The sequence below is a fragment of the Abramis brama genome (genome assembly GCF_963993115.1).
Source record: "Abramis brama genome assembly, chromosome: 7".
Classification (NCBI taxonomy): domain Eukaryota; kingdom Metazoa; phylum Chordata; class Actinopteri; order Cypriniformes; family Leuciscidae; genus Abramis; species Abramis brama.
In genome coordinates, this window is record NC_139969.1 from 4,370,140 (window position 1) to 4,514,318 (window position 144,179).

A 144,179-nucleotide genomic window follows, 5' to 3' on the forward strand; every position below is an offset into this window, starting at 1 on the left:
AAAAACTGAAGTTTTTAAGTATGACTGTGTTCTTACTGTTGTTATCTATAAGCTAGTGTGCTCCAAAACAATGAAAAATTCACATTTAGAATTAAGATATAAGCATTCAAAACTTACAGTCTCTCACTTCCGCCAATATGTATCAGTGATTTTGAAGACATCACTCTTCAGTTTCTCATTATATTTTCTGTCCAATCAAATGCTCTCTAGAATCTGAAGCTCCGCCCCCTACATTATAAATAGACGCTGAAGCTGCGGCTGAAAGGTCACTTGTTCACACATTTTCTATTTTCTACATGGTGGATGGCGCATAGTGCATTATAGGGGATAGGGATCGATTCAGACAGCGTAAATATGGCACATTTTTAGAGTAGCCTACCTGACCAATTTTGCACCTCCAATAACAAACTCCAATTTTCCTCAATTTCATTGACTTTATCATTTGAACAAAAGGGAATAATCAACCAAAAATGGATATGCTTGAAACGTTTTTATTCACAATGACCCATTTTACAAGTCAGTAAAGTGAACTATTACAATTGACTCATGTTATCAGAAGATGAATCTGAAGTAGCCTACATTTAAAAGTTATTTTTCTCTCTCAAAAATGACACATTGCTTTGAAACTCCATCAGAAAGACAGCGTTGTTGTTTAGATGATGTGAAGATTGTTCAGACTGCATTCAGCAGGATTTGTGTTATCCAATGAAAACGTTTAGAGATGGACTGAACTATTCAAAGTGCTTAAGGATCGTTTAGAAAACAGTTTCTCTCCTCGTGACTTTTTCCTGTAAAGGTCCAAAAGTTTAGTCAATATTTTTCTGTCCTTTTTTCCCCCTCAATAGGAGAGAATTATAGTTGTCCTGAAGCTCAGCTTTTGAAAAAAAAGAAGAAAAAAGCTTTTGCGTTCCCATTTGCTGGACACTTGTTAATTCTTTTACATCACTATCTGCTTTAATTCACCCATTAAATGAAAATAAATAAAATATAGATAGATAGATAGATAGATAGATAGATAGATAGATAGATAGATAGATAGATAGATAGATAGATAGATAGATAGATAGATAGATAGCTGGTAATGGTTATATCTGAAAATGCAATTCTATTTCAAATCAGCAATGTCTGATAAATCCACGTTGCAGAGGTGTACGATGATGCATTTAAAAGTTCAAACAAGTCTCAAGTCACATCCCGATCTCCATCTGCACCACAGCAACTCCAGGCGGAGCCTCCGCGACCTTCTTCCTCCTGGACACCAGTTTGGCCAGGTTTCGGATGGACGGAGTGGCTCGAAACAGCAGTTTCTTGAGGCCGGAGCGGTACTCCTGTCGGATCAGACAGTACAGCACCGGGTTCAGGCAGCTGTTGGTGTGCGCCAGGCACACGGTGATGGGGAACGCATAAGCCTGCGCGTTGTAAAACGCGTTACTGAACGGAACCAGGTCGAATTTGATGAGCACTCCCCAAACGGTCAGCGCCTGGTTGGGAAGCCAGCACAGAAAGAACGATAGAACCACGATAGTGACGGATTTGGTGACTTTGGAGCGGCGCTTGTGCAGCCCTCTCTCGCTGTCCGAGCCGGGAATGCCGCTGACGCGCCGCCGCAGAACGAAGCGCAACAGGAGGAGGTAACAAACGCAGATGATGACCAGCGGAATCACGAAGCCCAAAAGGACCTTCTGGGTCTGATAGAGACCAAGCAGCAGCTGCGGGTCCCAGCTACCGGAGTCCGAGAAGCGGACGAGGCACAGCTCGTCGTCGGACACCTGCGCCGTGGTCGAGTACACCGCGTGAGGGATGGTGACCACCACAGACACCAGCCAGATCCCCAAGCTGGCCCACTTGACCTCGGCCCAAGCCGTTCTGGGACTTTGCATCCGTAGGGAAGAGGACAGAGAGCAGTAGCGCGCCACGCTCATGGCCGTCAAGAAGAACACGCTCGCGTACATGTTCATGGTGGTCACCGAGCTGATGATCTTGCACATCACCTTTCCAAACGGCCACCTGAAGTCCAAAAGTGTGTCCACGGCCCAGAACGGAAGGGTCAGGACGAACTGCAGGTCTGTCACCGCTAAACTCATGACGAAGCAGTTGATGGACGACTGCTTGAGTCTGTGGCGCGACTGGAGCAGGTAAAGTGCCAACAGGTTCCCGACGAGCCCGAGCGCGCACACGATCAGGTAGACGAGCGCGATCACGACGCGCATGGCCATGCTCGAGCTGTCGCCGTAGAGCTCGGGCGCGGACTCTTTGGAGAGGAGCTGGAGCCAGCATCGGAGCGACAGGTTCTGGTGAGTCCGGTTCGATAGCGCATCGCCCTCGTCCAGTGCCGGACCGCACGACCCTAAACCCGTTGCCAACGCGCTGCTGTTCCCCTGCATGGCACGGCTTTACGCACCCATACGATTTCTATAACATTCCATGTGCTGCACAAATGTTTCCCTAAAAGTCATCCTACAGGTGCAGCATGCGATCCTAATATTCCCAGATTCAGAGACTGCTGTGAATCTGTGCTGCTCCTCTCTCTCTTCTGACTCTCCGCACCTGAATGAGCTCGTGGAGAATCACTGCGCTTTTATAGCGGATAAACTGTCACATGCAGAGGTTGGCACTTATAGCGTTAAAAAGGAGAACATAAATATAGTTGTTGTTTATTTATTTATTATTATTTAACTTATTATTTAACAGACATTGAGTATATGGATTAAAGCATCTGCTAAATCAATAAATGTATGAAATTACAAGACAAATAGCTGTTGGAAATTACAGGAGTAGTTGGCATAAAACATGTCTATGATTATTTTTTACATTATGATTATAAATGTATAATTTAGATTCTCTAATGCCATTTATTTTTGCATTATGTTAATGACAACTGATGGGGAAATGGTATCTTATTTGTCATTAAAATATCACAATTAGATTTGAATGATTAATTAAATAGTTTATCTTTAAGCAAAATATAACATCGTTTATTTGTTTGTTTGTTTATTGAGGTTAAAAATGACCCAGATATGTTTTGCAATATTCACCCATTTTATGTTGCAATGCATTTAAAAAATATATTTTATTGATATTTTTTACTCTTATTTAGTGTTTCATATTTTAAGAAAAACATCTGAAATCATTATTTTTAAGGCATATTTCTCTCGCACAAAAAAAACCCTATTGCATTTGCATATTGCATATTACAGTTGTATTGCATAAATTATTTTTTATTATTATTATTTTTTGTCATTAATTGTGCACAGATGACTTTTTTTTCATGGTCAGTGAAAATGGCCAATAGCTTGTTTTAGCAAAGACTTTAGAGAGTGTGCATACTCAAACGTTCTTTAAAAATAATCTCACCCTGAGAAATATTCACTGTAATAAAAAGTGGGACAGACACACATACAAAATGAAACCCAAAGCCATTAACATCGTCCTAAACTAGAATCGTGGGCTTGATGAAGGGTGAATTTTTGTGGTTGAAACACAAAAGCCTTTTCTGACTGAAGCAAAGTACAGTAACTGGAACACATCTTAGTTTCTCACTCTTGGGAGATTTATACAGAGATTGTCTCTGTGTATGCACTTTTAATTATATAATCTAAGAATGCATTTTCTTTTATAGGTCAAACAAGGTGACTTTCCTGAATGGATGTGTTCCTTTTTCCTTGTACATGCATTTTTTTCTTAATATTCTTAATAGCAAATCCTTATGAAACAAAGACAGATATTTAGGTCATTATTTGCTGAAACGATTGAAAAGACAACGTCATCATGCTTTTCCATACAAGTACGTTTAAGGGCTAAACAAAAAAAATAGTGGTGCAAATCTATTTATTTATTCAGTTGATATGATATGATCATGCTTTTTTACCACTCAAACAATGTCTCTTGGAGGATGTTTCATTAAGGGTCTAACAGGATGAAGTTAAATTGATGACAGGAAAAAAATAACTATAAATTGATTACCATTTAATCTGTATTCTTAAAACAACAAGATTATTAGAGAATAGAAAATAGGAAATAGGAAATGCTGAAAATATTTATTTTGAAGCAGAAATCATTTGATCAAAAACATCAGCTCTGATCAAATTAATTAAATTATTTCCAATTCACTTAAAAGCAAACTAATTTGTATCTTTAAATAACATTAAGTTTATAAACTTTACTTCCTTGATGACATTTTGCCTGTAAAAACGGGTCAGTATTCAGACTTCATATCCCGTCAGAAGTGTTACTGCAATGCAAAGGGAATGCAGTTAGAGAGAGAGATCAGAGAGAGAGAGAGAGAGAGAGAGAGAGAGAGAGAGAGAGAGAGAGAGAGAGAGAGATCAGAGCAGTCAGTGATTCTCCACAAACACTCTTTGAGAAGAATCCTGTGATCCAGAACGAACTACTCGCCCTGGGCTCTGTGAGGCAGTGATTGATCATGTTCGAGGAGGAGGGTCAATCGACTTTTCCTCAAAACAGCTGATGCATTAATTGAGTTCATTCCAGGACAACTGGCTTTGACTGCGCAGATTCTGAGATATTCCGTCGGGGATTGTTTAAGTGTCTCGTCTTGAATGTTGTATGTGCATAGAATATATAATGAGGATTAACAATCAATCTTAAATCATTCTAATGGGACCAAACAAGAATCCTCAAAGAATCAAACTGGATAATTGATCATTTTCACACTAATCAATTATCATTTTTAATCCCAAAAATATGATAATTGAAATAAATTTTGTTTTTGTTTTAAAGTTATACTATAGCTTTAAGGGGTTGAATCATTAAACTACAAGTTACATGCGGACCGCGGAGGAACATTGTTATGGTAATGACGTGAGTTGGATGAGGCTGGTTTCTAAAGTACTTCATCCTGCCTCTATGTATTAATGCTCATGGGTAGCCTAAATGGGTTCCATTCAGACCTTAACATTAAGTAATTACTGTTATATGTCAACAAGATTCAACAAGATATTTTCACCTGGCTATACCCAATGTTTAGATCTGTTGTGGTATTTATGCAAATTAGCACATACATAAGTAGATTATGCACCGTTTGTCCATGTTAACAAACAATTTAAAAAAACTTGTAATACAATTTTTGTTTGTCTTGATGTAAGTAATCAACTTAGTAATTTTCATGGTGATATCTAAAGGTTAAAAATTTTACCCTATTCACGTTAAAAAAAAGAATGAATAGGCGTATGAATAGGATATATTTGGGTCTTTTTCAAAACTTTCCCCTAATGGGATTCTTCGGGACTTTTTTTTCCTTACTCAGGACATATTGAGGATACAAAATCAGTTGAGTTTGATTCTGTTGCAATTTGTTCAACCTTTTTTCATAAAATGACTGGACTACTATGGGCGGTTGAAATTTAAAAGATTGATTTTCGCGCTTCAGGGCAGTGACGAGTAGCCTATAGTCCAGTGGTTGTCCAGACAACCTTAAGCAATGGCCCTGAACGGTGCATGGTTTAATGTCAACATTGTGACAACGCTGTAACAACCTTCAACACACAACGTAGTTATAGCAACCTTTTGGCCATGTTGTTAAAACGTTGTTCGGAGGTTGGGTGCGTTGTGCCAACATTCTGTGTTTGATGGGATGAAAAATGATTGTGATATTAAGAGTAAAAGACTGTAAAAATGCTACAGTGAAAAACTGTTAATTGGTTAACAAAGTTTCCTTATATATGGTCGGTAAATAACTGTGATAGATCTAATGGTACATTTAATGTAATTTTACTGTAAAATAGTTTTTGGAAGTGAAAACAAACAAGTCATTGTGTAATTTACAGTGAAACAAATGTAAATTGACATTCCCACAATTCCCTGCGTGACACTTCACATTTGATGTATTTATGTTGAAATAACTATGTTTCGTCACAGTTTTCTTAGTTTTTTTCTAATCAGTTATGTACATTAGGGTTTTATGTTACATTTAATGTTGTTAAATTAATGTTTATTAAATTTCATGTGTGTTACCATGATGGTGTTTCATGTTTGTGTGAATGACACTGAGCAGCTTCTGTATATATTACAATTAATTTTTTTGTGGAAGAACTGCTTTGATTGATCATGTGACTCTCATTATTGCTGTGATTGATCATGTGACTCTCATTACTGCTGTGATTGTTGGTTGTCAGTGTATTACAATGGTATTAAACAGATATTAATACTTCAATAGGTCGGTAAATTAACATTATATCAGAAAATAAGAAAAAAGAAAAAAAAAATTCTGAAATATCAGAAAAAAGAAAATAAGTGTGCAGTTTCCACGGAAATTATAGGCTTACTATTTTTTCATTATATATATATTTTTTATTGAAAACAATATCTGTATGTATATTTGCATATCTAATGTATAATTGCTACCTTTATACCTGATTGAAATGCCTTGTGACTGGGAGCTTTAATTAAGAGAGACTGGTTCTTGGTGTCTATATGAAAGGAGATTAATTCTGCAGATGAATTACGTCCACTGATGTAAAGATATTAAGCAACTTCTAAAGATGGATATCTTTGTGTGTATAAAGCTCATTGTTAAGGCTCAGATAATGCTGGATACAAATAAATGGAGCCTACGAATGCAAAATGAACAAATTAATTATACCACTGACAATCAGAGCATTTTCAAAACTCAAAGAAACGTCCCATGAATCACCCACACATAGCAACACCTGAGGTCATTTATTTGCAACTGGACACCATTAGGTCTGAATATGATCTAAAAATACAAAGCAGAAGGAAATAAATACATTCAATTTAATGTGGACTAGTAGGCCTACAAATTATTGTAAAACCTTGAAAGCTTCCAAATTTATCTTGGAAAATATAATGCCACATACTCATAATACTGTGGTTCCCCATTGATCAGTAATATCCTAAAGACTCACTGCTTCTCACTGCAGTATAAAATGTAAAAAAAAAAAACCCAAAAAACCCACCAAGATTTAGAACAAGATTTTACAGAACAAAAACCCATGAGGGAGAGGAGAACTGCTTATTCTGCTCAAGGTTGCACTGTATTTCCGGTGGCTCCACACAAGCAGCTTTGATGCAAAAGGACTGGCCTTGTGTGAAACGGGTAATTGTTATTCCTCACTGCCTTTCCTTCACCTCTAAAGCACACCACACGAGTAGCGCATTCGGCTACACTTGTGCATGACAAAGCCAAAGTTGCTGTTAACACTCGTGGCCTTGACCTCTTCTGAAGCGCAGATGAATGCTCCGGTCTCGAGATGTGTAATACTCCACGGGTCCAATTATACACATATTGTGATTGTCAGGCAAGCAACAGCTTCCTGGAGGGTCACAGAGGTGGACACCATATTCACTGCTTTATTATTCTGCAGTAATTTTAGGTTTCGCAGCTGCTGTCTGTTGGAATACTAAATGGATTGTGTGTTTATGTTGTTTAGCATTCAGGAGCTGCGTTTGACCGCGAGTCAGAGCACTCGAGGGAGTTCTGTGCACTGAATGAGTTAGGCCACATTTACATTACATGCTTCAAGGGACTCAATTCCCATTTTGTTTCTTCCATGTGGCACAGATCTATATACATATATATAGCGGACAGATCAATATTCCCCTGTCAATGCAAGTCGTTGAAAAGTGACGTCAACTCAGGTGGACACCAACTGCGATCACATGACACTTTTCAATGGCGCAATGGAGGACAAAGGCTCAGTCCCAATTTTTTGCTGACCTGGTGAGGAAAGCAAAAGGTTGTAGCCTATTATCATTTCACCTGCGTCCATTGCAAATCGCGCCGTTTTAACTTCCTTTTTAAGGTTTTCCAGGACAGTCCTCCTTGGGTTGTTTCGGCAAGTATAGTGTAAAAGCAGATATTGGATATGGGTCACTTTTAAAAGATGTAAGCTGGTCATTAAAAAAAAAAATCGGATATCAACAAATCAGAGTTTAAATGCAGTCTTAGAGAACAAAGTTACAGACAAAAACAACCCCTTGGATAAGGATTATTTAAAAAAGTAAATTAAGTAAAAAAAATATTGCTGGATATAAACTCACATTATCGAACGTCTGGAATGAAACCCAGTCGTGTGTTGGGACATTGTGCTTGTGCTTGATTCTGCACGAATGAGATTAGCTGTCTGCGCATTACTCTGAATTATTAAACGTGATCTTGGCACGGCGATCCACACAACGCTTGGCAGGAGCTTTCGCTTTTGATGTGATGTGCCGTTTTAGTACATTTCCGAATGATTAATCTCTTCCCCAATGGCAACATTTAAAACGCAGGCCAGCATCTGATTTTCACTGCAAATCTGTGGATGCATATGCTAGCTCACTGATGCATATTGCACAGAAAACACTTCCTCTGTCTAATCGAATCTGATTGGCTGGTTTTATGCAATTTCACGAGTTCACTCTTACATCGGTTAAAAAGAGTAAAGATTATGCGTATTTGGCGTGCTGTCCTGGGCAGGGCTCCGAGCTCGGAAATTTTGCCCGAACCCAGAGTACCCCCCCCCCCCCCCATTAAAATTAGGTTTAATTATCTGAACATGCTCCTCCCAAACTTTGTTTATAAAACATCATTTAAGGTAGCAGTAGAACTGAGAACAGAGTCATGTTTACAAATGTTGATGCAATGAACGCTTGAATATAAAAAATTGTCACATAATTTGAGTTTTAAGTCCCAAGTCAGCTTAAGCATCTGTAAAATATGTACTTTTTTACACAAACTTTACACATTGTTTTCTGCACGTTTTGCATAGGCTGCTACATTATTATTTGAAATATGTATTTTTCCATTCCATCATGTTACTGTGTAAAAAAAAGACATTTTACTATATTTTATATATTTTTTGTGTTTTCTGTAAAAAATAATTTTTTGCATAGGCTGCTGCATCATTATTTGCATGATTTATGTTTCCATTCCAGTATGTTATTGGGGTAAAATCTATTCACATAATCCTCCAACCTTTTACACTATCTTTGTGTTTTCTGTACAACTTTTTGCATAGGCTGCTGCATCATTATTTGAATTATTTTTTTCCATTCCAGTCTGTTATTGTGGTCAAATCTATTCAGATAAACCCACAACTAAATGCCACATTGAAGCATGTCAGTCAGACGGTCGGTCACTTCATATATGTGGCCGGAATGAGCTGCGTTTCCATAGTCAAAAGTCTGGTGTAATGTGCGCCAGTCGGTTACATCACTTCCTGTCGTTCTCCTGATGTGTTAGCCAGCTCAGTGAGGCAGCGTGACCGGTGATGGGGTCGCTGTGGTGATGCTCACGGTCTCTGTAGCTGTGGTTGTGATGGAGAGGGTTCATGTCGGCGTACTCAGGCCTGAGTTGAAGCTTGCTGTGAGGGGACGAGGACACCTCCACATCCCTGTTGACTGAGTAGCCCGGCTGAATGCTGTACACCTCCATCACCGAGCGCAGTGACCTGGACTGAACTGCAGGAGAGAGGGGAAGAGGAAAACAGACCTTGTTTCAAGTCACTTCATCATTTCAGTGACTCACTGCTGCATATTCAGTGTGTTCTGTCTCCGGGAGTGAATTTTTTCATTTGTATGTACATAGAATTAAACTTTCTCCCGAGAGCATTTCCATCATACATAAGAATAAAAACTGGATTTAAGAAAAATAACAGTATGTACTATCGTAAATGTCAGGACATACTGTAGCACTCTTCTGGGTTTATTCTGTCATAATTTTCTCAGCCTTTAGAGTCAAAATGATACACTTTCAGAAGAAAAGGGACAATAGCTCTCACTGGGTCGGTACCTTTTTAAAAGGTACACTTTTGTTTCTTTTATGTACTAAAGTGCACCTTCAGATACAAAAGTGTACCTTTTGAAAATGTCTTGAAATGTCTGTTCGCAAACAAAGGAACAAAAGCTGCAGTTTTTGTACCTTTTTTTTTTTCTGAGAGTGTACAAGGTTAAAATGACTTTTGGTTGAACTCTCTGTTTGAAATTTGTTTTTTTCAATAGTTCTTTTCAGTACTTTTAGGTTCTAGAACCTAGATCCAGAATCACTTTTGGCTGTATAGTGCTCTTGAGTTGAGCTATACAGTTCTCTGGAGATTAAAAGAATTTCTAGATTGCGACATTATAGGTTCTTCAGATTCAATGATCTAAATTTACTCTTCAATTTACTTTGCTCTTGTGTTACTTGTGTTACTTTGCTCAAAATGTTGTTTTTTATTAAAAAAATTTTCACAGACTTCTTAGGCTACGTTACGCCTGTCAGTCCAAATCCGATTTTTGTGCAAATCCAATCAGAATTAGCAAATGTGAACTGCAGAAAATCACATGAAATGCGATTTTTACAAATCCGTTTCAATCGTCATCCATATGTGGTTTGGAATCTTAATTTCTGGAAATCCGTTTCAGTCTGACCCCAGTAAACAATTACTGTCTTTCAACGTTGAAATATGTTTGAAAATAAGTCGGTCCGCCTTGGACTGGTTTCAACTAAGTAGTTTCGGCTGGACTGTTTGACTACGTGTTTTTAACTGATCATCTAAGATATCACATGTTTTCAGCTGATAATATAAGACAGGATAAGTCTGGTACATGCTAAAATAACGGAGAAAAACAAACTACCAAACCATGTTCATTATTATCTCAAATAAATGTAAAGAGTTTTACATATTCAATCAAGACGTTGAAGATCGACCTGTTTTCAACGTTGAAAAGTCGTAATTAGACTTACGTCTATTCAATGTCTAATAGACGACTTTTTGCTAGCTGGGACTGCTCTGATTTCGCGTGCTTGTAACTTCCTCACACCACGTAAAACAAAAAATTCTGACGTTGTTATAGGAAACGTGCTGAAAGTCGCTGCAAAAACAAGGTTGTGTTTTTGCAAAGTGCCGGACGAGCAGAAAATGACAATAAATGTTTGAGACTGGCGGAGACGATGTTGTAAATAAGATCAGATTCCAATCGGATACACAAATAATCGAATTTGGACTGACAGTGTGAACGTAGCCTTATAAAACCCTCTTCTGGAGCCCAGTTTGAAAACCCCTGCTTTAAAACACCAGATGCTTTCTAGACTAGAGAATAGTACCAGAGGTCCTTTGTTTTCAGCATCTCCTACTGCTGTGCCTAACCTTGTTTTGTTGAGTGCAAGCAGGCATCGAAACCAACACTGTCAGAGATTAAACCAAGCAGAATATAAGAAAGGTCAAACACGAGTTGAGAAGAAAAGTCGTGCCACATGAAAAATGAATGCAGGTGAGCGTTCTGAACTTCTGTGGTTGTGAAAAGCAGGCATTGCATACCGTCTGACAGCCACGACCCCATTGCTTTGTGATCGCTGTCACTGCTCTAAAAGAACAGAAGAGCCTGAGACTTCACTTCAATGCTGCAGCCTCCCACTTTAACCTGTTCACGAACCTGAATATAAAGCAGGCTACGCCTCGATGTAGAGCCCTAGTGCTTATGTGTCCGTACTATACCGTCTCTTTAAATGAAAAACAGCAGATTATATGCTTGTATTGACATCTCAGGTCAGTAAACATCGATCACTACACGCTTAACAGAGATGTTTGGTAGATACGCAGTTTTCTGAAATGCATTCATAAGCATATCATGATGTAATTGAAGTCAATTTCACAGTTTCATGATGCTGTCTGTGTCTACATTGCTGTTGATGTAGACGAACCTTTGGCAGTGCTGAAGTCCCCGGGGTCCGCGGCCCTCCTGGGCTGGAGGCTCGGGATGAGAATGAGAGAGAAAGAGATGACCAGCACCTAGGAAAAGAAGGAATATTAAACGAGAAGAAGTAAATAAACAAGTCCTGCTACAGTATATGGGTCAGCTTATGACCTACATCCATTAAACAGGCTTGTATAATCAACACTTTCATTATAATCATCACATCATTCTCGTTCTCTATCTGCCACATGCACAGGAAAGATAAAAATAAATGTTCTATACTATAATCTGCAATATTGCAATATCCTCTCTGATATAGGCTACTTATATAAAAATATTTGTTTACATGTAATGCTTTTTAAAAGTTTGGGGTCGGTAATATGATAACATTCTATCCTTCATTTTCCTTTCCTTCCTTCCTTTTTTTCTCTGGGCCATGACTTATTTTCTTTTATCCCTCTTCCTTCTTTTTCACCCCTTTCCTTTCTAAACATGTTTTTGAGATGCTGTAAATCATGAAGTCTGCTCTTTACACCCGTCAGCAATATTGTATTATCCAGCCAGTTCACTTCATTTATCTTCATGGCATCTGTGTTCATTTGAATTCAAATACCCAACCGGTGCCTCCCGAGTCACTTTCGAAATTATTCATTCATCTGCTTAAGAGAGAGATTGATGCTTGAATTTATTGAATTTATTAATAGAGTTCGACCGACACATCTCAACAGAGCACGGGCAGCAGAGAGCACAAACCACAAAACACAAACTGTGAGTATTATTTCTTTTGTTTTATTTACTTTCACTGTCAATGCATTTCATTTTAAAGGACTTATGTCCTTTTACAGAGTCTTGATTTTGTTTTTGGGGTCTACTAGAATAGGTTTTCATGCTTGAATGTTCAAAAACAGATTATTTTCCCGTATTAGTTATTGTTGCAGCTCCTCTCCTCCCAGTCTGTCAGTAACGCTCTGGGGTGCGTTTCCCGAAAGCATCGTTAGCCAACTATGGTCGCAAGTTCCCTCGTTACCAATAGAGTTCAATGGACATTGCGATGAACTTGCGACCATATTGGCCAACGATGCTTTCGGGAAACGCACCCCTGTTTAGTTCCTGTCTCTATGAAGCCCCTCCTTCTGAAAAGCACACTGTGCTCTGATTGGTCGGCTGGACCAGCGTGTTGTGATTGATCAACCGCTTCACGTGTGTTTGGGAAATGTCCCGCCCCTTACCATAATTGCAAGTTTCAACACACTATTAACTAACTCAACCAGGCCCGCCCCTTTATTGTGCATATGCCTTGGACGCAATTATTTAAATAAGGAATATTGCGACATGTTCGTTCCCGGAAGAAAACTCAAGTCTACAATGGAGGTGTTTCAGGGAGTTCAGAAACACTGACACTGATATAGAGAAGAACTCCCGCTTTGGATCTTTGCAGAGCTTTTTCATGCTCAAACAGCAACATTACACACTAAAGACAGTTTAAAATGTTAAAAAGCAATAGGTCTACTTTAATTCTCTTTCAGAGGAGTGTGTGAAGAGCACAGCTGAGAATATTTGGAAGAAGTGTTTGATATGTCTGACTTCTGAGTGCATACTTTGGTATCTTGGCAAATGTGAGCTCAGTCTGAGATGTTGTGGCTCTCTCTAATGGAAGGTGGCAGACAGTTTTCATGAGCAGTCAATGATGTAATCAGTTGAAATGAATGAAATCTCTCTGCTCTGGTCGACGTGTCACTGAAGATTTGTTTGATTCCTTTTTCTACCTCTTCTGCCAGTGTTTACTTTGATTGTGCTTGAGCTCTAAAACTCCTTGGAGCGGGTTACTTCAAAGCATATGCTACCTTTATTCCTTCATTTCTTTTCCTTTCCTTCCATTCCTTCCACCCTCCTCCGCTGTCATCTTACCAGGATGCAGGTTCCCGTTTGAGCCGGTTTACAGGAGCCGTTCATCACCAGAGACTGCAGGCGACGTAACTGCTCCACCAGAGACCTGACAGATAGATGGTGAGAGTGCATTATGAGTTAGAGGAAGGTGAACTTTGGAAATGTACATGTAAAGTCGTGCTTTTAAAGGAAATTGCCACATCTAAGGACAAATATGAGTGCAGAGTGCAATATGATTTCAGAGTGCAGCAAAGTGTTTAAAAAAAATGTAAAGATGGATAAAATAAGTTTTAAAAGTCCATCAAACCAAGTTCTGAAGCTCATCAATATATTATTTTGAATGCCATCCATTTGAAGCCAATTCTAATAGGATCAAACAAGAATTCTCAAAGTTCTGAATAAATTCTGATATATATATATATATATATATATATATATATAATAAATAATTTAGTTATCATACATTTTATTCTAATATTTTATAGGATTCTTGTTTGATTCCATTTGGATTGGGAAAATTATGCAAATTTATGATTCATTAAGGATTATTTGACATGGGGCTGAACACAGTTTTAATACTGATGGTGTAAACTTGGCAAAAAGCATCAAAACTGAATCGCATTAAACATTTTCTAACAGTGCTGATTGGTTCAGGATGACATATTTTGGGGTCTTGAATGCATATAACAAACAAATTCTCTTTGCGTCTTGCCTAACAACACCCTTTAACTGTGGTAAACATCATTATAATGCACAGCCTCTCGTGGTTTATTGCTCAATTTTATGACTGTTTTCACTAGACTTCTCCTTTAAATTTAATAGCTGATTTCATGGCATCTTAAATAGCCTGTAAAATAACCAATAAAACACTGAAAGAAGAGACGTTATGTAAATGATCTTATAATAGAAGATGATTTCAGGAGGGTCAGGTTTATAGCACAGTTAAAGAGCTGTTTGCATGAGCCGGTTATAAAACCTACATATTTTACAGCAGTGGATCTCAACTGGTGGACCACGTTCTGATCGAAGAGAGCAGGGGGAAAACAATGCTAAATGCAAATAATAACATGCAAAGAGCAGAGTAAAACAGAATATTTTTAATGTCATTGCAAAACTATGCAACAAAATGTTGTGCTTCTCAGTGGTTCATTCACATAAAAACATGCAAAGACAAGAAGAGCATAACAAGTAGGAAAAGTATAAATGTAAAATACAGTACTGACATATAGTACGAGATTAAATAACTACTGTATATAATAGCAAAATAAGTCATTTTATAAAAGGAGGAGAAAGAGCTCAGTAATCTGTTGCATACACCACAGGTTGTATATCCAATTAAATTTAATAACACTTGATCAAACGTGTTAATTAAAAGATCAGAAGTTGTATCTGTTAGCATTAGATAATACCCTGTGAACTAACATGGACATTTTTATCAATTAACATTAACAAAATTTAATAAATGCTGTAATATATTGCTCAGTGTTAGTTCATGTTAGTTGACTGCATTATCTAAAGTTAACCAATGTAAAGTGTTACCTCAAATTGTATGATTTTTCTCATATAATAAAATTGCTTGGGATAAAAGCGTCTGCTAAATGCATAAATGTAAATATAAAGAAGGCTGTGTGAAATGCCCTTATTTTTGAAGACTGTAGGGAAAAAATTGCACTGTTCACACTTGGCATGTTTGGTTCGATTAAAACCCTGGTGCGGTTGCTCTATTATGCGGTTCATTTGATTAAGAGTGTGTTCACAATTGTAGTTCAGTTCGTTTGGCTTGTAAAAAAAAAAAAAAAACATTTAGTCCTGCTCCGATTAGCATTCGGATTGGCATTAGCATAGGGATACGTTCATCCCTCCCTGAATGGTCAGTTTTTATGACGTATTGCCTATTTTGAGACGGAGTTACAAAGTAAAGATCCGCACACCGGAGAGCTCCCATTCACAAATTTATTTTAAGTGTGACTATTTTGAGACGGAACATACTGAACATCCAAACAATGCTGTGTTCTGGGATAAATGCACTCGCTGTGTGTGTGTCGCTGCATATGATGGTATTCTGACCAGCTGAGAACTCATGAAGAGCTTATGAAATGTGTAAAGGAGTCAAAACAGCGTCAGGAATCCCTCCGTCACACACACAGACCTTAGTTTGTGTACTAAAATGTTAGATTTTTTTGGGGTCCAGACCAAACGAACTAAGCGAACCGGACCCAAGTCTGAATTGTACCCAAGTCTGCATAAAAAAAGGGCGGTCTGAGGTGCTATTGATGCCGTATGATTCAATAAAACTGTGTGTTTGTGTGCGTCTCACTCACTTTCCTGACAAGAGTGACTGACGCACTGCAAGCAGAGAGAATGTGTCATTCATCTAATGTCATTTCGTCTCACTTCAGCACGAATGGACTCCCACAGTCTTAAAAACATTTGCATTACATTCACGGCAGATAGACGCAAGTGCTATTATGTTCTGAAACCACAGGTTAAAAAACAAAAGTATAAAAGTAATCAGCACTATGCTTTTGCCACCTTCTCCTGCTACCAAACAACAGGGGTAAACAGCCGTCGGTCTGATGCAAACGCCCTGCAGTTCGGGCCTAAATAATATAATGTGAACACAATCAAGTGGGGAGAGGGAGCAATCGAACTTGGGTTTGGACCAGGCACTCGAACCAAGTGTGAAAACACCCTTAGTTTCCTTTTATAGGGTAAGCAATTTCAGTACTCTGTGGCCACTTGATGTCGGGATCCTAAAGCAAAACCAGTTGAGAACCACTGATTTATAGCCTTGTCAGAGCGGAGCGGATCTAAAATTGTTGTAAAATGAGACTTACGTGTTAGTCTTCTCCAGGTGGATGACTTTCCGCTGTAATTGCATATTCTGAGCACTGCAGGCAGCCATCCTAGACCAAAGTATATTGGCAAATTACTCACAGTGTTGAATCTGACATACACACACCCACACACAGCAGCACGTGTACATAAAAACACAAACACTCCCTATATAGTCAAGTCACGTCACGTTTATTTATAAAGTGCTTTTTCCAATATAAATCATTTCAAAGCAGCTTGCAGTGATAACAGGAAAATAATGCAACAAAGTCTGTTTGATTTAGAAGAAAATAGCGTCATAGTTCACCTTATGTAAGTTCAGTGCTGGTTCATTTTTGTTGTAAAAAACGTTATTAATTTAGTTAATTTATATATATAGCCAATCTAGAGAAAACCATATTATAATGGAGTCAATGCAGGCAGATCAATAATATTGTTGAATATTAAATGTCCCCAACTAAGCAAGCCAAAAGCCAAAGGCGACATAATGTGTGTGGTGCTGCTGCATCAATAACATTAGATAATGGTGGTAATATATATATATATATATATATATATATATATATACAGTATATATATATATATATATATATATATATATACATATACAGTACTGTGCAAAAGTCTTAGGCATGTTAATACCCCCCCCCCCCCCCCCCAAAAAAAAAAAAAAATGGTTTTAAGTCAGTTATTTATATCTTTTGCTGTAGTGTGTCAGTAGGAAATATCAGTTTACATTTCGAAACATTCTTTTTGCCATTAATTGTAATAATCCCGTGAGATTTGTGTATGCACAAGGAGTCTGACAACAGCCGGTCTGATCTGATCTCACCATCATCGAGTCCGTCTGTGATTACATGAAGAAACAGAAGAAACTGAGACAGACTAAATCCAGAAGAACTGCGGGAACGTCTCCGAGACGCTTGAAGAAACCTTCCTGTAAAGCTACCTGAAAAACTATGCGCAAGTGTTTGCGCAACTATGCGCAAAAGCCGTTTTAAACGCAAAGGGTCGTTACACCATATATTGATTTGAATTAGTTAATAGAAGTTAAATCATAAATAAATTAAATTTGTGATTTTATTTTTGAAAGCATTCTCACTTTACAGCATTTTAACACAAGTGCCAGTGCTTTTCACAGTGCTGTAGCTTTACAGGAAGGTTTCTTCAAGCGTCTCGGAGACGTTCCCGCAGTTCTTCTGGATTTAGTCTGTCTCAGTTTTTTCTGTTTCTTCATAGGGGATGCCTAAGACTTTTGCACAGTACTGTATATATTTAGGGCCAATCTTTTTTGAAATTGTAATCCAATTAAGAAAATGCTAAAATATTTAAATTTTGTTTTTATTGAATAATTGTGTTTATTGACAATATGAAAAGCAGAAAATTAGCTGTCTGTTTTCTTTGAGGACAGTACAATCCCACAGGTGTTAGCAGACGTTATGTGTAAGTTCAACGACTGATTTGTGAGTGTGAATAATAAACAGCAAGATGGCTTCGCTGCTTTTAGTGACTGCAGCACCGGCTGTGAAATGAGTTTGTCCTTTGGACAGATAAACCCACGGGCTCTTCCTTAAAGGCCAATTTCATGCCCGAAGTTTGTGCAGCAGTGTGTTCTCAAAAATGTCTCCATCCTCTCCGAGGATATTCCATTCCTTTGATCCCAAGTTTAGATAAGTTCAAGCCTGGGTTTTTAATGACTTTCAACCTCAATTTCAACTTCACTGCAAGTTTACTTCTTAATGAGTTTTTCTTTGATGTCATATTTATTCATTGAGACTTGTACCACAAACTGGTCCAGTACAATAGTTCACAAAATACACTACCGTTCAAATGTTTTTGCATATATTTTCGAATGTAATTTATTCCTGTGATCAAATCTGAATTTTCAGCATCATTCCTATCATCAGTCTTCAGTGTCACATGATCCTTCAGACAACATTCTAATATGCTGATTTACTCAATTCTCAATCTATTTGAAATATAAATATTTGTAACAATGTAAAAGACTGTGATGTCACTTTAATTTAGCATGTCTTTTCTGAATATGAGCAATCATAAAAAATAAAAATTGACCCCAAACTTTTGATCTGTAGTGTATCCAATTCTGCTTTCTCATTCTACATATGCAAGTTAAAAAAAGAGTGAGCTGAAATTGTAGAAATGATGCCTGCATTCAAGTGTGTGTGTGTGGTTCAGGTATTCCCATGTTGTGGGGACAAAATGTGGGGACAAAATGTTTTTTTTAATGTAAAAATGCCAAAAGTTTAATATGGAAAGTCCCCATAAAACATGAAAACCCAACGTGTGTGTGTGTGTGTGTCTCTGTTTGTGTTTACCTGCCCTCCAGTCCATCTATATATTCTTTCTTTTTCTTGCGGCTCTCCTGTGCCGACTGCTTGTTTCTGATTTTCCTTCGAATCTTCTTCAGAATCTTTTCTTCGTACTAATAAAAACATGGGAGAACAAGCCAGGCAAAATGTTAAGAGGAATTCATCTTGAATTGAGATGGCACAAGTGTCTACATTTCAAACATTTATTCTGATACAGATTTTAGTGGAAGGTCTGAAGTATGCGGTTTGTGAGTTGAATCAAATCAGCTTAATCATGTCATTATCATTATCGTATACACAGAGGGAAAAACCTCTTGGACTGAGAATGTGTTATTACGATGAGAGCTGCCTTTGCCTTTCATCACTGACTTCCTTCATCTCAGCCTTTATAAAAGCCTCTTTCCTCCCTGCTGATGTCTGATCTGGCTTCCAGCAGTAAATATAGAGACATGGAGCAATGGCACGTGCAGGACATATTACAGGTGGCCATGTGACCTTGGTCTAACTCAGGTGGAACATGTGTGTGTTCAACGTACCTTGTTTAGAGGCAGTTGGCTGGGAAGATTGACTCCTTCCTTGGCTAAAAGTTTCTTCTCATCTTCATTGAGCATCAGTTCTTGCTGGGATTGCTGGTTGGAGGGTTTTGTCTAGACACAGAAGCACATTTCATTTCATGCTCTTGTTCAAAAACTGCACATGTTTTGATTATGATTAAAGACACTTTACTTTAATCATAATCTATAGATTTATAAACTATAAACATAATCTATAAACTACAGATTTACTAAACATGGCAAAGTAGCTTGAGAGAAAAAATTAAATTCCAAATTCCAAATTTAACGCAATTCCAAAAAAGCACAGATGGGAGTGGAAAGTTCTGCATTTAAATTAAAGTTAAAAAATTAAATTAAATTAAAATTAAAGACGCGGCTAAAGTAAATCACCTTGCATGATTCATTTAAATATTCTCCTCCCATAAATGTTGCATCTGAAAGGGAAACTCCTACAAATGCATATTCAATAAGGTCAGCCGCAAAAATAACCCTGTTCACGCAAGTATCAATGCAATGCATTATGACAACAAAAGTGCTGCGGATACATTTGTTCATCTGTGTGATTTTATCCAGCATGCATCATAATGCATAAACCAGACGCAAACACTGAAACAGCATCTGTGGAGGCCTTAAAGCACTGTGAAAAGCATTAACAGCTCTCTGTTGTGCTTTATGTTGCCCAGTAATGTTTACAGGTCAAAGTCATTACCTGTATGCTACAGGACGACCCTATGTTTACCGTATGTTTGATTGAATACAGCAACATTAGAGCAACATTAAGCTGTTTACTGTCTACACAGGCGGATGCTTTGTTAGATAATGCACACTTAACTCTTTCCCTGCCATTGACAGAATTTTCCGTCATTTATGAGACAACGCTTGCCACCAAACGCCAATTTTACACATCTGGGTTTTTGGCTTCCGGATTCCGGATATATATACATATACTATATACTATATACATGGGAAAAAGTGCATGGGTAAACTTTTTGCAATCCAATTAATAATTGAATAATTGTATGTTTATTGACAAAATATGAAAAGTAGAAAATTAGCTGTCTGTTTTCTTTGAGGACAGTACAATCCCACAGGTGTCTGTTAGCAGACGTTCCTGTATATATATACAGTAACTGTGTGTATATACGTAATGGGAATTTAGATTTTATATTTTTCTCAGCTTTTTGTTCAAAATGTTGCTTTTTATGAACTTACTCACATTGTTGATTAAAAAAAGAATGCATGAAACTTTTTTTGTCACTCTGGGATTGACTTTTTAGTATGGAAGCTTGTTTCCGCCACTAAATAAAAACTTGCCTTTGCGAGTTATAAAGTCAGAATTGTGATGTATAAACTCACAATTAAATTTTTTACCTCAAAATTGGACTTTATAACTTGCAATTGTGAGTTTATCTCTCACAATTTTAAAAAAAGAAGTCCGAATTTTGCATTGCGAGAAAAAAAAATCAGAATTGCGAGAAAAAAAATCAGAATTGCGAGAAAAAAATCAGAATTGCGAGAAAAAAATCAGAATTGCAAGAAAAAAATCAGAATTGTGAGTTTATATCCGGCAAAAAGGTCAGGACTGCGAGATGTAAACGCGCAATTGAGAGAAAAAAAGTCTGAATTGTGAGGAAAAAGTTGCAATTGTTCTTTTAAATAGTTTTGTTCAGTGGCGGAAACAAGCTTCCACATCTTAGTGAACAACGCATGCAATAAGCTGCCTTTAATTTTAGCCTAAATCTAAATTTGTTTTCTTACAAGTCTTTTTAGAGCTATTGTGTGTTTCTCTCTTCCTCCACATCTCCTGTTTTCTAGAATGAAATCATCTCCACTGCTTTCTCTCTCTCTCCTCTCCTAGTTGCCATGTCACACTGAATGTCACAGCAGGACTGTGTAGTCACACACATGGTGTCTGTTCATGTTCTGTCAGACTCAGTCAGTACTCACCGGTTCTCCGATGTTGGAGAGCAGCAGGTCTTTTACTGTGAGCTGGTAAACGGGGGTTGGTTGAGTTCTCGTGCACTGAGCGTCTGTCAGACCGTCATTGAACAGACAGGCTTCCCAATCTGCTGCACGCACAACACACACACACACACACACACACACACACACACACACACACAGAGGAGTGTTTTACATCGCAGAATGCATTTACTTCACACTGTGTCTGAAGACCAACTGACAAAAAAGATATTTTCATTTTCTGAGAGGTTGTTGTTACATTGCCAGATGGTAGATAGAGTTTTGGTGTTTTTTAGGATGTTGGCAAATAGTTGCTAGGTTGTTTTGAGAGTTTACCACCTTTATAGGTGGTTGCTAGGCTGTTGCTAAGGTTTTCTAAGTGTTTATCACATTTCTATGTGGTTGCTAGGCCATTGCTGTGCAGTTGCTAAAGAGTTCTGAGTGTTTTTATTTTTAGGAGGTTGCTAAGCTGTTGCTATGCAGTTACTATTTACTAAGGGGTTTCCAGGGGTCATTACCCCTATTCCCTGGTTGCTAGGGCATTGCTATGTAGTTTCTAAGATGTAGAAGTGTTTATCAAATTTCTAGGTAGTTGCTAGGCCGTTTCGGTGTAGTTGCAAGGGTGTTCTGATGGTTGTTAGCACTAAGGGGTTGTTACCCCATTTTTGGGTTGTTGTTAGGGCGTTGCTATGCAGTTGCTAAGGTGTTCTGGGTGTTTATCAAGTTTCTATGTGGTTGCTAGGCCGTTGCTGTGTAGTTGCCAGTGTGTTCTTATGGTTGTTAGCACTTAGGGGTTCCAAGGGGTTGTTACCCCATTTCTGGGTGTTTGTTAGGGCATTACTATGCTAATGCTAAGTGTTCTCAGTGGTTGTTAGCACATTTTTGAGTGGTTGCAATTGTTTTAGGTGGTTTCTATTGGTGTTGCTTGATGGTTGCCAAGGTGTTCTGGTGGTTGTTAGCACTAAGGTGTTTCAAGGGGGTCGTTACCCCATTTCTAGGTGGTTGCTAGGGTGTTTGCTATGCAGTTGCTAAGATGTCAAAAATGGGTCATTACCTGATTTCTAGGTGGTTGCTAGGGTGTTGCAATGCAGTTGCTAAGGTGTTCCAATTGTTTTTTTTCTGGGTGGTGCTAGGGTTTTTGCTATGCTGTTGCCAAGATGCTCCAATGGGTAATTGCCCCATTTCTAGGTGGTTGCTAGGGCACTGCTATGCAGTTGCTAAGATGTTCTATGTGGTTTCTAGTGCGTTGTGATGCAGTTTTCAAAGTGTTCTTAGAGGTTGAGAGCAAATTTATGAGTGGTCTCTAGGGCATGGCTATACAGTTGCTAAAGTATTCTGAAGGGATGTTAGCTTATTACTGGGTGGTTTTTTGGATGTTGCTATGCAGTTGCTAAGGTGTACTGAGCCGTTCTTGTCACATTTATATGTGGTTGCTGCTGTTCTAGGTGGTTGATAGGTTGTTGTGACTTGTGAGTGGTTGATAGGTGGTTGCTTACTGGCCCAAGTAAAAAAATAAAGTTAATCCTGTTTGTAATGTGATTGTAGTACAGAAACACATTTAATTAAAAATCATATTTAGCAGAAGTAAAACGTATGTCTGTTATTATGGTCTGCTTCCTCAGAAAGATCAGAGGCTTCTCCTGCCTGGCTCAGAATTATAATTGTATTAAAGGGATAGTGCACCCAAAAATTTAAATTCTGTCAGTAATTACTCTCCCTCATGTTGTTCCAACCCCATAAGACTTTCGTTCTTCTTCAGAACACAAATTAAGATATTTTTGATGAAATCTGAGAGCTGTCTCACTCCTCCATATGCTTCTATGTTATTGAAACTTGCCGGCCCAGAAAGTTAGTAAAGACAATGTTCAAGTGACTACAGTGGCTCAACCATAAGTTTATCAAGTGACGAGAATACTTGGAATCAGACTTTGAACTCTGAAAGCTTTGAAAGTCTGTTGTGTATTCTGATTTTTCAAGCCTTACAGGTTTTTGTGATTGAAACAACAAATGGAAATGCAACAGACTGCAATTTTGCCTTATTTCTGCAATTTTCCACATTTTTAGTAGGTCAATTGCAGCTATCAAGATACATAAATCCCAGGCTAATCAAATTGATCAAAACATGTTTGCCTGTCCTGCTGCTGTATTACAGCAAATGAGGATTAATATGGCCTACTCAGAGAATAGTACAATTGAACAATAATAACCCAAACAAAAACAAAAAAATATATTTTTCTTACAGAGTTGAGTTGATTTCTTGATCTCAAATAAAAACTGAAATATTTGTAGCCTATGCAACTTGGTTGCACAAAAGGTAGTTTTCATAAAAAACTTAATACATTTATTTAAGCATATATAATTAGTAAATAAGCTCATCTATAGTGTTTTTAATAGCTAACTAACAAACTGTGAACATTGGATAACTTTCCTGAGGTTAATGCAAAATTAAATTATTGATGTCTTTCCATGGTTGAAACACTGATTAAGTGATTATATGAGACATGATTCATTTCAGTAAGTATACTGTATCTTTCAACTTCTGATATTCATGCATAAAATGATAAAATGGACAGAATCTCAAAGCTAAGACTTGTTTACAAGTCTTGTTTACTAAGTAACAAAGTTACTTAAGTAACAAAGCACAAAGCTCCTTGTGATTATTGGATGGATTATTGGATGGGAGGCGTGCTACAAATAATGTTTAGTGTAGGGAATAACTGTGGATCTGGCAACCCTGGCTTGAACTACAGGTAATTCATAGGGTCAAATAGAGCCTGCTTTAACGTTGCTATTTTTTAACTGTTAATGCGTTATTTGTTGCGTTAGTTCCAGTAGAGATTTCAACAATGCCTTTATGCCACTTTACTTAAAAAACAAACAAACAAACAAACATCTGAGACAAAGTTGATACTTGAAACATAAGTGAGAAGTTTCCTGAGCTATAAAAGACAGTGGTGGACGAATGTCACAAATCAAGTATTTGAGTAAAAGTACAAATACCATGTTAAAATATTACTCCAGGAAAAGTATAAGTAGCCTACTTATTTAAGTTTGACTTAAACGTACAGAAGTGCTTGATTTTTAAATGTACTTATTAAGTATAAGGTAAAAAGTACTGACCAATGAAACACATAGCTATTTATTCTAGCCAGCACTAATCAGCACAAATAAGAAAGATTGGTGCATATTTGCAGTGTTATTTGTGAACCAATTCAACAGGTTCATTAGAAAGAATTAATCGGACATCGCTATTTTTTAACTGTTAATGCGGTATTGTCATGTTAACTTGTCCTAAATTCAACACTAGAGATTTTCTTCACACACACTATGAGTTTCAGTCTGAACACGTTTTTCTGCCCCCTTTTGATTGACAGGATATAATCGGCCATGATCATTGGCTGTTTTTAAGCAAGTAAATAATTGAAATAATAATGAAAATAATTGCTTTTATCTGCCGATACCGATTATTGGCAGATAAATCGGTGCATCTCTACTTTATTGCATCCCTGATGCAGTGTGTAGTCACCTGATCTGTACTCTTTAAATTTGTATTGACATAGTGATTGTTGATGTTGTTTTGACTGCAAAATAATCAAGATTCTGGTGGGACTGCTGTTTGAAGAGTGAGATCTCACCCAGATCAATGGAGATATCTGGCTCTGTGTTTGCGGCATGAGCGGCCGGCTGAGGAAGAAGATGAGGATGCTGAGGGAGGAAGATGGAGTCGAAGAGCGGGCTGGTGGGGGGTGGTGGGGGGCTGTCCAGGTGGTCTGACGGGGTGTCGTCACTGATTCCACTGTCACAGGGTGAAGGGACCCAGAGAGGAGAGCAGGGCTCCGACAGCAGGGAGTCCAGAAAGCTATCAACAACACCTTCACCGTGACTCTGACTCTGCAGTGATGCAGACACAAAACACAGAGAATAAACACACATCTGTGTCACAGCAGAGACACACATGCACAACCATGATACACACTCATTGCAGATGCGTCATCTGTGTCTCTAAAGTACAGTATTTCATGTTTCGTTCACTTTAACATGGACTTTAATTGCTCCTACAAAAGATAAAGTGGGTTTTCACAGCGATGCTATAGATATAGAAGAACCCTTTTTGGTTCCCTAAAGAACCTCTCAGTGACCAGTTCTTCATTTAAAGAACATCTTTTTGGGGAGTGAAGAGCATTTAAACATGTCTAAATACCCTTTTTCCTCTATAAAGAAATTTATATTTAGAAATATTATATTTATATTTCTATAAAGAAAATGGATGTAAGATATTCTTCATGGAACCATCAATTGCAATAAAGAACCTTTATTTTTAAGAGTGTAAGAGAATTCAATTTCGTCTATATTTACACAAAATATATAACACACAAAATAAGAAAACAAATATTTCCATTTATAATACATAAATTTGCACCCTTGTTAGTATGTACTAATGGCAACTTTAACAAATTAACCCAACCAGCGATGACATGCATCAATTTCCCTCATGTAACAACATGTTTCAAGGGAAATTAAAGCATGAAATGCTTTCCTAAATAGATACACAGCAAATCATCATATTAGACTGATTTCTGAAGGATCTGAAGACTGGAGTAATGATCCTTTGATCACAGGAATAAATTACAGTCTAAAATGTATTTAAATAGAAGGACCGATATTTTAAATTGTAATAATATTTCACAATATTAATGTTTACACTGTATTTTTGATCAAATAAATAGCCTCTGTGAGCATAAGAAATATATACTCCTTTCGAAATATTTGTACAAAAATTCTCAACAGTTCACTATAGGTTTTTAGAATAATACACAACAGTTTCATATCGGATACAAACACACACAGAAGTTGACAGACAAATCTGGGTCAGACATGTCACTGGAGACACACAAGAAGAATTTCAGGGTGCCTCATTTATTAAAATAACTAAAAAATAAAATATTCTCAGTATGCTCTCAGTAGGACGGTTGTCTGTGATTGATCAGATAAACTCATAAATGTCAAATGGCATTTCACTCACGCTTTGATCCGTGATTGACCACGCAGAGAGGTCACCATCGCTCTCCATATGAGAGACCTTATGGGGCTCGAGGAGCAGGTCTAGGAGTTCGATCCCGGAATAACCCTGAGATATAGAGGAAAGGTGAAAAGATGGAGGAAATGTGGGAGAAAAACAAATGTAAGTCATGTCAGAAGGTGCTTTCCCACAATAAAGTCACCATGAACCTTCCCGCATCTCTTCTCTTCTCTGATGACGTGTTAAGGGCGGAGCAACCTGTCACTCACACCAGATCCACCAATCGCATTTTATCTGGACAAGCTGATCTGGTTTTAAAGGGGGTTTTGGCAGATATCAGCTGGTCAGGTTTAGAGAAAAGCTGGCTGACCATCTAAACCAGGTGAAATATCCTAAAAACAACATCTAAAAAATGTGGTTTGCTTGTTTTTGCTGGCCATGCTAATCTGGTTTGCTGGTATTAAAGGGGTTTTTGGCACTTATCAGCTGATCAGGCTAATCGATCATCTGAACCAGGTGGAAAAAAAACAGCTTTTAAGTTTTAAGCATTTAATACACATATGTGCTGTTCACTAAAGCAATGGCATTCTGTCTTTCGGTGCATGCAAGTCATGTCGGAAAGATCATGTTTACAAGTTTGACGTCACTACAAAGTCGTAATTACGAGTGGGAAACTTGAGGTCGCCTCAACCAGATGCGATATGGATGCAGCGTCTGTATTAATGGTAAATTGTACATAAAAAATACCATATATTGTACAATAACAACAAAATATTTAGTGATTCAATTTACAGTACCTTCATAAATTGAATGAAAAAGCAACAACAAAAAAAACTTTTTTACTCTTCAAGCTCAGTTTTTACAGGACAAAAACACTATCTCAGTGTAGACGGAAGGGCAAAATGTACGTCAGATAGCCTATCCGGATTAATGGCAAATCGATGTCTTAAGCAAATCTGAGCACAGTTTGAGAATTTGTTGAGAAAGACAAGTGATATTACTGGGGTTTTCCTTGGAAGAAAAATATCATAGAGGTTTTCTGTCTTAGGATAGTAAGCATTCTTCTAGAAACCATCCTGGTGACCTCTCAGATTTTCTTCAGAAAGTGTCTTCATTACTTCCGCATGTCTGGGGTCCTGAATGTAAAACTTCCCTCCACAGTTATTAAAGAGTGAGGCAGGAAGCTGCTCCGACCATTAAAGTTTAACCATGTCCGCTGGGCATTATTAAGTATTCATTTGAAAGTCTTCAGAGTCATTGTTAGTGCTGTAGCACCGAGAACACCTGTAGTTAGTGTAAAGACGATGACATTTGAAGCACAGCTGGCTGTTTGTGACACAGCTGACAGAAACATCTCTCGTCAAGCCTGGTTACAGCATAAAACAACAGGATAGCATCAAATGTGTCAGGAAAAGATGACAAAATGAACGAACCCATGTGACGAGGCCATGCACCTGATATAATGAGCACGAGGACACTGTGACCTATCGTGCTTTACATCTGACATGTTGAAGTCTGCTAACTCAGAAAAGGAGAGAAATATAAAGGAAAAGAATATCATGCTCGTAACAATAGTTAAGTTTCCCTCTGCCAGAGAAAGTAAAGTCGATCCCTCAGCAGTTAGTCTGATTCAGCATCACACACACACACACACACACACACACACACACACACACACACACACACAGACAGACAGATTGAGACAGAAAAGATTGGCTTTGAGTCTCTTATTGGTTTTCTGTTTTAGATTGTTTAGTTGATTAGCTATCTGTGCAGAATTAAATTAGGTTGTTAGACTGCAAACAAAAGATTTTCTTCCTGTGTATTTTTGTCTTGTTTTCCCGTACAAATATCTAAACAATCTTAAATAAGATGCATTTACTTGAGAAGCAAAATTACTTAAGATATTAAGTCTTGTTTACTTAAAAATTGATGTAAATTAAGTGAGTTAAAGAGAAAACTTTGATTTATTTATTTGTTTCTTGATTTAAGTGTAATTTTGATGCATTTTTCAGAAAACAAGACTTATGTCATTTTGATTCTTAAGTTATTGTCTCTTGATTTAAAAATGTTTAGATGTTGGTACTGGAAAACAGTGTAGTTTTGCAGTGTAGTTTTGCTAAGGGGATTTCTAGCAACTAAATGTACTCTTTCTATCTTGGTAGACCAAAGTCCTCAATGAATGTATGAATGCCTTCGGGAAGGAAAATCATTAATGAGATCTATTCATTTGATCTCAATTGCATTTTGCAGACAGCAATTAGATTTGTTGGAGATATAATTGAGACGTTTGCTTACAGTAAATCTCCTGCCGCTCAGATTTATCTTCAGAAAAGCATGCTGCAGTAATATTTATCTCAACAATGAGATAAATGTTTCAAAGTGTGCACAGATGATATCAAAAACTGCAGTCAAAACTTTCAATATGAAATCAAATGTTGCCAAGACCAAACAATTTGAGCTTTCATCAATATTATTTGTATCTCTTCAGTATCTCAATTCTTCCTGACAGCAATAAAACTGAATGGAGATCAAAAAAGGGGGCCAGATTTACTAACAAATCCTCTTTTGATCTTAAAAAACTAAATTTTTTGATTTACTAAGGTTTGCGCTCGTCAATTTACTGGTGTTCGTTTCATTATTTACCACCAAAAAATAGCATGTCTTAAACCAGATGCTAATTGGTGCTGCTCTTGGTAGATTGTGTTGTTTGTCATTATGGAAATGATCCGGCCGCGTCTGTGTTCTTTCATTTGAAGCTTTGTCAGTCAATCACACACAGAACGTTCCACTCTTATCGGACTAACACTAATTTGCCCTGTTTAGTAAATCTGGCCCATAGACTGTAGTCTCAGATTTTTCTTTCATCTAGAGTTTCAGTCAAAAAGTACTTGATTTTTTAAATGTGCTTATTAAGTATTCAAAGTAAAAAGTTCTGATCAATGAACCACATAGCTATTTATTCTAGCTAGCACTACTAAGAAAGATTGGTGCATATTTGCAGAATGAATCAGAAATCGCTATTTTTTAATTGTTAATGCGGTATTAGTCACGTTCACTTGCCCTAAATTCAACACTAGTCATTTTCTTCACACACACACTATGAGTTTCAATCTGAACACGTTTTTCCCGCCCCTTTTGATTGACAGGATATAATCGGCCCTGATCATTGGCTGTTTTTAAACATGTTTTTGACATGGGAATGACATGTTTTTATGGAATGTAGTGAAGTAAATGTACGTTTCCCAAAATAAAAACATACAGATACTTGAAAAATGTGCCAAAGTAGAAATTATTTGTTACTGATTAAAGAGCAATTAAACTTTCCTTTGTGAAAAATGGCTTATTGATGGATTTCCTAAAGGAAAGGTTTCATTTGGTATGACAAAGCCATACTGAAAACGATGATAGCTCGTGCTTAGAATGAGAAGGTGGCAGTGTGGGTATCTAATCCCAAAACAGATACATTTCTCCAATGAATAACTCAAACCCTTGGGATCTTTAAACCTCGGCTTAGTTTTTCATTCCAGACGGGCATGTTCTCTCAACCTTCAGTTTATTTGTGTTTCATTGACAGGATTCTCCAGCAGCCAGCGACCCACATCGCTCCTGGTCATGCGGTTTAGCAGTGAAGATAAGCTTATCTCATCTGAGCAAAGTTTTGTATGGCTTGTGCTAATAGCACAGAAGAGTCACACAAAACCATGGCATACTTGAGTCCTCTAAAGAGCAGTTTCATATAGCTGGCGGTTTCAAGGATGTTTGTGAAGTGAGACTCAAAATCAGATGTGTTGATTTGCATTTTGTCATCAAACAAAAATCAAACTAACTTTAACTTCCAGTTTCACTTGGGAGGTTTATTATAAACTGATTGCTACTAAATCAAGATTATAGACGGCAAAGTAACACTGACGCTGGATGAGTGCGTGTGAGTAATTACGACATTTTAGTCTATTGAGCGGATCTGCTGAACTTTCTCTGCCTCATCTTGTTGTTAATGGAAAAACTCTGTGAGGAGCCTTGGGTTTAATTCTTGTTTTCGAGCACGCTGATGAGTTACTAGACTAATTAGGAAAAGATAATTATCCTCGGGGTTTGTATTATTGCCATTTCCACAAGCTTCCAAGCATGGGAAATACACCAATTCAATAAAACCGCAAAATAGCAGGATGCTTTTTTGTTCTCGATTGATGAGATATAAATGGAGAGCAAATTTAAGTTTTGAAAGAGTGAAAGAACATCTCACATATCTCAACTAGAGTTTCGTAAGAGATCTTAATAATGTCTCAAATTTGCCCAGATCTGCCAGAAAACTCAAACCCTTTTTAATCAAATTCTTCCTAGACAAACAATGTTCTCTGTGCTGTTCATCTTCAGATCATCAAGCTCAACTACATTATTTGGGTCATTCTCAAAAAGCAGTGCCTTAGCTCTGTTTAGTGTGTAATGGGATAAAAAAACTGGAAAAGAGAAAAAAAAGTTTTAAATGTTTTTCATTGTATCATCAAACATTTTCCATGTCCCCATTCATATATATCATATATCCTACTGAAAAAAAATATTCGTTGAATTTAATAAAAAAAATTATGGTAAGTGGTTCCACACAATTGATTTTAGCTACACTTAAACAAATGCATTAAGTTGAACTTAATCAATTTTAGTTCAACTTAATGCTTTTGTTTAAATGTAGCTAAAATCAATTGTGTGCAACCACTTACCATAATTTTTTTAATTAAATTCAACAAATCATTACTGTATAGGTTACCGGTCAAACTTTTTTTTTTTTAGAGCAAAAGAGCATAAGGTGAGCATAAAATACTTCTTTCTAAAACATTAAACAAAAAAAACAAAATTATTCCAAACTTTTGACCGGTATATATATATGAGTCTTTAAACTGACTGATACTGCTGTTATATACTTATTTATTTTTCTAAATATATGAATTTGAAGCATACAATATTTTGGAGGACACACCCAGTTATGGTGGTCCAGTAATGTCTATGGCTTTTACAGGGCCTGAGGTGGGCCGGTTCGGCAGTAACCTTTTCAAATTAAATTATTATTATTATTTTTTTATCAAAAATGGCACTGTTACCTGAGAAGGACCCCATTCCAAACAATGAAAATCACAGTAAAAGCAAAGGGAATGCAATACTTCACCTTGTCTGAGAGAAGTGCCATGTTCCAGGCACTAGAATCCATGTGCAAGAAATCAGATTATTAAAATCCAGAGAGAAAAATATACAGTATGTCAGTGTGGTGCTGTCCTCGCACAGTTGTGTTCCTGAATGTGTTCTCTGTTCTAGGACAAAGTTGAAACTCCAGATAAACTCCAGATAATCACCCTATGATTCAATTGGATTGTTAATGTTTACAGGGCTTTGACTGACAGGTCATACATGTCAGAATCTCAGCGAGGAGAGGACGATGATCTCATCAAATTAAATAAACAGGATGACATCATTGTCTAAATTAAATGTAAATTAAGTGGACTTAACTCTTAGTTAAAAGGTTCAGTGGGTTTCTATATAAAACTCTGGGTGCTTGACTCGGTTATATGTGAGGAAAAGGTTCTATATGAGGAGAAATGTCTTAAATGATTGCATAATATAATATTTAACGGGTTATTTCCATTTTATTTTTACTATTGATGAAGTATGATGAGCTATTTAGTTAGTCAAATTTAAAGTTAAAATTAATTCAAACAAAATTCCATTATGGGAATGTTGGTAATCAAACAGTTGACGGTAACCATTGACAATCAGCTGTTTGATTATCAACATTCTTCAAAATATCTTATTTTGTGTTCAACAGAAGAAAGAAACAACACGAGGGTTAGTAAATGATGATAGATTGTTTTCTTTTCTTTTTTGGGTGTACTGTCCCTTTAAGGTTCCATATAAAACTTTTTCTTAAAAGTGTGTGGAATCCCAGAGGAAGATTTAATTTATTTTTATTTGGGTTTCTCTTTCACAGCTCAAGAGACTTAAGTTATGTTTTGAGTGTCAACTTTGTCTCTTATGTTTCTCTGAAAATTCCTTTGAAGAGATAATAGATAAATAGATCAAAATGGGTTAATAGTTGACTTCCAGTGAGAGCGAAGAGCTATAAAACGAATGTGGATAGATCATTTGAAAAGTAATTGAGTTCTTATTGAGATCTTTCGCTTTCGAATAAAGCTTTGGTATCTTGGCAAGTCTGAGACATTGTTGAGATCTTTTCTAAAACTCAACAGCCATGGCAGTGACATAAAGTTTGTGTTTCGCAATGTTTACTGCTTCAGTATTTGTAGATTACGTTATAGTATACTAAATGATAAGCATTTCATAAGTTTTAAAGGCTTTAACAAAAGAAATCAACACTGCATGCAAAGAGTCGATATTGCCCCTTTTTCTTCAAAACCTCTGGCATATGTGACCCTGGATCACATCACCATGTCGCACGGGTATATTTGTGGCAATAGCCAAAAATACATTGTATGGGTCAAAATTATAAATTTTTCTTTGATGCCAAAAATCATTAGGATATTAAGGAAAGATCATGTTCCATGAAGATATTTTGTACATTTCCTACCGTAAAGATATAAAACATTTATTTTTGTGAGTGAATGCAGCACAATCGTGAACATAAATGAACAACTTTAAAGGCAATTTTCTCAATGTTTCTGAACCCTCAGATTCCAGATTTTCAATAGTTTCTCGGACAAAATTGTCCTATCCTAACAAACCACACATCAATGGAAAGCTTATTTAATCAGCTTTCAGATGTTGTATAAACCTCAATTTAAAAAAAAAATTGACCCATGTGACTGGTTTTGTGGTCTAGGGTCACATATCAGCTTCTGGGCCAAATCCTGAATGATGGCGATCACTTTTTGCCTTATTAGTGTTCGGAGTTGATCACAATTTGTGGGCTTCTGCTTGTCCACTCTCCTTTTGAGGATTGGAAAATACACAGATCATCATCAAATTCCTCTTGGTTTGTTGGGAGAAGTTGCTCTTGCATTCATGGCAATGTTTTGGCAAGCTCTGAACTGGTGGTGACAAGATTTATAGTTGACTTCTCTTTAAGGTGCAATATTTCCTTGCATGCGAGGCCATTTTGATGCAAAGTGATGATAGTTGCATGTCATTGCATATACAAGAAAACAATGATTGAAATCATATCTTCCCTCCTTTTATAGCAATTAGTCTGCTTTTATAATCCAGTCAGAATGATAGAGTGATTTTAACTGACTTCTCGTTCTTTCTTTCCCCGTGTGTTGATGATATGATTAGTGAAATTGTGTTACACTGTAAAAACAAAAAAAATGAGGTAAAGCAATGTAAAAACTTTTGTTGTCATAACATATTTTTTTATAGCTGGTCATTATGCGCATTGCATTAGAAGAGATCTCACTTTTATTCCATGAGGTAAAATAGACTTGCAGTGCATATTTAGGTACTGAACTCTGCAATAGACACACTGCATACGCAGAGACCATTCAGTCTCCGTGACTCTTAACCTGAGGTTAGGCAGATAAACCGAAACCTTAAGCTAAATAAGTCTTAACTGTGCAATCAGTGCTCGCTTATCCTGTATTTGTCCCAGCTGTTATCACAGAGGATAAGGCTAAAATTGTGAACTGGCCATACTCATCAGAAAAAAACAGGGAAGTGTTACATAACTCATGCACAAACTCAAGACATGTTTTAGCGATTATTCATGTTGGCTTGACAAAATATCATACTTTTACAGCCTCAGAACCACTTTTAACCACGTTTAGCAACACATTAGCAACTAAACAGTTATTAACTAAACAATATTCATATAGTAGTTGAACTGAAATTAATATTCAATACAGCTGGAGCTCTATGTGACATACTGTCAATTATCAGAGAAAACAATTTCAACTCAGGTTGTAAAACCAAAGAAAAAGCATTTGGAGTAAACATTATCCCACCATGTTTATTGTCAGCCTGTTTACTGCCAATATTAAAAACAAACAAACAAACAAGCAAACAAAAAAAGTTAATTTAAAGGTCAGAACAGGGTTATTATCGTAAACTAAAACTATTAAATAATTTCTGTTAATTAAAATAAAGCTAAAATAAATTAAAATATAAATATTAGTTGAAAAACTTAAACTAAATGAAAATGACAGATTTTTACATTACAAGTTTCAGTCAAAGCACTAAAATTATTAAACTGTAAATAAATAAAAACTAAAAATTAAATAAATCTAAATTAAACCTAAATAGCAACATTTAAAAAAATAAATAAAAACAAATAAATGACATGACATGACATGACATAAAATAACTAAACATTAAACTTAAAATGAACATGAAAATATTAAAAATAGAGTTTAAAAACAATTCAAAATATTAATAAAAATATAATTTAAAAAAACTAAAATAACAGTGGGTCAGAATACATTTCTTTATGCCTCTCAGACATGCCTGCAAACAAGCCTGACGGGACGCTCTCTCAGCAAACCACTCACATTCAAGGGCAAAGGTCAGACTGGCTCTGTCAAACACAGTGAGGCTTTGCTTTCTGTTAACTTTAACTGAAGGTATTAGGAGGATCTGTGATATTATTGATTCGTGTGTGTGTGTGTGTGTGTGTGTGTGTGTGTGTGTGTGTGTGTGTGTGTGTGTGTGAATGGTAAAGGAAGGTCTAAGTTAAGCAGTTAAAGTCTCACACCAGAACAATTCTCCCACAGAAATGGTTCTGATAGAATCTACCACAAGAAAAAAGGTCAAGAAAACCAATTCACTCGTTGCTCCAAATCCTGGATGCACAAAAGAGGAATTGAGATTAAAAAAGAAGAGAAAATGATTTTATCTATCTATTTGTGTGAGTGTATGTGTTTGTGTGTGTCAGGTGTTGCCTTCATTTTGATGGCCAAATGTCCCCATAAGGATAGTAAAAACCTGGAAAACGGATTACTAAGCACACTAGCCTATATATGCAAGCTAAAACTAATATGTTTTCTGTTTGAATATCTTTTAAAATGTAATTTATTCCTGTGATCAAAGCTCCAGTCTTCAGTGTCACATGATCCTTCTGAAATCATTCTAATATGATGATTTGCTGCTCTTATTAACAATGTTGAAAACAGTTGTGCTGTGCGTGTGTGTGTGTGTGTGTGTGTATGTGTGTGTGTGTGTGTGTGTGTATGCGTGCGTGTGTGTGTGTGTGTGTGTGTGTGTGTGTGTGTGTGTGTGGTTTTAGAACAGAAACCAATTTAAACAGCATTCAAAGTCTGCAGAAATAATGCTCTGGCTGTGGCATTAAATAAATCCAATGAAGAAAGAAACAGAAAGTTTTAAAAATGAAACAATAACGTTCATGTATTTCCAGGTATTTGTTATAATACACATCAGAGCTGTCATGAATTTTTGAAAGCAATGTTTGGCCATATGCAGTGAAGAAACACACCGAACATTAGATGCACTCCTGGGTTTTATTGTCATGTGGTTTAATCAAGATGGAAGGAGGTTCAAAGGTCAAGTAAGATAGTGTAAAAACAATTTCAAGCAAAAAACAATCAACAATTAAACACTTGAAAGGAAAGTTAGCTAGTTGCCAAAGCAATATTTTGCATTTTTAATTTAGTTTTGATGTACTAAAATAACTAAAACTGAAATAAAAAATAATAAAAAACTACATACATATAAATAATAAAAAATAGGAACTTACAATAATGACGAAAACACAACAAAATTACTAAAACTTTAACTAAAATTAAAATATAAGACAAAATATGAATAAAAACTCTATTAGTATATCTCAATTATATTTAATAACACTGGTACCAGTTTTGACTGTAACCACTGACTCGCAGTTAAACATGTTCTACTGCAGTTTTATGATGGTTGCTGTAAAATATGTCCAAACTCTTATCTGGCATCTCAGATAATGTTTCTCACAACCATAAACAAAACGATAATGCCTGAATCATGAATTATTGTGAATTTCATGGCAGAATCATGTGATTTCATGGCAGTCCCTAAAATGATCTAACCAGAGGAAGGTCTGTTTTTTATGGAAGCTTGTTTCCGCCACAGAATAAAACATTTTAAAAGATAATTGCGACTTTTTATCTCACAATTCTGACTTTATTTCTCAGAATTGCGAGATATAAAGTCAGAATTGCGTGAAATAAAGTCGCAATTGCGTTATAAAGTCAGAATTCTGACTTTTTTTCTCGCAATTGCGACTTTATATCACGCAATTCTGACTTTATAACACTATAATTGCGAGTTTATATCTCGCAATTCTGACATCTTTTCTCAGAATTGTGAGATATAAAGTCCAATTCTAAGGAAAAAAAAAAAATTAAACTTTTTTTTTTTTTTTTACCTCAGAATAGTTTATATCTCACAACATATATTTATAACACGCAATTGCGATTTTATATCTCGCAATTCTGACTTTATATCTCACAATTGCGACTTTATTTCTCAGAATTGCGACTTTATTTTTCACAATTCTGACTTCATATCTCGCAATTCTGAGAAAAAAAGTCACAATTCTGACTTGATATATCGCAATTGTGAGAAAAAAAAAGTCAGAATTGTGAGATAAAAAGTCGCAATTATTATTATTTATTTATTATTCAGTGGCGGAAACAAGCTTCCATAGTTTTTTTCTGTTTTCTTTCCACATCATGAAAATAAGTGAACTCACCTATCATTCATTGAGTTGACACTGTAGGCTACTGTTGGTCTGTTGCTCAACAGCTTCATCTGCTGGACTATTGGCGCTTAGAAAACACTGAAAATAATATGGAGAAACAGTATGTAGAACAAAATCCTTAGGCTACATCTTCCTGCCTTCCTTTTTTTTTATATAAATGAGAAATAATGTCCTCAAATTTATCCAAACATTATATTAAAACTAAAAGGTTAAACTATGTTAATAGCAGATGGCAAGTTTAGAGAGAACTCAAACTCAATCTCCCATAATTCAAGACGGCTGCATCTGCGCATGCGCGCGTGTCAGATGGGACGTAAACAAGCTACAGGAAGTGCAGCTGTTACATTGATCATAGCAGGTTTGTGCACGGATTATTTTTCTTAATATATTTATAATTATTCTATAATATTTTATCATCATTATGGCTTATTTTCTCGTTTATACAGCGTATTAGTCATTTAATAATTTTAAATGTCGACTTTGTCCATAAAATCCGAGGTTCGTTAGCAGACATGCTAAGCTATGAATTTCCCTTTATGTACTTTTGAATATTTAGTTATAATCATTGTTGTTTTTATACGTTTTCTCGGGGGAAATGTATCTTTTAAGTGCGTTTCATTCATTGTTTTTTAAAATAATCTGTTTATGGTCTGGCTTGTGTTCAATTCAACGAAACAGCTGCTGTCAGGAAAGATTTATTCTGTTCTTTTAGTGGAGAAAATATTGTCTTCTTCATAATCTGTCGAAATGCCTTTAAATCACGATGGTTGTGTGAGTTAAAGCTGTGTACCTCTGTTTTGAATGTAAGGTGATTTCTTATGGCGCTTTCTTCTTCTTTTGTGATTGATTTATTAGGGGCAGGGCCCGCAGATAAAATAAACTATCTCTCTCTCTCTCTCTCTCTCTCTCTCTCTCACTCTCTCTCTCTCTCTCTCTCACTCTCACTCACTCACTCACACACACACACACACACACACACACATATAATCATTTTACATGCACCTTTTAATTATCCTAATTTTGTACTCAGTTGTCACACAGCAGAATTGTTTAAATGAACAAAAAAACTACTGTATACACAGAAAAAATATATATATTTGTCTACTACCAACATATGAATATTATTAATTTAAATGTGTGTTATCATGATTTAGAGACTTTTGTGATTGATCTGAACTCTGATCTTTTAAATTCAGCGAACTCAGAAGTGACCCTATTTACTATCTAAATACATGTTTTAGGTCTAATTGAGATTATTCATTTGAGATATTTCATAAATGCATGTTTTTCTAAAGAATTTTTTTTTATATATATATTGATATGTAATAACTTGCTCCACTTCTGATATGATTGTACTTTTTCAACTGGCATTCTTATTTTTCCACCCCCTTTGTTGGTTTTAATGAGATCTAATCTTGCAGGGAATGTTTGAGCTTTTGTTGGTATTTATGGAAATGGGCTGTTTTGGATGTGGGCCTCACAAAATATGGTTGTACAGTTAATTATTTTTACTTAATCAAATAAGATAACCATTTATAGATGACAAAGATTGTAGCTCAAAGTGCTACTACTTGGTACTATATTTTTAGTGTTCACAATATGAGACTGAGAGACTTTATTTAAAGGGATAGTTCACCCAAAAATGATAAATTTGTCATCATTTACTCACCCTCATGTTGTTCCAAACCTGTTTGAGTTTCATCAAACAGTTGACGATAGCCATGGGTTTCTAATTTCAGTTTCTTTGGTGTTGTTTGGGTCTTTAATCATAATTGCAATAATTCAATAAATCATCAGGGAATTTATTGATATTGTTGGATATGAAGAAGATGTCTTTTGTGGTTTGAAGTTTGTACTTCTCGACAAATAAACCCCTTTTTTATTTTAGTGACAGAATTCACGGGTCCTTTTATAGCAATAAAGATGCAAAAAGCATTATGGTCACTAGAGGGCAGTGTTTTCAGTGTTAAAAAGTAACATTAGCAGATCTGAACATTTAGTCACACATAAAGTCACACAGTTTACAAGAATGGGTTTTGAGAGACATCCTGATAATTTATTTGAAGGTTATCTGTTCATCTGACTTAAGAAAGTGCTGCCATGAGGGGTTCATGTGCTCAAAATGTGTTTCAACAAACACAGTGTCGATTTTTTTTGCGCAGTTCTTACATTTCAGATTCACCATTGTGCATCAGAAAGAGTGTCAATAAAAATGGCAATTGTATTTAAAGTATGAGAATCTGAAACTGTTTTTCCCTTGTTCAGGTGACATGGAGAGGTGATGCGTCATCAGAGCGAACAGCCAATCCCAGGGCATCGTGCTGCGAGGAGCCAATAGCAGGGCAGCGCAGAGATGACCGAGTGTTTCCTGCCACCCAGTAGCAGTCCTGTGGAGCAGAGGAGGGCGGAGCATCCCGGGGGTGTGGCTCGCACCCCGAGCTCTGAAGAGATCAGCCCTACGAAGTTCCCAGGTCTGTACCGTACGGGCGACCCCTCGCCCCCTCACGACGGACACCACCATGAGCCGCCCGACGTGGTGTCCGATGACGAGAAGGAGCACAATAAGAAGAAGAACAAGTTTAAGAAGAAGGAGAAACGCAGTAAGATAAACACACACACTCCATTATTTACACTCAACAATGCCGTATACTGACGCACACATGTAAATAAAGACTTGAATGTTATTGCATAAAAAGAAAGGGAAAAGAGAAAACACAGGCACACTTTTCATGCAAAACATTTAACAAAAATTTGTTTGTTTGTTTTGAATCATGCAGCATTTGAGCTGCACTTGATTTTAGTATTTTATTATTTAGTGCAATCCTATTCAGACATTTTAAGTATCTGAGTGCCTTTTGGAGTCACTGTAGATCTTTGCTTTTCAAGTCATTAGATTGTGTCACGATCATTTCTTGTCTTTCATTTATGATTTTTAATTTCAGTAGCAAACATGCTTTTTAGATGCTCCTAAATTCTGTTAGATACTGATTTCTGTGAATCACTTCAAACTGTCAATTCAGTAAATCAAATCAATATTACGATTCAGTTATTCATTTGCGTCATCCCAATTAACATATTTTACTGTTAATGTTAATTAGCACAAATCACACTTGTGTGCTAATTTTCTAAACTACAGTATATATGTGCATATTAAATATTAATTTAAATGGAAATGCAGAAATAGATTTCTTTGCTTGTTCAATTGGTTGTGGGAAACATGCCTGGATTATTTTAGCAATACATTTTGGTTGAAATTATGGTTCCTATATTTGACCTACACTACCGTTCAAAAATACGTTTTTTTATTTTTTATTAATACTTTTATTCAGCAAGGATGGATTAAATTGATAAAAAAATGTCAGAAAAGACAGTTATAATGTTTTCTATTTTAAATAAACAAATTTCTTTTTTGATTTATCAAAAGAAAAACTTTTAAAACTTGATTTGATTTTAATCAGCAGTACAATTATATTAATAATAATCATAAATGTTTCTTGAGCAGCAAATCTGTATATTAGAATGATTTCTGAAGGATCATGTGACACTGAAGACTGGAGTAATGATGCTGAAAAAAATCAGTTTTGATCACAGGAATAAGTTACATTTTAAAATATATTAAAATAGAAAACACATTTTAAATTGTAATAATATTTCGTAATCTTAATTAAATAATTGCTGCCTTAGTGAGCAAAAGAGGCTTCTTTCAAAAGCATAAAAAAAATCTTACCAACCCCAAACTTTTGACTGGTACTGTATGTATCAAATGTCATCAAAAGGTTGGAAAATATTGATATATATATATATATATATATATATATTGAGATCTAGTTCGTAGTATGGACTTTTGCCCTCGATATGCAAAAGTTCCAGTTTCTGTGCCGCTTCAGAGTGAATTCTTTATCTTCCTGCCACTATATTTAGCTGCCTTACAGCAGCCTATTGCACACAAGCAGGAAGTGATGGAGCTTTGAGGACACACCCTGTAGGTGTGTTACAGTGGCTGAGGAGGGGCGTCGTGAGCACTGGCTGATGGGCTGTTACTAGTGAGCAGCCGACTACTGTTCTGCTCGGGGTGAGGTCGGTGTCAGGACGAGGAAATGGATCACTAAAAAAAGAACTGGCACAGGGGGATATTGCTAAATTGTAAGCTGACCTCTTTAAAACAGTTTTCTGTGCCTTTCTCTCAGTCTCATTTCGTTCTGCTCATTTCAGTCTCGCCTAACCTTGAGAGACACAGATGGTGGGACAGTAAATTTTGCTCAGCAGTTAATAGGACGTTTTTTGTTCAGCATCAGGTCTTGGAAGAAAGATGTGACCTCTTCTCTCTCTTCTCTTCTCATTTAGTCTCTTTATCTCTTCTTTTTTTATCTCCTCTCCCTGTAGCTGAGGGATACGCCGCTTTCCAGGAGGACAGCTCTGCCGATGAGGCCGAGAGCCCGTCTAAGATGAAGCGCTCCAAGGGCATCCACGTCTTCAAGAAGCCCAGTTTCTCCAAGAAGAAAGAAAAGGATTTCAAAGTGAAGGAGAAGGGACCTAAAGAGGAGAAGGCCAAGGACAAGAAGTCCAAAGACCTGACAGCAGCGGACGTGGTGAAACAGTGGAAAGAGAAGAAAAAGAAGAAAAAGCCAAGCACAGAGCCCGAACCCGTGATCACGGAGACGACGACGACGACGTTGCGGCCGATCTTCGGAGCGCCTTTAGTGGAGGCGGTGAGGAGAACAGCGCTGTACGATGGTATACAGCTCCCGGCCGTCTTCAGAGAGTGTGTGGACTACATCGAGAGCTACGGCATGAAATGTGAAGGCATCTATCGTGTCTCTGGTATGACCCTCTTCTACTTCCTGTGAACTGAAATTTCATGTTTGTTTATGTGTATTTAAAGGGATATTCTGGGTTGTTTTCAACTTTAAAGGGTAAGTTCACCCAAAAATTAACATTATCCCATAATTTACTCACCCACAAGCCATCCTAGGTTTATGACTTTCTTCTTTCAGCCAAACACAATTGGAGTTATATTAAAAAATATCCAGGCTCTTCCAAGCTTTATAATGTGAGTGAATGGTACTATAGATTTTGAAGCCCCCAAAAAAGCACATCCATCCATCATAAAAGTAATCCATCATACGTCGGGTCAGAGGTCACTCTTCCGCCGGAGCTAGACTTGTGTACGGCCGTTACTGGAAGCCAGTGATTATAGTTTGTGAAGTTATAAATATGGATATTTTTCTTACAAAAATGCATCGCTTTACTTCAGAAGACCTTTATTAACCCTCTGGAGTCGTATGGATTACTTTTATGATGGATGGAGGCGCTTTTTTGGGCTTCAAAATCTTTGGTACCATTCACTCAAATTATAAAGCTGGGAAGATCCAGGATATTTTTTATTATAACTCTGACTGTGCTTGGCTGAAAGATGACAGTCATATACACCTAGGATTGCTTGAGGGTGAGTAAAATATGGGATACTTTTCATTTTTGGATGAACTAACCCTTGAAGTCAGTTATTGCAGACAATAATTTTAACTTGTACATCTCATAAGTGGGCTTGGATCTCTTTTTTGTCCTCTTGTGATAGAGTATTAGTCCACTTTCCATTTATGATGTTTAATGCAAAGCTAGACTGCTGAAACGAAGCGAATGTTTGAAAACTAATATCTGAAATGTGTTACAAATATCTGAATATAGTGCCTCAGCAGCTTTTCTCTTAGCCGCTCTTTTCAAAGACATAAAAAGTCAAAATCAAATGTGCCTTGCAGCTTTTGTGTTCACTCTGGTGTTGTTTGTACAGGTATGAAGTCTAAGGTCGACGAGCTGAAAGCGGCGTACGACCGTGAGGAGTGTCCGTGTCTGGAGGAGTATGATCCACACACAGTGGCCAGCCTGTTGAAGCAGTACCTGCGAGAGCTGCCCGATAACCTGCTGGGTAAAGAGCTGGTCCTGCGCTTCGAGGAGGCCTGCGGGCGGCCCAGCGAGGCAGAGAAACTGCAGGAGTTTCAGAGGCTCCTGGGGGAAGTGCCCTCAGGGAGCAGACTCCTCCTGGCCTGGCTCATCACTCACATGGACCACGTCATCGCCCGCGAAATCGACACCAAGATGAACATCCAGAACATCTCTATTGTGCTCAATCCCACTGTACAGGTGAGCTTAGAATATACAGGTGATGTTTTGATCATCAGTTCTAGGTGTGATATGGATCATACTACGGTTGTAGTGGCATGTCCATATGACAATATATCAAAAGTTATATGTATGTATGTATATATATATATAAACAGTTCGTTTTAGCTGTGTAAATATCATGAACAGTTTTGGACCTTTTTCCATTTGCAATATTTTGTAAATATTCAACACATTATATACAATTTATGATACATTGATACAATTATGATACATTAATAATAAATTATTTATATATATATATATATATATAATGAAGAGTTCAGATGCAAAAGCCTCTAAGTGCCATCAGAAATTTTCTTCTAAAATGATAATTTTTATCAAGCTCGTTTATTTAAGTTCAGTAATTTCACTTAAATGGCAATTAATAGGTAATTTTCATTGCCATTTAAGTGAAATTACTGATCTTAAATATAAGGGCTTCATAAAAATGATCATTCTAGATCATATAGAATTTAATGAAATATTTATAAAAAAATGATATATTTACATATATAAATATATTAAATATATTAATAAGTTATAAATATTTCACTAAATGACTATATATAATGTGTTAAACATTTACAAAATATTTTATTTAGACTTTAGACTTATTATTATTATTATTTTAAATTCAACATTTCAAGTTTCAATAATCTTCCTCTCAGATTAAATATCATAAAAAATACAGATTCTTTTTCCATATGTAATATTTTGTAAATGTTCAATACATTATGTACAGTTGTGGCAAAAAGCTACTTTTATACCCCTGTATGGATGTATACTGCACTGATGGGAAGTTTAGTATAATAAAATCATGATATACACCCACAGTTCCAGTAGAGAGTTTTTGATGTGTTTCTGCTCTCAAACTGAAGGTTGTCCTACTTTACAGTCCCACAGGACACATGTAGGATGGAGGTGCCCTCATACTGCTAATGAGGTCTTTGTTTGGGGTCAGTTTTATTTGAGAAGCGACTGCAAATTATGTGGAGAAGAGGGGGGTGGAATATTATTGGGCAATAACACCATAAATTTAACTCCTACAAACCTTTTTTAAGGTTTACCATTACTATTCCTGTATGACACAACACTCTCTGGTTTCTAGATCGGGAACCGCGTGCTGTACGTGTTTTTCACGCACGTCCGTGAGCTGTTCGGTGATGTGCCTCTGAAGCCGGTCGTCCATCCACTGCGCTGGTCCAATATGGCCACCATGCCGACCCTACCTGAGACGCAGAAGAGCATTAAAGAGGAGATCCGCAGACAGGTGATTCACAGGACTGAAACACACAGGACGTTATATTTGTGACTGATTTAGATTTATACAACTGATTTTTCATCATTTACTCATCCTCAAGTTGTTCCAATCCAAACCATATGAATTTCCTTCTTCTGCTAAACACAGATGATGATATTTTGAAGAATGTGGGTAACCAAGTAGTTGATGGTTGCCATTGACTTCCATAGTATTTCTTTTTTTCCCATTCTATGGAAGTCAATGGCTACCATCAACTGTTTGGTTACTTTGCTCTGTACAATGTACTTTAAAAATGCCTTCAAGCGTGTGAATCTCGCAAAACCCTTCAACGGGTCACAGTTCACCCCAAAGAAAAAAAGAAAGAAAGAAAGAAAGAAAGAAATTGTTTTGCATGAAGGAAAAATAATACACCTTTTCAGAAAATGCAATTTTGCACTTTCATTCCAAATCTCGTCTCATTAATGCAAAAAAAAAAGAAAGAAATACATCTGTATTAAATAAAAACACAATAGTATTTGTTGTAGTGCTTTTAATTTATGCATAAAGACATTTAGTACTAAAAGCAATGTACTTAATTTCATTCAAAAATAGATTCACATTGTACCTTCTACCTGGAAGAGGAACCTGTATCATGGAAGAAGCTTTGTTTTATGCTTTACATAATAGTTTGAATGTGTCAAAGGCAAATGTGTCCTTTGGGAAACAGGGAAATGCATGTGATATTCAAAACAGGAGATGAATTCAAACTCTGTGAGTGTGCAGAGACTGGAAACAAAAACAGTTGGAACGGCGTAAACAGCCCTGATGTGACGCTTCAGTGTGTCGCTCAGAGGTTGCTCTTTCATATCTCTGGAAACAATGTTTTAAGTTATGTTTGTTAAAGGTATCAACTTTGTCTCAGATGTTTTTCCTAAAATTCTGTAGGAGAAATAAGAATAGACACAAATGAGTTGATCGTTTTCATGCAGTTAGAGTTTAGAGCTATAAAATATGTATAACAGTTCGGATCATTTGGTCTTGGGAGAGAAATGTTCATATTGAGATCTCTAACTTTTGATTGCAGATTGCCGAACACAATTTAAAACATTGTTGAGATCTCTTCTGAAACTCTAGTAGAGAGATTACTGATGTGTTTTTCTCAGGAGGAAAGAGAAACAGGAAACAGAGCATGAGAAAAATTTGCTGTAGGACAACTGAGATTTTAAAGAGATTAATTTGTAGTGATCATCACCTACAGCAGAAACAGTGGCGTTTAATTGGCTCCTCTCCGACGGCGTGTATTAAATGTTTACTTAACCTGTTAGTGATGTCTTATTTAATGTGTGTTTGAATAAATCTGTTTTTACTACAGCCACTGTTTAAAATCCAAACTGAATTAGAAACATAATTCTAGTCTAATGTTTGTGATTATTGATTAAAAAATAAATTGTGTTTTGGGTTTCAGCTACATGAAAACTTTAATTTCGGTTTCAGTGTTTCAGTAAAAAAATCAATGTCAGTGCATCACTAGTGATTTTGTGTTTGTTCTTACGGGTCTTCACATCTGTCCACGTGTGTTTCTGCAGGAGTTCCTCTTGAACCGTCTGCACAGAGATCTGCAGGCCGGTGTGAAGGATCTGTCCAAGGAGGAGAGACTCTGGGAGGTGCAGCGGATCGTCACCGCGCTGAAGCGCAAACTCCGCGAGGCCAAGAGACAGGCAAGAGCTCGACACTCTGACCCCTGACCCCTGCTTTACTGCACATCAGAACACATAGGGGCTGTTTACACCTGGCCACTTCATGCGTTTAGCATAGCTATCCGATCGTGAAAAGACCAGGTGTAAATGCCCTCCGAAACGTGTTCGAGACTTGAATCCGATCGCTCAAACCACTTCAGGAGGAGGTCTGTGCCGCACTCCAGACGAAACTAGACAAGTGTAAATGCATCTGGTTATTGAAACCACATATGTAAATTTTACTTCCCAAAAATGCTAAAAAATAAACGCGTGAGAGCGTGTTATAGGCTATATGTCATGTTATAGCCAGATATGACGACGCTACTGCAACGTGCATCGCCGCAGACGAGCAGCTGAGCGTCTATTCATCAAGCCAATGTGCAAACTATCGCAAATCAAAGTGAAAGTAAGTCGCAGACGCTTAACACACAATCATCATCATTAAAAGTAAAGAACTGAAATGATCTTATCAGGGCTGTTGCCGCTCTCTCTTATTGCGGCCTTTGATTTCGGATTTTTAGCTGATCAATAAAATGCAGCTCATATCTGTTGCTTTCGGTGACGTGCCCTCCATTAAATCTGCATATAGCGCGGGAATTGAAGATCAGGGCCCGTATTCATAAAGATTCTAAGAATCCTCTCAGAAAACTCTTAATTTAGCTTAAAAACTTTTACGTAGGAGTCTTAGCTTAAGAGCAATTCGGGACCGATCTGAGAGCAACTCTGAGTAAGGAAAAGACAAAAATGTATGACACAATCTTTTGAAGACTGTGATTGTTTGGTTGTCCAAGAAGGGGAAAAAAAGTGATTTTAAGTATAGGGTCTATTCTAAGCCTTCACTTTGAAATTACATGCGTAATTTTTCCTATTTGACCGTTCTCACACACACACACATTATATATATATATATATATATATATATATATATATATATATATATATATATATATATATATATATATATATATATATATATATAAATCTTTTTTTTTATTTACCATGCTGTTAATTTCCTATAAGGTATTTGCTTGGCTTAGAATGATAAAAATTGTTCCACTCTTTCCAATTACACTGATTGTTGGCATGTCTATTTAAGTGGTGGTTTGAATGTTGGTTTTAATGTATCAAACATGGAACTTTCCCAGTTGCCAAATATCGTAATGTAGTGATTACTTTCATTTCAGGCGCTATGGCATTTCTGCGCTGTGTTGGAGATATTAGCGTGTCTCTAAAAAGATCTGTCACAAACATGATCCCTGCACGATTTAATCTATAGCGTCTTATAACACAGTTATTCATTGTCTGCAACACATTTTTCTCCCTCTTCGTCTTTCTGCCATTTTCTCCTCAGCTAAAGAAACTCTTAAGCCTCTTAAAAGTCCTCATCCGTGCTCCTAACAATTTTGACCTTAAGACCTCTTTTAAGGGTTAAGATGCTTTCTGAATTACTTTTTTCTTTACTAGGATTTTTTCTTTAATTTTAAGAGTAAACGCCCACATTTCTAAGAATTTTCTTAGAATTTTGTCACTAGGAGCTACTCTTTGCATTAAGATTCTTTATGAATACGGGCCCAGATATATATCTGTTTTGCAAAAACACATTTATGTGACCAGGTGTGACCAAATCTGACCAAATCAGATCTGAGAAAACGCATGAAGTGGCCAGGTGTAAACAGCCCCATAGAATCTCACAATGAGTTTGTCTGAGCAAGAGAAGCATCAAATACAACTGATGAGTTTTTAAAACTAGATTTGCATCCTTACAGAAAGAATATTTTTGATGTTTTAGATAAAATGAGAGTTTAAAAGTTATAAACCCAAATAGAGATGGCAAGAGAGAGAATGGGTAGAAATTAAGGAAATCTGACTTTTATTTTGACCTTTAAATTGGATCTATTTATAATTTATTGGGAGAAATGGATTGAGTGCTGTAATGTAAACAATGTATAGCCCTTGTTCTGTTTTTTTATTTTATTTTTTGCTATATTTCTGTAATACGTTTAGTTGAAAAATCAGTAATAAAAATAATGTTTAAAAGAAAAGGAAAGAGAAAGATTGAGAGTAATGCACTAAACTACTCTACCATTCAAAAGTTTGGGATCAGTAGAGTTTTTGAATGAATACTTTTATTTAGCAAAGATGCATTAAATTGATCAAAAGTGACACTAAAGACATTTATATATTGAGTAATATGAGAAACTTGAAATGTTGATTTTAAAATAATGTAAATGCTGTTCTTTTGAACTTTCTATTAATCAAAGATCAGGGTTTCCACAAAAATATGAAGCAGCACGACTGTTTGCAACATTGATAATAATTAGAAATGTTTCTTGAGCAGCAAATCAGCATATTAGAGTGATTTCTGAAGGATCATGTGACACTGAAGACTGGAGTAATGATGCTTAAAAATTCATGTTTTTTTTTCTGTATTTTTGATCATATAAATTAAGTCTTGGAGAGCATAGCAGACTTTCAAAAACATTAACAAATCTTACCGACCCCAAACTTTTGAATGTTAGTGTATGAACAGATCACAACTAACTCACAACAAACTTTATTGTCGTTCCATTTCTTTAAGAAACTGGCCACTAAAAACAAATATTTGCAACTATAAACTTAAATTTACACCACATTATTTATCATGCCGCACTTCCAGAGACGTCCTGATGTGTCATTTCTTCTCTGTCCTTCTGGATCTGCAGGAGTGCGAGACTAAAATCGCACAGGAAATCGCCAGCCTGTCTAAAGAAGACGTATCAAAGGAGGAGATGTCTGAGAACGAGGAGGAAGTCATTAATCTTCTCCTGGCTCAGGTGAGACCACCTGTTCAGACGCTAATGCTACTTTCACTGCGTTTTAGATGTTGGTTCGACATTCAAACAGCTCTCTGACAGATACACAAATAAGCTGGTCAATGATAAGCAAATGGTTGCATTGTACTTTGCGTATTATACAGCCGTTTGTAACATGAACCTACAGTAAGTCACAGAAAATTTACAGATGACTGTGTGCAAGCAGCATGTGACAAAAGGGCCTTTTTTCAGTCCAAATTCTACCCTACTGTTCTGCTACATACTCAAATAAAATGCACTTTACAAAGTGTAGTATGTGAATTGGGATGCAGCCAAAGATTGTGTCTGTGATGTTTGATTTGTTTCTCTGCCGCCCCCTGCAGGAGAATGAGATCCTAACAGAGCAAGAGGAACTGATATCTCTGGAGCAGGTTCTGCGGCGGCAAATCGCCACAGAGAAAGAAGAAATTGAACGATTGCGTGCTGAGATCGCAGATATACAAAGGTGAGAGTTCACCCACTGGGAAATCTGTTGCTAATTATTAAGCTTGTTTGTATTCATTTGATTTCTGTGGGAAGCAACGTTTTGGTTTTATAGTTGAAACCATCTGAAACATGCAAGGGTCATCACTACTTTTTATCTTCCATTTTCTGCTTGAAATGACACGCACACAGCCGTCAGCAGGGCCGCAGTGAAACAGAGGAGTATTCATCAGATAGCGAGAGCGAGAGTGAAGATGAAGAGGAACTGCAGATGATTCTGGAAGACCTGCAGAAACAGAACGAAGAACTAGAGGTGAGAAGAAGGAACACAAGATTTGTGAATATTTGACAGGGTTCCCACGGGTCCTTGAAATCCTTGAAAGTTTGTGAATCTGAAAAAAAAATGTCAAGGCCCTGGAAAGTTTTGGAAAATAAACATACATAGATACAGGTCCTTGAAAGTGCTTGAATTTATTTTGTGCAAGAAGTTTTCTGGAAAAAATTCCATATTATTCCCTCCGGTCGGATGAAAGTGTTATTTCGCCAACACTTTGTGGCCTATGAATAATAGCTTGCTTGATTTACGTTAGTTGCACGCATCTACGCATTACTTGAAGTGTTTCCCACGTGAGGTACTTTGTGTTGTACATTGCCATGACTACTACGATGGTACCTAAACGTTTGTTGTTGAACACAACAAATGTGTCCCCACATTAAGTCCTTGAATTTGAGGGTATTGGACCTGGAAAGTCCTTGAAAGGTTCTTGAATTTGAAGTTAACCAAGGTGTGGGAACCCTGATTTGACCATTTGCTGAGCTCCGTCCTCTTAAGTTACTGCTGCTAACTTTAAAGGGGACATATTACGCCCCTTTTTACAAGATGTCATATAAGTCTCAGGTCTCCCCATAATGTGTCTGTGAAGTTTCAGCTCAAAATGCCCCACAGATCATTTATTATATCATGTCAAATTTGCCCCTATTTGGGTGTGAGCAAAAACGCACCGTTTTCGTGTATGTACCTTTAAATGCAAATGAGCTGCTGCTCTCCGCCCCCTTTCCAGAAGAGGGAAGAGCCTTTACAGCTGGTGCTTCGGATACTCCAGCAACAACAAAACTGGAGAATCTCACGCAGCCAAAATGTCAGAAATTGTCAGTAGCGGCTTTACATTGTCAAACACAGATGGAGAGACTCTGGAAGGAGTTACAACTCTGAGAAAATAACAGGACGTTTCTGAATGTTCAGTTGATGCATTTATGTAGTTGTTGTGAAGTTAACTTTATTCAACTTATCGATTAGTAGGGCTGGGAGAAAAAAATCGATTCACCTAGCTATCGCGATTCTAAATTTTTTTTATTTATTCCAGAATCGATATTAAATTCAAATTCAATTGCTTTATTTTTATCCTTGCGTGTAGATGAGGTTGACAGAAGTTAGCCACTTTCGTTCCAACAGAGGATGAAATGTGTCATCATCTATGAGTGTTGAGTGACGTAATATCCCAAGTGAACGCGTGGAAGAGACGTGAGACTGAATGCGCTGAAAAGCCCTCGCGCTGCTCATATACTGAGAGAGAGATAAGACCGTAGAGCTGCACGATTCATCTTTAAAAGACTGTGATCTTGATTCAAACACCCACGCGATCTTTCAATTCGTCTGTCTATTAAACTTTGACAAAATCATATCGCAACATTCAGATCTGTGTTGGCGCTGCCGCTGACCCAGAGAGAGTGGTCATGAAACCGCTTCACAAAAGTCTTTTCAACCTCATAGTATCATTATTTCTGTGATGCAATAGTTCAAATCATCATAGAAGTACTTGGATAAAAGTTTAAAGTTCAAATATGAACACTGATGTCTACGATAGCGATCAAAATCAGCTTTTGATAGAAACTTGGTGCTAAAAATAAACGCATTTATCGATTACATTGTTTCGTCACTAAGTGGCGACAAGTGACTGTTAAAAAATGTATAAATCAGAAAGATGTGATTTGTTTTTGTAAATATGACTCATCTTATACATCATGTATAAGTGTATGATTTAACTTTTCTTGATGGTCTAGTGTTAAAAAAATTGCAATATCGAATCGCAATACTTACAGAATCGCAATTCTTTAAAAAATCACAATACATATCGTATCGGCACCCGAGTATCGTGATAGTATCGAATCGTGAGATAGGTGTATCGTCCCAGCCCTATCGATTAGCATGTTACGTCATAAATTGTTGTAAAGGTGCTCGTGTCGGTATTGACCCATCTTTCAGAATCAATTTTGTGCAAATCCAGCATTGAACTGACCCTCTTTGCTAAGCAGTCGGGTGTAAAATGATTTGAACAAACACGTAAGAGTTTATCTAGCTTCTTCGGCACATTTGCTTCAAAAAAACCTTCTTCCAAAGTGTCCTCAGTGGCTCGAATGTCGGGAGTCTATGGATACTCTTATGTTCATTAGTACATCTAAAACCAGAAGATTTTTAATGTTTATGTGGCGCTGACATTATATCAATAGGTGCTAAAGCGAGGATATAATCATGGCGGACTGTGTGGATCACTCAGGGTGTGATCTATGCTGATAGGGCAGATCGTCACCAGTCATGGGCGGGGTTTGCAAATACGCCTGGAAATAAGCTGATCCAAATTTCCCACAACTATGACGTCAACACATCTGCGATCACAAAATGAAACTTGAAAAATTTAACTTGAATTTCTTTTATGGAATATTGCAGTATTAAATTATTTATCCGTGCTCATCATTATTTTTCGTTCATGTGCCCTCATAATCTTTAATCAAAAACATTAACTTCCCCTCTCCCTCACAATGACATCTCTTCTCTTTTGATGAGTGCATCAGCAACCTGTCACTCATATGAGATCGCAGCAATTAGCAAACAACAATGATCCAATCAATTCCCCATGGCGAAAATCAACAGTTTTTCTTGTTTGAGAAGCCATTTCACTTGTCACAATAGGGAAGAAAGGAATGACTACTCATCGAGTTCTATGTATCAGTCTCATGTTTTTGATTTTCTCTCCAGAATAAAAACACTCATCTGAATCAGGCCATCCATGAGGAACAGGAGGCCATATTGGAACTGCGTGTTCAGCTCCGCCTCCTTCAGAGTCACAAGCTACAGCATGAGCTCATAGCTCCGCCCTCTGCCGAACAGGCCCCGCCCTCTCAGCCCAGCCCAGAGGAACGATCTAAAGCGGATGAACCAATCAAACGTGTCGTAGCAGTCGCCATAGAATCCACTGCTGCTGCAGCTGCCGCCTCAACCAATGGAAAGCCTGGAAAAGATGCTATGAAGCCATCACCCAGCAAAGACAAGAGGGAGGCCAACATGTAAACCATCGGACCATCATGAAACACTTCAGCTGTTCTTGTGTTTGCTTATCACATGACTGTGACATCTTTGGTGAAGGGTCAACAAGGTGAAGTGAGATGTTCATTACACTGGGAGAAAACTGGACAGCAGATCACAGAGGGGAGATGTGATCGGACTCAATCTGTGAAACGTAGGTCAGTAGGTCAAAAGAGAGACGAGATTTGGAAACATTTCTGATTGGTCATTATCTACAATAGACTGAAATTGGATTCTTTTGACATGTTTAAGTTTGTATGTGAAGTTGCAGCAGCACAATCAGATCTTTGTGAGTGCTCGGATTCATTAGATCTGCCATTTGACCCGTGCCTAAATGGACAGGGTAATTCTCTTCATTTAAACAGTTAAGAGTATTAGGGTTTTGTTTAAAAAAGTGAATATTATCTGTCCAGCTCACGTTGCACCCCACGATCCCCCCAAAACATTTTTTTATTATATTTTGCATGAAGAAAATTAAGCTTTTTTAGGACTATATATATATATATATATATATATTTGCCTTATAGAATTATTAGCATGACAATGAAGCACATTTTCCCATAATTCTCATTACCTTAATACAAATAAAACATCAATCTCTTTACTGAAATGTGAAGAAAAAAAAATTATGATATATTTACATTAGAAAGTACACATCACAGCATTATTTGTTGTACTGCCTTTATGCTGATTTAAATTTAATAAATTATTAATTATAGTAATTTAAGGGCAAATTGTTCTTAATAGTCATGAAAATAATGCTGTAATGCAAAAATAAATATATATATATCTTAATGGTCCTAACACTTGTTTGCATTTTCTTCATGCAAAAATATTTTTTCCGTTTCAATTTGGGTTTAAATGTAACCTCTGGACATCTTTTCTTATTTTTCACCTCAGCATTTCAAGAAACTAAGCCATGAAATATTGAGCATAATAGGTTGTTATGATGTGTGAAAGCTCCAAACCGCCGGCGACGAACATCCGTATCTTCTGTATTCATGTGACATTCAGTGCAAAAACTGCAATCATCTTTTTAGACGCCTGGCTTAACATGCAGATTTACCTTTTTGGTTATTAATAACAAATGCTTCACTTTATTTATGCAGTTTAGTTCAATTAAGAAAGTACACCGAGAAGTATCCTGGATGTCTATTAACAATGCGGGGGAAAAAAAAGGTGCAGAAATCCTGGTGGGCTGCCAGTTCTCCAGTTGTAGGTCGAGGTCTAGAGCCTCGATCAGTGAAAATGAAGTCGTGTGTGTTCTGAAACCACTGTGCCATAGGTGACTGTGTGTGTGCTGCCGCACAGAAGAATTACTCTGAAGACATTGTAATGCAACCAGATTGTATTTTTACCTATTAAGATATTCAAAGGAATCGGTTTTGAACGTTTATTCTAAATCTCACTATTTAATAGTCAACATATATAGGCCTGTAACTGCACTAAAGTGTGCAGATGTGCACTTCTAGAACGTTTGTTGTGGAATTGGTAACATTTTTGTTCGTTTCCGTGCTTTCACGTTATGTCACTGTTTTTTTTTAAAACAAATTTCATGAAGCACAAGAATATTTTTGATTTAATGATGAATTTCGAGGGGTAGTAGTATGGGATGCTTTAATAAGTGTAGGTGATGCGGTGAATTTCACAAATAAATGTTTAACCGCAAAATCAAAAGAAAATTTTGCATAAATAAAATGAAGCTTTTTTTGACAGTAATTGTCATGAAAATGAAGTCACAATGGAAAAAAGTAGTGCTGTCAAATCGATTAATCGCATCGGACATAAAAGTTTATTTATATAATGTGTGTGTGTGTGTGTGTGTGTGTGTGTATATGAAGAGTTCAGATGCAAAAGCCTCTAAGTGCCATCTGAAATTTTCTTCTAGAATGATCATTTTTATCAAGCTTGTATATTTAAGTTCAATAATTTCACTTAAATGACAATGCAAATGACCTATTAATTGTCATTTAAGTGAAATTACTTAACTTAAATATACAAGCTTTATAAAAATGATAATTCTAGAAGAAAATTTCAGATGGCACTTAGAGGCTTTTGCATCTGAACTCTTCATATATATATATATATATATATATATATATATATATATATATATATATTGTACACACATATATTATAACAAACTTTTATGTTAGATGCGATTAATTGTGATTGATCAATTAGACGGCACTAAAAAAGGCTTTGTTTTCTTTCTGCAAAAGGTCTTATTTTTCTTTTGATTTGGGGTGAAATATGAACATTCAGTTTTTGTGAGATCAACCCAGTTTTGGCACAGTTGTTACAGATGTTCTGACACACTGATTGATGTTTTAGTGGAAACTTGCACTAGATTGTTACCAATTCTTTTCTTTTTAATACTGATATTCTGTCGATTTCACTTTATTATTATTTTTGTCTTGTTGAATGCTAACGTACTACTGGACAATTGTGTATTATTATTATTATTATTATTCTTTTTCAGATATAACCTATTTCCACCTTCATTTTTGTTTTGTTTGTTTGTATGTTTTCCCCTCTTTCTTTCTTTCTTTCTTGTCATGATGTCAAGTAAGTGAGATGCATTTCAATACTGTATGATTCTAATCAAAGCTATTGACAGACTGATTGTCAATTATATCAGATGTAAAAAAGCTCCTTTTTCCTTAATGTCTCTCTGCTAGAATTTATCTCAAAGAGATACGTACCTGCTCATCTACTTTTGGAAATCATAGTTTTTCATATTATAGACAAAGCTTTTGTAGCTCATGATCATTGTGAACAAGGCTGCCATCTAAATAAAATTATAGGTTGGACAGTAACTTAAGTTTGAAGGTTTTTCACTGGAATGCAGAATATCATGGATCGACCTGTTGCTCCTCCTGCGATTAAGGCCACGATGCTGATTTATTAACACAATTATGTATAGAAAGAGGTATGTGGTCTAATTTAACACAAGAAGCTTAGAGATTAAGGTTTTCTCTGTCTAAGCAGGTTTTAACTGTGGGTTTTGTTTGATTTGCACAGACTATCAGTGTACTTTACCATGCAGAGAAAACTTCAGTGATTAATTTACGACTACTTTATAATGATAAAACTACATGCCAGTTAGCAATAATGGACCATTATTCAGATCACTCTCGGTTTTAGTGTTATTAGAATCAGAATTGTTGTTGTGATACGAGTCTTTTAGCAGTGCCTCTCTCTTTGAGGCGGGGTTTATGTCATCACGTGATGTGAGTGACAGCTTAGCCGAATTTCTCCAGTCGGTTTCCGTTAGGTCTGGGAGGGAGATGGTCTGAGTTTGTGTTTTACAGATGAACAGTCTGCCGTGACCGTGATAGATGAGAGTCGACAGAACAATGCTTCAGCTGCCATAACGTGCTTTACAATGGCCATCAGGGAATTGAAAGTTTGTCTGCTAGGGGTGAGTGTTGAGATTCCTCTGTCTGTCTGCGGCTTCAGGTTCCATCGTCACACACACACACACACAACAGACAGACTTGAACTGTGATGATTCCTGCTTCCTTTTCTAATAACTAACGCGTTGAGATGTTTTTCCGTCACGAAGGTCCTCTTTCAGTCACGCAAAGCTTCGTGAAATGAGAACACAAATAACCTGAGAGAGTTGGAGCCGAAGCTGGAATTGTTTTCGCATAAATTCATTCTTTTGGAATGTTTGCGGCCATGACGTCACCGCGTTCTGGAGACTGGCAGTGTTCGAAATGGAATTCTAGCGTACTCTGCAGAATATAAGTTACCGTTTAAAAAACAGTATGTAAAACAGGATACATTGTGTTGGAAGAGCACACTATCGTATACTACTCTTACTTTTTCCGCAGTATGCATAACTGTGTGCATAGTATGCAGATTTTCACTTTGCATGGAATACCCAGATGGCCTAGTTGTAACTGATTTTTAACATCTTTATGACTTGATTAAAATGAACCTAAAGTTAAGACTGGATTAATATAAGAAGGTCATGTGACAACAATGTAGCTTGCTAAAGTTTGAAACTTTTAGTGGCGTACTGTTTTCCATACTTTAAAAGAAAAATAGGCAGTATTACAGTATACTCCTGTACTAGTATACAGTAAGCAGTTAGTATTAGTACACTATGGCACACTAAATATAATTTAGCCTACTAGCAATCAGATAAAATAATGATTCAAGTTGTTGTTGTCTCATATTTGTTCATATTACTTCTGGTTCATTCATCACACTGAAAACTAAAGGTCAAGTGCATTGCATTATGGGGTACAGTTACAGTATTCTGAGCAAGTGCTTTATATTTGTATACTATAGCAAATTTAGGTCATCCATGTATTTTATACATCCAGAAAAGTTTCATGCAGGGTACGGTATGCATTCTGCAGATGTAGTCTACTTTGCGTAGTATTGTTGTATGTTATTTTTGAAGTCGCCCTCAGCTGTCAGCTGCAATAGATGTTTTTAATCCCCTGAGTCACTTGAAGTCACACATCATCAAGTAAGGCACTTCATCAGCGAGACGTCAATATTTCATGTGTTTGATATTTTATGATGTTTGTTTTTCTTTTTCTCATACTCACAGGACACAGGTGTCGGGAAATCAAGTATTGTGTGTCGATTTGTTCAAGATCACTTTGACCACAACATCAGTCCAACGATAGGGTAGGGGCATCCGTTTACTAAAAATCATATCTATAGGGATTTACACATAATTGAGGTGAAGCATGAGACCACCTTCTTTCTGCTCTGCTGGATGAATCTGTGTCTAAATATTCCTTTATGAGTCAAACACTCCGGATCCAACACTGAACAGCTGATTCCGAGTCAGTTTGTTTGTTTCCTCAGTTTCGTTCACATCAGCACACGCTGGTTTCTCTGTTGGGTTAGTCATTACTTTTAGACTAGAGAATATTTTTAGGTTTTCTTTTTTGCACCGTTTGCACTTTACACAGAAGCTCTTGCAAAATATTGTTTTTATTGTAGTCATGGTTAACATTGTCATTTCCTCTTTGAATGATGTCTGTATAATATAAGTTTAGGGCATTGTGCATTTTTGCTTTTTTATTGTTTATTATTCATTTTTATTATTGCATTTAATACACACTGCCTGGCCCAAAAAAAAGTCACTGTTTGGATTTAAATAGGCAAATGTTTAAGAGTCAATAATTGGATCATTATTGCAGTGATTATTATGTTTCTAGCATGTTATATGTTTGGCAACAGAGTGTGTAGCTTTTCATTTCTTAAACACCCATGTAGGAAGACACATCATGGCCATATTCCAGGATGATAATGTCAAGATTCATCAGGATCAAACTGTGAAAGAATGGTTGTGAGAAGCATGAAGAATCATTTACACACATGAATTGATGATCCTCTGAGTCCAGAACTTAAATTCAGTGACGTCTCTGGGATGTGCTGGAGGAGACTTTACCGAGTGCTGGACTCTTGCATTGTCAATGCACGATCTTGACCAAATAGTGATGCAACTCTTGATGGAAATAACATCACAACATTTATTTCCATGAAGTGCATGAAACATAATCACTGCAGTAATGATCCAATCATAGACTCTTACAAATGTGCCGATTTAAATCCAAACAGTGACTTTTTGTGTGTGTGTGTGTGTGTATTACCATATTTGTATCCTAATGATATAGATAATTATTTGTTTTTTCAGTGCATCATTTTTAACTAAGACCGTCCCATGTGAAAATGAACTTCACAAGTTTCTGATCTGGGACACCGCGGGGCAGGAACGGGTGAGAACGTCGAAAGTTGTTTTATTCATAAATTAGAGTTTAGGTGTATGAATGTTTTATGAAAAGTTTGTGTCTAACCTTGTTTTTGCAGCCTCTATGGCCAATATCATACATGTATACATGTGCTTTACTCATTTATGTGTTTGTTTTTATTTCACCCAAGATTATTTTTTTCTTCCTTAATACATGCATTTGTGTTTAGTGAGCAGATTCATGCATCTACTTCTGTCTTAAAACGTCATACAAACACACATATAATACAAATAAATGAAGCACCATCAGTTCTGAGATAGTTAACTCCCACTCCATCCCATGATCCATAGCATTCAGCTTCTGTTCTCCACCCACATATACACACAACGGATTCCTGTCAGTGAATCTGTGCCCTTTAATTCCCAACTTAAAGCAATAGTTCACTCAAAAAGGAAAATTCTGTCATTTACGTTTGGAACATCTTGTGAGTGAGTAAATGATGACAGAAGTTTATTTTTGGATGAACTATCCCTTTAACACAAGATTAAAGGATGCGAGGCAATTCTACGTCAGACCTTTGTCATCAGTTAGAGAAATTTCATTTCATTTCCAACACACACTCACAGTTCAGAGTTCACTGTAGGGGTGACTCATTGGGTGCGGTGGAAATGTGTGTGTGTGTGTGAGTTTGAGAAGTGCCAGCATGACTTTGTGTTCACGTCTTTGTTCACTATTAGCATGTGCATCTGTTCAGATCGCTCTGAAAAAAATGCGCCCTCCTTTTGAACTCGCTCAGACGTAATTGCGGTCTACTTCTTTACAGCAAATCTCCTGCATCTGTCTGAACCAAAACCAGCTCAAGTGATCCTAATGTGCTTTATTTATCATTAATGCTGTTTACAGTAACTACATCATGCTTTTTTCAAGAAAATGTGAGTGGTGTTTTGTTTTCCAGTGCAAACCTTGCCTGCAGTATGAGCAAATTTATGTTACTATAATCTTTGTGCAATCTTTACAAGCTCCCAACATTAACAAAGTGTATCTTATTTTTCTCCAGTTTCACTCGTTGGCTCCCATGTATTACAGAGGCTCTGCAGCAGCCGTCATTGTGTATGACATCACGAAGCTCGTAAGTGTGCGTCATCAGTAGGCACGTTTCCATTACAGAATTGCGCAAAACTTTTGCGATTTTTTTTTTCTTTTTTTTTTCTTTCTTTTTTTTCTTAAATATCGATAAAAAACTATTGCGAAATGACAGTGTTTCCATTAACCGATGCCATGCGACTAAAACGTAATTTTTTCCTCTCGCGATAAGTCATCCCAAAAATCATAGCAACGGACGTTGGTAGTTTTATATATATATCAAAGCCACGTACCGCACTAGACATTATTATTATTATTAATGGATGGAAACGTAGGCGTGTTATCCAATCATTAATGGCATAAGACCCTTATACTGTGAGCGGCACATATGAGGTGTTTCTGGGTGTTTCTCCCTCATTTCTGCTTCGAGGTCTCGATTGTGGCATTTCTTTGAGGTTTAGAATCCAGTATTCCTGTAATTCTTCTGTCTTTTATGAATTTAATAAAGAACTCTGTCTCGTATTTTGTCCAAACACACCGCGTCATTACGTCAGGTGACCTGTAAATGCGCAAAAACTGTTTCCATTGCACTTTTGCGAAATATTTCTTTTTCGAATTGCCTGAAAAAGCACCTCATGCGAGCGGAAAAACTTTTTTGCGATAAATGGGAGTTTTTGCGAAATTGACGTGTTTCCATTGGGCGTAATTTCAATTTGCGCAATTTTTGAAGGGTAATGGAAACGCGGCTAGTGTGTCTGTGCAATTCCTTTCCAAGTTGTTTCTATTTAAAAAGCATGTTTAACTGTGTTTAAGCTGCAGTTTATGGATATATGTCATTGTTTATTTGTTTATAATTGTTGGAGAAAACAAACATTTTGAAAGGAGATTTTACAAATGTTTTGTATCTCAGTTGTTTCTCTGATCTATGAAACAGCAGCTTGTGTTTTTTGTGTCTGGTTTCTGCAGGACTCTTTCCAGACGTTAAAGAAGTGGGTAAAGGAGCTGAAGGAACATGGGCCAGAGGATATTGTCGTGGCCATAGCAGGAAATAAGAACGATCTGGGTGACATCAGGTTGATAAAACCCTCTTGCTCTCTCTGAGAACGTATTATATTCTGTGAAGTTTCTTTCCAAAGCCGCTCCTGCTTAGATTTGTGTATATTGTGTGATAATTGTACTTGAAGTTGACATGAAATCAAAACTGACCCTGTTGACAATCTTAAAACAAAAACTGCTCTTAATGTACGTTCATGTTATTCTGAAGAAATGAAAGTATAATCTTTCATCAAAATGTAATTACTTGTGATCCAGTCAAATCCTAATGGATAAACTGGACTGTCGGTCTTTGCGTCTGTATAATTACACAATATTTGCAGGCAGTCTGTTTTCGATGAACCCCTCTGGTGTTTGTTTCGGTCCTGCCCTTGCTTGGATATCTGTGAGCAAGCTCATTATTTACTCATTCAGTGTTTGTTTTTGTTTTTTAGGGAAGTTCCAACTAAAGAGGCGAAAGAATTTGCAGAGTCAATTGCTGCCATATTTATGGAGACCAGTGCCAGAAATGCAGTTAACATAGAGGAGCTGTTCCAGAAAATCAGTAAGTATCAGTAAAACTAGTCAAGTGTCCACGCTACACCTGACCCACCGTAGCAAACCCGATACGCTACAGGTTTTTTTAAAAAGTTTTTTTATTAAACATTTACTTGCAAAATACAAAAGTGAAATGCCATAAGCCAGAAAGGAAAGCCAGAGGTTCAGGGACTGATAAATATTACAACACATTTGAATTCAGAGAAAAAAAGAAAGAAAGAAAGAAAGACAAATAAATAAATACAAACATAAAATAAAATAAAAAAATGAGGAAGTATCAATTAAAAACAATTCTCCCCACAAAACATAAATTAATAATAATAAAAAAATAAAATTAAGGGGATTGGGAAGGGGATTGGGATAGGGATTGCTAGAGAATTTTTTTACTGGTTTTTTTGGTCACTGTATCATCTTCTCCCTCATTTACTCTCATTTTCCAGTATTTTCACACTTTTGTGAAGCGTTCTCAAGTTAGTGATTTACTATACTAATAGAAAAGTCACTTAAAGGTGACATAATCCTTTTCACAAGATGTAATATAAATCTATGGTGTCCCAGATCATTCATTATAACTTGTCAAAGTTGCCCCTTTTTGGGTGTGAACAAAAACGCGCTGTTTTTGTGTGTGTGTCCCTTTAAATGCAAATGAGCTGCTGCTCTCCGCCTCCGTTCAGAAGACGGCCGATCCTTCACACGAGTTTCGGATACTCGGCAATAACAAAACACGCGAATTTCAGTCAAATTTAAAAAAATAACAGTAGCGGAGTGCAGCCTTACGGAGAGACGCAGGAAGAGGTTGCAACTTTTAGACGCACCTGGATGGTATGAACAGGGCCGGTTCTAGACATTAGGAGGCCCTAGGCAAAATTCATGTTGGAGGCCCCCCACCCCCAATAAAAAACACTTGAAACAAATATGATTCCTAACCTTTTTATTTATACAACATTTAATTTTAAATTTAGTATATTTTTACTTACACAGTTTGTAAGTTTGGACACATTACTATTTTTAATGTTTTTGAAAGAAGTCTCTTATGCTCATCAAGCCTGGATTTATTTGATCAAAAATACAGAAAAATAATGGTTTTCTATTTTACTATACTTTAAAATATATTTCTGTGATGCAAAGCTGAATTTAGTGTCATGTGATCCTTCAGAAAACTTTATAATATTCTTATTTATTATCAAATGTTAGAAATGGTGCTTAATATTTATTTGATAACCTGTGATACTTTTTTTCAGGATTTTTTGATTATTAACAATTTGTTTTAAAAAAGTCTTCACTATCACTTTTTATATATTTAACACATCCTTGCTGAATATTCCTGTTTTTTTCTGTATTTTTAATCAAATAAATGCAGGCTTGTAGAGCATAATAAGAAACTTCTTTCAAAAACATTACAAATAGTAATGGGTCCAGACTTTTTACCGGTACTGTATGTACATATTAATCAAACTTTATCTAAGGTAATCTCTTTTTTGTTTAATGAAGATGTTATTGTTGTTGCTGTTATTCTGCTGTTTTATTCAATTTATACACAGTTCCAGAATACCACTTCAGTAGATGAACATTAGTGCTTTTATCATTTTCTTCATAGCTGCGGTATGGGCAGGATTTTTCCCTCCCATTTCATCAATATTGACTGCAGACATTGTCATATTATTAATATCAGTAATATGATATTATGTATTGCATTGTTACCTTAAATATGCTATACACAAATCAAGTGGAAGAGAAAGACACGATCGCTACTGAGCAGAAAAACTGATATTATTGGCGTAAGTAGGCTATGATGTCAGGGTATAATCTAATCATCAGCAGAATTTAGAAGATAGACCCATAGAAATGATATCCTTTATTTGAAACATTTAAAAATGTTGTAGTGTGTTGGCTTTTTAACTTTGAATACAAACGTCTTGTCTTTTACTTTTGTAGCTTTTTACTAGTCAGCTCCCGACGCAATGTTATTCATTGTACACGCAAATTCAGAGCGTCGCGTCTGGGCACGTTAATGACGCTCCCGCTCTTTTAAACTCGTAATAAAGCGGTGAATGATTTTTCCAGAAATGACGCTGATCTACAGTACAAGTTTATATTTAGAATACATTGCAATCACTCCAAAATAGATGACGACAACTCACACACCTGCATTACGAGCTGTGCCTCTTTGCGTGCCTATTTAGGCTTTTGCTTCGCAGCACCTGATGGATGCGTTCGTTACACAAACTTTGAGAAGCCGGCACCCGCTTTGAAACGGAAACATTAATTGGTTTAACTGCAGATGAGTGACAATTCAACAATATTCAATGAACAATGAGGCTAGTATTTCTGCCCGTCTTGACTGGTGGACTATATATAGGGGATGTTACGGTTATGGAGGCCCCTCCTCAAAGCCGGAGGCCCTAGGCAATCGCCTGTTCTGCCTATAGCTAGCGCCGGCCCTGGGTATGAATGGTTAGTGGATACATTTATGTAGTTGTTGTGGAATTACATTTGATTAATTTCATCGACTTGCATGTACTGTCATGTTTAACTTTTACACAAGTTGACAGTTCCCTGAGGTCTTTATAAGACAGTTGTGAATAATTTTTTTTCAGAACAGAACAGTTTTCATGCTTTGCTCAAACTTTTGCCATTGCATTAGAACTGGTTACACTAAAACCAAATGGCAGCGCCGTGTGTGGAAATGTGCAGATTAAGGGGCCAGTAATATGAGTCTGATCGGATCTGCTTATTTTTTGACCTGCTTGCAGAGAAAGGCTTATCAAAACAAAGTTACCGGGTTTCACTTTTCACGTTTTCTGGGTTTGTAGATGCACCGGGGACCCGATTATAGCACTTAAACATGGAAAAAGTCAGATTTTCATGATATGTCCCATTTAAAGGGATAGTTCATCCAAAAATGAAAACTGTCATCATTTACTCACCCTCATGTTGTTCCAAACCTGTATGAGTTAAACTAGCTTTAATTCATTGCTTTGAGTGATGTATTGATTTATAAAATGATGAAATGGCAATTTACATAAAAACACACTAATGCTCAATAACTGCACTACTCAGCACTACTTGGCACTACACAAAAGTTTAGGGGCATTATGTTTTTTTTTTTAAGAAAACAATATTTTTATTCAGCGAGAATGCATTAAATTGATCAAAAGTGAGAGTAAAAAAGATGTTATGTTATACGAATGTTATAAAAGATTTCTATTTTAAATAAACTGTTCAAAAACAATTGTTTTCAACATTGATGATAATAAAAAAATGATTATTGAGCAGCAAAGCAAAACATATTTTAAATTATATTTTACAATATCAATTTTTTTACTGTATTTTTTTTTCTTTCTTTTTTTTTTCTTCAAATAATGAAACTTAGGTGAGATTAAGAGACTTCTTTCAAAATAATAAAAAACTCTTACCGACCCCAAAATTTCATGGCTTTGCACATTAATAAATGTATGCAAGTTAAAATAACTCCTTTAGTGGAGTATTTTTAATTCTAGCTGTCCGCGACGATGACACAACGCTAATTTTAACGTGTTGCAGATATTTCTTAGTCATCTCCATCACCTCTGTGTCACATTTGACATCAGTTTGTGTTTTGAAAGATTGAGTTTCATTATGCCAGCGGCCGCTGTATTTAATCTAATGCAGTGACATGCGCACACTAACTAGACGTGGCATAATTGTTCATGTTCTCGCATCTGTGTGCAGGTCGACAGATCCCTCCGCTGGAGAACACAGACGCTGACAGTCACGAATCCTTTAAACTGACACGACAGCCTCCTCCCTCCACCAAACGCTGCTGTTAGACATCCGCAAGTCACTACAAACACCCTAGAGCATGATTTCCTGTGGGATCTGACCCATGTGGTGCATAGATTGGGATCAAATTAAACACAAATCAAGGTGTGTTAATGTTAATGATGAGGATACAGTCAAATGACTGACAAACATGTACATTACAGTAGAAAACAGTTATATACCAAGTCATAATGTTTTCTGAATATTGCAGTGATGCTGAGCAACTTTGTGAGGTGAGTTATCATGACTTGAAATAGTTTTCATATCAAGTATTTTAAATTTTAGTTTTTTTGTGTGTGCAATATTGTATAATTTAAATGCTATGTGTCTAGTAGTAGTTAGTGCTGTGTTTACACAATAATAAGTGCCTTAGAAATGCCTTTTTAATGTCGTTTCGATACATAGATGTACAAACAAAAGCTTTGATTGGTTATTTCTAATCTGGCTTCTTACAATGACGAGTGATGTAAATGACATACAGATGCGCAAATATGTTGGTCACACTTTGTATTACAGTGCTTATGTTATTACTCTCCTAAAAATAAAGGTTCTTTATTGCCGTTGATGGTTCCGTAAAGAACCTTTAACATCCGTGGAACCTTTACATTCCACAAAAGTTTCATTATAGTGGAAAAAGGTTCTTCTGATTATTAAAATGCTCTTTGCACCAAGAAAAAAATGGTTATTTTCAGAACTGGTCACTGAAAGTTTCTTTGAGGAACCAAAAATGGTTCTTCTATGGCATTACTGCGAAAAACCCCTTTTGGAACTTTTATTTTTAACTTTTACTTTTATTTTGATTTTTTTTTTAACCTAAAATGGTTCTTCTATGGCATTACTGCAAAAAAACCCTTTTGGAACTTTTATTTTAAGTTTTACCACTGCATAATACTAATAAACCACATATGTTTAGTGCTGTGTGTAATTGCACATAGTTGCTGTTGTTGTTTTTAGTATTCATTTATTATATGGGCACTGTAAAATTAAGTGTTACCAATTTATTTATCCTGGGAAATTGAGTTACTTATTAGTTATAATTTTGGTTATTTGTTAATCTATTAAAACTTTACAGTTTTCTGTTAAATCTATGTGATCTATCTAGATAGATATAGATCACAAATAGATATATTTATCTATAAATCTATTAAAACACCCAGTATAAAGTGAAATATTTACCCCTTTATTAAACAAAAACAAAAAAATGTGAGAGATCAGCCACCAGAGGGCACAGTTGACTTTACTGTGAACAACAGTTTTGTTAGTATTTTTGCGAACTTCTGCTTACCTGTTGCTGTCAATGGAAAAAAGGTTGACTCAACTGTTTGTTTTATTTTAGTGGGAATGTGGGTTTTTTGTTGGGAAAAACACATTTTTCAATGGTTTTGACAAAATTCTGTTCATCTGTTAAACAGGTACATTTATTAGCCGATCACTAAATTTGTACAACATTTCCTCCAAAAAGTTTAAACTGTGATTCGGCTGTGCTATCATTACTTTACATAAAGCATCTCGACCATATTCACACAGCAACATTCGCTGAACCAGTGGCGAGTTTGGGACAGGGCTGTTTGTTTGACTGACAGGGACTCTGCCATTGGTTGGGTCATTATTTTTGCAATTCCATTTGGGTGAGACTAGTGCTTCAGAAATGACACACTTCACCTTTAAGGCTAAAAGCATAAAAACAGGGTAATTGTGCGTGCTCTTGCATTATCAGCCTACCTCGGTGTGGTTGTGAGTGGATTGATTACCTGTCCTTTAGTTTTTCAATTCTGTAACCGGAATGATCTTTTCTGTCAATCACAGCTGGCAAAATCACACATGTATAACATTACACGCAGTGTATAGTTCTAACAGTTTTCTTTTTGTTAATAAATCATCACAGTCATCATTGATAAAGATTCACATGCAATATGTAACATTTAATATGAGTATATCTATATAATTATATCTCTTTCCTAAAATAAACGTTAGAAGGATTCGAATTTAGTGTGAATTCACATATATGCCTTAACCTTGCAAATTCGCTCTGAATCATAACAGAACTGGTTGAGATCTGGTTATAATGGTTCCAATTATACATTTTGTAAATAACTCTAAATTTGTACCTTTTGTTAGTTAACTTAATTTTTTTCTTTTATGTGAATGTTGTGACAATGGTATCCAACACATTTTGTACCAGATGTCGTCAATAAACTACAAATGTTTGCTTAAAATGTTATTATTGCGTATTTTCTTTGTATTATATAATTATTTTGATTTATGAGTATTGCTACAGATTTGGACAGTGTTGAAGATGTTATTGTTTTAGAAGATAAAAAGCACAGTTTCTAGTGGATAGTTCATATCCAAAGTTTACAGTACAATATGCTTTTATAAATCCCTAAGGGGCCATTTCTGTCCAATGTCTTTTTTCCTCTTTAAGTGAACTACGGATCTAAACTTTTCTTCATGCCTACTGTATTTCAGCAGTAGTTTTTCCTGAGCAAAATATCTGATTCAGTTAAATGCTTTTTTTTTTCTTTTTTTTCTTTCTGGTGTTTGAAACTGGTACCATTTGAACATTTTAATAGTGTTGACGACCATGTTGACTCTGGATGCTTGTTAAAAACAACACGAAACCGCATTCAGATTAACCTATCAGACAAAAGTTTGGACACACTTGACTGAATTTATGTTTTTGCAGGAAAACTTTTGAAATTATTTTATGTGCCTATGTTTTGTATCTTTAATTAATTATCTATGCATGTACTGTATATACACTGCCATTCAAAAGTTTGGGGTTGGGAAGATCTTTAAATGTTTTTGAAAGAAGTCTTATATGTTGCTCACAAAGGCTGCATTTATTAATAAGAAAAATACAGTAAAAACAATAAAATATTGAGAAATATTATTACAATTTAATATGGCTGTTTTCTATTGGAATATATTGTAAAATGTAATTTATTCCTGTGATCAAAGCTGAATTTTCAGCATCATTACTCCAGTCTTCAGTGTCACATGATCCTTCAGAAATCATTCTAATATGATGATTTGCTGCTCAAGAACCTTTTCTGATTATTATCAATGTTGAAAACAGTTGCTTCATATTTCCGTGGAAACTGTGAGAGAATTCTTTTTCAGGATTCTATGATGAATAGAAAGTTCAAAGGTAAAGTATTTGAAATAGAATTCTTTTGTAACATAAATTTCTTTACTCTTAATTTTTATTTTTATTTTCAATTTAATGCATCCTTGCTCAATAAAAGTCTTAAAATCTTTTAAAAAAATCTTGACCCTCAACTTTGAACAGCAGTGTATATTTGAATGTGTGTGTATATATTAATGTATTTAATATTGATGTTGTTTTTTATGATGAATTGGACAACGTAATACATGGACGTATCATGAACCTTTCTGTAGCTTTCGACAGGTACATCATTCGTGGCTTCTTTGAGGCGAGTGGAATCTAAATCACACTATTAGGTGTTCCTCAGGGTTCGGTGCTTGGTCTTCTTCTCTTCACAATTTACACACGCATCACTGGGTCCCAGGCACATACATTTTTGTATTACTGCTGCACTGACAACACTCAATTGTACTTCAAATTTTAGCACCTTGCTATATGGTTGCTAGGGTGTTCTGAGTGGTTGCTATACGGTTGCTTACTGACCCAAGTTAAAGTCTATATGATATTCTGGTTTCTATAGATACGCCTCGGCTCCCCTCTTCAAAGTTTATGGGATTTCTTTTTCCTTTTTTGTTATACGCCAAGTGGAGATGGTAAGTCTAATCCTTAGAATAGTTATTGCACACGTCAACAAGCTGTACAATTTGAGATATCATGTTTTAGCACAAATTGTGTGGCATGAGACAGATGTTAGGCTTAGTAAGCACGACTCTTCTTTAATCATCTTGTTTGTCACATCACAGTAGAAGCCAAAATAAGAAAGCCAAACAAGTTTGTTCCTAGACTTATTTTTAATTTAAGAGTGGACATGGCCATTTGTAAGCTTGCATATGCAAGGCTTCTGGTTTCATCTGCTTCCAGTTATTTTAGCTGTACAAAACAGCTTGAAATGCTGCTTGATATTGCGAACTGGTATTATCAAATTATTGTATTGTATTCTATTGTCAAATTTATAAACGTACTAGTTTGTAGTGCAAATAGTTTAATCATTTACCACACTTTTGCTATTCTTCTACCTATCGGCTAATGAATAAAAATTCTCACACAATTACAGAAAATAGTATGGAGGCCAATTTCCACCACATAAGAGAAATCTTTTTGTAAATCTTAATTATGACAAAACTCAAAAGTATGACATACCAAGTCATAATTATGAGATTAAAGTCTTTGTCATATGACTTTTTGTCATAATTTCAACTTCGTATGCCATCATTTTCATTTAGTATGATTGTCATTTTTGTCATTTTGTCATCTTGAATTAGTATGTGATTTACTTTCCATCTCATAAATATGACTTAGAAAGTTGAAATTATGACACAATGTCACTCATAATTATTACTTTTTGTCTCAATTTCTACATTAATATTTTTTAAAGTCCACCTGTAGTCAATTTTATCCCTTAAAACTCATCTTTGATCACACAAATGACATATTTAAATGTTTTTTTTTCCTGTGAAAAAAAAATTATTCATACCTTAAAATAGCTTAAATGTAACTACATCCTTGCTTCATTTAGTATACGAAGATACATGAATATGCAAATGAGCCCCGTCTCCACTCACTCGTACACAGTCGTTATACAAGTCAATGTATCAGAATAGTAATGCAACTAATGTATCACTCTCTACGATGAACACATACTGGTAAGTTAATAATAACAGCTTATAATATGTTGCTGATGTTACACAAACCATGTTCCCATTTGCCATCACAGAGTCAGACAGCTGCCTTCTAAAAAACAGCATCCTTACAAAAGTTTATAGGCATATAGTTCATCATAATATACATCATACAGTATACATTTCACCCACTATATTGCTAAATGTACCCGATTTTTCTTATCAACAGAAAAATATACCGGGATAACCTGGCTTCTGCTTCAGAGCGGTCATAATTAATGATATGCAAAAGCCCGCCCCCCTCGTGCCGTGATTGGTTACAAGGTAGTTTGTGAGGCCAGAAACACCAGCGACTCGTTCTTAAGACTGTCTTTGATTCACTGCAGTTTTAAGGAGAAAATACTTGTTGGTGATGAATTTAAACAGTTTGTCTTACAGATTATTAAAAACGCCACAGAGACATAAAAACAACATTAAAAGCTTGATTTTAAAAGTCACAATTTTGACCTAGTATGTCATCATTTTGACATTTCATCTCATAGGGTTAGGCATGTCGTACGATTTGGCATGTCATAATTTAGATTTTTTTATGTCCTAATTATGATTTACAAAAGCATGAATTTTTTTTTTCTTGTGGCAGAAATGAGCTTCCAAGTCTTGCTTTTACGATGCGAAATGAGGTGGATAGTTTATTTGAAGTTCCATTCTTTTTTAGATGTGATTTTGTGGGCAGTGATATTTGAAGGGTTTTACTTCGTCTGCTAGGTCAATGCTATGTCAAGCACAACTTGATCTGAAGTTCAAGTATTGTTTTGACTAGAAACCTTTGGAAAACACTTGAAAAGGAAAGGAAATTGAACATTGTCTTGTTTCTGCCAGGAAAATAAAGGCTTTTTTGTTCCGTGGAAATTACTCTTTAAGCTCAACTAACTCTCTGGTTGACCCCGCAGACTCTCTCTCATCTCAGGTAGAACGCTCATAATACCCAAGTGACCTTTGTGATGGCCAAAGGTGACGCAGGTGTCCTTTGCCGGTGGGCGTTTGTGACAGGTTGACGTTTGGGTATATTACACTCTTCTCCACGCTTCTCCTTGTGTTTAACAGATCCACGTGCGGACGCCCACTGCTAGCCTGGACTTTCTCACTGAGGAGACAAGTGGGCGATTCAAGAGAGGAGAGCGGAACAAAATAACTTGTGGCCAAATGTCAGTAAATGGTGTAGCCCGCATCACCATGGGAACGAGCTGGGAAGAGACAACAACAGGGAAGCAGGTTTTCACTGTGCGGTTTCCTGAGATGATTTCACGCCGGGTTCAGATGTTATTGTCATCCGCGCTTTGTGCGCAATGAATGACTCCTTTTCTACCTCAAAATACTTGGAAAAAAATGGCCTCTATTTTTGCCTGAGCTCTGCTTTTAGTAAAAAGGTCACCGGATGAGTTTGATTGTGAGTCTTTGCACAGTGCTGTGAATGGATGTTAAAATAGAGATGTGTGCTTCATGGCAGTAACCATTTAGTTTCTGTCATTGTAGGCCGCTGTAGATGTATGTGGAGGCAGTGGCTTCATCCCTCCTCCTCCTCCTCCTCCTCTTCCCAGAGTTCAGCTGAGTTCAGTAAGTGTGAGAATAACCCGGCAGAGATCATTAGACCTGTTGTTTACACTGCTTGTTAAAATATCATTCCGTGACATTTTCTCAAACATGTTTGGTGGCACCTGCACTTGTTAAAATAAAGGTTTCCAAATGGCAGAGCAAGTTCCTGTGATGCCTATGGATTACAAGAGCTATAACCTTTATTTTAATCAGTGGTTGCCAACGATTTCATCTTGAACAACTCAATATTCGAAGACTACTCAAATAAGCTTATATTTCATCTGGTGTGTTCCACTATAATTATGATAAAGCTGACTGTTTTCAAACTTTTTATCAACAGAAACTGGGAGTGTCAATATACATGGAAATAGTTTGTCATCTTTATCTTATTGTTTGTTATATTTATTTGCCTGGTCAATGTCTTTGTAGGTTTTGGTTCTTTTGCTGTTGTAGGCTGTAAGGCTGTTTCAGATGCGGCCAAAACCTGACTGGAACTACTATTAAAGTGCAGTAAGTGATTTCTGAGAAACACTGTTGATAATTGAAATCAACCCAAACAAACACGCCGCTCACTTCATTGCTCCACAAAACACAAACACACAATGCAAGAGCGGATGTCTCTTTATCATAGCTGAAGAGAAGCAAAGCAAAATAATCTTTCATGAAAAATAAAGCAATGATGATGAACGAATGGAAGAACAAAATATGAGCATTCAGTACACAAGAGTATAATATACAAACAAGAGTTGGTTGTTAGTCGCCAGCAGCTCAGGACAAACAATGACGCTCAAAACTGTCCTGTTAGCTAACATTACAACAACATTATATCTTGGTTCTCTGAAACATAGTAAAAATAATGTTACTCGTGTATGGAGCAGAAACAACGCAACCTTAGCGTCCGATCTTGCTTGGGTCTCTCCAGTGCTGGAAAGCTTTTCCAATATTAATGCAGGTCCTGAAGCTCTTGCCTGATCATAACCCTTCTTTGTCCAGTGATATTCCTCTGAGCTTTTCTCTTTGGTAATGTCTCTCAGCCATCTCTCTTTTCTACAGTCTTTTTTTCAAATTCTTGCTCACTCTCTCTCCTCCCCCATCATGAGTGGACACACCCCTTACTGCTGATTGGCTCAGTCTCCTCCCCCATCATGTGTCCACGCCCACTACGGCTGATTGGCTCACTCTCTCCTTCCTCATAATGAGTGGGCACGCCCCCTACTGCTGATTGGCTCACTCTCTCATATCCCCCATCATGAACTGACAAGCCGCCTACTGCTGATTGGCTCACTCTCTATCCCCCATCATGAGTGAACACGCCCCCTACTGCTGATTGGCTCACTCTCTTTCCTCCCCCATCATGAGTGGACACGCCCCCTTCTGCAGATTGGCTACAAGTAATGTTGTGCTGTTCAGTGCAATCCACTTTCAACAGCATTTCTCAGAAATCGCTTACTGCACCTTTAACTGTGCATTTCCTTGAAAAGAATTGCACACCTTAGAACGTCCATCAACCAATCAGAATCAAGCACTCAACATATAAATATTACTTGTTATTAGTTTGTGTTAGCTAATGCGTCAATAGATGTTAACAGATTAGACCTTTTTGTAAAGTTTTACTATTGATTTGTATTCCTGTAGTGTGGACACTGCTGTTGAACAGAAGATTTTACACAAAGTATAAAAACAATGATGTGTCCATATTTGGATGTTTCTGATCGTTGTCTTGAATTGGTCTGAAGCTGTCACCCCTCTCTGTGATGATAGACTTTAAATCTGTAAGCACTGTCATCACTGCTTAATGTGCCGCAGTTGGAAATCAGCTTTTGTTATGCGACAGTTAAAATGACATTTTCTCACATGTGCATAATACTTTCCGTAGATAAAAGTACAGTCTATAATTAATACCTTGACCCCTCTATTTTTCCTCATTGTTAGAAAACACTGTGGGTAAAACCGCCAATCTGCTTTTTGCAAGATCATCTGGGCATTTGTATGCACATGATGAAGACTTTTTAGATGGACTAGAAATGAAAGCACACTGCGTGACAGTAGCTCAGCCCATGATGCATCCTGGGAAATTAGAGTGAATGTGATCACCACGGTACTTTCATAGCCATAATGCTCCTCAGCTCTCCAGGCAATTAGTTAATTGCATTTTAATGTTAAGCTCAGACAGCAGATGAGAGAGAGAGAGAGAGAGAGAGAGAGAGAGAGAGAGGCTAATAAAACAGTATACCTGGGGATGCGGCATTAAAAACAATTTGTGTTTTGAGTTAATTCTTAAATCAATACATTTAGGCTACCTGATAAGCAAAATGACAAGATATTGGTCTTGCTTTATGAAAAATGTATTAGTAATTAATTGTTTATTATTTAAAAAAGAGCAAATACACTATATTGCCAAAAGTATTGGGACACCATTGAATTCAGGTGTTCCACTCACTTCCATGGCCACAGTTGTATAAAATCAAGCACCTAGGCATGCAGACGCTTCTACAAACATCTGTGAAAGAATGGGTCACTCTCAGGAGCTCAGTGAATTCAAGCGTGGTCCCATGATAGGTTTCCACCTGTGCAACAAGTCCATTCGTGAAATTTTCTCACTACTAAATATTCCACGGTCAACTGTTAGTGGTATTATAACGAAGTGGAAGCAATTGGGAACAACAGCAACTCAGCCACGAAGTAGAAGGCCACGTAAAATCACAGAGCGGGGTCAGCGCATGCGCACAGAAGTTGCCAAATTTCTGCAAAGTCAATAGCTACAGACCTCCAAACTTCGTGTGGCCTTCAGATTAGCTCCAGAACAGTGCGTAGAGAGCTTCATAGAATGGGTTTCCATGGCCGAGCAGCTGCATCCAAGCCTTACATCACCAAGTGTAAAGCGTGGGATGCAGTGGTGTAAAGCGTGGGATGCAGTGGTGTAAAGCGTGGGATGCAGTGGTGTAAAGCGTGGGATGCAGTGGTGTAAAGCGTCGCATGCAGTGGTGTAAAGCGTGAGATGCAGTGGTGTAAAGCGTGGGATGCAGTGGTGTAAAGCGTGGTAATCAGTGGTGTAAAGCGTTGATGCAGTGGTGTAAAAAGCATCGGATGCAGTGGTGTAAAGCATCGGATGCAGTGGTGTAAAGCGTGGGATGCAGTGGTGTAAAGCGTGGTAATCAGTGGTGTAAAGCGTTGATGCAGTGGTGTAAAAAGCATCGGATGCAGTGGTGTAAAGCGTCGGATGCAGTGGTGTAAAGCGTGGGATGCAGTGGTGTAAAGCGTGAGATGCAGTGGTGTAAAGCGTCGGATTCACTGGTGTAAAGCGTGGGATGCAGTGGTGTAAAGCGTTGGATTCACTGGTGTAAAGCGTGAGATGCAGTGGTGTAAAGCGTTGGATTCACTGGTGTAAAGCGTGAGATGCAGTGGTGTAAAGCGTCGGATTCACTGGTGTAAAGCGTGGTAATCAGTGGTGTAAAGCGTTGATGCAGTGGTGTAAAAAGCGTCGGATGCAGTGGTGTAAAGCGTGAGATGCAGTGATGTAAAGCGTTGGATTCACTGGTGTAAAGCGTGAGATGCAGTGGTGTAAAGCGTCGGATTCACTGGTGTAAAGCGTGGGATGCAGTGGTGTAAAGCGTTGGATTCACTGGTGTAAAGCGTGAGATGCAGTGGTGTAAAGCGTCGGATGCAGTGGTGTAAAGCGTGAGATGCAGTGGTGTAAAGCGTTGGATTCACTGGTGTAAAGCGTGAGATGCAGTGGTGTAAAGCGTCGGATTCACTGGTGTAAAGCGTGGTGATGCAGTGGAGCACGCCGCCAACATTGTGGGAACAGTTTGGGAATGGCCCCTTCCTGTTCCAACATGATTGTGCACCAGTGCACAAAACAAGGTCCATAAGGACATGGATGAGTGAGTTTGGTGTGGAGGAACTTGACTGGCCTGCACAAAGTCCTGACCTCAACCCGATAGAACACTTTTGGGATTAATTAGAGCAGAGACTGCGAGCCAGACCTTCTCGTCCAACATCAGTGCCTGACTTCACAAATGCGCTTCTGCAAGAATGGTCAAAAATTCCCGTAAACACACTCCTAAACCTTGTGGAAAGCCTTCCCAGAAGAGTTGACGCTGTTATAGCAGCAAAGGGTGGGCCAACTCCATATTAAACCCTATGTATCAGGAATGGGGTTTCATTAAAAGTCATGTGCATGTATAAAGGCAGACATCCCAAAACCTTTGGCAATATAGTGTATCTGCCAATGGAGTCAGAAAATTAAACTTAAAGTGGCTGTATGTAAGAATTTTCATGTATTCATTTTAATTATTGTTATTTATTTATTGTATTTAATTTTTTGCCAATGTGTGAAAATCTTGCAATGAAACGTAAAAAAAAAAAACAAGACCTTCCACGACCTTCCTAGTTTGTCTGTAAACCTATAGACGGATTTTTATGCGAAGGACGTTTTTGCCGGGAAAATCAAAAGGATGTGACGGTTACACGCGTTCCCAAAGAGCATCTCTTCCGTTGAGTGACACATGAAATAAATGCTTATACAATGTTAAGGATGATGCTGAAAGAGCCATCCTGTACTGTAATGTCATTGTGTCATGCAAGAAAAGGGATTAATTCAAACTACAGTCTCACATAGCCAGATCTATAGTCTCAAATATACTATATAATCAAACTATCATAGTCAAGTCAAGCTGGTGCAAACATATCCACATCACTTGTGGATGCTTTTTAAACCGCTGTTTTCTCACTGCTTTCATTTTTGTTATGTGTTTATTTTGTTATTGACAGGAAAGAGCGCAGCAAATATTTACAAATTCATCTAAAAGTAGATCTCAGCAGCTTGAATGGCGTCTGAATCATAATTTTAATTCTGAAAATATTTTTTACAGTGTACGTATATGGGCATATTTTGGTTAAAATGTATTCACTGGCCTCCATTTGTGAAAAAAAATAAATTAAATTTTGCATTTTATAATTACATAGGACTACATTATTATATACAAATAAAATTGTATACTTTTTTCATAACAAATTTAATTATCAACATAACCATAAATGTTGAAAATGCACATGACTTACATTTGTGATTCAATGGAAGCTTAAATCTTACCGTTTGTAAAAAAGTTGGATTTATGACCTAAAATAATTCGCAAGTTGTTTAATATGTCATAATGTTTTGTTTCTTTCTTGACATGTCCTGCCCGTGCTTCTGCGTGCACAGACCAGTAACTCTATGGCTACATTAAGTCTGCACTGCATGCTCAGGGGAGAAGCTGTACATCTGCACCAATTAGGTGACTTTTGGGAAAGTTGCATGCTTTTGCATATGGGCGTGTGCGTTTCCATAGCCCTCTCTCCAAGTTTCCAGGGAAACAGACGGGCAGATCAGAGAACAGCAAATCAAACACAATTATTGTACATCATCTTAGAGCACTATTTCTTTCAAACACCCCCCATCTCTCTCTCTCTCTCTCTCTCTCTCTCACTCTCTCTCTCACTCTCTCACTCACTGGCCAGCTATAATATTCCAGCGGCTGTGAATAATAGACACAAAGGGTTTAATTGACAAGGCATTTTAAACCCTGCCAGTCTCAGTCCGCTCGTAGTTATCCTTGCAGCATGATTTTTCTGACGGAGAAAAGCAGTTTTCCTGCATGAAAAATGGCACACTGTCTGTTTTTGATTAGTCTCGTGTTGGTTATGTTCAGAATGGTATTGCAATATCATGCTATTGCCTTTTGTGTGCATAGTGTGCATGCAACAAGTAAATGTCATGCCTATGCGCTCAAAATAAAGTATACTTGCACTAGGCTATATCAAATCTGTGCTATATTATATAGTAGATTGATAAATGAGGAAATGTTAAGACATATTTACACAAAAGTGGATTGTTTAAAAATTGCTTTAATTATTGGTATGATAACTGAAAAACCACTGAGGTCATGTGATGACAATATAGAACACTGAAATATTGATCAATACATAATGCGTTTTGTTAACAAATAGCTACTATTTTAAAAAAATATGTTGAGAATTATTTTCTTTTGTACAATTTGTGCTAGTATTCACTTCCTAACTGCCAATATGTACCCTTACACAGACTATTTTAAGCAGTAATAGCCTAGTGCGTATATTCCATTCCAAACATAACAAATATTTACTTTTTGCATAGCCTGTTTTTTTTTTTTTTAACATGGGTTTTATATAGACCCTATTTAAACAAGTTGTCTATTCCATTCATAACATCGCCAATATGTATTCTTTAACATTCTATTTCTAAGTAGTATAGGCTGTATACAGTGCATTAAGCAGTACGCAAGTATTGATACGGACTGCGAGTAATTCCAGAATGATGCGCGTTACCAAGCGCGAACTCCCATTGGTTGATATGCGCGCGCACGGGGGTTGGTGCGCTATTATTAAAGCCGCGAGTGGACGCGCACTGCCAACAGACAGTTCTGTCCTGGAGTACCGGAGACCCGAACGAGGGTGAGACGAACAATAACACATGGATTGAAGCAAGGACAGAAGGACCAAAAACCACTTCACGTAAGTTCAACTGAGATTCAACAGGTTTTTAATAGAGGAGCAGTTTTGGCAAAGTTTAAAACCATACATACAGTAATTATATGCATTCATATGCATTTAAAACTTAACGTCTGAGACCTAGAGATGCAGTATAGGCCTACTGCTCATTAGAAATGTGTTGTGGAATGTGGAGATCGCAGACACGTCAGTTTTACAGGTGTTTTGAGATGAACTATTGTCAAATAAGGTTTTATTTAAATTTTCTCTCTCTTAAAAATGTACCATACTCTTAAAAATAAAGGTTCTTTATTGCAATTGATGGTTTCATGAAGAACCTTTTACATCCGTGGAATCTTTCCATTGCACAAAAATTAATTAGTGGGAAAAGGTATTTTAGATTATTCAAATGTTCTTTTAGGAAAGAAGAGGTTCTTTCAAGAACTGTTCACTGAAGGGTTTCTTTGGGAAACCCAAAATGGTTCTTCAGTGGCATTGTTGTGAAAACCCCCATTTTAAACCTTTATTTTAAAAGTTTGTTACAAAAAAAGTAATTAATACTTACAAAAAAGTACCATAGTGTTACCATGGTATTCTTGGAAGTACCTTGATTCCTACACAATTTGAAGGATATGGTATTTTATTAGAAACTATATGTTACTGTGGTATGTTTTTGTAAGGGATAGCCTTATCAATCATTATCACTTCACATCTGCATGTAAAGTCTTTCATGTGTACCAATTTAGACAATGCAGATGTTTATGCACATGATTTACTTTAGAATAGATAAAGTACCCCCTTTGCTGCTCCGTCTCAGTGTTGTGCTTCTGCAGTCACAGAGCAAATACTGCGCAATACATATTTCATATCGCAATGTGCTGCGGTCTCCACACATTGAACTCAGACAGAGTCTGAGACAGAGTGTTGTGCAGAGGACTCTTTCAGAGGAGAAAGCTGTGTGCATCAAGTGTGTGCAGGCATTTTCTAATAGATCAGGGTTTCTCAACATTTACAGACCAACTCGGACCAAGACAAAGCAGCCTGGGACCTCAAAAAAAAAAAAAGAAAAAAAAAAAAAATATATATATATATATATATATATATATATATATATATATATATATATATATATATATATATATATATATATATATATATAAACATTTTCGGAGTAACACCATTGCTTATTTGTGATATATACACCTTACAAAAATAGTACAAATATTTATTATGATTAATGGGTTATACCATGCAGTGAAAATATTTTTTAAGGGTCAGATCAGGAAGAAATAGCTCACTAAGATACAATAAAACCTTCACGGACCTCAAGGTGTCAATAGTTGAAAATCCCGGTAATAGAAAGTGAGTATGTATAAAATACTTTAATGTTTGTTAGGATATTGTGATACTTGAAATAAAACATCAATCAGTTGATTTTGTGTATGTGTGTGTATATACTATACACGTGAATAATGTGGCTTCTCCACAAGGTGACAGTCTACAATTGATAATGGAGAGGGAGGCAGGTGTCAGCTGTCTTTAACAATTGCTTTTTAGTTTTAACAGTGTGTTAAGATACTGTCAGAATCTCCCAAGAATCCACTGGGTGACAGTGTACCCAAAGCAGTGAGAAGGTGGACTGAATTCAGTTTGTATTTGCATTCATGAATTGCAGGTGTCAGTGTGGGTTGATGATTCTTCATTTCACTATCTGTGCACACAGGGTGCAATTGCACATCTTTCCCAGACCTCGCAGAGAGATGTGGCTGCTGGAAAAGATCCGCGGTTCAGTGGAGGGAAACGTTCTCCGGCAAGGAGACTCGGCGGACAAACAGGGCAAAGCCCCCACCTACTGCAACGTCCTCACCCCTGACAAGATCCCTGACTTCTTTATTCCACCCAAATTCGTGTGCTGCCCACCAGAGGAGGAGACGCCAGAGATGAAGCCAAAAAACGAGCTCCACTCTTCAGCGTCAGAGCAGACCATATGCTGCAAGAAGCCTCAGGGCAGTCCACGCAGCCCACGCCTCATTAACAAGTTGGCTGGAGACACCAAGAACTTGCTCAAATCTGCAAACCGCCACATCATCCAGATTGAGAGCGCAGATGACTTGGTGGTTGGGGAAGTGGGTGACCTCAACACGAACGCCGACCCGCAGTCCCAAACGGCCATGTCCCTGCCCTACGTACCCAAAGCGCAAACCTCCTACGGTTTCGCCACGCTCATGGAAAGTCCTCACACGAGACGTAAAGAATCCCTCTTTCACAGTGACCCCACAAGTCCGCTTACCTCACCCAACACCCAACGCAAGTCGCAGGGTAACCACCTAAACCCCAGCGACTGCAACGCCTCCCACTCCAACCCCTACCGGTACTTCAGCGGAGGGGAAAGTGACACTTGCTCTTCGGCCGAGTCCTCCCCATTCAACTCCCCTCTATTATCTCGTTCTGCATCTCTCCTCAAGGTGTTCACCCACGAAACCCAAGTCAAAGTATCCCGGGCCAAGCGCTCCTTCGCCCGCCACAGTTCTCTCTCCACTGATGAGTGCAGCTCTGTGGAGACCAGCCCGAATATTCAGAGGCGCCTCCGTTGCCCTCCTTCCCCTGCTTTCCGTGGACGGAAATACGGAGGTAACATGGATCGCTTCACGCAGCACACCGTCAACCTCCACAAGGGAGGAACTCTACGCCTCTGCACAGACTACGACATCGATGCCGCCCGGCTTCACGTGCGCGTGCTGGCGGCCGAGGACCTCTATGATAAGCAGTTTGACGTGAAGAGCATCAATTGTTGCGTGGCTCTGTACCTGAACCCGGGAAAGCTCCAGAAACAGCGCAGCACCATTATCAAGAACAGCCGCAACCCCGTCTTCAACGAGGACTTCTACTTTGACTCCCTTCCTGTCGCGCAGGTGAAAAACCTTGCCATCAAGATGAAGGTTGTCAACAAGGGCACCAGTCTGAAGAGAGACCACCTACTGGGCGAGAGGGAGGTGCCCTTGAAGGAGCTGCTTTCCGGGATCTAGAAGTCTAGTTTCGTCCACCACCTGGGCATGGGACAAACGCCTCAATGCAGTCTTCAACTTGCAGAACCAATATTCCAGCTTTGATTCCAAGTACTGAAAGTGATTGGAGTTGCAGAACTCTCCAACTAACTGTGTGCACCTTCCTAACTTGTTTACCAGCAGTGAGAGTGTATGGATGTACTGTATGTGCGAGATCTTCTGTATATATCCTCTGTGTGATTCAGGCATGCTCCGATTGTTCCCAGGGTTTGTGTTTGTGCTGAGACCAACGTCGTCTTGATTCCAGACCCTGCTGGGTCTCACTGTTGGAGACACGAGAGATAAAAACAGCTCCCCATCCACATCGCTATCGCGACGGCAACAGCTCATTTAGTTGACTGATGCTTGAAGTCACTTAATGCCAGAATACAAATGCATGCTTCATCAGCCGGTTTGAGCCTTAAAAATGATGAGAATGACAACTATATATTTTTTCCCCTGCATTGCTGTAATACCAGTGTTTCGCCTTATCCCTCTTTAATTCCAATTTAGGGTTTAAGACTGTGACATTTCTCTCAATCTCACTGTAAAACTACTGGACTTTTGCTGTTTTTCTTTTTTGAGAATTGAATCTGTGCAGTTAAAAACACCCTTCAGCCTTACTGAGTGACAAGCTGCTCACTTTGAGTGACAGAACTTTAGGGAGGGCGTGATTGATCAGAACATATGACATCATCATGGATGTCATGACATCATGACTTCTGTAAATAGAAGGCTGTTCTAAATCTGCACCTGAAATGACTCCCTGTTCCCTATAAAGTTGACTAAACCATGCACTGTTTGGAGAAAGACTTCAAAATTTGAAACGAAAAATTGCCAAAAATTAGCATGGTATTACCATGCTAATTGGACCTGCTACTGTTGTAGTGCCATGACTTATTTTTTATTTATTTTTTGCAGTAACTTCGATCAGCATGGGCTTTTGGGCATGCACTCTATTAATACAATAGTTTTTTGTTATTTATATGAATATAGTAATCATTCAGAAACTAAAGTATTGTACTATTACGATCTGATACCATCACTTTATCATGGTAAAACCATAGTTTTGGGATATGTGCCATGGTAAAACAATGCTTTTGGACAAGTGCCATACTAATACCATGGCAATATTTGAAGTACCATATTTACATGGCAGTCCATACCATGTAGTCCCAAGTTTTTGTATATTAACCCTGATTATACAATGGTATTCTTTGAGGTGCCATGATACTGTGAATATCAAAGTATTGCTTTACCATGGTACTATATTTGTAAGGCATATACTAGTAACTATAAGGTACACTGGGTAAAGGCTATGCTAACATACACTACGCTTGCAAAGAAGTTTCTTCGGAAACTTAACGTGTGCGTTTATGTTTCTAAAGGACATTTACTGTGCCCACTAGTGCCATTTTAGCTTCAATCTCAGGTTAGGGAACATAATGCTTTTTAGTACGTGTGCACTTTAATGGAGTATGTTGTTGATTTGCAACAGTTTATGGTGCGTTGTGGGTAACGTTTAGTAAAGTATACAATTGTTCAATAAGATTTGGGATATCCCCCAGAAAGTATGAAGTTTTTTCATACACTGTTTAAGTTCATAAAGTGTTCAGATGATTATTCTTCTATTAAATATGTGCACAGAGTTTTGGCATGTTTATAGTAGATGTGTGTGTAGATGTCTACCAATGGGAGCAGTTGCATGGCAAAGTGTTCAAGCCCTCACGATTTAATTTCTAATGTTATGGAGTCAGATTGTAAACGTAAAATATAAGCTCACGTCTTTTATTAACATATTCCCCTGTGTTGGATCCACATCACTAGCGTAATCTTGTGTACTGTACTTTAATATTTATGACACCCAATTTACCTGTATTTTTCTCATGCATTGTCTTCATTGGGATTTCAAGAGAAAAAAGGTGTTAAATAGTAATGAAAAGACTGTCTTGAAAGGTTTATATCTTATAGTTAAAAAAAAAAAAAAATCCTCCATGGAGAAAATGTATGGGATTTTCACCCCCAGAACCTTCTGTTGCTCTCAAATACTGTTGATTAAAGCAGAGTAAGATACATTTGGACTTTAAAATTACTGTTGTATAAGACACTGTAATGCGTCATACATTGCAAGCTCTTTGTATGACCTAAAGAGTGTCCGGTAATATTCTTGAGAGCTCTTCAATCAGGTTACTGCGCTCCTCGGTTCTTGAGTGGATTCACACAATTACACCGCTATTAGAAGCGTGACAGATTGTCTCACAGTTCTGGCTTCAGTTCAAGGAAACACATCTGTGTGTTTTTGATTAATCATTTGCATATCCTTAAGGGTGAAGTGTGTAATTTATATGCCATATGCCAAATGGAATTGCAATTAGGTTTTTACATTTTCCATTGAAATGTGAGTGATGTTTGCCTGTGCAAAAGTTGCTATTTAGTTGTTGTTCGTTGCTAAGGTGTTCTGAGTGGTTGCTAGGCCATTTGCAACTTCCATAATCTGGCATTTTTACTGCGTGAAACAAGATTTCAATGAGGAAAATGTCAGGAGGGAAACACTTGGTTCTATCCATGAGAGTTGATTGAATGGTGAAAAATAAGAGGGGTTGGTGATGTCAACCAGAAAGTCGTTTCAGAGGCTTTTGATTAATGATTTAAAATACAGTTGTTGTTTTTTTTCCTTTGGAATAATATAGACGAATGAATCATGCCCAATAGGTCTGTTCCTGAAGCCGAATATTATGTTCGGAAAGGAAATGTCACATTCTATGGAGCCCCTAAAAGGACATGGTGATGAGAGAAAAAAATGATTTCATGCTTTCGCCTTCTCTCGCAATTATATATTGTATAATTATATTGGCATCAGGGAGTCGCTATCGATATGCGGCGTATTGAAATCACTTTTGAATGCACGCTCGCTTTTTACTTTCACTTTCCAATTCGCTATCACGCATACTCTGTTTATAGGGATAGGAGGTACTGACCACACATTTTACAAGATAAGAAATTTGTAAAGTCCTCCGTCATCGTGCTGTCAGTCATCTCTCCTTACTATAATCACATGATAAATCTGATGTACTGTAATGTAACGACCATAGAATGCGTTATTCATTTTCTGTGCCTTTGTGAATTCGGATTTAGGCATCGGACACATCCCTAATGCGCAATGAAGGTGAGGTCACATTGGGAAAATTTTGCAGCCAAAAAAAGGTCCATTGTCTATTGTCAACAGTGTAGTGATTCATGAAGCAATCAAGCAGCTTTTTGTTGGTCAATGTGGCAAACCTGTGTGACTTAAAGAGAGTTCATCAAAAAATGTAAATTCTGTCATCATTTACTCCCCCTCAAATTGTTCCAAACTTGTATGAGTTTCTTTCCTCTGTTGAACATAAAAGAAGATATTTTGAAGAATGTTGGTAACCAGACAGTTGACAGTAGCCATTTATTTCCATAGTTGGAAAAATTACTATGGAAGTCAATGTCTACCATCAACTGGTCTGGTTTCCAACATTCTTCAAAATATCATCTTTTGTGAAAAACTCATACAGGTTTGGAACAACTTTAGGGTGAGTAAATGATGAGTACATTTTCATTTTTGGGATGAACATCCCTTTAAACCCGTTGCGAAATCTGCATGGGGAAATCTTTCGCCCACGTGCAAAATTCACAATCTCATGGATTTCATTTGAAACGACTGGATTTTGGCAGCAGAAATTCACCAAACAACCGTAAATGTGACCGCGTTGAGAAACTTTACTTTACTTGCTATTTTAGATTTCAATCAAAATCTGCTTATATTTTCATGTTCACTTTAAGTTTCATGATATAGCATGCTGCATAAGTTTAAATAATCAGTTTTAATGCTAAACAAGCTTTCCTTTTAAATGTAATGACTTAATTGATGAATTTGACCTTTTCTAAATCACATTCCTGTTTTTCCTTCTTTCATTCATTCATTCATACTTGGGCATTTTCTGCTCTGTTGAGAATTATCTTTCATCCTTCATTAAAAGCACTTCCATGTCACTTTCGACAACCTGAAAACCTTTACTTTAAAGAAAAAAAGCCTGAACACCTTGAGCACACGGTCTGTAATTACACTCCGGATATGAATCACTCCATATGTGCTTCATGCGTATTCTCCACTGTAGACTTCCAGAGTACAATGATTCATTTATTAAATAATTTCCATTTCTATTTTCATCACTCTTTTAAAACGACCAAATCGCCGATGTATTAGATTTCCCGTCAGAGCCATGTAGAAATCAAAAAGTCTTATTCCTTTTTGATTGGCAGAGATTTCAAATTAGAAGAAGAGAATGGATTCCAGAAGAGATTCAGTACGAGGGTGGGGGGTTAAATCACTTTTATTTCCGTAGCCATATTGCTGTACGTGAGATTAAAGTGTCTCGCACTTGTGTTCGGATAAGTCATGGAAAAAAAAAGTGCCTATCCACTGTACTTGATTCCCGTTCCTTCCCTATACGCCCGTCACCAGCCGCAGCGTTCCTATGCATGTGTACATAAACACACGTCACCCGTGATGAGCCATTTCAAAATTTCAAACCCGGAAATCAACGTTCCTTTAATAGTGTATCTCAAAGATGTGGTGTTTCGGCTTGTTGTTCTTCCGAAGATGGATGTGGTTATTATTAGATGCACTGTTGTCATGCCGTCAATTTTGTTTATCCAGTGGTTTATTCTCTCTTTGTTTCTCTTCCTCTTTTCCAGACTGATTTTCTATTCATAACTTTACTGGATCATGCTATTGCTTTGTCTGTTTTCTTACCTTGCTCAATAAAGGTTGTGTAGATGGTGTACAAAGATTGCTCTCTGTCCTTTAACCCCAGAATGTTTCTGGAAATGTGAAGCATGATCTTATTTGTATTTGCAGCCTCATGCACATTTTTGTATGTTTGCATAGGCACTAAAACGTACAATATCAGCATATAGCAGCATCTAAAACTTTAGAGATATACAAAACAAAAAGGCTTGAGATTCGTATTGAAGTCATAGAGAATTCAAAGCTCAAGAAAAAGAGTGCAAATGACGTTAGGCTACTTTTATTGGACCCATCTGTATTTCATTTAAGGTATTTTAAAATTATTAGTTATTTTCTGCCAGTACATTATCTGTATTTCTATGCATTTTTTTTTTTCTGAAGTTGTACAATGCAAAAAAGTTTACAATTTAGATGCTGCTTATATGATACAATTGTACGCTTATACTTTACGTGCAAAAACCTACAGAATAAAGGATGAGATCACCATGAAATGCGGTAACTGTTCTTATTTCATTGTAGTTTAAGAAAATAAGAAAATGTTTAGAATATCAGTACGTTCTGTCTGAGCCTGAGAAATCATAATTGGAGACACATTGTGTGTCCTGGCCTTGTGTCCAAACGGCAGATTTGTTGTTTGTGTTTCTTCAGGTGTTCTGTCGAAACGTCTGAAGATTCAGTAAATGGCAAAATGACAAATGTATGTTCTTCATGTAAAAAAAGAAAGAAAAAGTTTGCACTGTAAAAAAGTGGTGCCAAAGTTACATCTTGCAGTGATATGTAGGGCTGCAGATAATCAGTAATATCCATATTTGATAAAGTTCATTAGTTTTCGTGCTTTCCACAAACTTATAAGTGACGTCAATTTGTAATAGTAAATTATTATTTATATGAAGCTGCAATGGAGCACTTTACATTAAACGTTTTAATGAGGATCATTAGTATAGTTTCACATGGCCAGGTTGCATCATTAAATGCATGGATATTTGAAAGCATCTTAACAGCATGATACTGATGCCAAACAAACATGGTGTTTAGTCTGATGGCAAAAAGCCTTTTAGTCTCTCACCAGACTGAAAAACCTTCGTCCAGCTGCTTCAGACTCTCCCACAGGCTTTCTGGTAAATCTGAGATGTCATTTGGTGTTTAATGGCAGTAGCTTCTCGTTTCTGCTGTCCAATACAGTGACTGGTGAAGCACTCGAGCAACAGCTGCTGTCTCTCCAATGTCGGCCTGCTGAAGCTCCTTCACAGTTGTCTTTGGTGGCCTCCATAATTTTCACACATGGTCCGTTTTTGAAGATGTCCTGCATGCTCAAGGTACATTTACAGTTGCGTCCCTTACGTTTCTGATTTAAATCTACATCATTGTATCTTGAATCGATCGTCTGTCTCTTGTTTTTCAGTTACTTTTCTGCTTTTGACTATTCTCATGGTAATTCCTGCCACAATGCTGACTCCAATAATGCTGACTCCTGTTTTGCTGGAATCTGAGCATGTTATTAAAGATGACCTATTATGCCCTTTTATACAAAATGTCATACAAGTCTCAGGTCTCCCCAGAATCTGTCTGAAGTTTCAGCTCAAAATACCCCACAGATCATTTATTACCATGTTGTTAAGGCCCATTTTCAGCATATCAGTCTAAACTTCATATATATGGTTTTCTGAGCGCAATACATCCAAAGCACACCCAGAGAAAGCTTGATGTCAGATGACGTGTCCAGTGAGTAATAAACTGTTCTTTTTCATGTGTTATTGCGCTTAAACGGTCAAATACACACAAGGTTATGTCAAACAAAGTTCACAAACACAGTCTGTTCTGTATGTGAACCTAAACAGCAGGGAAAGAAATCGCATGTGTGTATTAGATCTGTGCATTAAAGTGAAAGCAGCGTAATATACAGTACCTACTGCTGCATATGCTGTTGATATGAATCAAACAAAAAAAGAAAAACAGAAAATCACTCACTGCTCTTGACTGAATAACTTTAGTAGCTTTAATAAGAATAGATTTCTTACTTGAATGCTGCTGTTAAATGCTCTGGAAATCCAGAGTTCTCTCGAGAGCACAAGTTGAATTTGCTCAGCGAGTTTACTCTGGTGTCGAGTAATGATGCTCATTAAATATGCCCTTGTATCCGAGCTGCACCAATCACATCGGGATATCTGATATAGGCGGGCCAGAGGCGAGCTAAACAGAAGACGACAGCGCTGTGACGTCGAAGTCATTAGTAAACATTGCAAGATGGCTATGGATGAACACCAGTTGTTTGAAACAGCTTTGGCCGCTACAATGAACGAGTTAGACTTGGCTTTTTATCTAAAAGAGGAACAGAAGACGGCGCTCGAATCGTTCCTTTGCAAGAAGGGCGTTTTTGCTGTTTTGCCGACCGTATACGGCAAGAGTCTAATCTACCAGTTAGCTGCGCTGGTAGCTAAGTGTATGGGGCTTGTTGTGATTGGTCGTAGTGTTATCCAATTGCGTGCAGTGAGATTTTCAAATGCATGCTTGGTGCCGCGCCTCGAGCTGGCCGATTTTCATTAGTCGATGCCAGACCATTAATCTTTTAGATTTAGGTCTGCATTTCCAGGCTAGATGTTAAATGCTCTGGCGAGGAGAAATATCTAGGATCTTTTTAGACACTGCTTATGATTTATGAGGGTTAAAAAAGAGGAGTGGGTGGATTTTTGCCATTATAAGGTGGTTGTGTATACACACACTGCAAACACACATTTATGTTCAAACATCATGTAAAAGTACATTTTGCATAATAGGTCCCATTTAAACTAAACATTTGTGGTGTAGTAATTCATATACTTCATATCATATGGACACCACTTAAAATACATCAATGTCATTGCATTAGACACAAAAGACTCAATTCCTGCTATTGCATGTTTAACCTTTTGGAGTTGCTGTACCTATAGAGTTCTGATTTACTACAGAATTGTTTTATGCTTTGCTAAATGAAAAGTGTTTTCTTTTCCAGAGCGAGTCTCCGGCAAGCTGAACAAAGATTTAAGTTGTGTTATCTTCTTGTGCGAGTTTCTCTGGTTAGCAAGGTCAAGTTATTTTTGTGAAATTGCAGTAAAGGAACTTTCCCACTTTAATTCGACTGCATTCGCTTTAGGGCTTTTCACAAGTGATATTTCATTTTTGCCATTTTGCAAAGAGGAACTCCAAATTGTACAGCCTGAAACAATAGCGTTAGCATTCTCTCTTTTCTTCTTTCTTATTCATTAATGACCACATATATAACAACAAACATGCTGTGCTAACATTAGCCATAAAATGTTTTTTTTTATTATTATTTGTGTAAGGATTCTTTGTTTCCACAGATGTTTAATGTTTTGGACAGATGCATTTTGGCCATATTTCATTGGCAGTCATTTATAAGATGGTGCTTAGGCTATATTGTTCTTTTAAGTCAATTACAGCCACTCCAACAAAAAACAAAAAAATGTAAAGAATGATGTGCTATTAGCAGCAATAGTACTAGGACACAGAAACCTTGACAGTTATGAAACTCAAGACAGTTATAAACCCATAATGAGTTTTTGGATTAGATTTGGGAGCTCTCTCTACTAGAGTAAGTGAGTTTGAAGTGTTTAAATGTGCTGCAAAAGAACTGCACAAAACAGTAAGCAGCCTTTGTAAGACAACAAAAGAAAACCTTTAAAATAGTTAAAGGGATTGTTTCCCCAAAAAAGGAACATTCTGTCATAATTTATTCACCCTCATGTCATTTCAAACCACTTACTTTCTTCTGTTGGAGATTGAGATTCTGCGACAAAAGCCAATAGAACCCAATATAATGAGAGAATCTGTCTAAACTGAAAGCAACATGACAAATCCCCGATGATAAACTGATGTCCTATTCTGACGTACTCCAAGTGCTTTCGTTACTTCTGACAAGAAGGACAAATGAAAACTTTCAACTAAGTATATATCTTTGCAACGAACTGCATATCATCTAACTCTCATTAGAGTGACTGTCTAATATCTGCTAACATTTTATTTTGATGCTACCTCAACGGACATTCTTCTGTTGGGCTCTATGATTTCTGTGATCCGGAAAACATGGATGAAACTGCGGAATCCAGTCATAAAAATGGAATTTACTGTGTGACGCAGAATTTTTTCAATTATTGATGAATATGCTAAATATATCTTGAATCAAAACAGATGGTGTCTGTGAATATTAAAACACAAAAAGACTATTTAAATATGAATCCTCAACGCATTCTCATCCTTGGGCGTCATATACTGACGCTTTTGACATTTCGTCGACATCGAACGCACATGGCACCCTTTAGCGTCAATATGAGACGCACAGAGCTTTGTTCGGTTATGGGTAGGTTTAGGTCTAGTGTAGGGTTAGGGTTAGACCACTAGGAGGCGCCTTCTGGCCCATTTCTATCTGCGTGTCATATTGACGCTAAAGGGTGCCATGTGCGTTCGATGTCGACGAAATGTCAAAAGCGTCAATATATGATGCCCTAGGATGAGAACGGGCTGGAATCCTGCATGTTGTGTGTGAGTGAATGGTGCAGACTCGTGGTTTTATTTACGCGTGACGTTCGTGGTGTTTTCAGCCTCTGCCGCCTCACTCTATGAGGTCATGAATGCATGAACTTCAGCTCCAGAGCTGCTCTGAGAGTCACTTCATGAACATTTCACTGTTTCATTTGAGAAAAAATAAACTCAAAGGGCTTCACGGCAACCCGTCAAATAGTCCAGGCGTTTTAAGCCAAAATGGGGGTCAACCGTGAACAAATTGCAACAGAATCAAACTCAACTGATTTTGTATCCTCAATATGTCCTGAGTAAGGAAAAAAAAGCCCCGAAGAATCCCATTAGGGGAAAGTTCCGAAAAAGACCCAAATATATCCTATTCATACGCCTATTCATTATTTTTCTCACATGAATAGGATAAAAAATGTAACCTTTAGATATCATCATGAAAATTACTGAGTTGATTACTTATATCAAGACAAACAAAAAATGTATTACAAGTTTTTTTTAATTGTTTGTTAACATGGACAAACGGTGCATAATCTAATTACAGATGTGCTAATTTGCATAAATACCACAACAGATCTAAACATTGGGTATAGCCAGGTGAAAATGTCTTGTTGAATCTTGACAAATAACAGTAAAATACTTAATGTTAAGGTCTGAATGGAACCCATTTAGGCTACCCATGAACATTAATACATAGAGGCAGGAATAAGTACTTTAAACCAGCCTTTATTAATTATTATTGCAGAGATGGGGTTTGGGGCTGTGTCCGTGGGACTGTTTCTGGGGATTTACTTTTTATTTTACTTGCCTTTTGTCTTCTGCATTCTCCTTACCATTGTCTCCTGTTCTTGCCTCAGACTCATCCCCCAGAAACAGTCCCATGGACCCAGCCCCAAACCCAATCTCTTAAAAATTAATAAAGGCTGGTTTCTAAAGTACTTCTTCCTGCCTCTTTGTATTAATGCTCATGGGCAGCCTAAATGGGTTCCATTCAGACCTTAATATTAAGTATTTTACAGTTATTTGTCAACAAGATTCAACAAGACATTTTCACCTGGCTATACCCAATGTTTAGATCTGTTGTGGTATTTATGCAAATTAGCACATCTGTAATTAGATTATGCACCGTTTGTCCATGTTAATAAACAATTTTAAAAAACTTGTAATACATTTGTTTGTCTTGATATAAGTAATCAACTCAGTAATTTTCATGATGATATCTAAAGGTTAAATTTTTTACCCTATTCAGAAAAAGAATGAATAGGCGTATGAATAGGCTATATTTGGATCTTTTTCGGAACTTTCCCCTAATGGGATTCTTCTGGGCTTTTTTTTCCTTTCTCAGGACATATTGAGGATACAAAATCAGTTGAGTTTGATTCTGTTGCAATTTGTTCACCCTTTTTTCCTAAAACGCCTGGACTAAAAATAAAAGTCCAGTTTAACATGAAGAAATTGTGACAGAAATATATTACTGTTGTACAGTAGAATTTAGCTATGTCTCAATGTAATAATAATACTAAAACTAATAATAATAATAATAATTAAAACTTAAATTAAATGTTTCCATGTTTTAATTTGAACAGTAAAGCTGTTGTGCAGCACTTTGTTTGACAAAAAAGTTTAATTTCATATGTTCAAAAGATGAATTAAATCAATGTTTTATGCCTCCATTTGATTGCCAGAAGAATCTTCAAGATTCTTATTATATTAATGCGTCACAAAGTTAGCAAAATGTAATGTAAATTAACAAATGGGAGACTGGAGTTTATAGAGACCAGACATGGTATAGTTGAGTTTACATTGACCATTGGTTCTATAATAAAATACATAGTATCAAAGAAATAATAGTATCAAAAGACACTACACAAGACAGTAAATCATTCACACAGTGTCCTGGGATGCATGTTCATTTATAGATCAGTTCATCTATAAATGAATGCAGGAAAGTCTGTTTTAAGGTCTGTTTCTGTCTTTCCTATGGCCTAGGTCTTGACCACATGACCAAATTTTTCATAGCAATAAAGCCATCTTATCTGATCGTTGCCCTGGCGACTGAAACCTTTCCTGCTCTCTTGTCTCTTTTTGAGGGGGGATGTTTAATTCCTAAGAGTGAGCTTTAAAGCATATTTGTTAAATGTAACAAATAGTGTCTGATTGTCTCAGTCGTTACATTATATAACCTGAACCTTAACCCTAACTGTCTACTATTATACTCGAATGACTGCTAGTTGTACTTTCAAAGTCACTTTCAGTCAGTAGAATGTTTAAAGTGGACCATCGAAATAAATAAGCCGTAATGAATTATGTAACCATAATTTGTTTTTCCATTCAATTCAACAGGCTTCACAAAGATCAAATCAGTTCAGACAGATGTGGAAAACTCTACAAGGGTCAACAAGTCAAGAATCAATACATATTGCGAAAAGGATTACATAGACCGAAAATGACTTCATTTCAACAATGCACTAAAATTGCAGGAAGACGTAATAACATTGTTTTGCCTTATGGATGCTCATAGACATAACTTATATTTATGCTAATTATAGCTTTCATGCCTGACTGAAGAAATCATTTGTCAGTCTTTCAAGTGGCTTTTTGGCAGAGTAACAGCCAACTGCAAAAAGTCTGCCATATTGTGTTATGGATTGTGGGTTTGGCCGAGGGTTTCTATGGCAACTATGCAGAACCTTTACCGTCCGGTTTGGAATCCAAGTTGATCAGTATGTTCTGTGCATCTGCTTCAAAAATAATTTTGGAGAAGCTTCTGGAGTGACAGATAAAGACCACAAACTGACTGCAGCATTTAGGCAAGGTTAGCCTGAACTTCTGTAGTTTTGTCTTTACTTTCAATTGTATTCTGTTCATATACTGCCAACATACATTTTAACCTGAATGCATGCAGGGCAAGTCTGACTTTTTACCAAAGCTTCTCAGTTGAAGTCAGTGTAATAATTGCCACAGCTATACTATGAAAGGTCCGCGGAAAGATTGAAGTTTTTGTTATAGCTGACAGACTAATGAAACAAAACCAAGGTTAAAGGGTTAGTTCACCCAAATATGAAAATTCTATCAGTAATTACTCACCCTCATGTTGTTTCAACCCCGTAAGACCTTCGTTCATCTTCGGAGCACAAATTAAGATATTTTTGATTAAATCTGAGAGCTGGATCACTCCTCCATAGGCTTCTAAAGACGTTATAACTTGCTGGCCCTGAAAATGCATTAAAGACATCGTTAATATAGTCCAAGTGACTACAGTGGCTCAATCTTAAGTTTATAAAGCGACGAGAATACTTTTTGTGCACAAAAACCCCCCAAAAATAACGACTTTATTCCACTATTCATTTCCTTCTCTCTGGGCCTCGAGTTTTTTCACGTAGTGTAATAGCGCAGCGCGTCTGTGTTGTATTTGTGTTCCGAAGATGAACGAAGGTCTTACGGGGTTGAAACAACATGAGGGTGAGTAATTACTGACAGAATTGTAATTTTTGGGTGAACTAACCCTTTAAAGGCACTGTTTCTTTGGCCCTGTTTACACCTGGTATTAAGATGCGTTTTGGTTGATCGGATCACAAGTGGACGACACTAAATACAGGTGTAAACTGGGTCTAAAATGTTTTAAGCTTGTCCACTTTTGACCACTTCCAGAGGTAGTTGGAAACGTATTCAACCGGATTGCTTTCGTAGTGTAAAAGCTCATGTGGTCGAATGTGTTCGAACAGCTGCACAAGACCGTCTGCTGACCTAATGCGTAACATTACTGGAAGAGCTCTAGCCAGACGAGATTTAAACTTTATCAGCTGAAGACGCAAGTTTAGTTTGAAGATGAAAAATGTACCAAGCTATATGCACGATATATCGACCACCATATCGATATCGGCCAATATACAGTATGTTCATATTTAATGTTATCATTATCGGCCCGATAAAAAAAAATTAGGCTGATATATTAAAGCCGATAAATGATGGATTATTTCCTTCAGCGGAGACACTTCAGATGCGCACTGTTAGACATGATTGTTTTGAATAGCTTGAAATATGATTGGAATCACTTCAAAATGAAAATATAGTTCAGTGCAACGTGTGGAGCGCAAGCCTGTCATATAGGCTACATAAAATTACAATGATAACATCATAATAATTGTGGGCTTGGGACATTGTGAGACTTTTGTTTTTGTAATCAGGCTCTCAAAAATTAAGTAAAAATTTGGATTTAGATTTATCGGCCAATATATCGGTTATCGGCTTTCAAATATAAAGAGTTATCGGTATCGGTTAAAATTTTCATATCGGTGCATTACTATACCAAGCACAATGTTCTCTCATCATTCCTGATTTCTAACACACACTCACAGCGTTCGGCTGGTCTTGCAGCTGTCAGAGCAGAAACTAAAGCTGATGCTCTCCGTGTGTTTTTCCGTCGTCTCGAGTCCAGTTCATATGTAAATTGCATGAGCTTATTTTGTTCATTTGATCGAAAGATCTGAAAAAAACAAACATATTTACCTGTCCATAGACCCTCCCCTCGAAGAAATCAGGACGGAAGTGGTTGAAAGTGGACAAAAGAGACGGATTAAAACACCAGGTGTAAACGGGAATGTGTCTCCCTCGTCTACTTGTGATCCGATCGACCAAAACGCATCTTAATACCAGCTGTAAACAGGGCCTTTGAAAAACTTTTTGTTATACACTGAAAAAAATTATTTTTTACTCTTTTTTTTTTTTTTGGCTTGTTATTATCTCAACATTCTTCAATCAAGATACATTTCTTGAGAAGCGAGATTAAGTATTGTTTTCTGAAAAATTAACAAATAAATTGAGTTTTTGCTTAAAACATGACAAAATATCTGACAATAGGGTAAAAAAAAAAAAATTCCCTTTTAACTCACTTCATTTTGATTATTTTTTCAGAGAACAAGGCTTAATATCTTAAGTTAGTGTGGGATATTTTTAGCTATTTTTACATAAGGCTGTTTCAGAAAAAATTTAAAATATGATCATGAATATTATAATGCATTTTCAAAAATGCATTTTCTACCTGCTGTCCTCCATAGTCTCTGTTACGAGGGTGTGTAGGAAACATAGTATCAACTTTATATAGACGCAAGAATACCAAGTATAAAATGTTGCTATGGCAACAAAGGAACCATTGTTTCCTGATTTCAAAGGGTGAATGTTCTGAGAGTGGCGATATTTCATCAGATCACATGAGCCATAAAAGTTCAGAGTAACTCACAGAAGTTTAGGAAATGTTTCTTCTAAGGCTTGTAATGGTAATAAAACAGGCGCTGTGATCTTTCACCGGTTTTCCCCCGACAACTGTAAACAATTCCATGGTTATTCTTTACTGGCAGTTGCTTTCAGAATCAAAGTAAAGGAGTATTAAAGCAGATTAAATGGCTCTGAGAGAAGCAAAACTGCAGTTTGATGTCAAACTAGGTACATTTAATACAAGCAAACTAAAAATTAAGCTCATTTGGGAGCAGCCTTCAAAGAGAAATCAACTTTTTTATGGGTTTGATTGCATTCATAAAATAACTGAACTTAAACCATGATTGAATAAAATGTGAAGGCAGGTAAATTGCGCCATGTTTTGACAAATAATCTTCTCAACTGCTATGATTTATCCTCGCTGCAAGTGAAGCGCATTTAATGTAATCTAGGTTATATTTTCTTTTACCTTGCACAGTTTTGATTATGGTTTATGAGGATGAATGTATGTTGCATGTCTAATTTGTTTATCTTTTTAATTTGTACTGAAACAACAGACTTTTAATTTTTGAGATAGCCATGTGCAATTATATAAATAATTGCATTTTATTATTAGCATGCAGCATTGTTTTCCCCTGCTGTCTGTGACCATCAGACCATCAATCTCCAGTTGAGAACAACTGATTAGAAGCATTAAATGTCTATGGACATGCCTATCAATTTCCAGAAGTGTCTTTTTGTGTCGAGCAGTCTTGACATCTGTAACCTTCACTCTCGTAAATAAAAAAAATGTAATAGCGCTTGCAACGCCAAGGTCATGGGTTCCATTCCCAGCACTGTAAAAAATTTCTAACCCTCCAAATCAAAAATTTCAAGTGACCGAAAACATCTAAATTTTTCAATTGGCCCAAGTGAAATTCTTGTTGCAATAGTCTGTTAACATTGGTACAATGAGAAATAATACATCAGACTAATTGAAAAATTTAGATGTTATCGGTCACTTGAAATTTTTGACTTGGGGATGTAATTTTTTTTTACAGTGAGGGAAAGAAAGAACTGATAACAATGTAAATGTGTACCTTGGAATGCAATGCAAGTCGCTTTGGATAAAAGCGTCTGCCAAATGCATAAATGTAAATGTATGTGAGTGGGTTTGTGCACATGATATATGCATATTATATGAATAACAGATGACATATCCAGGCATAGCTATCAGGCTTGTGCAAAATTCAGAATTTCAGAATTGGCCTCCATTCAATTCATGAATTGGAATTTGAATTGAATTTACTCCGCCCCACAGGACGTTAAATTGAATTTGAATTGGAATGACAGGAAGTGGAATTAAATTTATGTCAATTCAAAGAAATTCCACACAGTCACACAACAGAAAGAATGTGTTGAGTCTCGCATGCATTCAGTGTTAGGAAGATTACTTTGGAAATGTTATTGCTTACTGTTATTAGTTACCCATTATAAATGTGGTTTGGATTACTTTATTTGGATAACTTTATCAATGCAAAGCAATTTCGTTTTAAGTTGATTAGTAACTAATTGAATTAAACATTTTACCTCAGTAATGCAACTAAATACAATTACATTAATTTAATAATTTAATAACAGAAATTTCATTTCACGTAACTATTTACTCCTCAACCCTGCATACATTTTGTTCTAAAATAGATATTGATCAAATTCTTGAAATAAATTACCCCCTCAGTGTTGTTCAAAGTAATCACACAAACCCAAAGTTGTTGTAAACGCAGTTATCATTTATTCCAATGCAAAAAATTACTGAGCAACACTGTTGCATCTAATTCTCAATAACTCCTCAAATGTTTTTTCATTGAGTCTGCACCGTTCTGGTCTGAATATCTTTCCTGCAACACTAAAGATTCTCTCAGCAGGTGCAGAGTGAAGTTGTAAGGGACTTCTGGAACTTAAAAAGTTATGATATGTTATGATATGATTACATAGTATATTTGAAACTATAGACTATATATAGATCTAGCTATGTGAGACTATTTAAATGAATCCCCTTTCTTTGCATGATACATTGACATTACTGCACAGAATGGCTCTTTCGGCATTATCCTGAGCATTTTTGTTATTTATTTATATAGTATTTATTAATATTTAAATTAGTTTTTATTTGTATTTTTATATTTTCAGTTGAATTATTTAGTCATTTTATGTGATTTTGTCATTTTAATGTTTTTTTTAAAGCTAAATATTTCCATTGAGTTTCAGTAATTATTTTTTATTTTCAGTCATTTTACTTTAGCTTTATCTTATTTTATTTCAGCTAGTTTTTTTGTTTTTTTTGTAATTAAGTTTGTTTTTCCACCTAATATTGAATTTAATTTATTTTTGTTTAATTACTGAAAAGTTTAAGTTAACAATAACAACACTGGTTTGGATTAATGTGAGGGTAATATAAATAATGAGATCCTTTTGAAAAACATGTGGTCAAACTAAAGACATTTTTCCTCAGTTAAAGTTTCTGAATCTGAAAAGGTGACTATTTTGTTTCCAAATTTAAACCAAGCTAACAATACAAGCAACAACAGGCAATAATTTAGTCTGAATTTGTGCACTAATGTAAAACGCAGGGTCCTTTACTCACCCTACTGTGGAGAAGGAACTGGTGGAGATTGGGAGTTTGCGTTTGATTGGTCGGTGTCCTCCCCCCAGACGGCTTTGAGTGTGTAGATGAAAGCTCGCGTGGTGAGTTTTGATGATTGCGAGGCAATGGTGAATAAAGGAGCCAAAACACTGCCGCACACCAATCACAACCTAATCAACATGAGCAGAATGCTATGTGCTCAAAAGGCACAGCACTGTGTATTCAACTGCTATTTATAAAAGATCAAATGCTGCCGGCCGCTCAGTGATATTCCGGTGAAAACACAGCGCTGAGTTGTTTTTTAGATGGCAATTTAGATTCGACCCCAGAGTTTTTTGTCCAACTTTTGCTGGCTACTTATGACCCACTTTATATGCTGAAGTGCACACACACATATAAACATACAGTAGCTGCACTGCATTTTGCCACACTGATTATTTGTAAAAAAATTATCAAAAAATTAATCAGAATGCACATGGGAAGGGGGGGATTCTGGTCATGAGATTACACCCAGTCAACAAGCCTATCGTGTTGCTGCCATAGAAACATGAGAAGAAATACAAAGTTCTGTCATGAAACTCTAGATGGTGCAGGCTAATAGGTCCTTAAAAGTGCATTATGTAGATATTTAGGAGGATCTGTTGACAGAAATGCAATATCATATACATAACTATGTTTTCAGTGGTGTATAAAGACCTTACTTAATAAACCATTATGTTTTTATTGCCTTAGAATAAGCCATTTCTATCTACATACACTGTAAAAACAATTCTGTTAAATTTACGGTAAAAAACTGGCAGCTATGGTTACCAGAAATTTACCGTTAAAAAATAAGTTTTTTCACTGTAAATTATACAATGACTTGTTCGTTTTCATTTCCAAAAACTGTAAATTTAATGGTATTTTACAGTAAAATTACATTAGATGTACCATTAGATCTATCACAGTTATTTACCATATAAGGACACTTTCTGTTAACCAATTAACAGTTTTTCACTGTAGCATTTTTACAGTCTTTTACTGTTAAAATCACAATCATGTTTTACAGTGCACTGTGGGTCCCCTTACATTGAAATAGCCATTTTGCACCGACATGTTTCTAAAGTGTCCCTAAACGGACAAACGCGCTTCGTCACTATGTTGTTCTTCATGCAAAGAAGCTATCTGAAGTCAGTGAATAAAACACTTTCACAATGATGAACAAGTAACAATAATATTTGCAATAACATATCGTTTTTACTGAATAATTAAGTGCTCCAACTTCAAATACTTGGGTAGCATTTGCCTTAGCAGTGCAGCGCACTTTCAGAAACCCTCCACCTTCCCCAGCTCCACCAGTATAGATCTGCTACGGGTAATTCATGTACGTTATATTGTACAGCAGCAGCAACCTTGTTTTTGGAGTCAATATTTGAACTTTACCTTTAAATGGGTTCATGTGAACAAATAACATTGAGTTTTTAGGATCTCATGGATGCAGAGCAGTTGAGCAGTCATTTCAGTGTGTGAGTTTCTAAATCTCGGCTATGTAAACAATATTTCATAATTCACAGATATGTGTGGGATGACACTTTTTGCTGGCAGGCTCCTCGCTTAAAGGTGAAGTGTGTGATTTCTTTGCAACTAGCATCACTGTTGATCGAGCCAATGTTTCTGTGCCGGGTGCTTAAACAGATCAATGTTTTGATAGTGACGCAGTGTTTATTTCTTTCAGGAAATCAACTTACACATTCTTTCTGCATATTAAGCTGAAAAAGGAGAAAATTACACACATCACCTTTAACATGATTCATGGTGATCCAAGCGAAACATTCATCAGATATCAGTAAAGCTTGAATAGCAAGCAATTATTCTTTCTGAACTTCTGTATCTTGGAGACAAAGTTTATTTTGATATAAAACAAGAATCAAAAAAATGCTTCAGTTTAACATTTTGTAGTTGCATCTTTTGAAGGCAAGCAGCCATACTAGCTTAATACACATTTCTGGTCATATTGTTGATGAGATATCTTTGCGTCATTGATATGTAGACCACCCTCTTTTTACTATCCAATCAACTTCTGATGCAGTGTGATATAAGAAATATAATATATTCATCATTGAGAGTCTGTTAATTCATGCTGTATCAGAAAAAAATTACTTTTTAATGACTTGAAGAGCTACAGTACATGTAGAATTCAGAAACTCTTTTTATTAGCGACACCGATGGCCGTTAAGTGAACTGCAGCCAGCTAGTTCTCACGTAACCTATACAAGAGACTGAACGTGATGTAAGGACACAGTAAACTCACGGTGAAGTTCTGTTTCGTTTTTTGCTTATGTAAAAAGAACTTGGAAATACTTTTGCTGCGATGTATTGTTGACGAACATACAGACGCCAGATGAATCGGCCTATGTAAATATGTGCGGCGCCTGCGCACTTTCCTCCTAATAACAAGAGCATCTGATCGGACCGTCTAGATAGCCTATATTTGCACCAACTCTGCTATTCACCGGCCTCAATTTGACAGATGAGGTAATTAAAATTACACTGTTATGATAGTTTGATTATAAAGTATTTGAGACTATATCTGACCATGTGGGACTATAGTTTGATTTAATCTTTGCATGACACATTGACATCACAGTACAGAATGACTCTTTCATTATTGCCCTGAACATTGTAAGCAACTAAGCATTCGTGTCATAACATGTGTCATTGAACAGAAGAGATGCTCTCGGGAGTATGTGTAACCGTCACATCCTTTTGATTTTCCCGGCAAAAACGACCCGAGACCTTCAAAATTCAGTCGACAGGCTTTCATAGACAATCGGGGAAGGGCTTTTTTTTTTAGGTTTTGTCACAAGCTGTTCACACATTGACAATAAAAAAGCAATTCATACATGAAATTTCTTACATTATATATTGCCCATTTTAAATTAATTCACTCTGTTCCTTACGTCTTATATAATTCAGAAGACTTAAAAATAACCATCTAAAAAGAGCCTGTGCAATATTTTTAGTGAGCATACAGTGTTTTCTCTCAAAACTAGCACTCATCTGCATTTAAAGTGGGCATATTCCATTTCTGCTCGGTCAACATGGCAATGAAGAGGTGTTTGGCAGTTGAACACAGCACTTACGGTTCATGAGTGAATGATTATGTGAAATTGTTCAGTGTGCTGGAAATGTGATACTGTATCTGTCCTCAAGCTTCAGTTTAAAATGTATATCCCTTTCTTTCTTTCTTTCTTTCTTTCTTTCTTTCTTTCTTTCTTTCAAATTTGAATATGGTAAAAATAAATAAGATAACAATATATAACATATAAAATAGTTTAAAAAAAAAAATATTGTTATGCAAATAAAAATATTTAAAAAAAAAAACATTTTGGGGAAAAAATGAAGAACAGTTTGGTGATTGGAAAAAAGCAGTGTGAACACCAGTCAGTAAAATTTTCTTTTTGAGTGAAGATAGGATAGTGGGGAAAAGTCTAAATTTGAGTCCCAGCAATTTGGTAAATGGAATTAGATGCCAGGAGCAGTTGTGAGCTTTCAAGCTTTTATTTTCTTCCTATTGACCTTTGAAAGTTGCCATTTTTTCTGACATAAATAGCTCGCAGTTAAATGGTGGCATCTCTGCATGGGTCTAATAATCCACATTCTGGCACTGAGAACATTTACATCTGGTGTTAAACTGTGTTTGACCAGTGAAATCGTTCTGTTTTGCATTCTGTTATGAACAGTTATTCAAGTATCCTTGATATACTATTATATTTTGCTAATATTTTAAACTAGATTTTATTTCCATTTTTTCATTTTAGTTAAAGTTTTTGTAATTTTGTCATGTTATTATTATTTTCAATATTTCTGTATAGCTTTTATCAATTTAGTTTTAGTTTATTTACTTAAACTAAACAAAAATGAGAAATGTTGCCTTTACAACTAAATAAGAAATAAGAAAATAAGTTTTTTGTATTTTATTTATTTCAGTAGTCAAGCAATTCCCGCACACTATCGTAACTTGCAAAGAAGTAATATTTATTCACACAACGTTGTGTGAATAAATATTACTTCTTTGCAAGTTACGATAGTGTGCGGGAATTGCTTGTCTATTGAAACGATCCACCTGGTCTTATTATCCTACGCACCTATTACCTGCAGGTGTGCGATGGAGCTTGTTTACTAATTTATTTCAGTAGTGAAAATATTTTTTGGGTCATAGTTTTAGTTTATCATAATAGCCATGGTTATGAATTATGGCTTTATGAAATTATTGTTTATGGATGCCACTTTTTCCAGTACTCTATATAAAAATGTAGAATCACTCAACAAATGGCATTCATATTCATTATGCATCCTTTGCATGCATTGTAACTGAGACATGCAGAAAATTGAAAAAATACTTTGCGATTGTTTGTCTTTCTTTTTCAGAAGGGAAAATGACATAGTAAATGATACAATGTTAACATTCATGGGATGGAATGAGATTCCGCCAGGTTGTCACGGCAACCCACAGACGCAAACACCTGTGAATTAGAAGTGCTCGGTTAATGAGAGCCAGAACAGGAGAGCGGAGAGGACAATGCGCTTTGTTTCTTCAAACCACCAATTAACACAAACCTTCTATCAAATCACATAGAATTAGTTCTCAGCTCAACAATTCTGACTCGTGCTGGGAAACTAGGCTTAAGATTCCTATCAAAACTCGTCTTTTCCAAGGCAGAGTCTCTATTAACTCTCTTTCTCTTGATTATGGGTTTCTCTGCAGATGCAGATGTACTTCTTGATGGGATCGGAGTTCAAAGCAGATTGACTAGGAAAGAGAGTAAACAGTATTATGGGTTATGCTATGAACAGACAATATAGGATAAATTAAGAAACTTTATTGACGTCACAACATGCTTTTCAGAGAGGAAGCTATTCTGAAGGTGAAAATGTATGTTACTGGAGTAATGATCCTGAAAATTCAGATTTGCATAACAGGAATACATTTTTAAAAGACATTCAAATTGAAGACAATATATATTGAAGTAATATTACTATTTTTACTATAAAATAACTGAATGCAGCCTTTCATGAATAAGAGACTTATTATTTTAAATAAGTCTCTCTGATTATTCTAAACTTTTAATAGGCAGTAGACATGTCATGAATCTGGCATGAAGTTTAAATTGAACTTCTGCCATGCATTCATTTGGAAGTCAAGTAGGAGATGATGTGTATATTATGTAGGCATGGATGTGTCGATGTGGGGGTGGTCATTAATTTCAATCATTTTATAAAGTGACAAAAGTGCAGAACGAGTCATTTTTGCAGCCTACTATCACTGAATTATGGTTTTGGACTGGTGAAGAAGTCGTGCAAATGATTTCACAGTTCTGAAATTAACTTTTTATCCCAAAAGATCAAGGGAAATTGGATTCCTTATATGACTCCTTTGAATCTTTGTCTCTTTGGATTAACCACGAAAACCACAGGTGCATTGCAAAAGAAATTGAAGCAGCTGTGAGATATGCACTATACTATAATGAGTGTGACCAGGAATATGCATTGCTGCAAATTATAGTTCACCTCCATGAGTTTAAATGGATTGCTTTAATCGCGAACTGTACCGGAGTTCACATGAACTGAACCTTTTGAAACTTTTCAGCTTTTGCACTAACCAAACAAATCCATGACGTCTTACACCTGGTATTAAGATGTGTTTCGGTTGATCGGATCACAAGTGGACGACACTAAATACAGGTGTGAACGGGGTCTAAAACGTTTTGAGCTTGTCCACTTTCGACAACTTAAAGAGGTAGTTGAAAACGCATTGGACCGGATTGCTTTCATAGTGTAAACGCTCATGTGATTGAATGTGTTTGAACAGACACAAAAGACCGTCTACTCTCCGTCTACTGAACTAATGCATAACATTATGTGAAGAGCTCTAGCCAGACGGGATTTTAACTGTCGACTGAAGACCCAAGTTTAGTTTGAAGATGAAAAACGTCCCAATCACAACGTTCTCTCATCATTCCTGATTTCTAACACACACTCACAGCGTTCGGCTGTCAGAGCAGAAACTAAAGCTGATGCTCTCCGTGTGTTTTTCTGTTGTCTCCGGGTGTGTTCATGTGTAAATTGCGTGAGCTTATTTTGTCCATTTGATCGAAAGATCTGAAAAAACCCAAACATTTACCCGCCCATAGACCCTCTCCTCGAAGAAATCAGGACAGAAGTGGTTGAAAGTGGACAAAAGAGACGGATTAAAACACCAGGTGTAAACGGGAATGTGTCTCCCTCGTCTACTTGTGATTCGATTGACCAAAACGCATCTTAATACCAGCTGTAAACAGGGCCGAACTGACCACAAAAAGATGTGAAAGTGGCCTACAACTGATCTAAATCACTCTGAGTTTGAAATCAGAGTTTGTCTTTCTGCAAGAGTCATACTTGTGTAGTGACAGAACGCATTACAAAAATGAAAATGTTCTGTGTGGCTTCAGCGCAGAAGTGTCTCCTAATGAGCATGCTGTGCCGAATGCGACTGTTTCACTTAGACAGGTTGATAAGCCTCAAATAAACACATGTCCATCCGTCCTTACAGCACCTCAGCTCTGATATCTGCACATGTCGTCTGTACTTATAATTGGAAATTTAAAAAAGACGGATACAGAAAAAAAAAAAAAAAACGTTTCTCCTGCAAAGCAATGAGACTACATTGAATTTTGGATGTTTCTCTTACAAAAGGTCCACATATTTATGAAGGCACAATGCATGGGAAGAATTCTGAATAATATGTCACTATTATCTTATTTTGCTTTGTAATTTGGACCCTGGACCATAAAACCTAATGGGTCTTATGGGTCAATTTTTTTTAAAATTGAGATTTATACATCATCTGAAAGCTGAATAAATAAATTTACTAAATGGATGGATCATGATCTTAACTTAATATCGTAATGATTTTTGGCATAAAAGAAAAATCGATAATTTTGACCCATACAATGTTAAGAGTCGCATGTTGATTCAGTAACCACTCTGATAGAGTTGTTCATTCATTGAAGAATTTGTCAAACTGAGGCAAACTGATACATGAGATCCAGACAATAACAGTAATTTTATTTGTGAATTGGTGAAGTATTTTTGATTCACTTAAAGAACTGGCTCAGAAGAGTCATTTGTCCGTGAATCGGAAACTTTTTGCGCTGTAGGCCTGGCCTATGGTTTTTAATTCACTAAAAGGAACCTGCTCATAATAGCCATTTTTGTTTGCGAATCGAACTGAACTAGTTAAGTGGTAGGCTATGTTTTTGATTCACTAAAAAGAACCGGCCCATAAGAGTAATTTTTTTAAAATCAGACTACACTTATGCGGTATGTTTTTGATTCACTTAAAAGAACCGGTTCATAAGAGTCGTTTGTTCGCAAATCAGAATTAATTTTTTTGTGCTGTATGCCTTGTAATTCTCGAATCGGACTACACTTATTATGAAGTAGCCTATGTTTGTAATTCTCTAAAAGAACCGGTTCATCATGGATCAGACTAGTAATGTATATACTGTATGTTTTTCAATCATCAAAAAGAACTGGCTCACAAGAGTCATTTGTTCACGAATCGGAAACTTATTTGCACCGTATGCTTTTTAATTCACTAAACGAAACCGACTCATAATAGTAATTTTCTTCTGAATGGGGCCGCATTAGTAAAAGGGGGAGCAAAGGGTGCACTCGTGAGCCCCCTTTGAAACCTAAAATGACAATTGGGACACCCATGGGTTGCCAGGTCTGCACAACAAAACTAGCCCAACTGCCAGGATTCCCCAGATATTTTAGCTGTAATCTGAATATGAGTATTTGAAAACCTAACAAGATGTGATGTAAACTTAACATCACAACCCTGGATGACGAATATGATCTTAAAGTCCCCCTGTGGAGAAAATCAAGCTTTTAATGTTGTTTATGTCTATGTGGTGTTTTTAATATGCTTTTAGACAAACCATGTGTAAATTCATAAGTCAACACCATTGCTAAATATTTTCTCCTTAAAACTGCAGTGAACCAAAGACAGTCTCAAAAACACGGTTTGAAATCGCTGGTGTTTCTGACGTCACAAACTACCTCATAACCAATCAGATCAACGTGTGATCGTCAACAGGTGGATCTCTGAGCTGAGTGAGTGAGTGGAGGCGGGACAGTTCTTGTATACTAAATGAGGCAAGGGTGTCGAGTTACATTCAAGATATTTTAAGGCATGAAGAATTTTTTTCCCAAAATCTGGAAAAAAGCAAAATAACTGAGAAAAATCTGAAATAGACCACAGATGTAATTTATATCAAAACATCTAGCATTAATTTGACCTCAAACAGTTTCATTAAAAGAAGTTATTACTCCACCACCTGTGTGACATCATTAACCAACGTGGTTGAACGACCAATTTGCGACAATACAGTTTCGGGAAACAGTCGTGACTAGCTAGATGATTTCTTCAACGATGCATCGTACTACGGTAGTTAAGCAGCGAGTTACGTCGCTGTACGGGAAACACACCCCAGAGCAGTGCAATACTTTTTTTATTGCACAGTAAGTTTTAATCTAATATTCTATTCCGAACCAGTGTCCAGTGTTTACAAGGGAATGTTCTGTTTTATTCCGGTCATAAGCACTAGATCCTCCCAAATCAACTCACTATGGTTGCTGAACCGGTGACTGATGGCCATCTGTGTTGTGTCAAAAGCACCAAATTAACCCACACAGACAGCAGTAATTGCTCTAGTGTGTGTGTGTGTGTGTGTGCAGTTTGGCATCAAGGTACAGTTTTTTTTTTTTTTTTTTTGTGAAGCCATGTGGACATGTTTCTCCTTATCCTTAATGTTTATTCGGGTCCTATTTTGGTGGCATGAACAGGAATGATCAGTAAATTGCATAGAAAGTATAATATCATGTTTTTATTATATCATTTTAATGTTAATTAAGGTTTCTTGTGCCAAAAGAGTTGTTTTCATGACCATTTCCACCTTCTCTCTGACCCTCAGAATTAAACAGGCTATTTTTGTAAACACTGTTTTCTTGCTCTTTGCTGCTCTTCCACATGAACTGTGGGTCTGAAAAAAGTCTAAAACAAATTAGTCAGCCTTACCAATTGACTAGTCATCCAAGTTAATATGAAATGGTTTGTTTAATGTTTTGGCTTTGGTTTAATGCATTCATTTGCTACAAATTATTTTTGCAGGTTACATTATTTTCTATTTTACAAATCCTTTAAACACCTGTATATTAACACTATCTGGGTGTTCACTTATAGTTAATTTGATTATGCTTTCAACTGTCAATAAAAGTGTAGTATTTCAATGTGTTATTTTTGTATTATTTATACTATTACAATTTTCATTCATATTTTGAATTAGCTTTTATTTTTATATTTTCAGTTTTCATTTGAATATATTTTCATTTTTAGTCATTTTCTGTGCTTTTATCATTTATTATGTGCTTTTTACATTCGTTTTTTAAAATATTACTATTAAAGGTTTAATTTGTTAATTTCGGTTTTAATTGATTATGCTTTCAGTTATCAATAAGACTAATCTCCTGTTATTCTAGTATTATTTATATACTGTTATATTTTTTTATTGATATTTTGAATTATATTTTATCCAATTTATCTTTTTGTGTAGTTGTTTTAATTTTTTAGTATTTTTTTGTGCTTTTTTATTATTGTTATTTTAAAATATTCATATTAAGGTTTAATTTATTTTTAGTTCTGCTTTAGTTTTAGTTTTTATTCATGTCCAATTGATAATTTAATAATTTCAGCTTGTTTCAGTTAGCTGCCAAGACAACATTTAAAATTTTTGTTTAGTTTAGGTTTAGTTTTTTAACCGAATATTTAAACTTTATTTTATTTCGTCATTTTAATTAACAAAAGAGTTTTTCTTTTAATTGACAATAATAACTATAGTACTTTCAACTCCATTTACTATTTCACCTTGTTTAAAGGTAGGGTAGGCAATTTTCAGAGAGGTTAGCAATAGCGAGCTAGCTTTGAAAGCATAAGATCCCGCCCTCCCTTCAGAGCGTCTCCAAAGCCACGCCTCCTTCAAAACACATGAACACACACAGCAGAGAGCGAACAAAAGTGTCATGAGAGATGGCGTTAAACTACCTCATGTCTCATTTTACTTAATAATGAACATAAACAACTTAAAGAGCGCTGACCTGTACCACCTGACTGCTGCAGATTCATTTCAGCGTTGATGGTGTTGCCACTGAAACACATAAGTTCGTCGAGTACATCGTCACGGGTTTCCATCTCTTGCAAAGGACAGTAGTTATGGCGTGAACGCAGCATAAGCTGGTTGTTTTGGTTCAGGAGGAACTGTAAAAGTTGCTGATGTTTCTGTTGTGGTGCTCGGTGACTGACGTCTGTCTAAAGCCGGGTGCACACTGTGCGATTTATTATCATCCTTTACTATTGTTGCTTGTCAGACTGTACGAACATGATCATCACTTTAAGTCATGTCACACTGTAAGATCTCAGTTGTCATTAATGTCAGACTGTACGACAATCAAGACGCGTTAAAAACAGATGCATGCAAGAAATCTTGTCTGGAGTTTTACATCATCAATCAATGACACGTACGTTTACAGTGAGATGCAATACACGCGGGATTGGAATGATGGCTACAAAGAAATCTGGAACGTTTATTTTGGTCATGGCTTGTCTTGAAAAATGAAGAAAATCTGACGGTCGTCGTAGGAGAAGTCGCAGGACTGAGAGTCAAATCTTCTTACACTGCCAGAATTTGGTCATTAATCGGCTGTCGGTGAACATGTCAAACTAACGATCAAAGACTTCAGATTTTAGCTTAGGATCAGAGGAATCTTTTAGGATTTGCTAAATTTGTCTCAGACGGCCAAATCGTGGCCAAAATCGCACAGTGTGCACCTGGCTTAACTCTGAGCTTGAAATGCACTGATGAAGTGTGATGTTTGCGCAAGGTATGGAAATACATATGTTGACATTGATCGTATCATTGCATTCGGACAGACATATACATATAAATAAATACATTTAGACCACTTAAAGGGATACTTCACCGATTAGCATTAAGCTTTGTATCGATAGTATTTTCGAGTGACCGTGCTTCCCTCCCTCATGTCCCCCTGAGACGAGAGATTTCTGTATTGTGTGTCTGGAAAAAAACCTCAGATGACGCAAAAATCATCATTTATCATCATCAGAGGCTCTTTTGTCCAGAGGCGAGAGACTCCAGCCAGTAGGAGGAGCTCGTCCCGCATCTCTTCAACCCGCCCATAGGGGGATCTCACGATAAAACGCCGTCTTTTCAGTTTCCAGTCAACTAGTAGCCTAGTTGTATCATTTCTTCCGACACTGCCCTCTGTAACCGGTAGGCGTGGCTTGGGAGTGTCCTCGTAGGGCAGCGAAGCAAGTGCATTCTGGGAGTTGTTGTCTTTCATCCACATGAGCCAAAAATACATTTTCTGGCTTTTCTCAGTCTAGAAGGCACCAACTTCTAAAATAATTTCACATTTCTACCACATAAATGACCCAATTTAAATACACATTAATCTTTCCAGCAGTGAAATATCCCTTTAACTTAAAATTGCTATCAGGATGTGAAGAGACTTTCAACCAGCATGACAAAAAATGTTTAAGGAACAAATCACCTACCCTGGTGACCCTTTAAATGCATTATGCAGAATTCCACAGATTTTTCCCTGTAACAATCACACTTCATAAACGCTCTCTCTCTTCTCAATCACTCTCTTTTCCCCCAACGCAATTAAGTTGCTCTCTGAATTTCCTGTGTTCACTGAAATTGCTCAAATAATCATTCCGGGAATGTTTTGTCCTCCTCGTTAGGAGACGTGAATGTCGTTTACACACTCGTGCGGAAGACGAGTGGCCCATTTGCTGCGACTGTCACTAACCTTTCCAGCCCTTTTTAATGAGCGTGTGTGGCACATCAAAACACCTCCGTCTCCTTCTGCATGTGGAGATCTTTTCCCAGAGATGCGAACTGGAGTTATGAATAATCAGGCTGTTATTGCTCGGAGGGAGAGCAGAACGCTAGAGCCGCGTCTGGTAAATCGACCATCAAACTATATAGCTAATGTTTTCCAGGAAAATAGAGATAAAAGATGACAGGAAGGAAAATTGTTGTCTTATTATACGTTTCACTCCCTTTCCTGCAAGAATGCTTGGAAATTTAAGGAAAGTGGTTGGGAAATTGCGTCAGGACACATGCTATGTTTAGATCCAGATCCAGGCTGGAGGAATAGTGCTCTTTTATTTTATTTCAATCAAACATAGCAACTGATACAATCTGAATGTGATTTATAAACAAGCAAACTCATTTAGTTTGTTCTTCAGCTTCCTGTTTAATATTTACTTTTTCTGTTCATACGACCACAGCTCTGAGGAAGCAAACTGCAGATTAATAAGGAATGATATCCTGTGGTGTGACTAATACAGACACAATCGAGACAATGCAACGTTATGTATGTGGGCATGTGACAATGCATTGACTACTTCACTTACATGATAAAATAACAATGAGCACTATAGTGGATTTGTGTTTTCACTGTAAATGGAGATTTTAATTTATAATATTATTTTTTTAAATGCACTACTGTTATTCCTATTTTTTATTTTAGAAAAGGGTGGATGAGTAACTCTCAAGCCTAACAATCTCTAACACATCTTTACCTTGGTATTTTTTTTTCCTTTTTGCATTATTATTAATATTATTATGTTTTATTTTATTTATGAATGGGTGCTATAGTGAATATTATGCTTTCATTGTAAATGTAAATTTTAATTTATTATTTTTTTAATTTAATAGATTTTTTATTAATTAAACACTATTTTTCCTATGTTTGTTTTAGAGAAGGGTGGATGGGTAACTTGGGGGGGGGGGGGGGTATATTTATTGTATTAATTTTATGTTGTATTTTATTATTTTCATTCAATTTTATTTATCAATGAGTGCTATAGTAGATATTAGAGTAAACAGCTTACTAGAGATCCACTGATATAAAAAATATGACCGATAACCGATAATTCTTTGAAAGCCAATAACCGATATATTAGCCGATAAATCTAAATCCAAATTTTTACATAATTTTTGAGAGCCTGATTACAAAAACAAAAGTCTCACCATTAAAATCCATGTCCCAAGCACACAATTATTATGATGTTCTCATTATAATTCTATGGAGCCTATATGACAGACTTGTTGCACTTTAGAGATTCCAATCATATTTCAAGCAATTCAAACTATCATGGCAAAGCAGTTCACATGCTGTGTCTCATCTGAAGGAAATAATCCATCATTTATGGGCTTTATATCAGCTAAATCTTCTTACCGGGCCGATAACGATAATAACATTAAAAATGAAAATATATCGGCCGATACCGATATGGTTGCCGATATATCATGCATCCCTATAATGCAGTTATTTTTCTCTTTCAGATCAACTACTGTCATGAATCTTGAATAGTGTAGGTTAAAGTAAATTAAACTGTTGATATGTTAAACTATAGGAAACTATTACCATGAGTACTGAGGTTGGGTACAGCCACAATAACGGCAAAATACATGTAAAGTATGTGCAGCAGGTTGTGAACTTTCAATGCACTGAGCAAGTATTTGAATTATCATACTTGTGTATATATCTACCCTAACTACAAATGATGAGGTTAACAGAAGCAGGTACTGAAGTAACATCATTAGATGAATACCTCTCTCCAGCTAATCTCTTCTGTGCCTGTGTTTAATCAGCTCTGCGTTTCTGATTGTGTCTTATTTGTGTGTGTATTTATGTCTGTTGGGTGTTAATGGGCGTTATGTACCAGAATGAAGGGACTGAAAAAGTAAAAGGGATTTGTGATTATTTTTTTAAAATAATATTCACCAAATAATATCAAAGGAAATATACTGCTGTAAGTTTGGGGTTAGTAAGATTTTTTAAAGAAATTAATACTTTTATTAAGCAAGGATGCGTTAAATGGATCAAAAGTAACAATAAAGACGCTTATAAACAAAAGATTTCTATTTAAAATGAAATGCTGTTCTTTTGAACTTTCTATTCATCAAAGAATCCTGAAAAATGCATGACGGTTTCCAAAAATATGAATCAGTACAACTGTTTTCAACATTGATAATAATCATAAATGTTTCTTGAGCAGCAAATCATCATAGAATGATTTCTGAAGGATCATGTGACGCTGAAGACTGGAGTAATGATGCTGAAAATTAAGCTTTGATCACTGGAGTAAATGACATTTTACAAAATATTTAAATAGAAAACAGTTCTGTTAAATTGTAATAATATTTCACAATGTTACTGTTTTTAATGCATTTTTAATCAAATAAATCTTCCCGACCCCAAACGTTTGAAAGGTTCTGTATAAAGTGAGAGAATCACGTTGACTTGCTGTTCTCAGTTCGGGAGATTTACACAAGATTCAACTCAATAATGAAAATAAAGATGCAGAGGCGTATAGGCTAAGCATTAAAACTAGACAATTTACCGCCCTCATTTTTGTGCAGATAATCAAAACCCCTGTGTTGAATGTGTCCCCACACTTGTCGAATCATATACGCTCCGGGTTTTGGGTGGTGGAGGCATGCTGGGAGAAATATTAAAACAGGGAAGCTCTTTATACACGCGTTTGATGGAAAGAAATGAGCATATTCCTCCTTAGCTTTCAAACTGCATATAAATAAATCAATATTTCATAGTCAAAAGATCTGATGACTGGTGCTTTATTTTTATTTTAAGTTGAACTTTGTGTTATGAATATAGGGATAAATCAAGATCCGTCAGAGAATATGAAGGGTTTGCCTTGGGATTGTTGCTGTTTGCATAAGAAGTGAATGAAGGTTGAATATCAAATTATGCAAGGCTCAAAGGTTTTCATATATTCATATTTGAGAGTAATCCAGAGATAAACAATTCCAGACAATAAGATGTATAATATAGTGTATTTATTATCATATTAAGAAAATGATGGCTGCGAGCTGTCACGCTGCGTCCCGTATCGCTGTGTTATCGTTTCTGGTTCTCAACAGGGAAAAGATGTTTCTTTGCCTTTGCAAGTGGATTTGCCGCTACTTTTAGCTGGCTAAGTTGGAGAAATGCTTGTTCAGTGTTTTATTTTATTAATCAAGGATTGCTCTAGTCTAGTGGATATTATTTGTTTTCACTGTACATGTCCATTTTAATTTATAATAATATTATTTTTGAATTACTGATAACAACTGTTATTGCTATTTTTATTTTTATTTTAGACAAGGGTGCATGGGTAACTCTAATGCGGAAAAAAGCCTAAAAATCTCCTTAATTAACCGTGCTAAATTCATTATTTTATTTTTTATTTATTTTATTTATCAAGGAGCGCTCTAGTATTGTTGATGGGTAGCTCTTGTGGAAAAAAGCCTACAAATCTACTAAACAAGGTAAAGTTGATTTATTTATTTTTATTTTATTAATTATTTTTAATTAGAAATTATAATTTTTTAATTAATAAATGACTTTTTTCTTTTTCTTCCACCAAGTAGTTCATTAGCCTAACTGTGGTCAGTTAGGAACATACAATTATTAATTACAATTACACTTTTATCCAAATACCTTAGGCCTGCAGTGCATTCTGGGTATATATTTGATTAATTCACATATTCCATGGGAATCGAAACCATGACTTTAGCTCAACTTTAGCTTTAAATCTACAGGAATGCATTAATATTGAATGTGCATTCATCTGCTTTTTTTATGGCATCCAATCAGAGTTGGAACTGTCTGTTTTAGAAGGTTAATTAACTTTTAGGTTAATTTAGGTTCATGTTACATTGATAAATTGCTCTGGCACTCTTTGCAATCCTTGCCATTTTCAACATCTGAAATAGTCTATTGAGAAATTCCTCCTTTCTTAGTCGTCAAGTCACCTTTATTTATAAAGCGCTTTTTACAATAGATCGTTACAAAGTGGCTTTACAGTGATAACAGGAAAATAATGCAACAAATGTTTCGGCTGTACCGCAGATCTAGAAGAAAATAATGTCATAGTCCAGCTTAAGTAAATTAAGTGATGGTTCGTTTTTGTTGTAAAAAAGTTATTAATTTAGTTCATTTATATATATATAGCCGCTCTGGAGAAAACAGTGATGTCATCGTCCAGCTCAATGCAGAGTCAATGCAGGCAGATCAATAATATTGTTGAATATTAAGTGTCCCCAACTAAGCAATACATTTGTGAAAATGGTTGTACAATATTAGGATGCACTTCAAAAAAGGAAAAAACTCAAATTGAATAATATATAGTAGGCCTATGTATACACTGAATACATATCTTCAGCTATCTTTCAACTTCTCCAGTCAGATCTATGGAAGTATAATAATGCCAAATGTTTTTGGCAAGAGAAATATATGTCTTCCTCAAATGTAACATTTGATCTGTACATCAGCATCGGGGGAATAACATTATAATCTCGTTCACGGTAGAGAAAGTTGCATGTAGGCTACACAGGGACCGTGAAGACACTGAATTAAACATAAAAACAGCCCTCATAATAATCACAAATACACTTACATTTCTGTAAATCAGTTTTTATGAATGAATGGCTTGCTCTAACACCAGCCCCCTGCTGGTGAGATCGACTAACAGCAGATGGAGATTACGCTCGGTAATCTACTGCTTTTCCTGCAGTTCCTGGATGTCAATGTTTAATTTACTGTCGAATTTGAACCACTGAATTTGTGGAAGTGAATTTGTAAAGCGAAATAAAATGGACCGAAAAATTGCCTGTTGAATATTATAGGTTGTATTTTTAAACAGTTTGAATATTTTTGGAAGTGAAATATGAAAGGTGAATATGGATTATTGCATTTTTATTAATGAAAATGTGTTTGAAATGTTTTGAATTGAAATATTCAACCATGTTTAATTTCAGCCCGTAACAATGCAAGCATGGTTAATGCAATGCATTTTTTTTTTTCAAGTAGTGCAATTCAACAGGCTTTTTTTGTTTCAAAAACATTTGGCATTATTTTACTTCCATACAGATCTCTTATTGTAATACTCTTCTGTCCGATTGAATCCGTATGCCACAACCGAAGCAGAATAAGTAATTTTGCATCAACCTCTTTTTATTTCTCCTCACGTTGTGAACGAGTCAAACTGCCAGAGTAGATTGAGTCGTGGCGCTGTAAGATGCTGTCACTCTCCTCCTTCCCCACGCTCTCCTGCTCTCACACTGACATTTCCTTTGAAGCGCGTGATGGCGGAGTATTGAGAACATTGTGACGGTGTTTGTCAGATTCATAATTTCTCTTTCATGTCTCCCCACTGGCAGCCACTCAGGACAAGCTTTAATAACAATACGAGGAGGACGTGACGAACTGATTGATTTGTCACAAAAGCACAGAGACATAATATTTATTTATTCCTATATCAAGACAAATCCCAGTGTTCTGGACTGAATCAAGGCCTTTTGGTTTAGCTTTAACAAGTTAAATTGAAGTCGATGGGCTGAAATAGAGAAGTTTGTAGGCGTGTGGTTGTAAAGTGCCCTTAAATGTGTCCAGGAAGGTTATAACGTACAGCTGTGATTGAAGCAGCCTTGTACGGTCTTGTCTTGTCAAAGCTTTGGCTTTGTTTTCTTTCATCTGTGCACCATCACAAGCTCCTTTTTTTCTCCTGCTGTCACAAGCCTCTTTTTCATCACAACCCCTTTGTTTCTTCCTCTTCGTTCTTTTGCCTTTGTCACATTAAAGTTAGGGATGTCGGTATCCAAAAAAACATTTCCTCAACCTGCCACCTTTGACAAATGTGCACTGCTGAAATATGTGTGTGTGTGTATGTGTGTTGCATCTGAGCCGTCTTACAGGCGAGTCTTTAAAGGGATACTTCACCGTTTTTCCATATTAAACTGTTATTCCCTTAACTAAGACGAGTTGATACATACCTCTCTCGTCTCAGTGCGTGCACTCAATCGTTCTGGCGCGCGGCGACACTTTTATAGCACTTAGCTTTGCCTAGTTCATTCATTAGGATCCAAACAGAGATGAAGTTAGAAGCGACCAAACACCTCCACGTTTTCCCTATTTAAATACAGTTACACGAGTAGTTACACGACCAAGTATGGTGACACAAAATAAAACGTGGCGCTTTTCTAAGCGGGTAAAAAGGATAACTATAATGTATGGCGGAATAGCACTTGAAGTTGGAAGCACTTTGACTCGGCGCAGTAAAAAGTCACGTTGGTTCTTACAGAAGTGAGAGGGAGAGGATTTTTCAAGCGTGACTTTTTACTGCGCCGAGTCGTATGGAGAAAATGAATGGAGTTTTTACTTCTGGAACCCGACTGTTGCACTCTATTACAACCCTTTCTATTTCTGCGACGTCACAGCTAGAACAACAACATACAAAGTATGATAATCCCAGGTACTGTTTATGGGCTTTATTACTAAAAGAGTCTAATGTAAGTTTGAATATCATATTGACCTCTATAGCCACACTGAAAGCGACAACAGAAAATTCACCTCAGATCTTGAAAATAAATGAAAGGAAACAAGAAAGTTCAAACTGTCGACTCATGTGAATAAACAAGTGTATTCTATGACAAAGATTATATCAGTCACTAAGTATGAATGTTAAAATGGTAAATTAATATTTATGAATTTGATTATGTATCCCTTTGGTTGTGAGTGCACATATAAACTCTGATGATTGGCAGTGATTAGGGGTTCAAGGGCGTATCGCTAAAACCCTGTTGTAATTGTTATAATTTCCAAGGATCAGCATTCTCCCGTAAAAGTGATCTGGCAGACCAAACCGTTAGTTGTAGAGACTTGAAACTTTGAGGGATGGTAGTACCCACCCCGTCTACAACGTCACCAAGGCTCGCCCCAATCGGCCTGATGGTGGCGCTACAGCGATCAAAAGTCTGTAAAGGTTCATAACTCCTAAACCATTTGTTAAGATTTTCAGGTATTTTGGATTTTTTTTTTTAAACATACTTTTGCAAACTAGTCCTAGGTTTTCACCCGATCAGAACCAAACCAGTGCAGAATGATTCTCTGGTGTCAATAATTATCAAAAAAAAGTCTTAATTTCGATTGACGTCAACAACTGGACACCACTTTTACTAAACCGACTATCCCTCTTGAATAGAATGAGATCATTTAGACAAACTTGGCACACTTATATACGGGCTCGGTCTGTGGTTGTGTGAAAAAAGGACACAGCGATTGGCCACTTGGTGGCGCTATCACATAAGAAAAACACGAAAACGGCTACAGCTACACAACAGTCAGTCCGATTGACTTGAAAACTGGCATGATGTATCTTTGTCCAAGGTGCCGTGATTGTTTACGAGGACATTCGCATATCTCGAAAAACATGGCCGTCGTTGGCCAATGAAATTTGAGCGGCTGTCAGACAAGGTTACCGGCGGCTTATCGGAACGAAACTCACTGGGACTGTGTTTCTCATGGCCTGTGAGAAATTAGAAAGAAATTGGCCACCGGGCGGCGCCTTCGTGTTTTTCACGTACGTAAAGGATTGTATATCACGCGATTTTTAGCTCATGCCCACAACACTCATGCTTACATGGTGGACCTCCTCATTCTGAGCAACTTTGCCTGAACTAGTTAAGTGTTATATAGCTTTAAAACTACTATTTTCCTTAGTAAATTGCCTGTATTGACTGTAATTGGTCTTTTCCATCGATGATCTAGGTGGTTTCATGCTTGCTAAATAAAACATAATACCTTTTCACGAATGTGCTTAAAGGCCTTAAAGCCCTTGAACCTCAATAATTGCTGCTTGCAGCTGTAAGGCAAAAAACCTTCAGAATATAGATGGGAATAAAACTGTAAAGTTCAGTGTATGTAATTGATGCTGAAAAGGAGATTACTGACTTAGTTCATCTCAATTTGAGAAAACAGCCATTAAAGATATGCAAGTAATTGAAATCTACAGACACAAATAATAAATGTGTATTTTGGATGTTTTCTTTCCAGCAGTCCAAAAAAGCCCCAAAACAATGTAAAACAAAACAAAGTCTGTAGTGACTTGCCTTAAGTGGCCGTTTTTATTCGTGCAGGCTGTTTGTCTCGAGAGGGATATTCAGTGTGTTTTCCAGGTTCAATGGAGTGTTATAATTACACTTGGCATCAAGAGGCTTTTCGATCGGTTAGCTTCTTGCTAACGGCACTCAGCATCAAACAGAGGAATATGACCCTTCACTCATGTGTGCTAAGCACTATAAATAATCATCCCCTTTTAACTAGGAGAAATCTGCCTCAAAATTGCAACTTTTGTGAGGTTGTTTATTCTGAACAAAATATTGAAAATTACACACACTGTCACAAGATAATAGATAATCTTGGCATTCTTTTGATCATAGCATTGCAATGCTAAAAAGCAACAATGTTTAAAAAAACGTATACAACAAAAAACAAAATAAGAAATTATTTCAGATTTGAAAATTATTTGAAATGAAAACTGTGGTGGTACTAAGATACCAAATGTACTTTCTCATACTGTATACCATTATTGTGGAGCAGGGCAATGGAAGCGGTAAATGGAAACATTTGCCTGATGCTACTGAATCATGCAAATGACCATTTCATGTTTTTGGTGTATAATTTGCACTGGTGTAGATGCATTTATTCTCTTTGACTTGCACGTCATGTGTTGATTCACAAAGAATATTTGAAGAATGTTGAGGACCAAACCCATTGACTCATTATGTGCATGGGCAAATATATATATATATATATATATATATATATATATATATATATATATATATATATATATACAGTACCAGTCAAAAGTTTGGAAACACTACTATTTTTAATGTTTTTGAAAGAAGTCTCTTATGCTCATCAAGCCTGCAGTTAAAAAAACTAAAAACTAAAAAAAACAGTAATATTATGAAATATTATTACAATTTTAAATAATGGTTCTCTTTTTTAATATATTTTAAAATGTAATTTATTTTTTTGATGCAAAGCTGAATTTTCATCAGCAAGTACTCCAGTCTTTGGTGTCTTATGATCCTTCAGAAATCATTCTAATATGATGATTTGATACTCAGTTATTATCAATGATGGAAACAGTTGTGCTGTTTAATATATTTTTTTGGAATACTTTTTTCAGGATTCATTGATGAGTAAAACGTTAACAGCATTTATTCATAAAAACAGCATTTATTCAAAATAAAAACATTTCTAACAATATAAATCGTTACCATCACCTTTTATCAATTTAACGCATTCTTGTTGAATTAAAGTACTAATTTCTTTAAAAAAAAATAGTTATTGTTCCCAAACTTTTGAACGGTAGTGTATATTGTTACAAAAGATTTCTATTCTAAATAAATACAGTTCTTTTTAACTTTTTATTCATCAAATAATCCTGAAAAAAGTATCTCAGGTTATAAAAAAAATATTAAGCAGCACAACTGTTTCCAACATTGATCATAAATCATCATATTAGAATGATTTCTGAAGGATCATAAGACACCAAAGACTGGAGTACTTGCTGATGAAAATTCAGCTTTGCATCACAAAAATAAATGGCATTTTAAAGTATATTAAAAAAGAGAACCATTATTTTAAATTGTAATAATATTTCATAATATTACTGTTTTTGTTTTTTTTTGTTTTTTTTTTTAACTGCAGGCTTGATGAGCATAAGAGACTTCTTTCAAAAACATTAAAAATAGTAATGTTTCCAAACTTTTGACTGGTACTGTATATATATATATATATTGTATTTATTTATTTTTATCTAAAATCTGTTAACATTGCTCAAGTAACATTTTATTTAAAGTTTTATTCTGAGAGCAAGAAACAAATACCAGGCTACAGATGCCTAAAGCTCTGGTGTACATGGACAGACAGACAGACAGACAGACAGACAGACAGACAGACAGACAGATAGATAGATAGATAGATAGATAGATAGATAGATAGATAGATAGATAGATAGATAGATAGATAGATAGATAGATAGATAGATAGATAGATAGATAGATAGAGAAAAAAATGCATTTGTTGATTTTAGTTAAGCTGACATGTACCTTGAAACAATGTTCTAGTTGCTATGACGATAGAATGGGGGCCATATTATTTTCCATTTCAGCTAACTATCTAATTAGCTGTTGAGTGCTGTTGGTACAAGTTAGCTGCATGAAAACAATAATTGGCTTCACTATTAAAATACTTTATTTATTCTAAATCCAGATGACTGATGACTGTGAAGACAACAACAGGTTAGGTCAGTTTGGAGAAGCTTAAAATCAACATTACATATTTATTTACATTAACATTTATTCATTTAGCTGAAGCTTTTATCCATTAGACTTACAAACAAGTCAGTATTCACATCTCATTTAATTTCTGTAACCTATTCGGTATTTCTAACTAATTTCTAACATGACGTTCAGGTAGGGTTGCTTTTGATTTCATGTTGGCTTTAAATTGCAAGATGGTCTTAACTAAAAAAAAAAGTAGAGCAGCGCTGCATGGTCTGTTAGTACATGTATGTAAGCTGGTTATTGCTCAAGCCAAGTAGACTGACCAGCAAGAAAGTGCGTTATATTGAATCCAGCAATATAACTGGTGACCAGTACAAGCAGTTTAAATTTGGTCTTTTAGCAGAGCAATATCGCAAGCCATAAGTAAGGCCAACATACAGTATACCCACTGACTTAAACTGAATAAAAATCATTTGCAGATTGACCAGAATTACCGCAGTATGAATCAAGAGTGAAGAAACAGTCCGGGGTGAAGTGGCTAATCAAACGAGTGTGGTTCTGAAGCCACCAGCCCTCGACAGCAGGCTAACGCTATTAAAAGATCTCAGTGAGTCAGAAGAGAGCCGCGCTGCTGCTGAAGGGTGTTTATGATGGCGCTCCAGTATTTATAGTCATCCATCACGGAAAATCTGCTGGGGCCTCAGCGCTAGATGATCGGACACGAGCCGAGCCGAATGCCTGCCAGATCAGAGCACTTCTAAACCATTCTGCATAATGGTTTATTGCATTAACGGTGGAAACATATGGTAATTGTTATGCTTTATTTGCATGCAGCGGGACAACCTGTCACTCACATGAGCTTGACCAATAACCATGCAGTAAAGTCCTCATGGACAAAATCAAGCCCCACCTTTTTTTTCCTTGTTCTAGAAGCCGTTTCACTTTGATATACGTCACAATAGAGAAGAAAAGACTATTGCAACTTCTGTTTCATGCCTGCTATAACAAAGGTCCACTGGAGGCGAGCATTACTGAACCCAAGTGCAGTTTCTTAATTACCAAAAACGTGAACAGAGCCCGTCTACGGAGGGTCTGGCCACTCCCTATTAAGTCCTATTGTACCAAATTTTGGTTGTAGTTCCACCAGAGTTCCACTGGGGGCGATTGCCCATGAGTGCAAAATGAATGGGAGTCTATGGAGCTAGACAGCTAAATTTGTCTCTTTCACCCGATTGCCATTGAGAAATCTCAGATTTGATTGTAGGTTTTGCAAGTTCAACATGGGTTATAGGTCGAAAGTTGAATGAATGAGTACTTATGTCCTTTCGATTTCTTACAGGTTGAGTTGTTGTTGCCCATAATACGCTAGCATTCTGCTAATGAATGCTGATTGGTCAGTGAAGGACTGATTACGACCAGAGATACCGCTTGATGGCATCGTGTCATCCGCAGCGGGACCAGAAACAAACAAACCAAAAACTCTTCTAGCACGTGTATTTACCTGTGTCAGCTGTGTTGTCGATGCCTCGAGAGAAAAGAAAGTGCAGAGCGCGAAAGCACCAAAGTGACTGAAGGATTGCCGTAAAGCAGTATCTCTGGTCGTACGATATGTATGACGTCATTGACATTTTAAAAGACTTTTTAAAGCAAATAAGTGACTCTAAAAAAATCTAACACCCAGCAATGTGTAATTTCTTTGCATCTCCTTTTGAATACAACATTCAAATTACTAGACAAAAAATTATATCCTGAGAAAAGTGGATTTTGAGGCGTATAGCGCCATAGACCTCCATTCATTCTGCACTCGTCCTGTGAGCGCCCTCATATGGAACCAGAGTGGAACTGTGACCAGTTCAGAAGACGGAAGTTTACTGAGAGTGGAAGTTCTCCCCTTATATGAAATAAGAGGTTACATTGACGAAGCTAGACAAGATACAATGGAAACATTAGGGCTATTTAGACAACAAGACTATTGAGTAACAAGAAACATCTGTGAACAATAAAGACGATCAACCAATCATAACATGACACATAAGACAGGGAAGATCACATGGGTGCAAGGAAGTCACATGACAAGAAACTAGGAAGCATGACTGAGAATTTCAAAATAAAAGACATGAAACATAAATGTGAACCAAAACCCCAAACCAAACGTGACACAGCTTTAATAATATACATTTTAATGATAAAATTTCTTTTTTAAATCTTCAAAATTTGATGCTTTCATTTTTTTTGCATGACTTGTTGACTGATTAGTATCATTTATATACTGTACTATTATAGTTTTTTCTTCTCTTAGTATCTTGGGCTTGACTGAGACCTGGATTCGTCCAGAAGACTCAGCAACCCCCACTGCTCTCTCTAGCAATTTCTCTTTCTCTCACTCCCCTCGCCTGTCTGGGAGGGGTGGGGGTACAGGGCTTCTCATTTCTAACAATTGGAAATACTCAGCGCTCTCTTCTCTCTGCAACAACAACTCATTTGAATATCATGCTATTACACTTACAACTCCCAATAAGATCCATACTGTAGTCATTTATCGCCCCCCAGATCAGCTGGGTAACTTCGTAGAGGAGCTGGATGTGCTGCTGTCCTTTTTTCCTGAGGACGGCACCCCACTTGTAGTCTTTGGTGACTTCAACATTCATCTCGAGAAGCCGTATGCAACAGACTTCATCTCTCTCCTAGCCTCTTTCGATCTCAAACGGCTCATCACCACAGGTACTCACAAATCAGGCAACCAACTGGACCTGGTTTACACACGCAACTGTATCACAGACAACATTTTGGTGAGACCTCTCCATGTTTCAGATCATTTCCTCATAACTTTCAATCTACAACTCTCTACCCCTGCACCACCAATCCTCCCACCAGTCACTTTCAGACGAAACCTGCGCTCACTTTCTCCCGCCCATCTTTCCTCTGCCGTGTCATCTTCTCTTCCCTCACAATTCTCATCTCTGGATGTGAATACCGCAACGGATACCTTATTCTCCACTCTAACCTCTTCTCTAGACAATATCTGCCCTCTCTCCTCTAGGCCTGCACGCGCCACTCCCTCTAACCCTTCGTTATCTGAGGTTTTTCGTGAACATCGGACCGAACTCAGGGCAGCGGAGAGGAAATGGCGCAAATCAAAAGACACATCTGACTTGAGTATGTATCAATCTCTCCTCTCTTAATTTTCTGTTGATGTCCAAGCTGCAAAATCTTCCTACTTCCACAACAAGATCAACAGCTCCTCTAACACACGATCACTCTTCAAGACATTCAACTCTCTCCTCTGTCCACCTCCACCACCACCCACCTCCTCTTTAACTGCTGACGATTTTGCTAACTTCTTCACCAACAAAATAACAACTATCAGCAGTCAGTTCTCAGCTCCACACACACAGGAACCTAGACCAACCTCTCCCACAGCCAATAACCTTCTCTCCTCCTTCTCTCCGCTAACCAAGGAAGAAGTATCTAAACTTATTATCTCCAGTCATCCTACCACCTGCCCTCTAGACCCCATCCCCTCACACCTTTTACAAGCCATCTCTCCCACACTTCTACCAGCACTCACACACATCATCAACTCATCCCTCCATACTGGCACTTTCCCTTCCGCGTTCAAGCAGGCTCGGGTAACCCCACTGCTTAAAAAACCACTAAACACATCATTTGTAGAGAATTACAGACCTATCTCTCTCCTACCATTCATTGCGAAAACACTTGAATGAGCTGTTTTCAACCAAGTAACATCATTCTTGTCTCTAAACAACCAGCTGGACGTCAACCAATCTGGCTTCAAGAAAGGGCATTCAACTGAGACTGCATTACTGTCGGTCACAGAAGCCCTGCGGATCGCAAAAGCTGCTTCCAAATCCGTAGTTCTCATTCTCCTGGATCTGTCTGCTGCCTTTGACACTGTGAATCATCAGATCCTTATGACCAGCCTCTTAGCACTGGGCATCACAGGAACTTCCCTCCACTGGTTTGAGTCCTATCACACAGGTAGGTCCTTCAGGGTCGCATGGAGAGGCGAGGCATCCAGAGCACATCAACTGACCACAGGGGTTCCTCAGGGTTCAGTCCTTGGACCCTTGCTCTTCTCCATCTACACAACATCACTGGGACACATCATACAGGCACATGGTTTCTCTTACCATTGCTATGCTGATGACACACAGCTCTTCCTCTCATTTCAACCAGATGATCCCACAGTAGCTGCATGGATCTCAAGCTGTCTGGCGGACATCTCGACATGGATGAAGGATCATCACCTGCAGCTCAACCTGGCAAAGACTGAGCGTCTCGTCCTCCCTGCCAATCCGTCTCTACAGCACGACTTCACTATCCAGCTAGACTCATCATCAATCACCCCATCAAGGTCGGTCAGAAATCTTGGAGTAACAGTTGATGACCAGCTGACCTTCACAGATCACATTTCAAAGACAGCTCGATCATGCAGGTTTGCACTGCACAACATCAGGAAGATCAGGCCTTTCCTAACTGAGCATGCAACACAACTTCTCGTCCAGGCCCTGGTCATTACTAGGCTTGACTACTGCAATGCTCTTCTGGCTGGACTTCCATCATGTGCAACTAAACCTCTACAAATGATTCAGAACGCTGCAGCTTGTCTTGTCTTCAACGAGCCCAAGAGGGCCCACGTCACTCCTTTGTTCATCTCACTGCACTGGCTACCTCTCTCTGCTCGCATCAAGTTCAAGGCATTGACGCTTGCTTACAGCTCTGTCACAGGCTCAGCTCCCTCCTACTTTCACTCACTCCTACGAGCCTACACCCCTACCAGAAGCCTACGATCGGCCAACGAGCGACGTCTCGTGGCTCCATCACAGAGAGCCAAAAAATCGCTTTCCAGAACATTCTCATTCACAGTTCCATGCTGGTGGAATGATCTCCCCACCCGCATCCGGAATGCAGAATCCCTGACAACATTCAAAAAAGAGCTGAAAACTCATCTCTTCCGTGAGCACTTAAACTAAAAAAAAAAAAAAAAAAAAATTCCTTTTCCTTTTCCTGTAAATTCTCGCTTATCGGGCTTATGCTACTCTGAATAATGCCTGGACTTCGTATTTTGAGCACTTCTTGCGTTGTTTTTGCCTCTTCACGATGACTCGCTTAATTTAGTCCCAATTTGTAAGTCGCTTTGGACAAAAGCGTCTGCTAAATGAATAAATGTAAATGTAAAAATGTAGTTTTATTATTTTATGGATTCTGTTTATGTATTTTATTTTAAAGTTTTAGTTAGTAAAACTAAAGTTTTAGTAATTTTGTTGACTTTGTTAACATTGTTGTGTTTGTCATTTTCATTACATTATTATAACTTTGTTTATATATATTTATATATTCCAAGTAATGTTTATTTTATTTCAATTGATAATTTTTTTTATGGTTGTAGTTTGAGTTAACGATAATAACTCCTTATATTAACTCGTAAGCTTGTACCAGCAGCTCAAATCATTGAATTGGATGCTGATGGTATGTGTGTGTTTTTTACACACAGAGATCTGTCTGGTTTCTGACCTCTAGACCTCTAGACGCGGGTTAACGCCTCTCAGATGAAAGCTGTCTCGCTGTCTCTCACTCTGCAGAGAAGGTTCGGTCCGCAGGGAGACCTGTCCTCCACACTAACAGCTGTTCCTGAGGGGACGTCCACTGGGGAGGAGACACTTGAGGATTTCAGGAGAACGTGGAGCAGAAACAGGACATGTATTGGCTTACAGTGGGTGTTCTGTCTGTAAAAAAGCTGCTGGTGGTAAATTCAACGTAAAAGTCAAACTACACGTTTACTGAACAAAAATGTGAGTGGGCAAACACCATTAATTAGCCTATAGTGTATACTTATACTTCTGTATTTCTGCAGTAGTAATAACCTGTCTACTCTGGACGCCAGTGGTGCGGCACAGTATGGTGTTAGAAAACACATGCCTACGGTGGGATGTGCCGCGAGGAAACGGGTAAAGATTAAAAAATGTGAAAAATTCACAAACCGCTCAAGATCACGTGTGGGAGTTTCTTCAACTACAGTGCGTGCAGAATTATTAGGCACGTTGATTTTCTGATCATAATTTTTTTCCAGGCACATTTTACCAATTCCAAACCATATTAATCGTAATAACTACTATTAATTTTGTATTTAATCATTTATAAGTGATATATCATTGTTCATGAAGGCGGGAAATGAAAAATGCCTTATATTCAGGTGTGCATAATTATTAGGCATGTTTTCTTTTACAGATAAAATAAGCCAAAAAAGAGATTTAACTCAGACTGAAAAGTCAAAAATTATTAACTACTAAAAGAACCAAAATCCCCATTAAGTGATTTAGTCCAAAATATGATCAGAAAATTAACGTGCCTAATTATTCTGCACTTTTTTAATTTAAACTTGTCTAAAGCACACTTTCACATTCTTACTAGTTTCATTGGTAACACTTTATTTTAAGGTTACATAGTTACACTTATAGTTATTATAGTAATAACAGTAAATTATGCATACTTACTAGTGACTAACCCTAAACCAAACTTAACCATAACTTTATAGTAAGTACATGTAGTTAGTTAATATTACTCAGTACTTATTTGAGTAAGTACAACGTAACCAAGTCACCTTAAAATAGTGGGTTACACTTTAGTTTAAGGTGTCATTGTTACAGTGTAATTATATATTTAAGAACTGAGTAATATTAATTAACTACATGTACTTACTATAGGGTTAGGGTAGGATTAGGGTTTGGTTGAGGGCTAGTTACATGTAATTATGCATAATTTACTGTTATTACTATGGTAAGTTCATGTAACATATGTAACAAGGACACTGTAAAATAAAGTGTTATCAAATAGTGTAGCTGTTTTATTTGTTTTATAATTAATAACTATTATATATGATAACAAAAGTTCAGTAGTTGGTAACAATACCAAAACTTTACAGTTTTATTTTGTTTTGTTATTTTGTTTTTTTTATTATACGGTTAAATTTACTATAGCAAACACTATTGTAACTGTTTTATTTTAACTATTTGAAAATTAAAAATATGAAATAAATGTAGCCTTCAGCTATCGTTCATTTATGTAAATATTACATTAAAAGGATCAAATGAACAGTTGGTAATAAAGTTGGTAAAAAAAACCCACATTTTAATATGCTTGTCACTTCCGAAACTTTGCAGTGTGTACATAGCAGCATGAAAAATAAAACTTTATTCAAATTATGAATGGGTTATATAAAAAAAACAAGGGAAGTTATATAAAGAAAGCAACAACAGAAGCTTCAGTGTTGTGTGCGGACAACTAAGCTTTGAAATACATAGTGATTTCCTTTAGTCATATTATTATTTGGCAATAAATAGCTTCAGCTTTATTGAAAATCACTTCATGAACAATTTCAGGCCGTTAATCCCTTTTTTGCTATTTGAAATAGATTTTTTCTCGAGATGCCGGCTGACCCAGAATTTCTGACTTGAAAAGGCAAAACAATGTTCATCATACCACAGTATAAATAACAGCATGAATATTGATAAATAATATTAACTGCTTGATACCAAGAGCTTGATACAGTATTAATCAATTGCACAAGATCAGTCAGCTGTTAGCTGAACACTGGAGTAAACTTTTCTTGTTCTATTGGCAGGAAACATATTTTCATCCTTAGGCTGAAGGTCAGAGGTCACCTGAACCCTGCAGTGTGTGGGTGAGGTCAAATGCTTTCTATTCTTGGCGCTTTGGTATTTGTCCTGGATATTTTACAAGCATCTTTGATTTTAGAGTCTATCGTTCTGGCAGAGAAGCTGCTGTGACTTTAGTGAGTTCATAGTGGGGGAAAGATGCAAAACCAACTCAAAAGTGCATCTGGAAAGGTTCCAAAAATGTTCACAGCGACATCATAGAAGAACCATGATTGGTAGGGTTGCCAACTTCAGAAAAGAAAAATGTGGGACAATCGTGGTTCTTTACAGGAAAATAAGGGACACTCCAAATATTTGCACTGTATCACATGTCATTTCAGGTTCGTATGCGTTTAAAATTTTCTCAGATATAAACACATTTGTTTTGCTTAACCTATTTATGTACAATTTAATTCTAAAACGAATTTTAAGGTCACACAGAAAAAGTCACATTACACACAAACCATAGTTCAAAATAATAGCATTTATCTGAAATAGAAAGCTTTTGTAACATTATACACTACATTTTAAAGAAATTAAAGAAAGTAATAGCATACTCTCAGGAAGATTTCATGTTTTCTTGCGTGGCTGGATGTTGGACTCATGAACAATAATCACGTTGTTTGAATTCACCAAAACTGATTTGCCGAAATCAAAACCCAGCTGGACAGTGAAAGGGATTTGCCATTAGCGCGAGTCCGGAATCTCCGGATCGAACTGGGAGCGACCAGACAGCAGAGGATTCTGTTCACAAATAAAGTAATAATTTGTCCCAAAAGAATAATTAATTCTCAATTTAGAGTTTGTTATTCGTATGGTGGTCTGATGCGCGTGGGCTGTGATTGGATGATGCGGTGTCGAGATCATTCTCAAGTGTCGTGTTGCTGTTGCTGTATCAGTGGTTAGATCAGCGTAGCAGTCTATTAAATCGGGACAAATAAATTAGACCCAAAATACGGGACGTCCCGGCTAATTCGGGACAGTTGGCAACCCTAATTATTGGTTCCCCAAAGTACCTTTCAGTCAATGGTTCTAAAAAAAGAGAACATTTTAATCATCTAAAGAACCCTTTTTCAATATAAAGAGCCTTTTGTGCAATGGAAAAGTTCAATGGATCTTAAAGGTTCTTTATGGATGCAAGAAAGAACCTTTATTTTTAAGAGTGATACTTGTTTGTTTAATGATTTGCTAGATGTGTCAGTTTTTCTCAGTCAATTGCTATAGAACAATGCAAATGCCAACCATAAGACATTGATTCTGACTCTGTTTTGTCCAGTTTGAAACAATTCTACACATAAAGTTGTCATCCTGATAGATTAAAAAAATGTTTTTGTTTTAAGTGCTTTCAGATGAGAGGATCATCTTTCTCGTATATTTCTGCTTGTTGCCACTTTGTATTTAAATGGACAGTGACTGGGAGAAAAATGTATGCTTTCAGTTTAGAAGCATTAGGAAAGAATAAATTCACCCAATAAAACTACAATTGTCATTTTACTTACTCTCATGTGTTTCCAAACCCATATGACATTCTTTCTGCCAACACAAAGGGTTTTATTAAGAATATTAACAATATTCTTTCCCAGACAACAAATGCATATAGTGACAATTAAACTGTGGAATTAAGTCTCGATGATGAACTGAAAACATGTAAATCCATAGGTAGCTTTAAGAAATTATTAAAAAATAAATAAATAAAACTAACCAACTAACAATTCTGTCACATGGACCCTTATAATGGGATTGACGGCTCAATCGGACTGAAAAACCTTCATGTAAACTCCTTAATCGATCCGATTGGAATTTGGATCGGATTGAAAGGGGTGGTTTATTCCTTTTGTAATCCGATCGAGAGAACATGTAAACACTTGATCGGATTGAAAACCGAAACTGAAAGGACTGCGCATGTACAATGATGTTGAAATAGCGTATGACGCATGACGCGCGGAACGAGCTGTTCTTCCTGTTGAATAAAGTGTCATATAAATCAGGGGGGCAGGGTTTCATAAAATATTGAAGCTTTATTTCTAAAGAAACACGAAAATGTATAAAAGGCTCCATTACCTTGTATCTTACGTTATGGCCCCGTAGAAGCAGTTTTTGTAAAAATAGGCAAACGATTGCGTCATAACCACGCGACTCTCTGTCGCACAGTAGAGAGATTACCGTATGGACCAAGGGTGCAGGGATTTGTATTATTTTGAAGGTACCCCCGGACGCCGCCATTGGCTAACGGAACCCCACCTGCAGTTAGCATCCCATTGACTCCCATTCATTTTGGCGTCACTTTGACAGCGAATAACTTCACATCTGAGGCGTTTAAAGACTCCATTTGTCCATTATTTATTTCTAAAGAAACACGACAATGTATAAAATGCTCCATTACCTTGTAGCTTATGTTATGGCCCTGTAGAAGCAGTTTTTGTAAAAGTAGGCTAACGATTGCGTCACAGCCACGCGACTCTCTGTCGCACAGTAAGAAATTACCGTATGGACCGGAGGAGAAGCTCGCGCGCAATCGGGAGGACCTGGAGGCAAAATGACAAAGTAATTAATCAGAACACCTACTAAAAGTTTTTCCTGCTCCTCGCTCATGGACAGCTCCTACTCACGCTCTCCGTCTCTGCAAGTTTCGGAAGGGAATGATTCAGATTTCTCTTGGCACAGCTACTAGAAGACAGACGGTTTGCTCACGTCACATCTTACGTCGTCAAGCTCAGCTTGAGTCTGCGCAGTACGCTGGACCCCCAGGAAGTAAGAGTTTCTAATGGGCTTCACTTTGTCTCCGTTGAATCCAATGGGGTCGCTGTGTCCATTTCTTTTACTGTCTATGGTATGGACAGGAGGAGAAGCTCTCGGGCAATCGGGGGGACGTGGAGGCAAAATGACAAAATAATTCATCAGAATACTTAGCAAAAGATGCTCCTGCTCCTAGCTCATGGATACCTCCTACTCACACTCTCCGTCTCTGCAAGTTTCGGAAGGGAATGATTCAGATTTCTCTTGGCACAGCTACTAGAAGACAGACGGGTTGCTCACATCACATCCACGTCGTCAAGCTCAGTTTGAGTCTGCGCAGTACGCTCAGCCATCAGGAAGTGAGAGCTTCTAATTTGCTTCACTTTTCTCCGTTGAATCCAATGGGGTCGCTTTGTCCAGTTTATATACTGTCTATGATATAAATGAGTGTCCCATCATTATAAACTTCTCCTTTCACTGTGAAGTGGAGCAGGACAATGTCCCACCAGTCCTTTTTTCGGATTCTCATCCACAGACGACTGGTTTGGGCATTTTTACTGCGTGATGATAAGCAGCACGTCAAAACGCTTCATAGGCTCATTCTCCAAATCATGACCAGAGACGGATACATATTAAGTCTTTTTTTTAAAAATTCTTTATTTATCGTTCATGTAAACACTGTGTTCGGATTCATCAATTGGATTGATTTCATTCCGATTGAAACATAAGGTGTCCATATAAAGCTACTAAAAGGACCAAAATCGCCATTAAGTGATTTAGTCCAAATGATTTGTGTTCTTCGTCTTCTGAAGCTGTACGATGGTTTTGTGCGAGGAACACACTGAAAATGTAAATCATTCACTGACAGTCTCATTTGCATGCATGTGCATATTTGAATTTGGCAAATTACATCATAAACAAATGCAATTATTTATAATACATGTGCTTACTGCTAAACTGTGGTTCTGGCAAACTGAAATCCATCTAATAAAAAAGGCAGAACCAGGAGAAACCAAAACTTGAATGTCTTAATTGGTTCAATTGAACTGTTGCATGTTGAGTACCAATCCACTTTTCATCACGTTTGAAGGTCCAGAAGTTGTAGGAGATTGCGTGCGCTGAGAATCACTCAGTTTAATCATACAAATACAGCAGTTTTCATGAAGTCGCAACATGAGCATTTCGAGTTAAGCCTGATAGAACAGGATGTCTCATTAATGTGTCCTAATAATGAAGTGTTTACCTTACTTACACGCATCAGGATCTTCCGTTCTAGGCAATGAAAGCACACACAGCATGTATAAATAACCTAACACTAACAAATGTTTTGTACAGACAAATATGTCTCTCACAATGTTTTTTGGGTTCGTTGGATTTGTTGGTGAGCTAGAAAAGAGGATAATGAGAATGCATTTACCTGTGGCTTCGAGCCTAATGAGTCAAGATGTGCTGCCAAGAGGGAAACTTGAACATTAGGATGCAGGATGGTCAGGACGATGTTCCAGCTCTACATAAACAGCTGAAGCATTAATATTACATTAGAATGCTAGTGGTGCGGTCAATGGTGTCCAATCATTTTTGTTAACTACTTAATTCTCCCCCCTTTTTCTTTTTATTCTTGAGCATAAACAACATATGGGAAGTTACGACACTCAAAGTTCAAAACTAAGGGAGATATTTGCTTTTAAAGAAATTGCTTTTTAAGGACTACAACAAACGGCTGGTAGAGACTACACAACATTCCTCCCGGGTTAGTGACATCACTAACCCTCAAATTTACATAAACCCCGCCCCCGGAACACGATTTATATATTATCAAGACAGAATATGCTAATCAATGACTAGAAGATAACTACACATAAGCTACATAAATTCACCAACTAACCATTCAGAAATGTCCTGTTGCTTCTACATGTTGTCACTTCTTCTTGAGTCTCTCCATCATTGTCTGACTTTGGTTTGAACATAAAAGGTTAAAAGTTTTTGAAATTTTCAGTGCATGTGTGTGTGAGGTAAAAGCACATGAGCTCTTGAAGCTCCGCCCCCTGTGCTGGGAGCAGCAGCTCATTTGCATTTAAAGGAAGAGACACAAAATGGTGTGTTTTTGCTCACCCTCAAAAAGTGACAACTTTAACATGCTATATAAAAATATCTGTGGGGTATTTTGAGCTAAAACTTCACATACACACTGGGGACATCAAAGACTTATTTTACATCTTGTGAAAAGGGCATTATACCACAATAAAATGTTAATAAAATATTATTATATAATAACGTTAATAAAATATAATAGTAACAATACTTATTATTAAGTATAATTATTAATTAATTATAATTGCTTCCTTTTGTGTGATTAATTGCACACTTATCATGAAATTAAGCATATACCATTTATCTTGTTTAACACATTTATCTTGTTTATTGCTATATCCAGCAGAGTAAACTGGACACTTGGAGACTCCAAATTAGCCAAATGATATAAGGAGTCCATATAATTAATAAATGTATGCACACTAAAGCACCCATGAAAAACGGTGTGTATAGTATAGTGCAACAGCAAAGAGCTGTTGTGATGCCAAACAGGAACGCATGTTTACGCATCAATATAACAGGCTCACACATGCTTACTGTACAACTCCTGTATCATCTAATCTAACTGCGTGACAAAAATTATGTTAATGGTGCAATTTAGCAATTTATTTGCATTCAGAATTAATCGCATGCATTAATGCGTGAACATTGACAGCTCTAATAATAATAAGTATTATTATTTATTATATTTTAATAATAATAATTTTCCACAAATCTTTGTTTTGATAATGTTTAATGGGTAATCTACACATTATTTATTTGAGAAAAAAAAAATTACATTAAATAAGTTAGTCTGTGAATGCTGTTGTTTGGGGGCTCATATTTAGAGACGTAGCAAATGGTGCCATTTTTTCATAGACCCGATATTATAGAAACAACCATAACAATGAGTTATTGTTTAGTAAGGTAAGAATATCGTTAAAAATTATTATTCAAATCGATTATCATTCTATCTCTAGTTGTCACAACAGAAACTTGGCATTTTTGTTTCTAATGCTCTACCAAAAATCGTCTTCTTCGTGAAAACTGCCAGGTGTAGTGTGTGTGTGTGTGTGTGTGTGTGTGTGTGTGGCCTGTGATGGTGGGTTTGGTTCTCTGCTGCTAATTGCATTCCGAACAAGGAGAAGCCTGTCAATTATGCTCTGTTTCAGGCATCTTGACCAGCCGTGCCACGTCTCAGAACAGAGGAACAGAACTGTGAAACATCTGCACATCTGACAAGCTGTGCAGAAAGGAAGAGGGCAGGCGGACGGGAAGATCAAAGGAGGATCGACAGAAAGAAATGCAGATTGGAGGTAAAAGAGAAAGTTGAGAGTACGAGGGGGGCAGATCTGGGAGTGCGCAGACTGGGCCAGTCCAAAGCGAGCAGGCTTTATTGTTTGTTGGTCTGGGTGCAATTAAGACGGCACAGCGATCGCTCACCATGCCCAGTGGAGAGGAAGAAGTGACTTCTTTCTAATGCAGGGAAAGTGAACTCAATAGTAGGTCAAATGAGCAGAGCTGGTGACTATCCTCACACCCTTCCTCATATTCACTGCTCGTTCACCTCCATAGAGTAATTGGAGGAAATGTCTATCACCGGTAGCTCTTTTCTCATATTCCACAGCTAACTGAGTGCAGCTTCTGGAGAAAGATGCTCTCATGGAGTGCTGTGACCACCTGATGCGATCGCTTGAGCGTGTTATGAAATTATGGGATACTGACACTGATGCTTTGTTGATTTGAAGATGATTTCCATAAAATAAATGAAAACAGCTGGGCAAATTGATATACTTTAGCATAGATGCACTCTAAATGCAGGTGCATGAAAAATCTTAAAGTGGAAAGAAAATTGTTTTCATTTTTCTTTATAGAAAATACATGGGTAATACTTTAACCCAATGTTATTATTGTGTTTTACATTTAATCAAAAACCATTTACGCTGTTTTTAGTGTAACGGATAGTATTTAACCCTTGTGCATCTTTTTAATTTAACTTTTTTTTTGCGTGTTAATCTCAACTGCATAAATTCGGAATTTTAATATTTTCACATTCATTTCCTTTCATAAATCTATTTTACACTGTCTAAGACTATAGTCTAAGCAGTTTATGCAACCGGCCACCCAATACCATACTAACCCCAGATTTGCCCTTGCAACACAGAACACATCTTGGTGGCGAGGTTTGCATGGGAAAGACCACACTGTAAAAAATGATTTTATGTCAAAGTAAATAAAACAGGAAAAATCATGTATCTTTTGCTAAGAATAATTTTGTAAAAATGAAAACTTTAGTATATTAAGTAAATCCTAATTATATACTAATTTTTTACTTGTAAATATTAGACATCCAACAGACAAGTGAAATTGACTTCTGACTCTCTGGCATATTTACATGCATTAATTAAGTACTTGAAGCAAATTTAAAAAAATCAAGTAAAATTTAGTCCTTGAAGAAAGGAATCTGCGCATGCGCAGAAAGAAGAAAACACGCGATGATTGAGGGATTTCGAATCTCCACTCCAACGGCTCTCGACAGGTAAGCAACAGTAAAAAACTGCATTATATTACGGATTTATAATGATTTTTTGATTAATTCAACGATTGTCTTGTCATCACTTCATGCTATACATTTGAAAAGTTTAGTGTTCTTAAGTTTAGAGACGTGCTCCAGAAAAAAGTTAAGGGAGAGGCAGAGGCAGAAAGCACCCTGTTTATTTTCTTTATTTTACAAAAGCACAATGTTTTATTTCGATTGAAAGTGGAAAAAGTAGACATTTAACAGTTTATTTTTTCATATTTCTTAAGTCTGTAATCTTTATGACCAAAAATGACGGAGTATAAGTCTAATTTGCTGCTACGCGCGGGCGCTTTTGCCGACTCAAGAGGGTTAATGACGAGTTAACTTTGTAGACGTTAGCCATATTTTTTTCTCAGTTTTAAACTTTACGTTTTACACGATTTATCAGTAATTACGCCTAAAAACCATGAATATGTCACTTAAATCATGATCTTTTTGTTTAATATTTATTTTGTGTGCAATTTTCTTTATAGATGACAAATATTGGCCACGAATTAACAATAGGCCTAAGTGAGAAGGTTCTCGTTCCCTCATCGTGCACAATATAATTCATTTCCTCATTCATTTGCTAAATCGTGCATACTATCTATTAAATGGTCCCTGCTTTTACTAAATCGTAACCACGTTGTAAATGACAATAATTCGTACTCCCAAATTCCTAATTCGTAGCCTTGATATCTGCTGTGTGTCACATGTTAGCATTAATGTGTGTAAATTGACTATGAGAGTAAGGTCATGCAGGATGTTTTTAATGATTTGGTTTAAATGAAATGAATAATGTGAATGCAAATTAATTAACTTTTAATTTAAAAGTATTAGCTGTTTACTGATTATTGTTTTTTTCTCTCTCTCTTTTCTTAATTTCAGGATATTTCTCAAATGCATTCAGCCCTTTGTGCCTCCGTTGCTGTAAACCGGTTGAGAGGGACAAAGAGAGAGACCGAACACACTGAATTGTTATTATTGTCATTATAGGTTTCTGTATATGCTTATTTCTTAATAAATTACTCTTAACTGCACATTGTCACAGTATTATTTTGTCACATTATAAGAGTAACATTTAATTTAATTTAAAATAATTACCAGCACTGCATAAAACAAGTAAAATGTATTTAAAATATCAAGTGGTTTTACTTAATTATATTAATTATATCAGATTTGTAAGTAAAAATTACTCAATATAATTTAACAGGCCAAGTTATATGTACTTATTCACTTTGTGAATTTTACTCGGCTTAGTTAAGTAGATTTACTTAATTTCCATCAATGTGAAATTTACTTGAAAAAAATTTGTGCAAAAACTTGCCTTATAAAAATTGAGTAAATTCTACTTATTGTTTTTCTCAGTGCACTATTTTTTCATAAAATTTAAAAATATAGATAAGAAATGAACTGAATAATCAGGAAAAGCACTGAAGCTTGAAGGTGTGAGTGGGATTTCTGAGTTTGCAGTCTGCTTGCCACGCTCTGGCGCCACACAATTCTGATTCAAAAGTCCAGGGATTTCTGGGTTTTTGTAGAGAGGAGGGGGGCATGATCGTCCTATTATCAGCGTAATTAAGGAGCGACACCCTCTCACACGCCACAGGTGACGGCCCACTGAGCTGGAGGATTTCAGACAGAGATGATGATCTCCTAATTCTCCATCTGGGAATCGCTCCTCTTGTCATCGAGGTGACAGCGTGAGCACTCAAAAGACCACTTCAGCTCACCAGAGCATTTATACTGGTTTTCTGTTTTCTCATAGAGGAAGATGAGGCCGTGTCATTTGAAGTTCAACTAGATCAATTAGACTGGCACACTTTACCCGCAGAGGTTTATTTAGCACCTCCATTACTTTGGAGAGATGCATTGCTTATTGAGTCTGTACAAAGTGATGGATGTGATGCAACAAGCAATGCTTGAGCTGCACTGATTGACAGCAGGTTTCTATCGCTTAATTCATACATCATGTTTTATATTTAGTTGTAGGGGTGTTCATATCACTAATAGTAATGTTTGACTTGGCAAACACCAATAAGTATTAACCCTGTAAAGCCTGACATAGTTTAAAAATAGAATAGTTACTGTAATTGAGCATTAGACAAAATATAAAAAGCAATCTACAATTTTTTTTTTTTTTTGCATGTATCATATCATGTATGTATCATATTTGATACATGTCTGACGAAGAGCCTACGTGCTCGAAACGTTACCACCTGTGTGTGAGTCTGTTATTAAATTTGCACATTTTTGGAGCCATGGTGTGCCGTGCTTCAGTCCAGTAAATGTATATTTATTGTTAATGTTATTTGTTTACTTGATAAAAATCAGTAAAGATTTCACTGCTCAAAGACACATGAACCACAAGCTGAAAGTGGATGTTTTTACAATTATACTAAAAGGCTTTTACTTGCTAAAATTTTATAAAGTATCAATCAGAGGTTTTTCAGCAAAGTTTTGATCATGTTGATCATTTAGAGGCCATACATTAGGCTTTAAAGGGTTAAACTTTGTTGCATAACTCATCATGTTCTTCTCAAGTCATTCGACTTGTTGATTGATGTGATTTCGATGGTTTTAATTGGATATTTATTTGCAACCAAACAAAGTTTGTGTACCTTTTTCTCTCGCCCTTGATGGTCAGTGGTTTTATTTATTGTGGTCTTGTTATGATAAAGACAGATGGGGTTTCTTAGACACTCCTCCCAAACACATTTGCTGTCATCAGTGTGGAAAAAATAGATCTTGTAGGCATTAAAGATGATGAATCGCGTTCGCCCACACACATCGCATGTTTCACATGTTCTTGTTCTCCATCCCTTTTCTGTTTCTCTCACTTTCATTCTCTCTTTCTCCATTCTGTTTATTTTCTTATACTGTACAGTTCTTTTGTCTTGTATGGTACATAGTTTTTGCCAAAATGCGATAGTTATGAAAATTCTGGTGCTCAGTGTGAGCAATAATAAAAGTGATGATTGCTTCATCAAGCACCAAATTTTGACTAGACACCCAAACAAAGCCATCCGTTTGGATTCATTTTGAAATGCAACCTCTCGGAAAAGGGTGAAATAGTCTGATGCTTTCTTCTAAGAAATTATCATCCCAACCAGACTGCAAAATCCCCGGAGCTCAAGAGATATTGTTGGAGAGGTAGTATTTTTTATAATGACAGATTAATGGAAACATGCGGGCCTGTGAAAATGTGAGCAATGACTTGAAACGACCTGCTCGATATCACCAGACCTTCTCATACTGTCATTATAACTCTCTCTCTCTCTCTCTCTCTCTCTCTCTCTCTCTCTCTCTCTTGAAGTCACAGGTATTAGAAAGAGAAAAAAGGCCTTTCAGCTTTAATGAGATATCACAGCCACTTGTGGGAGTTGAGCAACTTTTTCTAGGGATAAAAATTATTTTCAAATGAACTTGACTTTATGATCTCCGTCTGCTGTCAGACATCTGAGCTGGGACATAAATGCATGTGTGTGAAATCAAAATCCTAATGCAACTTGTGAACTCGACAATTACTGTGAGAATCCATTACTGCACCAATGAGCAATATGAAACTAGAACTCAGGATGTGATTTTGTCAAAGATATTCAAAATACAACAGGGGCATGGGAGTCATAAAACAATGCCAAATGACTCCATACTGAATTCTAGTCGTTTGCTTGTGTGTGTGTGATTACTTTAGCTTACACTGTAAAAAAATAATAATAATCTGTTAAATTTACGGTAAAAACTGGCAGCTGTGGTTACCAGAAATTTACCGTAAAAAATACGGTAGCAACATCTTAGGTTTTACAGACTTAACTTCAAATTTACAGTAATAAACCGTATTTCATTATCTGATATAATGTTAATTTACCGACCTATTGAAGTATTAATATCTGTTTTGTACCATTGTAATACATTGACAACCAACAATCACAGCAGTAATGAGAGTCACATGATCAATCAAAGCAGTTCTTCCACAAGAGAGTTAATACTAATATATATAGAAGCTGCACAGTGTCATTCACACAAACATTAAACACCATCATGGTAAAAATACAATAAACATTAATTTAACAATATTAAATGTAACATAAAACACTAATGTACACAACTGATTAGAAAAAAACTAAGAAAACTATGACGAAACATAGTTATTTCAACAAAAATACATCAAATGTGAAGTGTCACGCAGGGAATTGTGGGAATGTCAATTTACAGTTTTTCACTGTAAATTATACAATGACTTTACAATGATGTTCGTTTTCACTTCCAAAAACTGTAAATTTAACGGTATTTTACAGTAAAATGACATTAAATGTACCATTAGATCTATCACAGTTATTTACCGTATATAAGGAATACTTCATGTTGTCCAGTAGAGGGGCAGTAAATACAAACATTTCAAACAATTCCAATAAATACAGTAATGTATATTAGTACCTCCATCCAAAATACTATAATTAGTACCTCCATCCAAAATCCAGTTTCAACAGAGGGTGACCTCACCAAACGTCGAGAAATCCCCCCCCCCACAATTCACAAGACAATCCATCCATCAGGGGTCAAGGTTAGTGTCTAGTAATTATAATTTGCCTTATTAAATCAATACGTCTTCTTTTAGATAGTGAGGCAGATGTGTGCGTGCTTTAATTGCTCAGACAGGTGTGAAACAGACACCAGCTGTGATGTGGAAGTGAAACAGAAAGAGGTGTCGGGGTGCAGGAACAGCAGTCAGACCCGCTGAGACAATAACTCCACACCCACACGCTTCCCCTCAATCAAATTAGTTTTCTTAAAGTTAATAGTAGTTTTAAGTCATTGATTTTAGTGTTACATTTGAAATCGTGCCCCTGTCGCCCAATGTATGGTGCACAATGTTGTTTGGAGCCGAAATCACACGATAACAAGACATACTGAGAGTAAGAAGCGGTTTTACAATATCGGTGATGCAAGTAATTAAAAAAGATAAAATTACAGCGATCTCACAATTACATTTTCTTTCTGTATATTCTTTGTCAGTCTCTTTGCTACCAAAACATTCACCATGGTTACACAGAAATCCCTATGGTAATCATAGTTTCTGCCAAAGTGCCATAGTTACTATCCACTTCATTTTCAATATGGAAGTAAGGTGTTTTCTGTGAATGTGTGAGACTTCCGATTTATTAGCCGCTACGGGGAAATAACGAGAAGAATATATCAAAGTGCAGTAAACTGTAAAACGCTTCAAACAAGCGTTTGTTTATTGTTTATAGACACTATATTAACTTTAGTTAGTGTGTAATGTTGCTGTTTGAGCATAAACAACATCTGCAAAGTTACAACGCACAAAGTTCAAAGCAAAGGGAGATATTTTATTTTAAAGAAATTGCTTTTTAAGGACTACAACAAACGGCTGGTAGAGACTACACAACATTGCTCCAAAATTTACATAAACCCCGCCCCCGGGAACATGATTTATAGATTATCAAGACAGAATATGCTAATCAATGACTAAAAGATAACTACACATAAGCAACATAAATTCATCAACTAACCATTCAGAAATGTTGTCTACATGTTTTCACTTCTTTTTGAGTCTCTCCATCATTGTCTGAATTCGGTTTGAACATAAAAGTGCATGTCTGTGTGAGGTAAAAGGACACAAGCTCTTGAAGCTCCGCCCCCTGTGCCGGGAGCAGCAGCTCATTTGCATTTAAAGGAACAGACACAAAAACGGTGCGTTTTTGCTCACCCTCAAAAAGTGACAATTTTAACATGCTATATAAAAATATCTGTGGGGTATTTTGAGCTAAAACTTCACACACACACTCTGAGGATATTAAAGACTTATTTTACATCTTGTGAAAAGGGCATTATATCACCCCTTTAAGATAATATGGTAAGAAATACCAGTTTGCAATATCAAGCAGCATAACGAGCAGTTTTGTACAGCTAAAACTAACTGGAAGGGAATGACACCGGAAGCCAGACACATTAAAATTACAAATGGCTGCATCTGCGCTTACGTGAAAAATAAAGTGGATAGTTTTATACTGAAAAGACCAGTCTTAGGTGGTTTAAGATGGATTAGTTGGTCTTAAAACCTCTCTAAATCATCAAACTAGACCAATCTGAGCTGGTCAGGGAAAACCAGAAAACAGCTAAGGTTGGTTTAAAATGTTTTACTATTGAAAAATAGTATATTATGCAGGGATCTGCACATCATAACTTTTTTTAACATCTTTTCTTTAAAGGTATACTATGCAACTTTTTACCCTCTAGACTAGAGGTTAAAGAACAAAATTGCATGCATTTTGCGGAAGAACATTGTTTTGGTTGTGCTTCGGCTCTGCGTAACTGTGCGGATGAATTCCTACTTCTCATAAAACATTCACTGCCAGGCTTCAGAGATATAACCAGTTTTGACGGAAAGGATCTGACTAGCTAAAGACGTTATACTGTAGCTTTACCCATTAATAGACACGGTACTTCCTTGAAGATAAATTCCAGAACTGCACTACAACAACCATAATGATACCATAATGAGATAATACTTTACAATGAACTCTGTTAGAGCGACATATGGCAATTTTTCTGTTCAATAACATACCGTACTCACCTGTTGAGTAATAAAAACACCATCACTTTTACAACATTTCAAATCCCTCAGTTCTCACCATCTCCGAAAAGCCAAGCCAATGTTGATTCTTGTTTTATTATGAGGTCTGTCTCATTCTCTTTTTGCCAGCAGACTCTCCTCTGTTTGCCGTTTCTTTAAACGGGTGATTCCCCTGAAGTTGGTCTTTCTCACTTGTTGTGACAACTAACCTCTAACCTCACACACACACACACACACGCACACACGCACACACACACACACACACACACACACACACACACACTCACACACACACTCAACTAACCTCTGCCAATCTCACACCAGACACGCATCAAAGTAGCCGGAGCAAGTTTTCTCTATTTACGGATATCACAAGACACTCACGGGCGAGTTACGCATGTTCTCAATTTCCTGCGAAAAACATCTCTCTAGGTCTAAAATATAAACACTTATAACAGGCTCACCAGAGTGAATCAGGGTTTAAAAAAAACAGCTTTTGAAGAAAGGATTGATGGTGTATTGACTAATTTATTTGTTGTTAATATTGAACAAAAAAAGTTACGGTCACACTTTAGAATAGGGTCCAATTCTCACTATTAACTCATTATTAACTTCAACTTTTGCCTCAATAAACTCCTAATCACACTGCTTATTAATAGTTAGTAAGGTAGTTGTTAAGTTTAGGTATTGGGTAAGATTAAGGCATGTAGAATATGATCATGCAGAAAAATGCATTAATATGTCAAGTCAAGTCAAGTGTATTTATATAGCGCTTTTCACAATACAGATTGCATCAAAGCAGCTTCACAGCATTAAACCAAAATAACACAACAAGGTTGTTTCTAGTGTAAATTTATTGATTGATAAAATTAAATTAATATCCCCAAAATATCCCCAACTGAGCAAGCCAAAGGCAACATGCAATATGTGCTTTATAAGTATTAATAAACAGCCAATATCCTATCCAAGCTAATAAGCAACTAGTTAATAGTGAGAATTGGACCCTGAACTGTTACAAAAATTACACAATGCACCTTTAATGATGGTGTTGGCTGACATCAAATTCTAAAAAGTAAAAAAAAAAAATAGTAAATATTTCATTTGTTATGTAAAATGTAATTGAGCAATGTCATTGTCTTGAAATGTATTGATATACATCACCGAGGCTACTGAACATGCATTGATCATTGAAGCCTTTTCAATTCTGGCCCCTATAAATGGCTTAAAGTCTCCTTGCATTGCTCTATTGTAAAGAGAGTGAGTCACAGTCCTGGTTTAAATGGTCTTCGTTAGCCTTCTACATTCAGATGCGTCATTAAACTTGCACATGTACATATGATGAAAGCGTATCGGTGCAGAAAGCTAATCCCTTGCTTTTAAGACCCCTCTCTGGAGTTCAGATGTGTTGTTGCAGTGTATTCTTCTGGTTTTACGGCTGTCGTGCCAGTGCATGCGAGCGCTACACACACGCTAAGAGACTGTTCTCGGCGGGGGGGCTCGTCTCTCCAGTCCGTACCCGCTCTAATTGGCTGCTGTGTGCATGTAGCCATATTTCTCAGCGCTGATAATGAAAATAGCTCAGATGCATAAACTAGTCAGAGTCTGATTAGTAGCGAAACATAAAATAAAAAATTACCCATGCTATCATTAAGGGGAGGATACAATGTCCAGTCTTTACATTGTTAAAGCGTTAAAGTGTTAAATAGTAGAGGGAATATTTTTGCTTATTATTTTACCTGATATCTTTCTTCTAAAATGCCTTTGAAGAAATATAAACAAATGAGGCAATTGTTGACAATTGTTGCGGATAGCATTATATTATTTGGTGAGAAATATTTGAGTTCATATTGAGATCTCTGACCCGTATTTGCAAACTTGGTATGTGTGAGCGCAGTTTGAGACAAAGTAGAAACATCAGCGGGAGGAAAATCATTCAAACTCATGCTGTCTGGGAGAAACAATTGAGATATTAAAGAGATCTCGATTCTTTCACATGTTTTGCTGACCATCTTTATTACCTTCATCAGTTTGGCTTTTAAACGTTTTTCTGATGTGATCATTTTCCGTGCCTTTTTCCCATTATTCTCGGATGATCTGTTAATTAAAACATTTCCTAGAATTACACTCTGACATATACTGTACATATTACTAATGTTAACTTGTATCATTCTGATTCCCTTGTATCTGACACTGAGCCATTTTTATGATGACATGTAGCCCTTTTTGTAAATGTTGAAGTGGCACTTGACGCTGGTTTCATCATCACATAATGTCAGGAAGAACAACGTGTTCAAAAGGTCAACAGATTATTATAAGAATTAGTATTACTC

At 36.8% G+C, this 144,179-nt stretch overlaps 5 protein-coding genes across 7 annotated transcripts; 3 read left to right on the forward strand and 2 right to left on the reverse strand.

The window, feature by feature from the left end:
* Positions 1–475: 475 nt before the first annotated feature.
* On the reverse strand, positions 476–2,882 carry rxfp3.2a (relaxin family peptide receptor 3.2a). Its single transcript, XM_084121113.1, has one exon. It carries the CDS (start codon positions 2,382–2,384, stop codon positions 1,188–1,190), a length of 1,197 nt encoding a protein of 398 aa, XP_083977239.1. The 5' UTR covers positions 2,385–2,882; the 3' UTR covers positions 476–1,187.
* Positions 2,883–6,658: 3,776 nt separating this feature from the next.
* creb3l3b (cAMP responsive element binding protein 3-like 3b) lies at positions 6,659–31,545 on the reverse strand. Of its 2 annotated transcripts, none has more exons than XM_084118816.1 (10): positions 31,384–31,532; positions 26,226–26,330; positions 24,838–25,093; positions 21,188–21,309; positions 19,223–19,333; positions 18,693–18,799; positions 16,359–16,427; positions 13,543–13,627; positions 11,642–11,729; positions 6,659–9,420 (listed from the first exon to the last, which is right to left on the reverse strand). In XM_084118816.1, exons 1-10 carry the CDS (start codon positions 31,423–31,425, stop codon positions 9,173–9,175), a joined length of 1,233 nt encoding a protein of 410 aa, XP_083974942.1. In that variant the 5' UTR covers positions 31,426–31,532; the 3' UTR covers positions 6,659–9,172. The 2 variants fall into 2 exon arrangements, with proteins under 2 accessions (XP_083974942.1, XP_083974943.1); XM_084118817.1 differs by having other exon boundaries at positions 8,522–9,420; positions 21,188–21,306; positions 31,384–31,545.
* A 5,656-nt stretch (positions 31,546–37,201) lies between these two features.
* On the forward strand, positions 37,202–53,294 carry ralbp1 (ralA binding protein 1). Its single transcript, XM_084118600.1, has 10 exons — positions 37,202–37,267; positions 39,175–39,509; positions 41,293–41,730; positions 42,698–43,047; positions 44,177–44,338; positions 45,895–46,026; positions 48,747–48,857; positions 49,220–49,341; positions 49,512–49,632; positions 52,354–53,294. The coding sequence occupies exons 2-10, from the start codon at positions 39,263–39,265 to the stop codon at positions 52,663–52,665; spliced, it is 1,995 nt and encodes a 664-aa protein (XP_083974726.1). The 5' UTR covers positions 37,202–37,267; positions 39,175–39,262; the 3' UTR covers positions 52,666–53,294.
* Positions 53,295–55,487: 2,193 nt separating this feature from the next.
* Positions 55,488–67,098, forward strand: rab31 (RAB31, member RAS oncogene family). Of its 2 annotated transcripts, XR_014606984.1 has the most exons (8): positions 55,920–56,104; positions 57,251–57,330; positions 58,349–58,430; positions 59,461–59,532; positions 60,453–60,559; positions 60,974–61,083; positions 64,788–64,982; positions 65,089–67,098. XR_014606984.1 is itself a non-coding variant. In XM_084118601.1 (7 exons), exons 1-7 carry the CDS (start codon positions 56,069–56,071, stop codon positions 64,883–64,885), a joined length of 585 nt encoding a protein of 194 aa, XP_083974727.1. In that variant the 5' UTR covers positions 55,488–56,068; the 3' UTR covers positions 64,886–67,098. The 2 variants fall into 2 exon arrangements, 1 of the variants encoding a protein (XP_083974727.1); XM_084118601.1 differs by having other exon boundaries at positions 55,488–56,104; positions 64,788–67,098.
* Positions 67,099–77,581: 10,483 nt separating this feature from the next.
* On the forward strand, positions 77,582–86,080 carry LOC311086788 (C2 calcium-dependent domain-containing protein 4C). Its single transcript, XM_084119850.1, has 2 exons — positions 77,582–77,792; positions 79,492–86,080. Exon 2 carries the CDS (start codon positions 79,529–79,531, stop codon positions 80,792–80,794), a length of 1,266 nt encoding a protein of 421 aa, XP_083975976.1. The 5' UTR covers positions 77,582–77,792; positions 79,492–79,528; the 3' UTR covers positions 80,795–86,080.
* Positions 86,081–144,179: the final 58,099 nt, after the last annotated feature.

Bases quoted from the DNA above. Each gene is read 5' to 3' on its own strand.
- rxfp3.2a (XM_084121113.1), bottom strand. From the start codon at position 2,384: ATGCAGGGGAACAGCAGCGCGTTGGCAACGGGTTTAGGGTCGTGCGGT.
- creb3l3b (XM_084118816.1), bottom strand. From the start codon at position 31,425: ATGGATTCTAGTGCCTGGAACATGGCACTTCTCTCAGACAAG. The intron at 16,428-18,692 runs GTAAACACAAAC...ACTTTGGTCTAG, and splicing joins ATAGATGGACTGGAGGGCAG to GATGGCTGCCTGCAGTGCTC. The intron at 13,628-16,358 runs GTAAGTCTCATT...TCTATCTGTCAG, and splicing joins CACCTGGAGAAGACTAACAC to GTCTCTGGTGGAGCAGTTAC.
- ralbp1 (XM_084118600.1), top strand. From the start codon at position 39,263: ATGACCGAGTGTTTCCTGCCACCCAGTAGCAGTCCTGTGGAGCAGAGG. The intron at 44,339-45,894 runs GTGATTCACAGG...GTGTTTCTGCAG, and splicing joins AAGAGGAGATCCGCAGACAG to GAGTTCCTCTTGAACCGTCT. The intron at 46,027-48,746 runs GCAAGAGCTCGA...CTGGATCTGCAG, and splicing joins TCCGCGAGGCCAAGAGACAG to GAGTGCGAGACTAAAATCGC.
- rab31 (XM_084118601.1), top strand. From the start codon at position 56,069: ATGGCCATCAGGGAATTGAAAGTTTGTCTGCTAGGG. The intron at 56,105-57,250 runs GTGAGTGTTGAG...TCATACTCACAG, and splicing joins TGAAAGTTTGTCTGCTAGGG to GACACAGGTGTCGGGAAATC. The intron at 58,431-59,460 runs GTGAGAACGTCG...ATTTTTCTCCAG, and splicing joins ACACCGCGGGGCAGGAACGG to TTTCACTCGTTGGCTCCCAT.
- LOC311086788 (XM_084119850.1), top strand. From the start codon at position 79,529: ATGTGGCTGCTGGAAAAGATCCGCGGTTCAGTGGAGGGAAACGTTCTC.